A 144,179-nucleotide genomic window follows, 5' to 3' on the forward strand; every position below is an offset into this window, starting at 1 on the left:
CCTCTAATTCTGGTGCCATAGGAATTTATAAGTAGAATGTTCAATGGACTCTGAATGACATTCGATATCCTCTCTTACACTCTGGTGCATCCTTAGACATTATTTCTCCTAGTTTATTGGCACATAGGACGAAATTAGCATGATGGCATTTATAAAATCACTCTTAGTGAGTTGAATAGTTTGAATCTTTGGGACTGTTAAGCTTTACAACATCTCTGATATATGTTGCTTTTATTTCCACTCACGTAGCCACAATCATACTTCAAATCCTCATCACCTCTCACTTAGTCTATTGTAGTAGGCATATAACTGATTTCTTTGTCTCAAGTTTCTCTTTATTCAAACCCATTCTCAAGATAGCAGTCAAGTTGTTCTTTCCTTATAGATCTGACCATACCATGTTCCCTGTTAACCCAGTAGCAAATATGAATTGTTTTTCTTGGCCCTTAAAGCTCTTCATAACTCAGACCTTTATGAACTTTATATTCTTCTCATGGTGTTCTCACCTCTACAAATTCTACAATCCAGCAAATCTGGACAATATCTTCAATATCAGTATCTTCAATACTCCATTTCTGGAATATCCTGGTCCCTTACTCCTTTCTCTTAGTTTTTCTGACTCCGTTTACAACTCAGCTCAAGTCCTACCTTCTCTCAGAGACCTTTCTCTGTCCTTTAAGCCTTGCTCTTCACAGCTACTGTCACGGATTTCTTTCATCTACTCTGAATGTCTGGTATATATATATATATATATATATATATATATATATATATAGAGAGAGAGAGAGAGAGAGAGAGAGAGAGAGAGAGAGAGAGAGAGAGAGAGAGAGAGAGAGATAGCTATTTCCACACTGTGTTCTCTATTAGAATCTATGTTCCTTGCCAGTGGGGAGTGGTTTTGTTTTTCTTTGTATCCTTAATCTTAGCATACAGTATTGCCCATAGTAAGTGCTTAATAAATGCTCTTAAGTTGACTAATTAATGGACTCATGTAGTTTTCCAAATTGCTTCCAGATATTTAAAGACCACATTTTGTTATGGCTTGAGCAACTAATAGGTCCTTGTAATTCAAACACAGGATCCCTATGTTTGATATTAATTTGTAATATGCTGTTTTATATCATTAGTGAGAATTCAGACCAACATTCTATAGCTGCTGCTTTCTAAGAAATATACTCTCACATGCACATGGGAAAAGCTGTTTGTTGAAGATCTCTTTGAGAAATGACCACATTGTTATAAGTTATTTTCATGTGAGAAAAGCTAGGGTTTTCATCAACAAGACAAAAATGATATGTAAATTCACTTTTAGTAGTTATTTCATTTGTGGTAAAATTCACCATGTCATTTCAACAAACATTTATTAGGCACCTAATATGCACAAAGCACTGATAGACACTGAGGATACAAAGATCAAATTAAAAATATTTCTTTTTTAAAGACTTTTTCATTATAGATGGTCAAATAAGTAGAAAATTTGGTAGTTTTTGAAGGGAAGTAAGAGAGATAAGACTTATGGTTCTTGCTTAGCTACAAACTTCAGATTATAACATTTTTCATGATGTCAACACATCTAAATACTCTGTGTGTGTGTATGTGTGTGTAACTGTATTATACCTTCTTTTGATCTCTAAGAAGACCAGCTAAGGAAATCATGATCATGAAAGAATATTGTACACAGGTAAACAGTTCAGAAACACTAAATTTGAAAGTTGTAAAACAAAATGTACATACCCTGGCTCATACATAAACCAAAAGGTATTATTTAGTTGCCCACAATATAGTATGATCATGTATCTGACTCTGTCCATCTTTCCCATTCAACATTTTAATCATCAAATCAACATCCATGAAAATCATCTTTAAAAATGAATGACAAGTACCAGGTCCGCAGTCCTGGGTGAACCTCAAGTTAGTGGCTCTTTCTCTGAAAGAGTAATACAAACTTGGTGTGCAATCAAAAGATGTTTGAAAACAAATTAATCATGTTATTCATTAAGAAATTTAATTGATTGTAAGATTTTTTTAATGCTCAAAAACATGCTACTTGAGTCCTTTCATCTGCATCTATTGTCACATAATAATTCTACAGAAGTTTCTTGATTTGTACTATGACTTCAGGGAAAGGAAATAAATTAAGTGGAAATAGTAGATGGTTACAATAAGTGAGAAGGTCAGTTGAAGTTTATACTGGCTCTGCACTTTTATAAAGAAACAATCATCACAGAAAAAAGAAAAAAGTGAATTTTCAAAATGAATTAAGATGGAAAGACTAGCAAACTAAATTTTTATGAACAGCACCAAGTTGTTTTCCTGTTTTATTTTGTTTCAAATTTCCTTCTAAATAATTCTTTTATAAGTAATAATATCTTGAGATATATAAACATGTTCCCCTCTCCCACCTACCCTCCACATATTGGGATACAATGTTTTAGGAGAGATCAACTAAACTATTTTATAAAGCAGTATTCATCAAAACCATTTGTTACTGGCTAGGAAACTTGTTGGTCATTGGAATAGGTTAGGGTTACGAGACAAAATAGTCAGTAACTATAGTGTTTGATAAACTCAAAAACATTAATACATTTTTGGTGAAATTGTGAACTGATCTAACAATTCTAGAGAACAATATGGGCTTATGCCCAAAGGGTGATTAAACTGTTCATACCCTTTGATCCAACAATGTTTCTACTGGGTTTATGTCCCAGAGATCTTAAAGGAGGGAAAGAGACCTATATGTGCAAAAGTGTTTGTGGCAGCGCTTTTTGTAGTGGCCAAAAACTGGAAACTGAATGGACACCCATCAATTGGAGAATGGCTGAATAAGTTGTGGTATATGAATGTTATGGAATATTATCTCTTTATGAGAAACAATCAGCAGGATGATTTCAGAAAGGCCTGGAGAGACTTAGATGCTAAATGAAGTGAGCAGAATCAAGAGAGAATTGTGCATGGTGTCCACAATATTATGTGAAGATCAATCAGATAGATGTGCCTTTTTCCACCACTAAGATGATTCAGGTCAATTCCAATGGATTTGTGATGAAGAGAGCTATCTCCATCCAGAAATAAGAGCGGGAGCTGAATGTGGATCACAACATTTTGGTTTATTTGTTTTTTTTTTTTCCCATTGTTTGCTTGTTTTTTTTTTTTTCCCTTTCCCTTTTTGAGCTGATTTTTCCTGTCTAGTATGATAAATATGGAAATATATATGGAAGAATTACACATGTTTAATTTATTGCTTGTTTCTTAGGGAAGAGATGTAAGAGGGAAAAATAAAAACTTGGAGCACAGGACTTTGCAAGGAAGAATGTTGAAAACTATCTTTGTATATATTTTGAAAATTAAAATTTATTATTATAAATTTTAAAAAATTTTAAAAAGCAATCAACCTAAAAACAGGTAATAAATGGAAAACATAATCAGAACCAAAGTAAATCAGTTTTCAAAAAAGACATTTCAAAATTGGCACCTAATAAATCAGTCTAAAAGTTAATATTTTTATGATGTAAAGGCACATTAGACAAGAAGAGGGTTCCTGAAATAAGGGACAGGTGTTCCTTTTATTTCTAATGGTGGAGAAATAAACAGAATGTTTTCTCTAAATAACATTGCCTATAAATATATAACAACTCACATATCATAGCTTTTATGCCCTACCTTTTGTATTTTTTTTATTACTGAAATGTGTAAATCTACTCTTTATTTGGCTTTAACTGCAGCCCCCTATTTTTATCCCCACTTATATATGATTTGAAGTGCTTCCAGGGCTTAGAAGCCAAAGAAGAGTCACGGTTTCCTGTGAATGGCAATGTCATTTACATTTTTTTTTAACGTTGGCAGCAGTGGAAATGCACAAAAAGGGCAGCTTTTCAGAAATATCAATGAACCTAGTAACTTTAGACATTTAAGTTAATAAGACTGTAAGCTGGAACAGTCACCCAGGCTAGAAATGAAATGACAACGGTGATCTAGTTTTATGCTTCAGAACATACACTTATTAATAGCTGAATTTCAAAGGAAAGCCCCCTCTTTTTTCTCTGGCACTTTAATATGCAATATGGAACGTCAAAACTAGGCATATTCATTCCATGGCATTTATGTCTTTTTCTGAAATGTTTGGCAGTAGCAAGTGTCAGAGGCAGGACACTGAGGTACCATGTTCCTACAATCTAGACAAAGAATCAGGATTTCACGCTTCAAAAAGCTAGACAGCATAAGAAGGCATGGTCTGGTGAAGAAACCACTGAACCGGAAACAAGAATACCTGAATTCTACCCCCAGCTGGCTTCTCTGACAGGGCATATCTCTATCTATTCTTTACTTTCTCCATCTGGGAAACAGATAATAACAACCATCCCACCTCCGACTTCCCATCCTCTGGCAGAATTAAAATGTGCCCATAAATTGTATTATTATTGGGGATCTTTAGAGACAAAGAACATGTATGCTCAAAGTATAGAATTGTATTGGAATTTGGGAATGCTATTATCCATTATCTATTCTATGTCTCCTTTAGGAATCATTATAATTTCCTGCCTCATCTCCTGCTGAAAGTATTTTTCCCTCCTCATTTTTTTTATTTCTTTTTTTTTTTTTACTACTAAAGCCTTCTTTATGTATGAATATAATATTGCATGTTTCCCCTACCCAGTAAAATCAAAAGGTTACTAATTTAGAACTAAAAAGAGCCTCAGAGATGATCTAACCAAACCCACTCATTTTGTAGATAAGACCAAAAAAGGATGAGTAATTTGCCCAATATCACATAGATAGTAGGTAGCAGAGGTGGAATTCAAAATCACCTGTCTGAATTCAAATCCATATTGAAGATTTTTAAAGTCATGACAGATAGAAACTATGACATGTTTGATTTTTGTTTCTTCAGTGACCTGCATATAATAAATGCTTAATTAAACTTTATCTAAAAATTTTTGTTCCTTGGGACATGTATTAAAAGTCATACCCAGGACAAGTAGGAGGAAAAAAGAGATCAGGGAGGAATGGGGCTGAAATTCCTCAAAAGCAGCCATCATTAGAGAAGTCACCTTATGCTCTGTGTAGGGAAAGGTGAAGAGAGGTAATTGGAATAAGGAGGCACAATTGGTGGGAAAATCAGTGATCATCTCTATAGTTTTCCGAATGGTGGAGCACCACAACCAAAACAAGAGATTGATGAAAATTGCATCAGAGATAGGGAAGGCTATGGGTAGGCAGGTGGTACACCATTGGAGGAGGAACTGTGACCCTTTAAAAGTCATCACATCAGGAAAAACCCAACTTGTCCAATCTTATCCATGGCTCTGAAGTTTTACACATATTTCTATGTTAGACTAAATGGAGAAAACCTGCTAACTGTGCTTTCTGCTCTTCTAGCATACTTATCTACCTTCTCTTGCAGGTCTCACATTTTGATTCAGGCAGGTGAAATATTAGGTTATGAGACTGGATCCATGAGAGAAAGTCATATAGCCCAGCAGTCCAGTTTAGTAGAGCTGTCACATCACTATGCTAACCATTTCAAAATCTTGCCAAGTTTCTAACATCTGATTAGAAGTAACAACTTTTCTTCTCCATTCCACAGAACCAGTATAGGAAAGGCAAATTGATGTTCTTTTTTTGGGTTTGCCTAATTCAGGTTGTATTCACTAAAAAAGCTGCAATTTCTGAAGACAATCAGGTTCTTCTCTTAATGCAGTTGATGCTCAATAAATAATTAATCATTAATGGGGTAACTCCTTAGTTGCTAGGAGGATAGCCACCAGGCAAATACTGTAGTGGTGGATAAGGTTGAGAAAATAACTGCATGAAGTAAAATAATGGAATTAATTAAAGAAAGAAAGAAAAAATCTAGGAGCTTTCTATATAGAACCAGGTCTACCACAATTATTAAATCCTAAATAAATAAAAATGAAAAAAGGGGAAGAAATCAGCTCTCCTTTTTATTTAAGGAGATCAATTTTCAATAGATGATTTGGTAATGGCACATTCATAAATTCATGTGATAGCTGTGGATTTTTTTTCATTATTGAGTTATTATAATGTTTTGGGATACTGATGGTTTTCTATTGGAAGGCTGGCATTACCTGACAACAGGGGAAGAGCATTTTGTATATTTCTACCAACATTCAACAATTTTATGGAGAATATTCTCTCAATGTACAGTTTAATCTCTAATTTTATGTTAGGCACCTGGAACATAGCATCAAAGCCTTTTGAGACCTTGAGTGTTCTAATTTGTTGGTAGGATTCTGAGCCTAGGAACATTAAACACATCTAGATTGTAAACATTTGATTTAGTTTAAAAGAGTGAAAGCCCTAAGGAGGGGGCAGAGAATAGATTGAGAATTTTGTTTTCTGAAGAAATAGCCACATTGCAGTATTGGGCAATTATTGTAGACATTTCAAATATATTGAATGTACACAAATATAAGGCAAAAGGAAATTAGAATACAATAAGATTTCAACATCATAGTAGATAATATTAGAAGAAAAACAGACAAGAGAAATTCTCAAAAATATATTTTAAAAAGTTATGAGCCACCACCATTTTATCATTCAAACCCTTGAAGTCTCTTGAATTCTTGAGGATACTATCATAAATATCATATCGCTCTGCCCTGCTTCCTATCTCATACATTGACTGGTTCTAATTACCATTCAGTCTAGAAGAACAAAATCAAAATTCAGCTTTTAAAACTTTTTTTTCTACTTTGATAGTTTTCATTGATTTCCTACTTCCAATATCTCCTCTTCTTTCTTCTTTTATTTTTTTCATCTTTACTCAAATGAAGTGAGGTTTTTCTTTTATTATTATAAGCCCACAGAACAGAGACCTATCTTTATTTCTATTATTTGAACCTCTGAATGTAATTCTCCAAGCTTTAGGAATGTTTTATAACAATAGAAATATTTTTATGGTTATTGCCACCTTTTCACTAAACCAAAATTCATTTAGATATAAATGAAAATGAGATTTTTTTCCCTTTGCAGTATCTGTAAATTTAAATTAAAGACTGAAATGTCTTTCACTTAATAATGTGAAATGTTAAATTTCATTTACAAAAAGTGGAAGGTAAACTTCATTAGATCTTCCCTATACCACAAAAAAGAAAGAAAAATTAAAGAAAATAAAAGAAGGCTAGAAAGTTGCTCATAATAATTTAATCATATAATTAATCAGCGAGGATTAATATCTATTTTCTACCCATCTTTGTTTCTAGTATTCACAGATTATAGCCTGAAATTAATTTCAGAAAATACGAGAAAGTATTATTATTTTTCTCTGTCTTTAAATATCTTGAAAAGTGAGATTTCAATAACTTCAACCTTGTCTAAGGCAGGGAATGAAATCAAATGTTCTTGTGGGTTCATTCCTTATAAAGAAGAGTTATTTAAATGCTACTGTAATTTATTTAAGCATTTCTTCTTGTTTGAAAATTCAGAGTTCATAAGGTAGATATGATTTTGCATATACTGCTTCAAATCTATATTCTTCAAAGTGTTTTAATTTACTTGTTAACATAGCTCTGGATGTTACCTTATCCCAATATGATCCAACAAGCCTGTTGTATAAGTTTCTGGGCTAAGAATTAAAGATGTGACGATACGATGAAAAACAGTTCACTTCCCTCAAAGAAATTACATTGTCTGAGAAGATTTCATAATGTAATTGAGCAAGCACAGCTATGATAATTTAAGAATTGAGGGAAAACAAATAGGGTGCTGAAAGAAGGCTTCTCATGGATGTTGGAACATGAACTGACTCTAGAAGGAAGTCAGGTATTCTAAGATGTGGGAATAATATGGTTCCACAAAGAAACCCCCACCTAGTTCTCAACATTGCTTTACCTCTCTCTATAAAATTATGTAAGAAAATCTTGAGAAAACTTTAATCTTCCAATTAAGGACAGGGTGCCCTAGGAGGTGAGCTCGCAAAAGTTAATTTGTTCCCTATGTATTTGTGATATGAAAAACAAGATCTTGGTAACCAAATTGCCCACATTCACAAATAGCTCTAATGGGATATGGATTTTTCTTCAATTCCAGCTTTGGATAATGTGGTAATTAAGGACTCTATAGTCCCACTCTGTATGTTTCATATCTGATAGTGAAGAATTGAAAATTATTTAATTAAACTATATATACCATGGGACTATAGACAAGAAAGATTAGAAAACACATTGAAAAATCAAAGGGCACATTTTTGAAAATGAACATATATATATGTATATGTATATGTATATATATATATATATTTATACATACACACACACACATATATTCACACTGATGGAAATTAATATAAAGAACAGACTGTCAAAATTAGTTCTAGATTATTGTCACTTTACAAATAGAAAGAGAACAAGAGTACCAACCTTTGGAGAGGTGGAGAAAATATTGCCTTTTAGTACTCTCAAATGAAGCAATGAACATAATGAGAGAATATTGAATGAGCTTCTTTTCAATAATGGAATTTTCCCTGTTGAAAAAGAATTAGAAATATAAGCGAGAGTTACACACTCTGTATGTATTTGCTTTATGTAATGAATGAATCCTCCCTAGAAGAGATGACCTTTCTTTCTATTGTCTGATTGGAAAAAAAAAGTACGCTTCATAATGTACATTTAGATTATAATGAAGTGTGGAAAATTGCATAATTATGCTCTGCCATCCCAGGAAGCATCCCACTGTTTAGGGGTATACAAATAGAGAAGGGAAAAACATAAAGGAGGTAGGAGATAAATTCCAATAACCTTTTGTGCTTGGTTATTTGGGAACCTAGCTGCTACTATTATTGTGTGTTCACCAAGATATGACCTTGTAACATACCATTAGACTTTATGTTCTTTTTATTCAGAATGAGTACAATGCAACTGCAATAGGATGATTCATAATGTTTGATAATTTTGAGAAGATGGTGGTTATTTGCCCTAAGCAAAATGGTTAAGCAGACAAAGATGCTCTAAAGTAGAAATTCTTAACTATTGATCTGTCATAGACTACTTTGGCAGTCTGGTGAAGCCTATGGAAATTTTGGCAGGAAAATATTCTAAAAGGACATAAAATTTATCACACAAGATTACAAAGAAAACTGAATATTTTGAATTTTTTTAAATATTAAAAAACACAAGCCTAGAGGAGATCTGTAAGTTAAGTATTCACACCTTGTATCAATGAAGCAATCAATAAAGCCCACTTTTAATTGGGATGACATTAAATATGTAAATTAGTTTAGGCAAAATTCCACATGAAGGAAGACACTGTATCCATAGAAAGTATTGATAAATAAAGCATATATAGAATGATTTTACATAGATGTATATATTTATAAAGATATTACATTTATATGTTTAGAAATATATATTCATATATATACACAAAACATGAATGTATTGTATGTAATGTTCTGCAGGAAGGAAAAAAGGAAAAGAAAAAAATTATATGTTAATTTTAAATATTTAAAAGGAATAGCAAGTAGTACATAATAGTCTTGCAGTTTAATGTACAATCATCTTTTTCTCTAGTCTACTAGTTTATGAAAATGTTTGTTTTATTTCTTAAGTTAAGAATAAAATAAATTTAAAAAAATAAAATTTACCACTATTAAGTTCTACTGTGTATTAATCCTAAGGCCAAAACTGGATACAATGGGAAATACAAAGGAAATACAAAGACTAAGTTGAAACACTTCCTGACCTCAGGAAGTCAATATGTTAATGGTGACAATATGAATATATGTATATATGCAAAATGGATACTAAAGACATCACTAGTTTGATCAGGAAAAGTCTCATAATCAAAGCAGAATTTCAGTAGAGTCCTGAAGCAGACTTAGAGGAGAGGAGATGAGGAAAAAATATCTTCCAGGTATGAGGTTCAGCCAGATCAAAGGCACAAAGATGAGAAATAGAGTGCCTCTATTTGGCAAATAATAATGAGGTCAATTTGAGTGAATCAGTTTATAGCAATGATAGAAAAATAGTTGACACAGGATTGTAAAAGACTTTACATACCAAACCAAAAAGTTTATATTTGATCCTCAGGGTCATAGGGAGTCATTGGAATTTATTGAAAAGAAAAGTCAATGGTCAAGCTTGCAGTTTAGAAAATTCATTTTAAGGACTATATGGTGGATTTATGGGAGTGGGAATTAACTCCAGACAGTGAAGATGAGCTCTTACAACAGTCAAATTAAGTGGTGATGAGGTTTTACTCTAGGGAGGTAGTCATGTTGGTAAGAAGGTCGCAAAAGTTGTGAAAATAGACTCTACAATATTTGGTGACTGATTTTTTTTCTTTTTTTTTTTTTTTTTTTTTTTTTTTTGTGGAGAGTGCAAGTGGGAACTCAAGAAAAACCTTGAGGTTTCTAACCTGGGAAAACTCAGAAAAATGGTGGAGCCCTAAATGGAAATATAAAAGTTTGGAAATGTGGTGGGTTTCAGGGGAAAGATGATGAGTTGTATTTGGATATATTGCATTTGAGATGACTGCAGAATATTCAGTTTAGAATGACCAATAAGTAGCTGTTGATATGAGAGTACAGTTCTCACATACACTGGAGTACTAGTTTGCAAGGGGACTCTCATTTCCCTCATTTTAGACTTTATCACTTTCAGAACATGCTCTAAGATAGCAGTAAAATTTTTTATTATTGTTCATTCATTTTAAGTTTTCAGTAGACGAAAACTCTTAGATGATTTTCACAAGAACGATTTATTTGTTGTCCAGTGAAGCCTACCCCATGTAGTATTTATGAAATTGATTTTTTAAAAATATATGTACTAGTACTCATTTATTTGTAGAAGGGTGGCAGTGATTTCGGTTTAGTTCAAGAAATGCCAGACAAAAGTCATCAATACTGTGTCTGTTTTTTCAGGGTACTTAAAGGACGCTTCTCGGGAATTTATATGGCCTTGATTAGAAAGCAAGGTTATCATTGGTAACTTGTCTTACCTATTTCCAATACAGTTACTGTACCAAAAAATAAAATTAGATTAGTCTATTATGAAGTACCCTTAGTGAAACCAAACTGGGTCTTGTTCTGTTGTTATTTGTTTGTTTGTTTGTTTTTTTGTTATGCTTTTAGAAAAACTGCTTTTCCAATAAACTGGGGAAATAGTTTTACATTCAAGGGTTCTAATAAAGGTCTCATTTCTAAAATATATAGAAAATTCACTCAAATTTATAAGAATTCAAGCCATTCTCCAATTGATAAATAGTCAAAGGTTATGAATAGACAATTTTCAGATGAAGAAATTGAAACTATTTCTAGTCATATGAAAAGATGCTCCAAATCATTATTAATTAGAGAAATGCAAATTAAGACAACTCTGAGATACCACTACACACTTCTCAGATTGGCTAAAATGACAGGGAAAGATAATGCAGAATGTTGGAGGGGATGTGGGAAAACAGGGACACTGATACATTGTTGGTGGAATTGTAAGTGGATCCAGACATTCTGGAGAGGAATTTGGAACTATGCTCAAAAAGTTATCAAACTGTGCATACCCTTTGATCCAGCAATGTCTCTACTGGGCTTATACCCCAAAGAGATACTAAAGAAGGGAAAGGGACCTGTATGTGCAAGAATGTTTGTGGCAGCCCTCTTTATAGTGGCCAGAAACTGGAAACTGAGTGGATGCCCGTTAATTACAGAACGGCTGAGTAAATTGTGATATGTGAATATTATGGAATATTATTGTTCTGTAAGAAATGACCAGCAGGATGATTTTAGAGAGACCTGGAAAAATCTATGTGAACTGATACTAAGTGAAGTGATCAGAAACAGGAGATCACAGTACACAGCAACAATAGGATTTTACAATGATCAATTCTGATGAACATGGCTCTCTTCATCAATGAGATGATCTAGGTCAGTTCCAATGATCTTATGATGAAGAGCACCACCTGCACCCAGAGAGAGGTCTATGGGAATTGAGTGTGGATCATAACATAGTATTTTCACTTTTTTGTTGTTGTTTGCTTGCATTTTGTTTTCTTTCTAATTTTTTTTTCTTTTTTGATCTGATATTTCTTGTGCAGCATGATATTTGTGGAAATATGTATAGAAAAATTGCATGTTTAATACACATTGAAGTTCTTGCCATCTAGGGGAGAGGGTCAGGGGAAGGGAAGGAAAAAATTTGGAAAACAAGGCTATGCAAGGGTGAATGTTGAAAGTTATCCATGCATATGTTTTGAAAATAAAAAGCCATAATAAAACAGTAAAAAAAAAAAAAATCTTAGAATTTTTCATGTTATCAAAGTCTGGCTTACCAACTTACACTTTGAATGATCCTTTCTTTTCTCTTTTGCAAATATTAAAATATACTTTACCTCTAGTCCTATGTAATTGCCCCTATATCTTCAAGGATTTAGTAACACCTCTGTCACTTCCTTCAAAACACTATAATGTAGTTTGCATGAGTCTTGTGACAAGTTCATTGAGAATAACTTTAGATTCTTAGACCAATTCTTCTTTTATTTTGTTCTCCAATTTCCTATTATTATATTTATATTTATTATATTATATTATATTTATTCTATTCTTTCTTAACATTCATTCTTCTCAAAAGTCACAATGAATCTATGATCTTAATGTATTATCCCCAGCATAACAGATCCAGTCCAACCATGTTTACCCATCCTTTTCAAAACAAATCCATATTCTCTCACTAATCTGCCTAAGGGATTCCACAAGTTTTCTCAAGTACTTTGGACATTACAAGGATATTAATGGAACATATTAATATGCATTTATTAAGTACCTACTATGTATCAGAAACTGCTAAGAAATGTAAAAAAAAGAAAAAGTTAAATCAGTCTTATTGATTGGAGAGAGATACTGTGTCAATTGATAAACTGTCAAAGGATATGAACAGGCAATTTTCGATTTTTTTTTAAATTTAATTTTATTTAATAATAACTTTGTATTGACAGAATCCATGCCAGGATAATTTTTACACAGCATTATCCCTTGAAATCACTTATGTTTCGTTTTTTCCCCTCCCTCCCTCCTCCCCCCCCCCAAGATGGCAAGCAGTCCTATATATGTTAAATATGTTGCAGTATATCATAGATACAATACACATTTGCAGAACCGAACAGTTCTCCCGCTGCACAGGGAGAATTGGATTCAGAAGGTAAAAATAACTCAGGAAGAAAATCAAAAATCAAATAGTTCACATTCATTTCCCAGTATTCCTTCTTTGGGTGTAGCTGTTTCTGTCCATCATTTATCCAATGAAACTCAATTAAGTCTCTTTGTCAGAGAAATCCACTTCCATCAGAATACATCCTCATACAATATCGTTGTCGAAGTGTATAATGATCTCCTGGTTCTGCTCATCTCACTTAGCATCAGTCCATGTAGGTCTCTCCAAGCCTCTCTGTATTCATCCTGCTGGTCATTCCTTACAGAGCAATAATATTCCATAACATTCATATACCACAATTTACCCAGCCATTCTCCAATTGATGGGCATCCATTCATTTTCCAGTTTCTAGCCACTACAAACAGGGCTGCTACAAACATTTTGGCACATACAGGTCCCTTTCCCTTTTTTAGTATCTCTTTGGGGTATAAGCCCAATAGAAACACTGCTGGATCAAAGGGTATGCACAGTTTGGTAACTTTTTGGGCATAATTCCAGATTGCTCTCCAGAATGGTTGGATTCGTTCACAACTCCACCAACAATGCATCAGTGTCCCCGTTTTCCCGCATCCCCTCCAACATTCATCATTATTTTTTCCTGTCATCTTAGCCAATCTGACAGGTGTGTAGTGATATCTTAGAGTTGTCTTAATTTGCATTTCTCTGATCAATAGTGATTTGGAACACTCATGTGAGTGGTAATAGTTTCAATTTCTTCATCTGAAAATTGTCTGTTCATATCCTTTGACCATTTATCAATTGGAGAATGGCTTGATTTTTTATAAATTTGAGTCAGTTCTCTATATATTTTGGAAATGAGGCTTTTATCAGAACCTTTAATTGTAAAGATGTTTTCCCAGTTTGTTGCTTCCCTACTAATCTTGTTTGCATTCGTTCTGTTTGTACAAAGGCTTTTTAATTTGATATAATCAAAATTTTCTATTTTGTGATCAGTAATGGTCTCTAGTTCATCTTTGGTCACAAATTTCTTTCTCCTCCACAAGTCTGAGAGATAAACTATCCTATGTTCCTCTAATTTATTTATAATCTCATTCTTTATGCCTAGGTCATGGACCCATTTTGATCTTATCTTGGTATGTGGTGTTAAGTGTGGGTCCTTGCCTAATTTCTGCCATACTAATTTCCAGTTATCCCAGCAGTTTTTATCAAATAATGAAATCTTATCCCAAAATTTAGAATCTTTGGGTTTGTCAAACACTAGATTACAGGCAATTTTCTAAAGCAGAAATTAAAACAATTTATACACATATGAAAAATGCTCTAAATCATTATTGAGTAGAGAAATGCAAACTAAAACAAAAAATGCGAATTAAGTCATTTTACATCTACTAGATTGGCTAAAATTCTAGAATGGGAAAGTGACAAATGTTGGAGGAGATGTTAAAAATTAGAACATTAATTCATTGTTGTTGGAATTGTAAACTGATCCAATCATTTTGGAAAGCAATCTGGAATTATGCCCAAAAAGATATTAAACTATCCATACCCTTTCACCCAACAATAGTAATATTTTATCTATTTCTGAAAATAATTAGAGAAAAAGGAAAAGAACTTATATGTTCTAAACAATTTATAGCAGCTCTTTTTGTGGTAACAAAAAAACTGGAAATTGAAAGAATGCCTATTAATTAGGACTTAGTTGAATGAGTTGTGGTATATTGTAATGTCTAACTAGCTCTCTGAAGGATCTTGGTACCAGCTTAAATTCTTGATCATAGAAGAGTGAAGTCTTTCACTCCTCTTCAGTAGAATTGGATAAAGTAGTGGTGCTTTAGCACACTAGATCTTACAGCTATAGTGGGATGGGGACACTCCTAACAGTTTCATGATAGAAAAAAAGTACTTGTGGTCAGGGCCCTTGCCAGATTTCTAAAAAAAAGCTGCACAAAACCCTTGAAACTGGGAACAATGCACTCTCCATCCTGGAAAAAGAATCCTTCTTTAATAAAAGAGTTAAAAACTAGGTAATAGGCTAGGAAAATGAAAAGCGACAAAAAAAAAGTTTCTGACCATTGAAAGTTATTATGATGACAAGGAAGATCAAAACATACACTCGAAAGATGATAACAAAGTCAAAGTTTCTACACCCAAAGCCTGCAAGAAAAACAAGAATTGAGCTCAGAATGGAAGAGTTCGAAAGGGATTTTGGAAACAGGAGAGAGAGAGGAAAAAATAGGAAAAAAATTAGAAAAACACAAAAGGAAATACTGAAAGCTTATGAAGAGAAGAATAGCACAATTGGCCAATTGGAAAAAGAAGTACAAAAAACTCACTGAGAAAAATAATAGCTTAAAAAATAAAATTGAGCAAATTTAAACTAATGAGTATGAGAAATTAAGATACAATAAAACGAAAAAAATGGAAAAATGGAAACAATGTGTAATATCTCGTTGGAAAAACAACTGATCTGAAAAAATAGATCCAAGAGAAATAACTTAAAAGTTATTGGTTTACCTAAAAGTCATGATCAAAAAAAAAAAAAAAAAGAACCTGGATATCATCTTTCAAAAAATTATCAGGGAAAACTCTCCTGTTATTATAGAACCACAGGGTATAAAAATTTAAAGAATCCATTGATCATCTCCTGAAAGAGATCCCAAAATGAAAAGTCCCAGGAATATTATAGTCAAATTCTGGAATTCTCAGGTTAAAGAAAAAATATTGCAGAAAGAAACAATTCAAATATAGTAGAATCACAGTCATCATAACACAAGGTTTAGCAACTTCTGCATTAAAGGATTGGAGGGCTTGGAATATGATATTTTGGAGAGCAATGGAGCTAGGATTACAACCAAGAATCACCTACCCAGCAAAACTGAAAATAATCTTTCAGAAAAACATATATACATTCAATGAAATAGAGGATTTTCAAACATTTGTAATGAAAAGAACATAGTTGAATGGAAACTTTGATTTTCAAATACAGGACTCTGGAGAAGTATAAGGAGGTAATCAGGAAAGCTATACCATAAGGGACTTAATTAGGTTTATCTATTTAACATTCCTACATGGGAGGAGACACTTGTAACTTATTAGAACTTTATCATTATTATGGCTGTTTGAACGAATATATTAATCAGAGGACACAGGTGTGAATTGAATATAAAGGGATAATATCTAAAAATGTTGAAATTAATGGAGGAAGAAAGGGAAAGGGAGAATTGAATGGTTTTAATTATCTGGTATAAAAAAAGAAGAAAGAAAAAGCTTTTATAATGGAGGGGAAGATGGGAAGGAGATGATGAACGAGTGAACCTTACTCTCATCAGAATTGGCTCAAAGGGAAAATAATATGCACACTCAAAATGAGTACAGAAATTTATCTTACCTTACAGGATAATAGGAGGAGAATAGGAGACAGAAAATCTGGAGGGTGATTTAAAAAAAGAAGGCATGTTGGGGGATGAAATGGTCAATAGCAAAACATTTTTGAGAATGGGCAGGATGAAAGAAGAGAAAGAAGAGAATAAATGGGAGGAAATACAATTTTTGTAGAAAAGCATTTTGAAGCAAGTTTCTCTAATAAAGTCTTATTTCTCCAACACAGAGGGAACTCAGTCAAATTTGTAAAAAATGTCATGCTTCAATTGCTACATGATCAAAAGATATGATCTATGGCCAAATGCATGCATATCCTCTAACTTAACAATACTACTATTAGGCATGAATATCAAAAGAGATTTTTTTAAAAGGGAGAGGGGGGAGGGAAAGGATCTATATGTACAAAAAAGTTTGTAATAGCTCTCTACACAGGGCAAAGAATCAGAAATTTAGGGGATGTTCATCATTTGAAGAATGGCTAAATAAATTGTGCTGTATGATTTGCATGGCATATTGTTGTTTTATGGGAAGTGATGAGCAGAAAGCTCTTGGAGAAAAAAACAAACCTAGAAAATCATCCATGAATATATACTGTACACAAAGTAATAGCAATATTCTGGGATGGCTTCACCATTTTCAGCAGTACAATGGTCCTAACTACTCTGATGAACTTATGATGAAAAAATTCTATCTATACCCAGAGAAGTTTGAATACAAATTGAATCATACTCTCTATCTCTTTTTTGACTTTATTTTTCTTGATGTTTTTTTTTAATTAAGGTGGGAAATCTATGTTTTCTTTCATAACATGGCTTTTATGGAAATGTTTTTGCATAACTTCATGTGTGGTTTCTTAATAGGGACTGAGAGTGGGAATAAGAGAGAGAATTTAGAACTCAAATTTTTTTTTAAATGTAAAAAAAAGTTTTTGTCTGACTGTGGAAAATATTAAATAAATTAATTAAAAATTAAAAGAAAAAAGAAGCATGTAGAGATGAATTATACATGAAGATATTGGAAAGGTAGAAAGGCACCAGGTTGAGAAGAACTTTAATTGTCAAAAAAGTTATATTTTGATTCTAAAGTTGTTATAGAAATACTAAAGTTTGTTGAATAAGGCATAATAACATATTAAGGTCTACACTTTAAGAAAAAAATCACTTTGGCAGATGAATGGAAAGAATGGAAAAATAAGACACTTGAGTTAGAAGATCAACTAGAAGATTAGTCCAAGAGGTGACACATGCTTGAACTAACCCGGATTTCTGTGAGCAAAGAAAAAATGTATTCAAGAGAATACATTTAATATTAATACATTTCAGAGAATATATTTAATGCTTATTTCTCAAAAAAGGAAATTCTGAGATTTTTGAAGAAAATGATTATGTGCAGAAACTGAGAGAAATTAAATGAACATAACATTATGGTTTTGAAACTGAATACCTGGAAGGATCATGGTACCCTGGAGAGCAATTAGGAATTTTGGAAGAGGAAGGATTTGGGAAAAATAAGAACAACTTCTTTATTGAATATATTTGTGATGCTTAGGGGACAGAGGAACTATCCACTGGAGAAAACTGAGACCAAATAAGAATTGAGCATTTCAGTCTCCCTATGATTATCCAGTGTCATCATACAATGCATCCTGCGCAATGGTCCCATCTTTTTTCTGATTTTCATGTTGTTTCCAATATACCTTTTATAAATGCCCCTTGCTGTCATTAGCATTCACCAGCAATCTCAGCTCATTCTAGGCTTTAGCACTCTGATGCTATTCTTTGAAGAAATAAGTATTGTTGGAACATTTGAATGTCTCCATAGACATTTTTCAAATATGCTGAATTTTCACAAATTCAAGACAAAGAGATTTTGAAATGCAATAAGACTTCTCATAATATAACAGAAAAATGACATGAAAATGTGGGTAGAAAAAGGATAGAACTGTCAGAATTTTTACTTAATAAGGAGCAGCAATATTGAAGTAATATGTTTCTACCTACCCGTCTTCTTACTCTAAAACTCTTTATAATACTGACAAATGAGGACAACATCATAACCAAATTTTGCATGAAACCTCTTCTTTCATAGACTTAAAACACTATAGATTAGGCATTTTTCTAAATGTATTGATTTTTAGAGCAATATATTGGACTTGTGGCATTTGTACAACAATCTCACAAATCAGGAGAGTTTTTTTTTTTCTATTAGAGGAGGAAGAATTTGCTTTGAAACAGAAAAACAATCATATAGAAAAATGAATAAGCACTTATGTAGCACCTACTATGTGCCAGTGACATCTAAGTACTTTACAAATATCTCATTTGATGATCACAAGAACCTGTGATAAAAATCCCACTTTACAGCTGGGAAAAAAGAGGCAAAAAAAAAGATAAAGTGATTCACACAATTAACAAATATTCAAGGCTGGATTTGAACTCCAGTCATCTTGACTCTCAGTCCAGTGCTATATCTACAATACCATGTAGATGTGAATGTGGAAGGATTCTTATCTCCACAAAATCTCTTCCTAGCAATGGTCCTTCCTTTTAAAATAGTTTTCAAATATAACTTTAAAATTTGAAATATAAATACTGAAAAAGCCATAAAGAGTGTTCAATGATTACAGTTAGATATGCACTAACCCATGTGAACTTATATGACCAATGAAAGTGTGATGGTGTATATGTCTGTGTATGTGTATTATATATATATATATATATACATGCACACATATATGTGGATATATATATATATGTTTACACATACATATATGTATGTATATACAACCATATACATATATACACACATATTGAGAGATAGGTATACACACACACATATATAACATATTATGAAGATATATGTACATACATTATATAACCTGCATGTATATACACACATATACATATACATATAAAGAGATTGGTGGGTAGATATCTAGATCTATAGATCTATATCTATTCTATATATCCACCCATCTCTCTATATGTTTATGTATATGCATATATGTGTGTGTGTATGTTTATGTATATGTATATTATATATATATATATGTGTGTGTGTGTGTGTATATATATATGTCATACCACTTGAGAATGTAAAGTAGTTTATCACAATCTCTCCTGTTGCCATAATCCCAATGGGCCAGTTATTCTCTGTGAGCTGTTTCCCCATGACCAACCTCAGTCAGGGTCCTAGTCCTGTGACTGTTCACACACTGCCTTCTGGCTCCTACTCTTCCCCTTTTCCACCATGGTCCATTCCTCCAAGGTCAGATCCCTTGAAACAGTGACCACCAACCCCTTCTTCCCCGGAGCTGCTGAAATCAGCAGACAGGCAGGATGGGGATAGGAGAGGGAAGGAAGCCTTGGGCATCATGGCCATGGTGGTGAGCCCTGAGGAGCTGGGGGCAGGGAATCCAGCTGACTTATGCTTCTTCCATCCAGGCTGTGTGGTGGAAAGCCCTTTTGGGGATGAGCCATCATTTAAACTGATACTGCTCCTGACCTAAGGATGAGAACCCTGAAAGCAAAGCTCTCCTTCTGGAGACCAAGATGAGGATAGAGAAGAAGGTTGTGAGCTAGACTGATGAGCACTAACACCAAAAGCACAACCTTAAGATGGTGGTCCTAGAGAATTACCTGGGACCAGAAGACCCATTCTTTGGAATTATAATGTTTTGTTCATTCTTACTGCCATCTTCTTCATTTCCATATAGAATCTTTTTTTTTCCCAATTTAAAAAATGTTTTATATGTTCAATAAAGCAAGAATAGAATGCTAAATATAAAACAGACTAAAAGGATAGTCTAATCCAATTCCCTCATTTTATAGATGGCACTTCTCCAAAGCCAGGCCACTACTTGATGACAAAAAGCAAGAAAAGAAACAAGGTCTCCTTAATTCCAAATCCCCTCACAAACTCTTCTCTTTGCATATGGCTTTATCCACTTAACCAAGAACATTAGACCTGAATCACTTGAGCTTTCTTGTCTCTTTCCTTGCATTTCTTTAACTTCTTCATGGCTATATCCCTGTGTACTTTTAGTTTCAGAGTATACATAAGCCTTCACTTTGATGGGAATTTCCTTCTGCCAGTAACTTTGATCTTTCTTCCTCCTCTCTGCTTAAGGAATTTCATCCACTAGTCATTTCTACTTTGCCTTCTTCCTCAATCTGTTCTTCTTTACTAGTACCTTGTGCTGCTTATTAAAGTTAAGGTTTCCCAAATGGAAGCCTGCCTCAACCTCTTTTAACTTTCTCCTCCCCTTTATTTTTTTGACAAGTCAAGAGTTTGAGATTTAATTGCCAGATTTTTTTTTTTTGGAGAGGGTTGGTATTTATTAGTTATAGGACTATGGCGAAATCATTTAATCTCTCTAAGCTTCAGGTTCCTAGCCTACAAAATCAGGAGAAAGTGAATAAATATTTTTATGGAGCTACTATGTTGTAGTCATTGTAGTGCCCATTTTATGATAAAAAAAAAAAGGTCGAAGAGGGTTTGTGACTTATTCAGGGTCATAAAGTTTGTAAGTGTCTGAAGATGGATGAACTTAGGTCTTCCTCACTCCAGTTACATCTACTGTGCCATGTAGCTGCCTTTAAATTAGAATGAAAGTGCTTCTAGTGGGCCAGTTAGCTGGCAGAATAAAGTGTCAGGCTTGGAGTTAGGGAGATTCAAGTTCAAAGCCAGTCTCAGACAACCCTTTTTGCCTCAGTTTCTCTTCTGTAAAATGAGTTGGAGAAAGAAATGGCAAACCACTCTAGTATCTTTGCCCAGAAAACCAGAAATGGTGTCACACACAACTGAACAACAAATACTTAAACTACCCTCTTTGCTTGGTAAAGAATGTAAAAATATACTTTGTAGACCTTTGATTTTGGGGGGACCTCCACCTGCAATTTCTTTGTTATGAGAGAAGCTTTCCTCTATTACTGCAAGTACAACTATCTTGCAATTTCCAGCTTTTCAGGGTTACCCAGGATGCATTGAGGTAAGATGCCTTTGCTCTGGATTTCTCTATTTGTGTGACATAGAGTTGGAATTTAAACCCAATTCCTTTCTGAGACAGGCTCTTTATCTACTGCATCATGCTGCTTCTACAAACTCAATAAAATATAAAAATTAAACTTTCCGACTATGTTTGATGGTCACCAACTCCTTCTTGTTAACTGTGTCCCTAATGTGTATCAGAGTCCTTTCAGTGCCTTTCTCTCCCTCTCTGCATTCCTTTATGGGCTTCCTTGCTGCTTTTCCACTCCTCCTTTCTCTCCTTCCCTTGCCTCTCTACCCAGCACAAGCCAGGCTAATTCAGTAGTTGCTGCTGTGCCCCTAAATGGTAACTTTCAATATTTTATTAGAAAACGGAATTGAGAGCTGTTTAATGATCCCAGGAGAAGGCTCTCCCAGTTCAGTGTAACCTCTAAACAACATTTGGGGAGGCAATTTAATAGGGCCACAGTGGGAGGGGTCTCACAAAGCTGTTACTGCAGCCAGGGTTTGAAGAGATGCCCATTTTTTTGTTCTTCCACTTTGCTTTGAGCATAGCTATGGGGTCTGGTAGTCATTTGCTCCTGGTGCAGCTGGCTTCTCACTTTCATTTTTATTAAAAATCTAACAAGGAGCATTAAGCAGCTCCCTGTTTAATTTCCCATTGAAAAGCAATAGTTTTAAGCAGCCCACTGGTAGAAGGCTATTTCAATGTGCAATTGTGCCAAGTATATGTGCCAGAATAAAAACTGCTGTTTTTTTTTAATATGACAGGTTAATACCAAGGATTTTTCTTTCATTTACCGGTGAAACAGATAATCAAAGAAGACTGGACATGTGGAGTAAGAAGTTAAATGAGTAAGCTGGTAAGTGACAAAGATATTTCAACCTTCTTTTGGGTTAGTGTTATTTTGCTGTTATATTAAGGGACTACGAAATGACCCCTGTCCCTTGCTTTCCTCATCTGAGAAATAGGCTTTATCTTGCTCACGTTTACCCTTAATCTAAAAATGTTTGCTTCTCCATATGTCCTACAGTTCTGCATATCCAGATATTCTCAGGATGCCCCTACAATTATCAGTTGCTGTGAAAACCTATCAAGGTCAAAAAAGGAGATTTTTTAAAAAATAAATTTAATGGCTGGAAAGGAATTTAAAGATTATTTATCTCATCCTCCTTATTTTACAAAGAAGAAAACAATAATTGTAAACTAATTAGTTCAAGCTTATAGAAGACATAAAGAAGGATTCAAATTCTAGTCATCTAATTTCAAACTGAGTTCTTTCTTTACCAACCAACCTCTTCTACATCACAAATCACAGAGCTGTAAAACTGGAAGGGAATTTAAAGATCATCTAATAAAACCCACTCATCTGATGTATGAAGAAGCTAGAGAAGTTAGGTGATTGATCCATGGTCCCATAGTTGGTTAATAGAACTAGGATTCACTTATCGTTTATCTTCCCCTATAACATACTATTTCCCTAGATGGAATGAAAATAATTGCTTTGGAGAATCTTCTCCTTTCAGATTTACTCAAACCCTCATACTCTTAGGGTAGTTAAAGGTAGGTTAATTATTGATTATCACTTCAGTGTATATATTTACTATGGATTATTTGTAGCATCCCAACACTGTTCTTTCTGCTTCCCCCTCTGTCTTCTTTCCTCCCTCCAAGCCTTTCTCTTCATTTCTAGCCATTCTCTGTTCCTTCTATTTTACTTCCTTCCTCTAGTTATTTTGATCTATATCTTGCCACTGGACCCTCAAGGCTCTGGAGGAAAAAGTGATGTTGATGACTTTGAACAGGGCACCTCATTTAAATCAAATTTACTTGCAAGTCAAGACATCACTTTCCTGATATCATTGATCCTCTTTGAGAATAAAAGGCAAACAACAATGATTCACTTCCTTTAGGTATTATCTCTCTCCTCAAGAAAGGCTATTTGAAAAGGACAAGTTGTATACTTTTTTGATTTTGAATGAAGAGTTGTCTAGAGAAGCTGCTCTTTCATAAAGATTTCTTTAAATTTCACCATCAGCAAAAATTGTAAAGTTCATAGGATTTAGAACCATACTTGATACTTGATTTATATAGCTATATGATGTGAAATACTGACTAATTAGATCTGATTTCTCAAAGTTTTGATTCATTATGCATAAACCCCCCAAAATCTTAGAATTATAGAATTTTAGATCTCAAAAAAATTTCATAGAGAACATCTGTATCAATGAATATTTTGGAAATGAGGAAACTGAGTAATAAAAACATGAAATAACTCATCCAAGATTGTATGTCCAATCCAGGATTCCTAATCCTCCCTCTACCACATCTACCTCCATCTTGCTCAAAAACATGTTGGCATGTTTATACTTTGTCCTGAATTTATTATTTTAGAAGTATCAGACATATTTCTAAACCAAAGATTGCTAAATGAGAGCACGTAAATACTTTTATTCTGAATTATCCAAGAATTAAATACCAGGAGGTCCCAAAAAAGGACCTGTAGCTGAATAAAAATTATGTAAAAGAAATGAATACTCTCGTTCTGTGATTTTGATACAAGCTGAAATCTTTTGCCGAAGTATCTTAGGATACTTGGTGGGCCCCAAAAATGTTAGTCAGATTGTTATCACAAATAAGATGAAGGATAAAGTATGTGAGTATGTATGTAAGGAGAATTTCAGTAATTCATTTATTCATCACTATTTGATCAAATTCCTTATCTTTAAAACAAGTCATTTCTGCTATGAGTCACTAGAGAAACATCACAAAAATCTTTCTGAAGACTAATAGTTAATATTATTTGCAATAGAAGATATAAAATTCATATTAGAGAATGACTGCTTTTAACCTAGACCGTTAGAGTATTAAGTTGATACATGAGATTAGGAAAATTTCTTTCCAGGATTGAATTCAATAATACTATATCTGGGAATGGCATTGAAGAAGGAAGGCATGACTTTTTATGTTTCCCAGAAAAAAGGTGCCCAACTAGGTCAAATTAGCAAGAAAAAAGTCAATTTTATGTCCTCTGAGAAAAACTGCTTAAATATGGGGTCTAAGTATAATAAAAATCTCTAAATACTTGGTGGTATAGGTATTCAACCTTTCAGTCCTTATTGATCTTCCAAGCCCCCACCCTTCCCTGAACTCCTATAACATTTTAAAGTCAATACTATCTGGAATAGATATGCATATAAACTGCATTTCCTATATTCTTGGAGCCAAGTGAGTTTAATGCTTGGGTGGGTGGATGATGAAAGGGGGATAATTCAGTTCTTCATAGCCCATTTCATAGACGTCTCGATACACAGTTTGCTGCCACCTAGCTCTGATTCTGATTGCCTGAGGAATCTCTGCCCAACAGGAAATTTAAAACAAAACAAAACAAAACAAAACCAAAAACCACAGGATTCTTGTGTCTGAATTTGGTGTGGAAAAAGAAGAGGCCAAAATTTGGGCTTTAGAAATGACATTATGAATTTGTTCTGACTATTCTCTTTTCCTATTATATGAGGGATCAATAAACATTTCTTTAGTTCCTGCTAAGTGTCAGGCACCTTGGTAAGCTGTGAAGATACACAGATAAAAGAGACAGTTTCTTCCTTTAATGAGCTTATGTTCTAAAAAAGTAGATAACATGTGTGTGTGTGTGTGTGTGTGTGTGTGTACATATATATGTATTTAAGTATGGGAAATACAATATATACACAATAAATAGGAAATTGAGAAGGTTGTACACTAGAAGCTGGCAGGAGATAAGAAATCAGAAAAGGGGGCCCTTAAGCTGAGTCTTGAAGGAAAACAAGAATTTTGACATGGTATTTTAAGCATCAGGGATATATAATAAGTATAAAGGCAGAGAGACAGGCAATGGATATGGATTCATGAGTTTGAGAAGAGGTGTAATGGAGGGGAGGAAGAATGGAAAGAAAAAGGTTATAAAACAGTTATCAGTGTCAAACTGATGAGTTTCTTTTACTTGATCCTACTGGAAATTTGGAGGCATTAGAATTTTTTGACCAAGGGGTACCAATTTAATACTCTAAAAATTTTGAGTCCCCAATTTTTTCTCCCTTCATCCCCACAGACAAAAAAGTTTTACAAAAAGTATGCTTCAATTGTATTCAGACTTTATCAGTTCTTCCCCTGGAAGTGAATAGCATTTTTCATCATGAGTCCTTTGACAATGTCTTATACCATTGTATTACTGAAAATAGTTAAGCAATTCACAATTGATAGTTGTATAATATTGCTGTTGCTGTGTACAATGTGCTCCTGGTTTTGCTAACTTCATTTTGCATTAGTTTATATAAGTCTTTCCAGGTTCTTCTAAAACCATCTTGCTCATCATTTCTTATAGCACAAAAGTACTTTGTCACATCATATCACAACTGTTCAGCCCAATTGATTGACATAACTTCAATTTCTAATTTTTTGTCACCATAAAATAAACGGTTATAAACAGGTGTTTTTTGGATACACATCATTGTTTTCTGTTGTTTTTTTAAAGCTCTCTGCGATATGGATCTAGTAGTGATATAACTGAGTGAAAGGGTATGCACCATTTTATAACCTTTTTGGCATAGTTCCAAATTGCTCTCCAAAACAGTTGAATCATAATTCCACCAACAGTGTGTTAGTGTTCCAATTTTTCCACATCCTATTAACACTTATCATTTTCTTTCTTTATCATTATTGGCCAATTCTATAGGTGTGAGGTGATGCCTCAAAATTGTTTTAATTTACCTTCCTCTAAACAATAGAGATTTTTTATATGACAATATAACTTTAATTTTTTCTTCTGAAAATATCTGTTCATATTTTTGACCATTTATTAAATGGGGAGTGATTCTATTTTTTATATATTTGACTCAGTTCTATATATATATTTTTTAAATGAGACCTTTATTAGAGAAGCTTATTGTGAATTTTTTTACCCCTGTTTCTGCTTTTCTTCTACTCTTGGCTGCATTGGATTTGTTTGTGCAAAAACTTTAAATTTAATTTAATGAGAATTATGAATTATACTTCTTGTAATTCTCTTTTTCCCTCCCTTGTTTGGTACTCAATACATCCCTTTATTCATAGATTTGACAGATTATAAATTTCACATTCCCTTAATTTGCTTATAATATTACAATAAGGAGTTATTTCAATGGGTTGAAATAGGTTAAGGGGAAGGTGAATCTCTGCCCTCCACAAGTTTACCTTCTACTTAATGGGTTGAAACAAATATTTATTATATTTAAATACATTGTCCTTTACTTTGCTATTCTATTTTAATTAAATGCCTTTTTTCTATATCATCTGTTGCAGAGATATACTGAGGCCTGAACTCATAGCTAATGACTTGCAGAAAAGTTCTCTGAACCTCAACTCAGAGCTATACCACTTATATAACTTTGTCTTTGATTATATATTGCATTCTTTGCGATTTGTTTCCTTTGAGAGACCATTATTTCCCAAAAAGATTGCAAACACACAAGTTTAAGGATAGAATCTTTTATTTCTCTTTTCTTCCTCCTAAAACCGCACATAAGATATAAAAAACATGCCTACAATTTATATTATTACATTCAACAATTATACTGAAGTAAATGCTAAGAATTTTCCATCAAACTTAAAAGCAAATAGTGATAATTTATTCATGAGAAACTTATCTATAAGACTTTGTGTGTAAAATATTGGTGTTATCTATGAGATGTCTCTCTTCCTAACTCCCTAATCTACTCCTTTCCAAATTTTTGTTGATGCCCTATTTCTGTGAAGGAAGAATGTCTTTCCTTCTCACCTTTCTCTACAGCACTAAAGTTGCATGTTGATGAGATAGCATTTGGTTCAATTCCAGGCAGTCATTTTCAGGTAATTAATTTAAGTTCTGAACACTCAAACTGAATTTTGCAGATAATTTACACAACCTCATTCCTCTTTTTCCTCTGTCTGTAACTACAAGTAGGTTGATGTTGCCATCGGCTCACCTAAAGAGATTTTTTTGTTATTATTCAATATATGATAGATATACGAATAACAATTTCAAAACTAATTTTGAGTATCTGATTTGACATAGCTACTATATGCAAACTGAAAACTGTTTTATATTACTGATGCACATAGAATGAAAAATGACTATAGAAGCTTATGTCTCATCAGATAATTACTAAGTTCCTTTCTAGCTTTAAAATTCCATGAAACCATGAGAAGGTATTCATTCCTCCTTTTTGAACATGCTTTTTTAAAATGTATCTCATTAAGCCCTATAATATATTTACTCAGACTTATCTTTTTTTTTTTTTTTTTTACTGCAAGATTCTGACTGGAAGGAGAAAGAGACATTTCCAGCAAAATCCCTTTTTAAACCTTACTAAAATGGATTTTTAGTGGGACTATTGACAGAGACTTATTCATCCAGAGAAAGTCAATAGACAACTATAACCAAGCCAGCATGATTCTTGCATTTAGGGTTAATAGTAGTGAGCTCCAATTTGGCAAAGTCCAAACTCAGTAGAAAGATGTATTGTGGACTCCTAAACCTTTATTCTCTTTGTTTGTTTCCCCTGCAATTTTAATTTTTTTTTTTCTGTGAAAATGTCAGAGAGAAAAGTAAAGGTAAGTAAGAAAAGAGAAGTAAGTCCAAGATTCTAAATAAAAAGATCAGTAAGTGTTTAAAAGTATATTTGAGAAATATTAAATATATGATATATTTTACATACATAATATAATTTATAGTTATTTTTATTCCTGAGAAGCAGTATGGTACAGTGCCCAAAGAATTGTCTTTAGAGTCAACAAGACTGGGCTGAAGTCTTGCCTTTGACCTATACTCTCTGTGTAATCTTAGACAAGTCAGTCAACCTTTTGGTATCCTCTAAAACTTTAAGTTACAGATAAAGTGCTGATCCACCCTAATAAAGAAAAAAGACTTCTATGGGTAGAACTCCTCATTGGAAAACGAGGATTGAAATGAAATCAGAGGTCTAGTTAAACATATGTATATACTTATTTATCTATATATAAAATGTTATGGGGCAGCTAGCCGTGGATAGACTACCAGCCCTGAAGTCAGGGGGTCTTGGGTTCAAACTAGCCTCAGACCTATTTAGCTGTGACTTTGGGCAAATGACAACCCCAATTGCATCTTTAAAAAACCTATAAAAACAAATGGTTAAAATAAGAAAAAGAAATATGGAAACCTTATGAAAGCAAGACAACCCACAGAAAACCACTTGTTTTCATTAATATTTTGTTTATTTTTCTCAAACCAAAGATATAGACTAGAAAATGCTATATAAATATTGGCTAATAATAACAATGGTAGCATAAGTATTACTATCATTACATGAATCAATTGAAACTAAGAAATTACTTACCCCATATCACACAACTAACAAGTATCTGAGCACAGACTTGAATTCAAGTCTTAATACTCCAAAGTGAGTGCAGAAGTTCTATATTTACCATTTTAATATATATATATGTAAAATTAAAGGGTCTTTAGATTTTAAATAGTTAATTTTTAGCTATATTTCTTAGCTAGCTGAGGAAAATTCTCTCACTCTCAGATCATTGTTAAAGTTTTATTTCTTATAAGTTAGTCTTCTATTATTTTTATGTCCTAAAGAACATAATGATATATGAATTTGGACAGTGCCAGAAGAAGGAGTGGTATTTTTCACAAGAAAAAGCATGAGAGGACACTCTTGAGGATTATCAGCCAAAACTTATTCAGCCAATCTCTACCTTTCCTTAGAGCATAGTCTAAGGAAGCTATAGGGAAGAAGGATAAAATTTTATGCATTCCACCGGATTCAACTTGATGGACTTGACATCAGGAACTACCTAAAGAGGGATGATAGATCTCCAATACACCTGGGCTCCAGAAACACTCTAAGGAGCACCCAGAGACAATCAGGTGGAAAAGCCTGACTTTCAGGAGGACTTTCCTATCCCAATCATCACTCTATGACACTGAGTGTGGGAAAGAAGCATATGAGTAATTCCTGCTTATTTGCATTTCAGGATAAAGTAAAGTTTGTCCCATTAAAGTCAGAGCTCTTAAATATTCACTTGGTGACCAACAAGTTTGGAGTTCTGAAAATTCAAATTCAGGGCTTAAGTCACCTATAGGAAATTCTGAAGTTTGATCTAGTGCTAAATTTCCCAGGGTTTCCAGAAGAAAGGTGTGTGTGTGTGAGTGTGCACATGCACACGTGTGTATATGCACATGTGCATATGGATGTATGCTTTGTGTATATGTGTATACAGAGACATATATGGTATGTATATAATGTGCATAAACATTGTCAGTGTGTGTCTGTATATTCATATTTATATACAGGTGTGTACATATATATGTATATGTGAATTAGCTAATCTGTATATCTATGTCTATATGTATATCCTTCCATCCATGCATCCATCTATCTGTCTGTCTATCTGTCTATCTATCTATCTCAGGAATGCACATATATACCAAGAGACTTTTTCTAAATGACATACCTCATTTTTTAAAAATTTTAGCATTAATAGTTATTAAGTCCTCCTGGGTATTCAATAGGTGGACTCTTGGGCTGTGCACATGCTTGGGCTGTGGATCCATAAATGCCAGACTCTGCTTGTGGTACAGTTGAATACGTTAAGCCTGAAAACTCATTAGGAGGAAATCAATTCCATAGTCAAATGACTTTGAGGATTTTTCTTTTGAAGGATGGTACACAACCAAAATCTTGCAAAGGAGCTGGCAAAAGGAATGCTTTGGGACTGTCCATTTTATTTCATGTTATTTTCTTTAGAAAAGGAAGGATTTGGATGGTTAAAGACCCTGGAAAGGTTGGTTTCTTTAAAGCTCCCTTTCATATTTGCTGTTCTTTCTTGTCCCTTTCTCCTTTGTATTCATATGCAAAGGAGCAGGACAAAATCATTCAGACAAAGGGCACCTGTTGTAGAATTTCACAGCATCCAAGTACACAGCAGGGAAATTTAAAAAAAGAAAACTTTCTGTACATACTCTACCTTCTCAAACATGGAGTAAGGTATGTAATGAAGATTGTAGATTTTTTTTCTGACAAATGAAAAAAATACTTTAGGATTTATAACTCACAGTTGCAACTTTTGTCCTGAATCTTTTTAATGAACACTTATGTCTAAGGAGGGGAGAGTGTGCTATATCCACCCAAATGTGTGACATAAAGTTTCCACTTAGAGTCAAGAGGGTAAAAAAAAAAAGTGAAAGAGAGGAGAAGGAGAGAAAATGAGATAGACATGCGGAACACACTGATAACAAGGAAATGGTTTCCTTGGCAACAACAGCTTTGGATGATTTCAGACAAGAGTACAACTGGGTACAAAGTATCTGATTAAAATTTATTGCAGAAGAAGGAAATAGTGCAAACGCTAACAGATCCACAGTGTGTACTAAGGATCTAAATGTGACCATGAGAAAATTATTTGAAGGATTTCTGTCTAATTGAAAATATCTTTTCTGCTGTGAAAGAAAGTCTTGGCAAACTAGGTATGGAAAAAATCCAAATGACTCTAACTGCTTGATTTATGGATTATAGAAATCATAATCCATTCTCTAAGATGAAAAAAATGAATAAATAAAAAGACCAATCCAACTGGAAAAGCTCCAGTGAATTAGAGGCAAAATTAATGATTCTTTCCTATAGATTGCAGTTCTTTAGAGAAGAATGACATTCTTCCTTCATACCTGGAATTCTATAGGCTGTGATTTTTTCATAAGGAACTTTTAGCAAGATGACTGAGTCAGTCATTCTTTTGTAAGCCCATTGCCCTTTCAAAACCTCAAAACTGCTGGAAATGCACTAAATAAAGGAGAAGAACAAGAACCAAAAAGAAAAGGAATAAAACAAATCCTAACAAGAAAAACTTCAGAATAGAGAAATGAGCAAATCAATGAACAAAAGGTCTTAATACAATAAATAAATACTGTGTGATTATAGAAATTGAGAATTCTCTAGAACAAATGAATAACTGCAATAACTAAGCTTTCTGAAATGAAAAGAGGATAATTACAAAACCCCTGAGCGAGTTAGGGATTTAATAAAAGAATAAGAGAAATTATTTGGAGAGAAAAGAAAAACTGAAATGACAAGAAATTGACAGTTTAGAACAGAAGGGAGAAAATCTTAATAAAGCAGTGGGGAAAGAGATTGACAGAGACAAAAATACAAAAATGCAGATGCACAATAATAGGCTGCAGTTTTGTTTTGTTTCATTTTCTGATGGAAGGGTACTTGAGGTCTTTACAACTCAGTGTCATTGACCTTGAAGATAAAGTTCTGTGAGACCTTTTAAGAGTAATTGGTCCCCCAGAAACCACAGTGGACCAAGGAAACTGGGTTTTAATAGATTGTTTACTATAAATGGCTAAAAAAAGTAGCTTCAAACCTTAAGCTTTCAAGTTAAAATCCGGATTCATTTTTATTTCAAAGACCACAATTTGCTGTGTAATATAGGTTTTCAATAAGGAAAGGACGATTTCAGTGTTTTACATGCAGTCATAATCCACCCTTAGCATGCATCATAGTTGATTTCCATAATAAAGAATATCATAAATTGTACACAACACGTGAACATTTTAAGACTTTTATAGTCTATATAGAGCATCAAAGTGACTTGTGATATGATAGATAAAAGAGAAACATAGACAGACACAGAGACAGAGAAACAAATAGAGACAGAGACACAAAGGCAGAGATAGAAAAGAGAGACAGAGGCAGAGACACAGAGACAAAAAGAAAGAAAAAGAGAGAAAAATAGATATACATGACTGATTTCTCTGAATTATTTTAAGTCCTAATTAATTCATTTATTCTGGTGCTTTCCTCTTTAATTATTCCTTACTTATGCTGTATATAGTTTGCTTTCTACAGAACAAGAGGAAGGTAAGAAGTAGAAAATGATCTGTAGGAAATGGAGGTAGGAGAGGTGACACTGAAGAGAAAAAATCAGTATGTACCAGACAGAGAAAGGGTCAGAAATGAAGAGACAAATGAGAAAGGGTAATGAGCTTCAGGGCAATGCAGAAACAATAAACAAGCACTTATGAAAAGATCAGGTATTCATGTCAAGATCATAAAGGGAAATAAATCAACTACCAATGAAAAAGATCAGTTGCACTGATTTAGCATAACAATAAAATTCTGTAAATAGTGAGTGCTGATATTCAGTATTCTCAAAGATTGTTATATTGGTACCATATTGAGGTGCCTGGAAAATTGAAGGGAAACAAATATTTGTAAAGATACTGACAAGATACTAATGCTTTCTGTAATAGATTTCATGTCCATACTTCTTTTTGTTACTACTATAATCCTACCTCAGGCTAGTATATACTTTTGCCTAAAACACATGAAATATAAAAACACTAAAAATTTTTCTTAATGATGTCCATAGTAAGACATTTTTTCTTTGCATTGTGTTTTGCAGTTTAGTCATTTTTCAGTTGTGAGCAACACTTTGTGACCTCTTTGGGGGTTTTCTTGGCAAAGATACTGGAGTGGTTTGTCATTTCCTTCTTTAATTCATTTCACAGAGAAGAAAACCAAAGCAAATAGGGTTAAGTGACTTGCCCAGCATCACAGGGTTAGTGTCTGAGGTCATTAATATGGAACTTCCTGATTGCATGCTCAGCACTTTATACACTGTCCCACCTTGCTGCCTCTAGCTACAATTATGCTTGATAGGTGTTTAATTAATTTACTGAATTGAATGATCTATTTATATCATAGAGCTGTATAAAATCTGCATGAAGTCATAAGAACTTAAGTATAAAGAATTGCTCAGTGAATTTTATATAAAACAGCCCCTAAGGGTCAGAATGTAATTATGATTTGTACATCCTTGAGCTTCCATTAGTCCCATATTGGTGCCCTGAAGCAACTTCTCTATAGTTTAATTTCTTCATGTACCAGCTTATACTTTAAAAGCACAAGGAGATCTTTTATTGAATAGACCTAGGAAAGCACAAAAACAGTTTTGTTTGGTTCTTTTTGCCTCTAGTTCTCAGCTAAAAATAGATTTTTAAATGAATTAAAACTCTTTTTCTGAAGTTAGCAATAGCTGTGGAAATACCAAAAAGCTTCTCCATCTGATTCCTTACAATAGCTCAGGTTTTAGCTTTCTTCCTCAATTATAAGTGGATATTTGAAATACTGAGAAAAGAAACCATAACCCCCAACAATATATTGTCTGCTCCTCAATATATTGCCTTCTACTCCTAGTAATAATGATTTTTGGAAGATAAGCCATTTTTAAAAATTAGGTGGAAAATTAGCTTTTTAATTATTTATTATTCAATTTTGTAAAAACATGTTTATTTAGGTTGCCTTACAAGAGGACCTCTAACCTTGGAAAAAAGGGAAATTTAGCCAGTATAGAAAATTATAAACATTTTTCACTTTGTAAAATTAGTATAACCATAATGGAATCAATTATTTTTAATGCTAATTGCCTTGCAGTTAAAATCTAATGGTTTAATATATAGTTAATTACTAATGTATTTCTTTGAACATTCAGTGAATATTCAATTCAATTATTCAATTCAATAAGTATCCACTGTGTGCTCAGCACCATGTTGGTTTGACCCTGTGAGGAAGTCAAATAACTCTGTGGGCTCTGCTTCCAAAGAATTACAACTTCTTTGTAGAGACAAGAAATACCTGCATGAAACTACATAATAATACAAGAGGGTATATATGTGTCAAATGATTTGGTACAAGTAGTTTTTGCTTCCTGAATTCAAGGAAAAACAACATCACTATGAACTGGAATTCCCAGGGAAGATTTCATGGATAAAGTGACATTTGAGCCCTGAAGGTAAGATTCTGAAAAGGAAAAATTAAGATGGAAGAACATGAGATAAAAGTGGAGGTGGAAATAAATAGCTAATCATTAGTTCCTCATGTGTAAAACCACTGGTTTGGACTAGATAAATTATGAGTCCTTTGCAACTCTGCATCTATGACTATGATTATATTCAATTTTAGCTAGAAGGGACTTAGCAAACATAGTTCAACTGCCTTATTTTACCCATGATCTTAAGTGACTTGTCCAAGATCACACAGGGAAATGATTCCAGTGCCAATATTTAAATTTAGAGATTTTCTAATTCGGAAACCTGATACTCTTGCTTATGTTTTCTTGAAGCCTTCCCTAATTTCATTGTTAGTACCATTTGTTTCCCCCTTAAAAACCTCACCAAGCACCTCATTTCACATTCTTATATATTCTTTAAGGCCAAATTTGAAAGATAAAATCCTCAAAAAAACAGACTTCACCTCATATCTATAATTAAAATACTTTTGAAAGATGAACTTTTTAAAAAGATAGTATTCTTTTATCTAAAATAATAAACTTGAATCTGAGGTCAATTGCTACAAGCATGGTGATTATCCATTTTCTGTAAGTCCATTTTTTAAAAATCACTCCATCCAATGGAAGATAAAATAGATATGACATGCATCTGATACTATTTAATGTTTTGGATTTCAGCCAGCAGTCATCTGAATATTTTTCCTTCCGTAACTCTGTTTAGATACCTACAGGAATGCTTGTGGAAATTTAATGCAGATGACCCAGGGCTTTTCATAAGAAAAGCCAAATGCTCATTGCTTTGTTTTATATTATATTACTGATAAGTATACTGAGCTTAAGGAACAACTTATCTTTGCAGCCTCATCAATTTAAAAGCTACATTTGACTTAATTAATAGTGAGAGTTTATGGGAAAAGCTTTTATCGATGGGCATTGGTTTAAGATATCTTGCCCTTTTGAAGATGATGCACTCTGATAATTGGTCTAAGATCATGTTAGAAAGAGAGGTCTCTCCCAACTAATAGAGAGAAGTCAGGTAAGGTTGTGTCCTGACATTGCCACTTTTTTCTCCATTGTGCTGATAGCACATATCTCAGAAAAAACAGTCCCCAAAAAACTTCTTTTAGGATTTCTGAACCCCTAGAAACAAATAATAAGTATATCTATAATGTAAGTAAGCCTACTGTCAACCTGTCACTTCAGTCAATTTATCTCCAGTGTTCTTCATGTTTGGATATGATTCCCATTGTTGAATCAAAACTAATAGAGAGAATCATCACAAGAGGCCTTAAGATGAGTGAATATTCCCCTGACATGGGAAGAAAAGGGGAAAATTAAATGTGTCAGATTAACTGTATTTCAGATTTAAAGATGTTATCAATTCATTTTATATCAGACAAGATATTTTGTTTTATTTTGTTTTGAGTAGTGAGATTAAAGTGTTCTCAACCATCCACAATCTCTCCTTACTGTACTTTAAATGAATAAATGAGAGGGAAAGTAGTTAAGCATTCACTAGACACCAGGTATTAAACTAAGCATAAGAAACTTAATTCAAATTTCAAAGAGAGATTGTCCATGCTCTCAAGAAGTTTACATTTTGATAGGTGAAATAACAATACTTTGAGTGAGTAGTGGGCTAGGAAGCATGAATTCATAATAATAGTTGCCTGAAACATAGCGTAATTGAATGATAGACTCTTAAATTATTATTCCCCAAGAAAGAGGTGGAAGGAGGAAGGGACACACATGTGTTTACAGGGAGGAAACGAGTCAGTGCTTAGGTCTGGTTAGATATGGGATGCTCTCACCAATCAATAAAGTTCCAAGGAAGTAGTTTAAGATATCCTTGGCAAAAGTACTATAGCAGTATTGAAAAACATTATGATGTATTTTTTAACATATATTTCTTGCTCCCTCCCCTATTTTAAACAATTTTTAAAATATTATGTTCCAAATCCTACCTCTCCCTCCCCTCACTCATCTACACAGATATTAAGCAATCAGGTATGTTATACATGTACAATTATGCAAAACATTTCAATATTAGTCATTTTGTACAAGAAGACTCAAAAGAAAAAAGAATGAAAGAAAGTGAAAAATAGCATGCTTCAGTCTGTATTCAAACAATATCAATTCTTTCTCTGGAGGTGGAAAGCATGCTTCATCATTAGTCCTTTGGGATTGTCTTGAATCATTCATTGTATTGCTGAAAATAGCTAAATCATTCACAGTTCTTGATTGAACCCCATTACTATTACTGTGTGCAACATTCTGTTCTGTTCACTTTACTATGCATGAGATCATTTAAGTCTCTCCAGTTTTTTTCCTGAAATTATCCTGCTTGTCATTTCTTGTAGCAATTATATTCTACTGCAATCATATACCATATACTATCTTAATGCATTATTTTGCAAAATAATTACATGTATCTAACATATCTTCCTATAATTTTACTGTAATTTTCATGAGGGCAGGAACAAAAACTGTCTTTATCTAATTTGTATTTCCTTTAGTACCTATTATATTTTTTTCTATACACAGTAGAAGTTTATTAAATGACAAGTTGAATTATTAAATTAAGAGGTGGGAAAGGAAAGGAATGAGATATAGATAGAGAGAAAGGAGACTCTCCCTCTTCTTCTTACTATTATTATTATTACTATCAACTCTACACATTGTAACAATGTCTGCTGGGTATAGAATGCTTTATAATTTTTAGAATACTTGAATATTTTATTTGATTTGATAATCATAACATCCTTATTCCAAATGGAATCTAATCGTATTCATTCTCACTAATCCATTGACTGATTTTGGTGAAACTTTGTCTTGTCCCCTTTTCCTTCAATTAATATCTAGGACTAGCCTCATTAAATAATTGTTGAAAAATTCCTTGTATTACCACTTTCCCCTCTATTCCTATTTCCTTCTAGAGCTAAGACACAACCAACTTATTTCCTCTTATAACTGAGGACTATTTATCCATTTGTGAAATGAGGCAATCTTTCAATGGCATCTGAGGTCCATTCCAACTCTATATTTATGATCTTATGATTTTGGGGAGCAGTATAATGAAACAAAGCCCTGCTATTTACTACTTGTTTGGCATTAGACACCATCACTATGAGTCCCAATTTCCCCATTTTTAAAATGAAGAACTTGTACTGGAGGCTCTCCCTTCATAACTCAAATCAATGCAATTTCTCCTGTTAACTTTTATATTCTATTTTGCATAGTTTGTCAGAAAGATTCTTTATTCCATTTTCCTCTAGTGGAGTAATAACTGGAACATTAATAATAATAATAATAATAATAAAAAAACTAGTATTTATATAATGTTTGGCTTACAACATCTCCCAAATATGTCTCTTTTTCTCTTTTGACATTATTACCCATTGTGCTTTCATTCTAATGAGTTTATTTTATGGGAGACAAATAAAATTCTGAAGGTTACATAAAACTATATTGGCATTAAACATTGGTTGGATTTCTGTTTGTGATATTGCTTGAGACTATCTATGATTATTTCCCAAGTAGAATACATAAAGAATAAAAGTTACATATGAGGAACTCCTGCAATTATTTATGATTAATAAAAGGTAATTAATTTACTAATGTCTTACAGGATATGGCCTTTATACAGTGAAGAAAGTGATTAGGTGACAGAATTTCTGTGTGTAATTTTATTCCTTCCATTAAATAATTTTGTGATTTTGACAGATAACTTTTCCTCTTAGAGTCTCATTTTGTTCATCTGTATAAAGAGGATAAAGGCACTTAGATGGTGCAGTAGATAGAAAGTCAGACCTCGAGTCAGATGATTCACTTTCTTAATTCAAATCTGATTTTGGACATTAGCTGTGTGACCCTGGGCACATCATCTAACCCAATTATCCTCAATTTCCAAATCTGTAAAATAAGGTGGAAAAGGAAATGGTAAACTACTCCAGTATCTTTGTTAAAAAAAAAAAAAAAAGAAAGAAAGAAAAAAGAAAGAAAGAAAAAAGAAAGAAACAATCAACCCAAATGGGATTATGAAGGCATGACCAGGCAGTGATTGAACAACAAAATTATGTGAATATTTGTATTCAGTAATATGAAATGTAGAATTCCTCAGTTCTACAATTCTTTGAATTTATTGATGTTATGAATAGTATTCTTATTAAAATATATATTTTATTCCTCCCCACAATTATGTGTTAAGACAAATTTTCAACTTTTTTTATGTTTTGAGTTCCAAATTCTATCCCTCCTTCCCTAGCCCCGCTCTCTGAGATAGTAAGCAAAATATACTACTTGAATAATATACATATGTCTTCAATGTAGTGATACATTCGGGGAAATTACCAATGAAGGATATAAACCAGAGCTGGAAATAGTCAAGAACTAATGCTTAATTTAATATCTACTATATGTTGCAATAAGAAAAATGCACTACAGTTTTTATAACTTGCTTTGAAGCAGTAAATGCAATATACTTGTCATAAGTTAATTTATTGTATGGACAAAAGCAAAAAGCAAATAAGACAAATGAAATGACAAATTGAGTCAAATTTTAGCCAGGTAGAAATAACTCAGATCTTTCTTATGTCATTTAGTAATAACAGTCCAGCTCATAAGCCAATATCCTTTCTCAAATTGTTACACAGGAGACAAATTGTGGGGAGCAGAAGAGGAATATTAATTATGATGATAATTACTACTCTTTTAGTCTCATACAATTCCACTGGAAGTCAGGAATAAGTTTCTATTGCTCTCCTATGCCAGGATGACTAAACTAGAAAAAGTTTTCCTGAAGAAGGAGACATTGTCCCTTCAAACAAACAAACACAATTCAGATGACAGCTTTTCATGTGGTAGTGAATTATTATAAAAAAGAAGCAGATCAAGTTAAAATCTGGTAGTGTAGAAAATCTTTGAGAGACCAACCTTCTGGAGTGAAGATTATGTGTTTGTGGGGAAAAAAAGAATCTTGATAGATACATGGGGATATTTCAAATCTTTTGATAAATTACATTCATACTTCATAATTATGTTTATATATCCTTCCCCATATTTTCCTAATACTTTTTCGTTTCCTGTGCTCACTATTCAGATAACCACATCTAAAAATTCCTCAGAATTGAACTTTAAAGGAACTAATCCAGTTGAAATTCTACTAATATCTATCTACAAAGCCATGAATTAAATCAATGAATGATGTCTAAAATTTAAACCAGAGAATTGTTCTTAAAAGTTGCAGCTCAGGTTTGAGTTAGTAGAAGATTCAGAAATCAGAGAGATCAAAAACCAGATGAAAAATAGTTGGACACAGATATAGCTATCTTCTTCTGATAGGAATACTCAATAACCCATGAACATTTTAATGTCTTCTTTTTGTCACTTTTTGTCTTTGTCATTTTGTTATTTTCTTATAATTTGTGAATTCATTGATCCTAATTCTTGTATGTAGCCAACAAACTATGTTCTATGACTATTATGAAACATCAGAATGTCTGAAAAATTAAAGTTGAAGGATAATTGAGAAGATCAGAATGGACACAATTTGGTTACAACTCACTACCCAATTGCCCAAGAGAAGAAACATCATGCATATAATCATTGAGATGCATAATTAAATAAAAATACATTTAAAAGTTTGAGAATTAAGTAATATAATAAGAGCTAGGAATAAGTTTCATTGTTTTCCAATCAAAATCAAGGCAATTCAATGAAGACCTGCAGTATATGCTAAATGGACATTTATGAAACATAATTGGGAGCATATGATTGAGAGTCAACAAGGAATAGAAAGGCATGCATTGATTGCATTCTCTGACTTTGGAGGAAGTATCTACATGGATATGACCACAAATCCATTGAGGTAACTTCTAAAATAAACAAATAATTAAGTATACTACATGGCTAAATATTTTTATTGACTACATAACAATTGTAAATAGACACATGCATGCAATTTGTGTTTTTCAGATGAATATAGTTAGAAATGAGTGATTTTCTTAAAAATATTTCTAAGTTGATTGTTTTTACTTAAAATGCTGTTTTCTTCTTCTGGTAACCATAGTTGTAGGTAATTACTTCTTTTTAACTCCTTTAGATTTTTATGTCTCTATATTTAAATTATTTGTAAAATATTTTATCCATTCTACTAGATTTTACTATTTGAAGTCAAAGACCACATCTTATATTTGTTCATATCATCCAGAATACTTGGCATAGTTATTTTTTTCAAATTGATATTCAAAAATTCCTTTAAATATTAAAATAATTCAAAATAACTCAAAAAGTTAATAAATAAATGAATAACATGGATTTTTAAATATCTCATGAAATACTATTTAATATCCAATGTACTCCAAAATATTATTTTTTGCAGAAAAATGGACAAATTAATAAGTAATTTTTTTATCTTGAATACTCGATATTCAAGAAAAACAAAAACAAATTTAAGTGCACATACAAGAGGCTTTTCTAGATGTAATTAAGGAGAATTCAAGAACCTATAAATGACTTTCCAAGGACTGATGGATGGCATTCTTTACTAACTTTAATTTCATCTGAAAGTATTTTTTTTCTTTTATTGAAATGTTCAATAATACTCATCCTTACCTATTCTTCTCACTGATAGCTTCTTGTTCCATCTTTGCTTCTCCATCCCCAGTGCCCAATCCCCACTCAAAGGTGCCATGTTTGCCATAAAGGTGAGCAATGCAGTTCAATCCATTTCAATTCAATTAAAGAAGAATATGATGATTGCCTAGGAGATACTAAGTTGGCTAAGGGAGTGGTGAAGGTGGGTGGCAAATAGGAGTAGAAAATGTTGCAGGAATAAGAATTTGGACATAGGTGGATGAAAAGTAAAAATAAGAGTTAAGTAGAAACGACATCTGGAAATATAACTGTGTTTAAGATAAAACAAAGAGATTAAAGAGATACAACCATGAGGCAAGTTTGATTAATTAACAAAAAATGCTTATATATGAATGAAAATTCATAGGCACAATACAGACATTGGAAAATCTTAATATGTAGCATTTTTATCTAATTATAATGTTCAATGATGGAGATATTTTAAGTGCAATCATTTATTATTCAGCCAAATTAATAATTGGAGCATGATTACTGATGCTGATATTTTATTTTAAAAAAATGTGTCAATATTAGGACATTTATCATGTCATTAAATATAGAAGAACTTTATCTTGATCTGGGCTCATTCAGACCCTTAAAGAATGAATAAGGGCAAATTAAAATGAAATAAATAAGTCATTAAGCACAGTTTTTTTCATTTTTCAAGTCTCTAGAGGTCCTTACTATTTATAGAATAACAAGAAAAGTCAGGCAATACTGATAAAAATAAGACAACATGATATTTAAATTCCAAATTAAGGTTTTTTTAAATGTTTACATTCTGTAAGTAGCTAATAAACTGTGCCCTGTGACTGTGTGCCATGGAATATCTGAAAAATTTAATTCGACAATTCTCCTGACCTAAGTCTGCCTTTCATAAACAATTCAACCTATGTTTCAATTGTAGGGTTTTTCCTCAGATTTTAACCCATTCTCATATTTTGTTTGAAATGATAATATACAACATGAAGAAAAGGTAAAAAATATATGACTCTGAAAAGGCATGCTTGAATCAAGGACAGCAGGGTACTTAAAGTTAAGCACCTATTCAGTATGAGATAATGGTTCTTTAAACATATACTTCATATAATGGTGATGTTATGGGTAATTGCCATATTCTCAGTTGTTGTAGTGATGTAATCATACTGAGGTATATCAGAGAGAATCTCTCAGACACAGACAGAGAGAAGACGCAGGGAACCCAATGGTTCCTGCTGGTTTTGAAGTCCTGCATCAGTCTCATCAACAATTTTTTATGTTCATGAGTCAGTTGTCATATGCTAGGGTCAAGTGCCAGGCTCTTTCAGTGACACAAGTTGTCAGCGATAGAATCACCCAATGTGTCTTGGGTCTTCTCCTTCATTTCAAGGGTCTGCTCCGTTCCTCTCTGATGGACAAGGCGAATACTCATTGGTACCCATCTGATTTCTTCTCCACCTATAGAATACAAGCAAACCCTCTCCCCCAAGCAGTTAACCTATCTGTTCCCTTCTATTCACCACTTTCTGGGTCTCTCCATATCACTTGGTGATTATCTAAAGATAGTGGACACTGCCCTTCCAATGGGTTACAAAAGCTGTCTGCTGGAGCCAGTGCATCTTTGTCAAAAATCAAGAAATTAATAGTATAAAGAGTTAGATTTAGAAGTTCTCTAGGGTTACCTGTGGCTCCCTCTTTCTTTTGTTTTTGGAGGAGCATCTTAACATGTCTGTTTCTCCTCTCTACTATTTCCTGTCCTTGAGGATTAAAAGGTATACCAGTGGTATGTAAAATCTTATACTGTGCACAAAAGTGTGCAAAATGGATAGAAGTATATGCAAGTCCATTATCTGTTTTTATTGTTTGTGGCACACCCATAATTGTAAGTGATTGGATAAGGAATTCAGTGACCACTAGGGCTGTCTCTTTTGCTGCTGATATTGCAAAAGCGAATCCTGAAAAGTGTCTACCACAACATGGATAAAAGACAGGAGAACCAAAAGATTTATAATGGGTCACATCCATTTACCAAATTTCATTGGGTCTCAAACCATGAGAGTTCTTTCCTGGAGGAAGCATAGGAGCATGGAAAGGAAAGAAAGCTGTACAGGTTTTTATTATGCTCCTAGCTTCCTCTTTTGTTATCCCAAATTGTAAACGTAAAGCTCGAGCAGCCTGATGGTATTTAAAATGAGATTCTTGGGCTATCTGAAATAAAGGAGCATTGACCAACATGAATAGAAGACTATCTGCCTTTGAATTTCCATAAAAAATAAGATCTGGAAGTCCAGTATGAGAGTGGACATGCAAGATATAAATTTTATCTGGGTCCTTTCTCACTTGCTCTCGAAGTTCCTTAAAGAGCTGATATAGTTCTGTCAATAAAAAATTATTAAAAAAAAAAAAAAAACAGAATTACAAAGCTATCATCTATGACTCGTAAATAACTAATGAGTCCCCAGGGATTAGCCCCAGAAGGTGTACAATGATAAATTGGCAAAAGTTTCTATTCCTCCTCCCCCAAGGGGATTTAGGAGTTTCAGATGATTAAAATATGCCCATCAAGGTTTGATTTTTCCAAAGTTTTAGTAATATGGTTGCTTTTCAGCTAGAAGGAGTTAATTGTTGGATAGACAGCAATAATATACCTGCTTTTCTCATGCAAGTACTTCATCAAATGGAATTAAATCACATCAAATTTAAAACCAGATCTTTGTATTATCCATTTAAGTATCTGTTTTCAATTTGACTTCTTAATATTAAAATTTATACTTTTGCCCTTTTGGAAAAAAAAAAAAGAGCTGATATATATTAGAGGCTACAAATTTTATTTGGGCTGTGGCAATTCTTTGTACCATACCTACTAAATAGGCTGAATCAGATATTATATTTATATCTACTGAATAATAAGTAAGAGCTAGAATGATTGCATACAAGTCATTCTGCTGAGTGGACTGAAAAGGAGTTCTGACTACTCTCTTTATAGTTAAGTCACGAGAGTATACAGCACAAATCTTATGTTTGGATGCATCTGTAAAGATAGTTGGTCCTTTAAGAGGAACTTTAGAAACCTTTTGTTCAAGAATCCATTATCAATTATGTAATAGTCAGGTTATCTTTAATGGAGATCTATGTGTAAAATTTGGAGCTGTGGCCAATAAAATTTGCCACTCTGGGATGGTTTCACAGCATACATTAATTTGTGCATTTGTATAGAAGGTATATATCTTATCAGGTCTTGTCCCAGATAATTGTACTGCTCGCTTAATGGCTTTTAATAGAATTCTAGCCACAAGCACTGCATAAGGAGTAAGGCTTTTTTCTGGTTGTGCTGGGAGGTTCACCCACTCTACCATACTGTCCCTTTGATGAAGGACTGCTGTGGGTGCTGCTTTTATAGCAAAAACTGATGTTTTTCAAGAGTTTTTGAGTGACTCTTTCAACCACATTGGATAAAGTCAGCTCAACCTCTCTCAAAGCCTCTTGAGCTTCTTTTGTAAGCTGGCATGGTGAGTTAAAAGCACTGTCTCCCCTTAAAATGGTTGCAATTCATAGGTAGTTAAGCCTAACACTGGATGCGTCCATTAAGGTGTTCAACTTCTCTGGTCTTAAAGAAAGTTTTTGTATTGTAAGCACGTTAGAGTATGCTTTATATCCTAAATATTGAAAAGGAGCATGTCTTTGAATTTTTTCTGGAGCTATGTGCAACTTGTAGTTCCTTAGTGTTTCCATGGTCTTTTGTAGGCATGCTTCTAACATGTGTTTCCCAAGATATCATCCATTAATGTAATAACATTACTTTTGGAAATGCTTTTCTTATTGGAGTAAGAGCAGCAGCAACATACATTTGGCACATAATAGGGCTATTTTTCATTCCCTATGTCAAAACTGTCCATTCATATCTTTTATAAGGCTCAGCTAAATTAACTCTGGGCACCAAAAAGGCAAATCTTTTCATATCCTCCTAATCTAGAGGGATAGAATAGAAACAGTCCTTAATGTGTATAAACCAAAAAGGCCATTCTCCAGGCATTTGAGTAGAAGATGGAAGTTCAGGCTGAAGAGTTCCCATCATTTCCATCTGTTCATTTACTTTTCTTAAATCAATCAACATACTCCATTTTCCAGATTTCTTTCTTATAACAAATACAGGAGAATTCCAAGGATTTAGAGAAGGTTGTAAGTGTCCTTGGTCAAGTTGCTCCTGCACTGTATCTAATAAGGCCCGAATTTTATCATTAGCTAAGGGCCACTGTTCTACCCACACTGGTGTATAAGTTTTCCACTGAATAGGAACAGGCAAAAGTTCAGACAGGCCTTCAACAGCAGCCCTGCCTAAAAACCGGAGGTACTCATTTGTAATCCTAACTGTTGCAAAATGTCTCTTCCCCATAGATTGATGGGAATTTTTTCAACTATAAAAGGAGTAAAAACGACTGTTTCTCCTTCAAAAGTCCATCTCAAAGGGGTAGCACTAACTTCAGCTGCTATTGATCCTCCTACGCCAGACATGTGGGTGTCTGCCTTAATTTTTGGCCAGTGACTGGGCCAGTTGGCACCTCTAATGACTGTATGATCTGCACCTGTATCTACCAATCCTTCTAATGGTATGCCATATATATAGATAGTGAGCATAGGACAGTCAGCTGTAACTGCTGCAGTCCAGAATATTCCTGGATTTTGTGGCTTGGAGTCAGAATCTGGATGACTATCACCAGATTGCTTATTAGGAGTCTATATCAGTAAACCAGTTGCTACTACTTCTCCTGGTTGATAATTCACATGTTGTCTACCTGTATTAGTGACTGGGATATTTACATTCCCCAGTTTCCCACATCAGTGTATGGATGGACACTGTTTTATAAGGACTCTCCAGAGGTGAAATGGTCAAGCCTATTGAGCCTGGAGGCAAGAGATCCATAGGCTGGAGAGGAACAGATTTCACCTTTCCAGGGGGTATCTCAGTAGTCTTAGCTGCATATTACTCTATTCTCCCCAATTGTAATCCCTTTCTTGCATGAGGTAGCTTTCTGGCTGATTGATTGTATAATCCCTTTCTCCCATCAGGTTGTTTCCTGGCTGATTGGTCATGTCTGAGTACTAAACTTTTAGGCACTCTCTGGGTGTAGCATTGGCTGCCATCATGCCCTATATATTTTTTACCTTAGGCCCTGAGGCTGGGCCCCTCATCCTGTTTCCTTGAATCATTCTACATTTTGATGCCTAATGGAAGCCCTTGTTGCATTTTGGACATGGGTGTGGGGTCTTGTTCTCCCTCCCTGTTTTCTCACTCTGTCTCTATGCCAACATTGAGCTTTCACATGCCCTACTTTACCATACTAAAAGCATTAACAAGTCCCTCTGGAAGTCCCTTGCCAAAAGGGACCCTGTATTCCCATGATGGGAGCTTGGGAATTCTGCATCATAGCCTGGCTATAAAAGGTATTTGTGACCACTGAAGCACAGCATCTTATGATCTCCTCTAAAGGAGCATCCTTGTGTAGTCCTAGTACAATTCTTCTACAAACCTCATTAGCAATTTCTTTAGCAAGTTACCTTATCATAATTTCTGTTGCTGCATTTTCACCAATAGTACGTATGACAGCTGTCTGCAAACATCCCACAAAATCAGCAAAGGGTCCATTTGGCCCTTGTGTTATTTTTGTGAAGGCCTCTCTTTTGTCCTGTTTACCTGGGATAAAACCCCATTCTTTGATAGCAGCAGAAGCAAGTTGCTCATATTCTGCTATGGGATAATTAATCTGTGCTGAAATGTCTGCATAAGAACCTACATCTGTTAGTTGGTCATAGGTGATTGGAGGAGTAACTCAACTACGACTATTTTGGGGGGCTTGTATCCTACAGAGCTCACTATATTTAGAAAACCACAAGTTTTGTCCAGGTTCTAAGCATGTCCTTGCTATAGATTTCCAATCCCTAGTGGTTAAGACTTCATAAGCCAAATTCTCTAATAACATCTTAACATAAGATAATCTAGCCCCATAAAGAGTGCAAGCCTTTTTCAGGTCTTTGAGGATTTCTAGATCAAAAGGAGTGTATCTTCTACTTTCTTGACCTGAAGAATTAAACTATTGAATCACAGGATACATTTCTATTCTCAAATCAGTTGTATTTTGCCCTTCTTCTGTGGCTTAAGTAGTACCTCTTAAAATCTAGTCATAGGAGAGGATGATTGCTGGGGGGAAGGTGCTGGTGATACCACTGCCTCACCCACTCCTCCTCTTCCCTTCATCCCAGAAGGTGAAGTTGATGGGGACCTACAGCCTGCTTGTGTGTAGGTGAGGTTGAAGTTGGGCTGTGAGAGGGAGAATCACCATGCACTTCACCATGCCCTTCAAGTTGATCCATGAAAATGAGAAGTACCACCATCCCTTAAGTTCATCAATGCTGTACTTAACTACTTTCTTGTCCAATTCTCCATGCTTTTCAGCTGCTTTGTCAATACCATCCCCCTCCTGTTCTTTCTCCTCACATTTCCTTGTATGGCTGTCAACCTTAAAACTTTTCCTTTTTTTTTTTTTTTTTGAACTTGTGGGCTCCAGAGTCAATTGTATTATAGTGTACATAAGGAATGTTTCCTTAGGAATTTAATTAGGACCCATAGCTTTGTAATATTCAATTAGTTGTTCTCCCACTATTTCCCACCTCTATGGCTCTAATTTTTCTTCCTTAGAGAGCCAAGGAGATGTGCACTCTAATATATTTAAGAGTCCAGTGATCTGCCTCTGAATTACTAACAAACCTTGCTTCTTTACTAATCTAACAATGCATTCTACACACTTCCCTTGGGGTAGGGGAGGCTCTTTTCCTAGTATTTGCCCCATTTCAGCTGAAAAATGAAAGTGACTAATTTAGTCCTTTCCAAAGTTTCCTGCTTGTCTATTTCTGTACTCCCTCTTTTTCCAGGTAACAGTGACTTCTTCAGTGAACTCAACCAATTGCATCAGTCAAACTGATTTGTTCCCTGCTTTGCAAGGCCCTACATTTCTAGGGCCCCACTTTTGGACACCAAAATGTAATATCTGAGCTAGCTTTCTGGAGGGTCCCAGGATGGGCCTTGGTCTTTAGGTGGAGAAGTGAGGAAGACAGGAGGGCCAACACGAGGCTGATCAAAGATGGAGTCCAGAGTCTGGAATATGGAGCCTAGAATCTTCCCTGTGTCTGTGTCTGAGAGACTCTCTTAAACAGCTCAGTAATATTATATCACTACAACATCTGAGCATGTGCCAACTGCCCATTACATCACCATCACATTAAGTATATGTTTAGAGAACCATTATCTCACACTACTCAGTATGCTTAACTATAAGCACCCTGCTGTCCTTGATTCAAGTAGAGCTTTTCAGAGAGCCCTCTACAAGAGATCATCACTTTGAACATTCCTTTCAGAGAATAAGCAATGGGAAAGAATATAGTCAAATAAACCAAAACTGAGAAAAGGTTAAAGATGATCAAGATGGAATTGGATTGGGGCAAGAATTGGTCAATTTGGCCAAGAAAAGATCATTTGGGAATGAAATTTCTGACTTTTGATATTTTTGAAATCTGACTACAAGAAAATAAAGAAAGATTTTTACAAAAGAAAACAAAGGCAAATAAAGTATTTTACATTATTGATGAGTTTGGATATAAAGGGGAACACATACTAAACTTGGAATGAGGAATACTTGGGTTCAGATCTCATTGCTAATATTTAGCAACTTTGTGGGTATGGGTAAATAATTCAAACACTAATATGTAGTTTCTTAGAATACCTTAGTTTTGATGTTATATCTCCCAGGTATTTCAAATCTGATTACATAGATACATAGAGAGAGAGAGATTATATAAAGTTTTTTAAAATGTAAATATAATTATAATGCTTTCATAAAATTCTAGAAAGACAGTTAAATATAATGAAAGTTTTTCATTATTTTTTTGCCTTATATGGTAGACATTACAAAATGTTAATAAGCAGCAGGAGGGAAAGAGAGAGGGAAAAAACAAGATCAATAGGGAACAATGTAAAGGGCATAAATATGGATCCTTTCTCAATTAAAATAGCATTGCAAGAACAAATAGATATATTTTAATCAAGAAATAGATCAGAAAAGTCATGATAGGGAAATAAAGAAAAATAAGATAGAGTTGATGAGAGAGACATATCTTTTTCACTCAAGTATCAGATGAAGACATTGTCTCAAATGAAAATGGAGCAAGAGGTAGAAGGCCTTTAAGGAAGTAACTAGATATCAAAAACATAGTCTGATATTGTGTGTGAAGACACTGATTAAATATTTTTAAAAAATAAAAATTACATTTCCTAGGACAGATTAAGCTAATATGACAGGTTTCTATTGTGGGCTATGTGTGAAAACATATCCATTGTAACTAGGCAGATAAGTCATGATGGCTCACAGATATAAAATCAATTCCATAGGTAGTGGATTTTTCATTTTAAATATATTGAAATGAGTGTGTGTGTGTGTGTGTGTGTGTTTATATCTCTATGTATATAATCTAAACATTTTTTACCAGCAATGAAAAAAAGCAAGCTATGTCCATATCAACACAACAAAATACCTCAGATAGAAAGAGGTTACGACTAGTCTGCTTTTGAATAAGTATCTCACTATTTAAAATAGATAATGAAAATTAGATCATTTCTATATAATGATTATAAATCAAATCAAATCAAGAAGTATTTATTTAATACATTTTCTGTACCCAACAAAGCACTAAATGCTAAGAAGATCCAGCCATAATAAAAAAAAAAAAAATTACCTACTGTTACCAGAGACAGTATAATGCAAGTACTTGTGAATTTAATTTAAAACTCTCTTTTCCTAGTTATACCTGAACATATTAATAGTTAATGGCTTCCTCAATGAACTATATGTTAATGTATTTTTCTCCAAGCATTGATAGTGAGTTGATGAGGGATGGAGCTGTTATCATGGATACCTTCACCACTCTTGCCTGCACCTCCTAAGACCTGACCTAACACATATTTGAAAAGATATTTTACCATCCTTTCTACTAGATAAGGGCTTAAATTTAATTACAGTAAGCCCAAAATTATAGCTTTTGGGAAATAGTCACACACTAAATCTTGGTTTATAGATAACCATAAAATTGAAAAAGTTCGTACTTGGACACAACCTAGAACTGACTTTTAATTCCAAAAATGACTGGACAGACCTCCACAGATTAAGGTAAAAGGCAGAATATTTCTCTCATGGGTTCTTGTCGCTTTAATACTGGTGAACAATGTATTGCTGCTGTTTGTTATGTCCAGTGCTGCAGTAAGTCTGGAGAAAATGTTTTATATTTGTAAATGGCAAAGGTAATTTGGATAGTTAAGGACAATTCAAAATTAATTGGCATAAGTACCAGCCTATTTTAATATTCTTCAAATTGCAATATCCTAGAAATAAATATGTCCAGTTCACCTTTGTTCAGCTTTCTGTCATACACTCTTATACATGTTCCAAGACAATAAAGGCCAATTATGTTCTTTTTTCTTTTTCCCCCTTTTTATGATTTTAAAGAGCAATTTAGAATATAATTTGAATACTTTCTTCTTTCTATAGTGTGAACCACAAATGCCTTGAAAATTTCCAAAGATTTGAACATTCGGTGGGGAGGGGGGGTGGAATAAAGATGTATTATACTCAATAGAAACTGAAACAAAACAGTTCTTATAAAAAATAAAAATAAAATATATGTTCTGAATGAAATTAAAGAAGAAAAATGGCTCTGGCACATATGTCATTCTTTGCCTCCCACATTAATAGTTATCTCATTTTAATTCTAAATCATTCTCCTATATTTTTCTACTCTTAGTTGTGGAAATTCAGAGACAGAATTTTAAAGCTGTCAGAAAGGAAAATAAAGCAGGATTCTGGTACCCTGTAAGAGTTTTATTTAATTTGTCCACCTCTGCTCTCTTTATGCACTTCCCAGCCTAAATAGACAGCCATATAATTTATTGCAAAGTGGCTCCTCTCCATCAGTTTTCTAAAACTAATTTCAAAAACATTTAGGGAGCTCTCACAGCAACCTCATCCTTCAGGGTGATTTCATTGATCTAGGACAGCCAGGTTGTATAATGTATAGATTACTGATCTTAGAGTCGGCAAGAATTTAGTTCAAATCCATCCTCAGAAGTTACTGTGTGACCCTGGCCTACTCACTAGCACTCTTTCAACATCAATTTGCTCATCCATAAATAATAAATTATAGCTTGTACTTCCCAGAATTGTAGCAAGAATTAAAATGTTTATAAAGAGCCTTGAAAGCCTTAATGAACTATATAAAATACTGTGATGACCACGGTAGGGCCCAGTACACCCCAGAATCAGCCGGAGTCAGGATAAGCAAAAGTCCTTAATCTTTATTCTTGGTCTTTAGTTGCAGGATTGAACAGGATGGAAGCAGAATCTCTGCAACCGCCTTCTCCCTTGTCTATCACCTAAGTGTGACTCTGGCCAGTCTCACACCACCCCCTGGTCCCTCCTACAGTCCTCTGTATACACCAATCATTGAGTCAGCACAGATAGTGGAAAGGACCATTTTCCAAGCAGATGCCTATAGATTATCGTCCAATCAGTAATTAGCCTCAAGTGCTCAGCAGTCCTGACCTCAGTGCATTGACTCAATAGTTTCAGCCCTTTACAAAATACTACATAATTATTATTGTCATTATTATTAATGGAGCGAACATTGGTTTTAAAGTCAGGAATATCTTCATTCCAATCTTATCTCAATATTTACTAGCTGTGTGATTTGGACAAATCTTTTAACTTTTTTGGCTCATTTTTCTTCATTTGAAAAAGTGGATTAGAATTGCACTGGCAAATGAGATAATACATATAAGGTACATTGAAAAACTTAAATTTTTCCATAAATGATAGTTATTATTCTTTACACAGAGGCAGTTCTTCATTGTTTCTTCAACATTCTACTGGTTAGCTTACTCAGCAATGTGTAAACAAGTTTTAAACTTTGCTTCTCAGTGCCATTATATTAAATGATTTTTACTAATGCTTAAACAGTCAATGAAGATAGCCAATATTCTTGACCTGAGTTGCCCAGGTCTTTGAATGGATTTGCCATAGAATATAATCAGTCTCCTGCAGAGGATGGAGAAAGATCATGGTGTTCCCATGATCTTCCATCTAAAAGTAGAGACTCTGTGTTTTAGGAAGGTGCTGTAAAAAAATGTGAAAAAGGAAAAAGAAAAGAAGTGGTTCTTGAGCTCAATAAGTTCTCTCAGGGATATTGTTATAGAAATTCTAAATTAGGCTGTGAGCAGCCATGTTCCTACTAATTTAATTAGGTTAAATGTACCCTTTGTACTTTTCTGAGCAAAGATGTTATATTGGGAAGCCAACATTGCTAAGAACTATAAGATTTGGTAAAAGCTTGAGAAGAACAGAACGTGTTCTTGGCTTCAAAATACTTGTGATTTATGTTGAGCCATAAAGTAGTTCACCAAATGGACTCAATGAAATGAGAGAGATTTGGACACACATTTGACATGCTAATTCCCAATCTGCTGTGCAAACTTTAGGGAAGAATTTCACTCATGGTATGACCAATCCTTAAAATTTCTGCTAATGTGATGAAATCACACTGTACACAAATAGAGAGAAGTATAACATGTCAGCTAATTAAAAAAGATTTCAAGTTAATAAGAGAACCCTCTATCACCCTCTATCACAGGCACATATGGAAAAAATCTTCTTGAAAATGTACTTTTTATTCTCTTAAGGAGAGAATAGAATTCACTATAAGAAGACTTTTGATTATTTGTTCTGAATGCCCTGGGGAATGTCACCTATAATTTCTTTTATTATGGAAAAATATGCTTTCTGTCTGTGCCATATGAGTTTTATTATGCTTTGTATTTTGTTTTGTTTTGTTTTCTATGTGGAGCGACCTTTTAGCCACCCAATCCATGCCCAATTTGACTGTATTTTTATCAGTTTACTTTTGATTTAATCACATGTTCAATTTCTATCAACACCTATTGGTTTGTTAAAATATATATTGTGAAATACCAGAGAAAATTGTGAAATACTAGAGACCATGATGACTAGATAAATAGAATTGGACCTTTGGTATAATCAGTGTTACTGTTAAAACTAGAAGTCTTTCAAAGATTTGGAAGGCTATTCAAGTTCTATACTTCTTGTTCTCTCTCTCTCTCTCTCTCTCTCTCTCTCTCTCTCCCTTCCTCCCTCCCTTCCTCCTACCTTTGTCCTTCTACTCTCTCTCTCTCTCTCACTCTGTGTGTGTGAGTGTGTGTTTGTCACTCTGCATGTCTGTATATCTGTCTTTCTGTCTGTCTGTTTCTTTAATTGTTCAAAATGATTCAGTGAAAGATGGAAGTGATAATAACAATGCTACCTACATTCATCTATTTATTCAGTGCCATACCAATGACTCTCCCAAGAAACTTTTACAGATCTAGAAAAAAATAATTGCAAAGTTCATCTGGAAGAACAAAAGGTCAAGAATTTCAAGGGAATTAATGGAAAAATGCAAATGAAGATGGCCTAGCTGTGCCAGACGTAAAACTATATTATAAAGCAGCAGTCATCAAAAACATTTGGTACTAGCTAAAAAAGAGTAGTTAATCAGTGGAATATTTTAGGTTCACAGGACAAAATAGTCAATGACTATAATAATCTAGTGTTTGACAAACCCCCAAATCCCAGCTTTGGGGATAAGAATTCATTATTTGACAAAAAACTGCTGGGAAAATTGGAAACTAGACTGGCAGAAACCACGCATTGGCTCACAACTAACATCCCATACCAAGAAAACATTGAAGTTCATTATTTAGACAAAGAGTGGTATTATAAACAATTTAGAAGGACAAGGCATAGTTTACTTCTCAGATCTGTGGAGAAGGCAGGAATTTGTGCCCAAAGAAGAATTGAAGTACATTATTGAATACAAAAGGGATAATTTTGACTTTATTAAGTTAAAAAGTTTTTGTACAAACAAAACCAGTGCAGACAAATTTAAAAGGGAAGCAATAAAATGGATTTTTTTACATTCAAGGGTTCTAAGAAATGCCTCATTTCTAAAATATTTAAAGAACTAACTCAAATTTATAACACTTCAAGCCATTCTCCAATTAATAAATAGTCAAAGGATATGGACAGAAAATTTTCAGAAGAAATTAAAAGCATTTCTAGTCATATGAAAAGATGCTCTAAATCACTATTGATCAGAGATATGCCAATTAAGACTACTCTGAGGTATCCCTACATATTTTTCAGTTTGGCTAGCATGACAGGAAAAAATAATGATAAATGCTGGAGGAGATTCACCACTAATACATTGTGGTAAAGTTGTGAACTGATTCGACCATTCTGTAGAGCAATTTGAAATTATGCCCAAAGGGCTATCAAACTGTGCATACTCTTTAATCCAACAGTATTTCTATTAGGTCTTAATACCAAAGAGATCATAAAGGAAGGAAAGGGCTCAAAATGTGCAAAAATATTTGTGGCAGCCTTTTTGTAAAATAAAACTGAATTGGAGAATGGCTGAATTATTTATGGTACATGAATGTTATGGAATATTATTGGTCTGTAAGAAATGATCAAGAGAATGATTGCAGAAAAGCCTGGGGAATCTTACATGAAGTGATGCTAAGTGAAGTGAGCAGAACCAAGAGAATATTGTATATAGCAACAAAAAGATTATATAGTGATCAATTGTGATGAAAGTGACTCTCTTCAAAAATGAGATGTTTCAGGCCAGTTCCACTGGTCTTGTGATAAAGAGAGACATCTTCAACCAGAGAGAGGACTGTGGATCATGACATAGTATTTTCACTCTTTTTGTTGTTGTTTATTTTCATTTCGTTTTCCTTCTCATTTTTTTCTTTTCGATCTGATTTTTCTTGTACAACATGATATTTATGGAAATGTGTATAGAAGAATTGCACATCTTTAATATATATTGGATTACTTGCTGTCTAAGAGTGGGGATGGGAGTAAGGGAGTGAAAAATTTGGAACACAAGATTTTGCAAGTGTTAATGTTGAAAATTGCCTATGCATTTGTGAAAATAAAAAGCTTTAAGAAAAAAAAGGAAAAAAGAAAGATGGAAGTGATAATGTTGTAAAGAGCCAAAATGGTAATAAGTGGAAATTGTGTATCTCTAGAGGCTCACTTGAATAAAATAGAGAAAGAGAAAATCAATGAATTGGGCTTGCAACTTAAAAAGCTAGAAAAAAAGAGCAAATTAAAACCCCTCAATCAAATACTAAACTTAAAATTCTAAAATTAAAAGGAGAATTAATAAAATTCAAAGTTAAAAAACTATTGAATTAATAAATAAAACTAAGAGAGTTAGTTTTATGAAAAAAACAACAAAATAGATAAATCTTTGGTAAATTTGATTAGAAAAAGGAAAGAGGAAAATCAAATTGTTGTCTTAAAAATGAAAAGGGAGACATTTCCATCAGTGAAGAGGAAATCACAGCAATTACTAGGAGTTACTTTACCCAACTTTATGCCAATAAATTTGACAGCCTAAGTGAAATGGTTGACTATCTTCAAAAAATATATAGACTGCCCAGATTAACAGAGCATGAAATAAATTGCTTAAATAGTCCCATTTCAGAAAAAGAAATAGAACAAGGTGTTAATCAACTCCCTAATTAAAAATTCCCCAGGACCAGATGGATTTACATGTGAATTCTACCAAACATTTAAAGGACAATTAACTCCAATGTTATATAAACTATTTGAAAAAATATGGAATGAAGGACTCCTGCCAAATTCCTTTTATGACACATACATGGTACTGATATCTAAACCAGGTACATTGAAAACAGAGAAAGACAATTATAGACTAATCTCCCTAATGAATATTGATGCAAAAATCTTAAATAAAATATTAGCAAAAAAATTACAGAAAATCATCTTCAGGATAATACACACTGACCAAGTAGCATTTTATACCAGGAATGCAGGGCTGGTTCAATATGAAGAAAACCATTAGCATACTTGACTATATCAATAACCAAATTAACAAAATCCATATGATCATCTCAATAGATGCACAAAAAGCATTTGATAAAATCCAACATTCATTCCCCATTAAAAACACTAAAGAGTATAGGAATAAATGGGCTTTTCCTTAAAATAGTCAGGAACATATATTTAAAACCATCAGTGAGCATCATATGTAATGGGGATAAACTGAAACCATTTTCACTAAGATCAGGAACGAAACAAGGTTGCCCACTATCACCATTACTATTCAATATTGTATTAGAAATTCTAGCTTCGGCAATAAGAGTTGAGAAAGAGATTAAAGAAATTAGAGTAGGTAATGAGGAAACCAACTTATCACTCTTTGCAGATGATATGATGGTATACTTAGAGAACCCCAAAGATACTACTAAAAAGCTATTAGAAATAATCCATACCTTTAGCAAAGTTGCAGGATACAAAATAAACCCACATAAATCATCAGCATTCTTATATATCACTAACAAAATTCAACAGGTAGATATACAAAGAGAAATTCCATTTAAAGTAATTGCCAATAGTATAAAATATTTGGGAATCTATCTGCCAAGGGAAAGTCGGGAACTATATGAGCAAAACTAGAAAACACTTTCCACAAAAATAAAGTCAGATCTAACCAATTGGAAAAATATTAAGTGCTCTTGGATAGGTTGAGTGAATACAATAAAGATGACATTACTACTTTATTTAGTGCTATACCAATCAGACTCCCAAAAAACTATTTTAATGACCTAGAAAAATAACAACAAAATTCATCTGGAAGAACAAAAGTTCAAGACTTTCAAGGGAACTAATGAAAAAAAAAATCAAATGAAGGTGGCCTAGCTGTACCAGATCTAAAACTATTTTATAAAGCAGCAGTCACCAAAACCATTTGGTATTGGCTAAGAAATAGACTAGTTGATCAGTGACATAGGTTAGGTTCACAGGACAAAATAGTCAATAAGTATAGCAATTTAGTGTTTGATAAACCCAAAACCCCCAGCTTTTGGGATAAGAATTCACTGTTTGACAAAATCTGCTGAGAAAATTGGAAATTAGTATGGCAGAACCTTGACATTGACCCACACTTAATACCATATACCAAGAATAGGTCAAAATGGGGGTCATAATTTAGGCAAAAAGAATGAGATTATAAATAATTAGAAGAACATAGGATAGTTTACATCTCAGACTTGTGGAGGAGGAAGGATTTTGTGACCAAAGAAGAACTAAAGATCATTATTGATCACAAAATAGAAAATTTTGATTATACCAAATTAAAAAGCTTTTGTAGAAACAAAACTAATATAGACAAGATGAGAAGGGAAGCAAACTGGGAAACCATTTTTACAGTCAAAAATTATGATAAAGGCCTCATTTCCAAAATATATAGAGAATTGACTCTAATTGATAAGAAATCAAGCCATTCTCCAATTGATAAATGGTCAAAGGATATGAAAAGACAATTCTCAGATGAAGAAATTGAAACTATTTCTAGCCATATGAAAAGATGCTCCAAGTCATTATTAATCAGATAAATGCAAATTAAGACAACTCTGAGACACTTTTACATACCTGTCAGATTGGCTAGAATGACAGGGAAAGATATTGAGGAATGTTGGAGGTGATGTGGGAAAACAGGGACACTAATACATTGTTGGTGGAATTGTGAATACACCCAACCATTCTGGAGACTAATTTGGAACTATGCTCAAAAAGTTATCAAACTGTGTATATCCTTTGATCCAGTAGTGTTACGACTGGGCTTATATCTCAAAGAGATCATAAAGAAGGGAAAGGGACCTGTATGTACACAAATGTTTGTGGCAACCTTGTTTGTAGTGGCCAGAAACTGGAAACTGAATAGATACCCATCTATTGGAGAATCCCTGAATAAATTGTGGTGTATGAATGTTATGGAATATTATTGTTCTATAAGAAAAGATGATTTCAGAAAGGCCTGGAGAGACTTGCATTAACTGATGCTGAGTGAAATAAGCAGGACCAGGAGATCATTATAGACTTCAACAAATACTATATGATGATCAATTCTGATGGATGTGGCTCTCTTCAACAACAAGATGAATCGAATCAGTTCCATTCATTCAGTAACGCTACACTCAGCAAAAGAAGTCTGGGAAATGAGTATGAACCACAACATAGCATTTCCATTCCTCCTGTTTTTGTCCATTTGCATTTTTTAATTTCCTTCTCAGGTTATTTTTACCTTATTTCAAAATCTGATTTTTCTTGTGCATCAAGATAACTGTTTGGATATGTATGCATATATTGTATTTACCATATACTTTAACATATTTAGCATGTATTGGTCTACCTGCTATTTGGGGGAGGGGGTGGGAGGAAAGAGGAGAAAAGTTGGAACAGAAGGTTTTGCAATTATCAATGCTGAAAAATTACCCATGCATATATCTTGTAAATAAAAAGGTATTAAAAAAAAGATAATGTTGCAAAGTCAAAATTGGTAGCATAAAAATGGGCTGGGATTTGAGAGATTTGGATATTTCACACATCCCTACTAGTAAATTGGCATAGGACTTTGGTCAAACCATGGCTTTCGATATTTCATTATTTTAGGTCTAAGACTACATAGAGTAAAGCAATGAAAATGAAGTAGAGCATCAGAAGGGTTGTCTTTAAAACATTCTGGGAGAAGAAAATGCATTGAGAAAAGTATCCATTCAAGATTTATTATACCTGCGGTCACATAACTAAAATACGAATTTTATAAAAGTAAGGAGGATGGCCTTGGTCTCTATGGTCATCGTTCTGAGAATATCATGCTAAGATAACCCTAAGGTCTTTATAGTCATAGTTCTGAGAAGATCATAATAACACAAACTCAAAAATGTCAGTTTCTGTGATAATTATTCCCAGAATTTTCCTGTTGTTATTTTGTAATGTAATGTTCTTTATATTTGATTTTGTCTCTGGAGTAAAGGAAAAAAAAAAGCTGATCCTGAGAATATTATTTTAATTTTTTTATTGTGGACGTGTTTCTCATAAATATGTTTACCGCTTAACACTTTTTGGATTCCGATACTACAATGGATTTATGATATCATTGTGTGTGATATCACTCCAAAAGTACAGACAGAAACCCATCCATATCTTCCAATCCTTTCCACATCTACTCATCAATTAACCACAAGGAATCCATCTAGCATGCAATGAGATATCCTGTTGTTATCTTAGGGAGATCAATAAAGCATAGAGTTGTATAATGGTTAATTGTAATTGTTTCTATTTGACCAGCCCAAATAAGCTTTTGAGCTGTTCCTGATCCAAATTAGACCCCAGTTTCATTTGGGCATAATAATAGCACTTACCTAGCGGGCTATTTTAAGAATCAAGTGAAATAATATTAATAATATACCACATATTAGGTATTTAATAAATGTTTGTTCATTTCTCCTTCTCCTTTCTTCATTGTGTTACCCATTTTCCGTGTTCCATGATTTACCACTATACAATATCAATGTAAGAATATTGATCTAAAACATATGCTTTTATTTCAGAGATAAGTTTTATATTATTAAAATAGTTAATGATTTCCCCAAGTAAATTCAGCCTATTTTTAACCTGTTCTACTAGCTCTAAGAAGTGTTTATTTTCACCTCACTTGTGTGTTTCTCTCTCTATCCCCACCATGTAAATATAGATAGATAGATCTATTGATAGAGATATATAAATAGACATTCATACAGACATGCATATATGTATATGTACAAATATATATGCAGATATGTGTATATATTCATTTACATATCATGTTATAGTTTTCAAGATACTTGTGCTGAATTTATATGTGCATTGATTTGTTTGTTTTAGAAGTCATCATATACTTTTGGTGAAGGAAAAATATATTATTCAGCAGAATACTTCTCTTGGATTAAGGAGATATCACTCAGGACTGGAATGATGATATCATTGGGAACATCATAGAATTCTGAATTATAGAAATGAGAAATGCTTTATAAAATGCCAAAATAAAATATATGATTTTAAAAAGATGAATCAGCCTGTCATAATTGCCCCTGTATGCTTTGCATTATCTCTATGTGAAGCTAATACTTCAAGTGACTATCCCAATAACGTCCTTATCTACATGTTCCAGTTTTTTTTCCTCTTTTTACACTATTATAGAAATCATACTGATATTCCATCTTTAAATTATTTTTTTAAATGTTAGCATACTAATTTCCAGCAGATGCAGTTAAGCTCAAACTGCTCTACTGGCCATTTCAGTAAAAATAAATAAATAAAAGTATAATTTTATTTTATATAGTTTTTTTTTTTAATTCCAAAAGCACAAGCGGATTTATATCCACACACAAGAAAAGATAAGATATCTTTTTTGTAATTTATCACTTTCCTTTTGATGAAAAACTCTGCTCTACAAAAGAAACCTCAGAGAATTAAAGGAAAGCATTCAGTTTATTATTGCATCATTTTATATAAAGAAGTCTTTTACATTTTATAACTTCAATTTCTCTGTCTATATGCAGAGTAACTATCAAAAGTTCAACTTGCAGATACTAATTGAAATGCAAAGAAACAAATATATATTATAATTATCCATTTTGAAGTTTAAAAGATTTTTGAAGATATTTCTATGTGAAAAATATATTTAAACATTTCTTAACACATGTCATATTATAAAGAGAAATGAATACCAATTTTTCTAGTGTTTTCAGGGCCCCAAAAATATGGTTTTCCATGATGGCTTTGTAACAAGGAACCACATTTTTAATGTTGCCATTTTTCTTCTGATTACTGTATCCCATTATCAATCACCTTTGTTGAAAGATAGAGGATGGAGAAGGAAAGAAACTTCCCATTGAAAAAATATAAATCAAAGCACCTGAAATATACTGCATTCTGAATACAATAAAGAACCAATAATCTGTCTATGCCTATTTGAAATATCTTTGACTGTTTAGAGCAAAAATATTGAGGCCTTGGGAGATATCTATAAAGTCATTATAGAAGTACATCCAAAAATGATATGCTTCAAAACCAATAAAATCTTTCAGTATAAGCAAACAATAATTGACAGCAACATATATTGAATTATCTATAAAGTACCCTATTTTTTTTTTGCCTTATGGCATAGCAGAGGAGATGTAATAGACTATGAAGTTGTTAGGAAATACTCTCAGATTGCACAAATCAAGACTTCTAATTAGAATTGTCAATCACTGATTCATTATAACCAAAAGGCATAACGGTTACCAGAGCCACACAATTGCATTATCTTAAGGGTACAAAATGTAGCATTCAGCTCTCAACTGTCAGCAAAATTTTACTGAAGGAAGGTCTCTTTTATCACTAAAGTCTGCTCAAAGACGCTTCTGAGAAGAGAGATAGCATATTAAGCTCTAGAAGATTGTTTTTCCAAAGAAAAGGCATACTATAGGGAAATTGTCTTTGTTTTAATTGATGAGGGAAATCACGTGACTCTCAGCACCCCAACTTAGTAAACTTTGGGAAATTCTGGTTTATAATTTCTTAACAAATTACATTAAAGATCTACTTTTTTTGTTCTCTTTGAAATGGTTGTTGTCCTTCCCTCTTGCAGAAGATTTCTCTCTTTAGGTTAATATCCATATTTCTGTCTGCTTCAAAGTTGAAATTCTCTGTGTAGAATATTATAAAGCATTTTGAAAAATAATCATTTCATTCAATAAGTCCTAAACTGCATAACCTAGATTGTAAATGAATGTGAAATCTGTATGTTTATATACCTGTGTTCATATATAATGCGTAATATAAATACATATAATTTCTTTGAAACTCTTGCTTCCACCTCTTCCCAAAATTTATCTGAACTTTTCCTTTAAATGTAGAAATGTTTTAAAATTACAAATTTAGATTTATTCAATATATAGTGTTTTGGTTTGCCAAATTTAAATATGCCTTCATTCTTATAGTTAATCAAATAATACTTGAATATAAAATTTTATGTATTTGTATTTTTCACTGAAGAAAAAATTCAATCCTAATTCAAAGTTTTCTTTTTTTAAAGGTCAGTTGAATCTTTCCAACAGTTTTTTTTTAAGGCTGTCCTTAATTTTTTTTTAGTAAAGACTTTATTAAATAAAGGGTTAGGGTTAAATATTTATCATTCAGTATAGTAATGCCCAACATAGTTACAGGGTCTTTGTGTGATCTTTGTGTGATCAGTTGGTCTGATCTGTTGGCTAGAGCCCAGACCTGCAAGAAACCTACATTTATCCAGAAGGGAACTGGGGGCGATTCATTTACTTCTTTGTTTTCAGTTTTGTTTGTTTTTTTTAAACCATCTGTGAAAAGTGGATAATACATGTCAAGTATGTACCACATGGGAATAATGTGAGGATTAATGAGATGGAATGTGTGAAACAATCTTTGGGACCAGGATATAAACAGTATTAGAAATACTTTTCAGAAATCATTTGAACTGCAAACATTTGCATTGGACTCACCTATATTTGCTAGTGTCAATCTCTCTCCATCCTAGTAATCCTCTGGGGCCAGAAGAGGAATCGCCTTTAAAAAAAATGCAATTTTCTATTCAAGTGTATTATTCACATACCCATGAATTTAACATGTTTCCTAGAGGCCTATTGGGTTAAGTTCAAGATTTTCAACCTGACATATAATAGCTTGTGTTAATTTACTCTACTTGACCTTCTCATCTTTATCTTCTGTTATCTTGACAATATGATGAAAACCTTTTTTCCTGGTCCTATTGAGCTGTGAAAATGTCTAATGCAGTCTTCAACATGCACTGGATATCTGTCATCCAGTTTGGATCATTTCACTATGTGGGTTATGAGTTCATTATGGTTTAACTAAAGCAAATAAAGATTAACTCCTAAGTTGTACAGCGATTGTGTTCTGCATTGGAAGAGGGAGTGACTGCAATGATGTATATTAGGGACATTTAATAATGAAATATTTGATATGAATTATCAGTAACTTTGCCATTTTGCACACATGACATTCCTTCCTGCATCCATGCAATTGCCCTTGCTATGGTCATAATCTTCTCCCTTATTAAAAACTCTATTTTCCCTTTGAGGTTCCATTAAAGTTCTTCTCCTATCATGAATATTTCCACAGTGACATTAAATCACATTTTAGTTTGAAATAAATTTCATTGAAGATTTTTGCTTTTATATCACTGACACTTCCACATCTATATCTCTTCATGCATGTTCTTCTCCTTTCCCTGGAACATTAGTAAAAATGAATGTTTTCTTTTCTAGGTTTTTCTTTCATTGTCCTCAACATGTTCGTTCAATTATTTGATCACAGGTCAAAGGATTTGTCATTTTTCTTTTCAAATCCAGAACAGCTGAAACAATTCCTAGTTCCTAATCTATTTATTATACTTTTATATATATAGTGAGGACAATGTTTAATCCCTATGGGAGATTAATATGTTATAACCACTGTCAAAAGGGAAACTGAGTCCACAGAATGAAGCAAAATGAAAGTTTGGGAAGCAGAACAAAATTTTGTGTCAATTTTCATGTCTTTGCTTTTCTTCAAGGCCATTTTATAGGCAATTTCTTCTGGTCTAGATTGGACCAGCAGTTGGTCCAATCTTTCTCATTTGGATGTCATGTGAAGTTCTAGAAAGTTAATCAAGAGCTACAAACAGATGAATACACAGAGAAATGCTGAGAGAGGAAAACTCCAGCACCACTAGTGCCTGCTATTGTTCATGCTATGCCATCTGAAATAATCTCTTCTATGACTGCTGACAGTCAGACTTGACATCTTGGCAAAGATTGAAAATACAAGTTTGCCATTGATGATGATGGAAAGCACCACAGTCCATGTGAATGTGAAAAGACTGAGGATGTCCACAAAAATCTACTATCGTCCCAGAGAAGACCAAGACATAAACTTAGAAAAAAGACAACAATGGGAAAACATTTACAAACAACACCTTAAAGAAAAGTGTTAACTGGACACAAGAACAGAAAGAAGTCCTGAAAAAGTTAAAGAAAAAGATAAAAATAGTAGAGGAAAATTTGGAAAAATAAATGAGAACTATGCAAGAAAATAATGAAAAGGGAACTAAAAGCTCAATAAACAATGCACAAAAATACTGGAAAAAAGACATAAAGAGACTGAATTTTACCACTGGTCAAAAATTTACTGAAGAAAAGAACTCCCTTGCAAAAATGTTTGTGGCAGCCCTTTTTATACTGAGTGGATGCTCATCATTTGGAGGATGGCTGAATAAGTTATGGTATAAGAATGTTATGGAACACTATGATTTTATAAGAAACAATCAGGAGGATGATTTCAGAAAGGCCTGGAAAGACTTACATGAACTGATGCTGAGTGAAATGAGCAGAATCAGAAGATCATTATATAGGACAATAAGAAGATTATACAAAGATCAATTCTGATAGATGTGGCTCTTTTCAACAATGAGATGATTGAAGCCAGTTCTGATGATCTTGTGACCCAGAGACAGGACTGTGAGAATTGAGTGTGGATCACAATATAGCGTTTTCTCTCTTTTTGATGTTTGCTTGCATTTTGTTTTCTTTTCATTTTTTTTTCCTTTTTGAGCTGATTTTTCTCATGTAGCATGATAATTGTATTAATATGTATACATATATTAGATTTAACATATTTTAATATGTTTAACATTTATTGAATTACTTGCCATCTAGGAAAGGGGATAGGGGAAGAGAGGGAAAAATTGGGAACACAAATTATAGCAAGGATCAGTGTTGAAAAATTATCCATGCATATATTTTGAAAATAAAAAGAAAAAAAAATTGGCCAAATGGAAAAAAAGATGCAAAAGTTTACAGAAGAAAATAATTACTTAAAATTAAAATTGGACAAATGGAAGCTAATGATTTCATAAGACTGAAAGAAATTTTTTTAAAAATCAAAAGAATGGAAAAAATAGGGAAAATTTTCACTATCTCAAAGAAAAAACAACTAACCTGAAAAAATAATCACTAAATTCCAGAACTCCCAGTGTTGCAAGTAGCTATAGAGAAACAATTCAAATATCATGGAATCACAATTAGAGTCACACAGATCTAATAGCTTCTATGTTTAAGGAACTGAGGACTTGAGATATGATAGTGTAGAAGGCAAAGAAACTTAGATTACAAACAAGAAAAACCTATTCAGCAAAACTGAGTACAATCTTTTGGAGGAAGAGGGAAGAAAAAAAGGGCATTTAATGAAACCGAGTATTTCCAAGTCTTTCTGATGAAAAGATCCGATATAAATAGAAAATTTGATTTTTAAGTTCAAGAATCAAAAGAAACATATAAAGTAAAAATGAAAAAAATCATAAAAGTGTAATGACACAGAAACTGAGGCAAGATGAGGATTAGAGAGTTTTTAATATTTTATTTGGATTTCTGAGAGCGAGAGATTGTAATGGGGACATGTTGCCCCCAGGGCTGTTGTCCAAAACATCCATCTGGGAATATGACATATGTGTGTGTGTGTGTGTGTGTGTGTGTGTGTGTGTATATGTATAGCTTTAAGCTCAGATAGCTAAACAAAGGCGGGGGATGAGGGGTTGGAGTCCAAACTCTAATGAGCAGGAATCTCCAGACAGGGACCATCAATCCATTTCTGACAGGTTGGGGACTAGGACCATAAATTCTTGATGATTTAAGAGGTATTAGGAGCCAGGAAATCTGAACTCCCTTTTATCTTGAGTTTGCACATTTATGACTTATGACCTTAGAGTAACTAGCCCTAAGTTATATTAGTCCTAATGATCAGGATGGGAGTTTTAAACCAGGGGAATTAAGGTAGAACAATTCATGGAAACTGAGGCAGGACAATTAGGGAAAGTGAGGCAGAACAATTTAGGGAAACTGAAGCAAAACAATTCAGGGAAACTGAGGCAGGACCATTAGGGAAACTGAGGCAGGACCTTTAGGGAAACTGAGGCAGGACAATAAAAGGGAACTGTGACACAACAAAAATATTATATTAATTAACTTAAATTGTTTATATTCCTCTAAGGAAAGATAATCCCAAAGAACTTTGTGGGTTTTTTAAAGTTATTTTTGTCTTGTCTGATTCATTGGGAACCCATTTGGGGTTTTCATGGCAAAGATACTGGAGCAGTTTTTCATTTTCTTCTCCAGATCATTTTACAGATGAGGAAAATAAAGTAAACAAAGTTAAGTGTCTTGCCCATAGTCACACAGCTATGAAGTTCTAAGGATATTTGAACTCTGGAAGATGAGTCTTCCTAACTCAAGGCCCAGTGCATCTAGTTGCCCCCTATCATAATGAGGGCAGTTAGTAGGAGCATACATAGATTGAAGGAATGGGTGAGAGTTGCTTATATTGGAATGATCTACCAAAAAAGAATGTATTGGAGAGAAAGAGATTTGCATTAGTATAAGGGAGAAGGGAGAAGCAGATTAAAACAAATTTCCTCACATAATGTAGGCACACAAGAAAAAACTTTTCTAAGTGTAGCAGACAATATTTGAATCTCACTTTAATCATAATCAGTTCAAAGAAGGAAAAAAATAATTTTATATATACACACACACAGACATAGAAACATACCTAGAAACCCACATGTACACATGTATGTGTGTATATACATATATGTCTGTGTACATATAGGCTCACTTGTGTATGCATACAAATACTCATATATATACACTGTCAGTTAAATATCTAAATCCATTTATCTAATAGAGAACTCTGGGAAGGGATAAGAAATTTTGGAAGGGTGAAGATAATAAAGAAGTAGGAAGACTAAGGGAGGCAGGGGTTGAAAGTAAAATAGATTTTTGAGGAAGAACAAAATAAAAAGATAAAAGAATAAATAAAGGAAAATGGGATGGCAGAAAATTAATGATTAGTGATTATAACTGTGAATGGGAATGGGATGGGCTATCGCATAGAAAGGAAACAGAAAACATTGGAAAATGGACTTCCACAGTTTGCTGTGTGACAGAAATACACTTAGGATGGAAAGACACATACAAAGTTAAAATAAAGGGCTGGGTCAGAGTCTGTTATGCTTCAGCTGAAAGGAAGAGGGCAGGAGTGGCAATCATGATCTCAAAACAAAAACATAAATGAAAGAAATAATCAGGGAAACTACATTTTACTAAAAGTATCATAGATAATGGAGTAACATAAAAATATTTACAGCAAATTTATCTGATAAAGGTTTCACTTCTCAAATACATAGGGAATTGGAGTCAAATTTATAAAAATAACAACCATGTGTTGGTTTTGGAGATGAAAGTGAAGGGGATGCTTTTCTAAGAGGTAGATTTACAGATACCTTGTCTAAAAAAATATTGAGGTAAATTCCTCCTCTGGCAAGTCTAGAGATAATATTTCCTCATCTTAAAAAAATTGCTGGCTGCTTAAGGGAACTGAGGAACTGGAACTGGAATTCCTATAACACAAGAGAGAAAAGAACTTTTATGAAGGTTATTTATTTTGAATAGTTAAAGCAGCAGCCACTTGACAAAGTTGGGTAGAAGAGAGTTGGAAAACTGGAGTTCAAATACAGCTTTAGTTATTTACTGTGTGACTCTTAAATTACTTAAATTATTTGCCTCATTTTTTTCAACTGTAAAAACGATCAACACCTGACCTCCCACGATTTTTGTGAGATTTAAATAAGATGGCAAGTAATCCAATAAAGGTTAAACATGTACAAAAACAGTTCCACATTTATCATGCTAAGGAGAAAGGGTCATATCAAGGGAGAAAAGAATAAGAAAAAAACCCAAGCAAACAATATAACAAAAGAAAAAAAGCTTGTGATTCACAATTAGTCACTTGGTCTTTCCATCACAGATTTATTGAAATTGCCTTAAATCATCTCACTGTTTAAAGGAGCCAAATTCATCAGAGTTGATCATAACATAATCTTATTGCTGTATACAATATTCTGCTTGCTCTACTTAGTATCAGTTCATAGCCCCATAGTTGGAAGAAGTTATCTTAGCCAGCTCATTTCTAGACAAGAATTCCTCCTTCAACATTTCTAAGAAGTAAGCATCTAGGATCAGCTCTCTATTCAAGGCAGGTCATCTATCTCTTCCATCTATTCTATGCAATGATCCCTGGAGTCCTCTCCACACTGAAATTTAAGGAGAAAGTACAAGTCAGTGACTCCTTCCACCTGAGATTTGCAAAAAACAAAAACAAATAACCAAAAATCAAAAGTAAAATCTACATTTTTCCACTCCCTCCAAGAAACTCGTCTAGACTGTAGCTTGCAAAAGTAAAAGCATATTTTCTATTGCAAAATCCCTAGAATAAAAAACTTGGAAGTGTTAAAGGAGTTCTGAGGAAGTAGGTACGTAAGCCCAAGACTATAGTTTGTGAGCTTCCTGACAACTTTCCCAAGACATCAGAGAAGATCCTGAAGATTCAGCTTGAAACCTCAAAGATCAAAAAGGCCTAATCTCAGGATGTGGAAATCAATGTAATGAACTCAAAAGAATTGAGGGTAAAACCCTACCTGGTCAGTCTACTCACCCAGAAATTTCTTAAGGGACATAATCTGACCCTTGCACAAAACCTCAGGTCAGAAACCTAAACCTGGAGAAATCATTACGTTAAAGATGAAAACACAAAATAGATCAAATTGAGGGATCCTTTGAAAGAAAGAACAATCAACTGTATAACAACTGTAACTAGGGATTCAAATTAAAAAAGTAATTTGCAACAGGAATTACATGATTTTCTACAAGAAATGAAAAGAATAAAAAGTAAAAAAACCTAGAGAAAACAATGAGAAGCAGAATCAACAGTTTAGAAGAGAAAATTATAGACTTTACCCAAGCAGAATCCTTGAACATAAAAATAGATCAAATAGAAATAAATCACTTCATGAGACAGCAAGAAATATTAGAATAAAATGAAAAGATTGAAAAGCTCAAAGAAGAAAATATAAGATATCTACTAGCAAAAACAACTGATTTGGAAAATTGGTCAAGAAGAGGGAATATAAAAATTATTAGACTCCCTGACAACATTAACATAGTAAAGAGCTTGGGTACAATATTTCAAGAAATCATAAATGAAAACTTCCCATGTTTATTAACATAAGAAAGCAGAATAAATATAGAAAGAATCCGTAGATCACCTCCTCTAATAAATTCCCAAGAATGTTATAGTCAAAATCCAGAACCCCATGTCAAAGCAAAAATGTTTCAAGCATCTAAAATGAAGCAGTTCAAATACCAAGGAATTACAGTTAGAATCACACACAAACACACACACACACACACACACACACACCAAAAAAAAAAAAAAAAAAAAAAACAAAAACCTAGCGGCTTCAATGATAAATGAGAGAAAATTCTGCAATACAAAAATTCTGGAATACAATATTTAGAAAGACAAAAGAGATGGGTTTACAACCAAGAATAAACTACCCTGAAAAATTTGGCCTAATCCGATACGGGGAAAATGGTATTTAACACAATAGAAAATTTTGTGGAATTTTTGCTGGAAAGACCAAAGCTGAATAAGAACTTTAGAATAAAATCACAGGAGTTCAGAGAATTCTAAAAAGGAAATGATGAAAAGTGATTTCATAGAGTACTGTGTAGAATAAAGTGATGCAGAGTGAAATAAGCAGAACCAGAAAAATTTAAAGCAGGACAATAAAAAAAAGAAAGAAAAACAACTTTGAAAATAATGAATGCAGTCAAAGCACCATATCTCCAGAAGACCTGGAAACAATCTAGAGATGTGCCATTTATTCAGACACAAAATGAAAAAGAGAAAATACATTTCTAGATATAGACACTATATGGATTAATTCTGATTGTATTAACCCCCTTCATCTCCTGCCCCTTTGTGTTTTTAATTGGGAGGAGGAAAGGGAAATTATGGAAAGTGGAATTAATTTAAAATACATAATAATGATGATAATGATGATGATGATGTTTCAAAGGGCTATTGTAATATTTTAAATTTACATAAAGAAAATTTAATTATTCAGCTAGTAATATGGCAAGCAGAACTTCTTTGAAATGAATTATATATTGAAAACAAGTGGTATGAAGTAAAATTCAAAGTTTCACTTTAAGTCCTATTTTGAGGGGCATGTTTTGATTTATAAAAAGTTTTCTTCATGTTTAAACTTAATAATGAATAAATGGTTATAATTTTTTAAAACAAGAACCATTCTTTAATTGATAAAAGATTAAAGGATATGAACATGTTGGCTTTAGAAGAAATCAAAGCTATACAAAAAAGTGTTCTAAATTATTATTGAGTAGAGAAAAACAAATTAAAACAACTCTCAGGTACCACCATAGATCCATAAAAGTGACATATTTTTGAGTAGATGAAGGAAAATTAGAATATTGATGCACGGTTGGTGGAGATGTGAAGTAGTCCAGATATTTTGGAGAACAAATTGAAACTAGGTCCAAAGGGCTATAAAACTGTGCATATCTTTAGATTCAGCAATATCTCTGCTAGGTTTGTACCCTAAGAGATGGAAGAAAAAGGAAAAGGACTTATATGTACAAAAATATTTATAGCACCCACACAAATCATCAGTATTTCTATATATTATCAACAAAGTCCCATAGCAAGATATAGAAAGAGAAATTCCATTCAAAATAACTGTGGACAAAATAAAGAATTTGGGCATTTACCTTCCAAAACAAACCCAGGAACTATATGAATACAATTATAAAACTCTTTTCACACAAATGAAGTCAAATCAAAACAGTTGAAAAATATCAATTGTTCATGGATAGGCTGAGCTAATATGATAAAAATGACAATTCTATCTAAGTGGGTTATTTATCCAGTATCATACCAATAAAACTGTGAAAAATATTTTATAGGCTGGAAAAAATAGTAACATAATCCACCTGGAACAGAAAAGGTCAAACATATGAAGGGAATTAATGGGAAAAAATACAAAAGATGGTGGTCTAGCAGTACCAAAGTTAAAACTATTTTATAAAACAACTTTCATCAAAACCATTTGGTAATGGCTAAGAAATAGAATGGTGGATCAGTGAAACAGATTAGATACATACACTATAATCAAGGATTTCATATATATATATATATATATATATAGTAATGTAATATTTGATAGTATTTGATAAAGCCCCAAACTCTAGTTTCAGGAATAAGATCTCACCCCATTTCACAAAAATTGCTGGGAGAATTAGAAAAGTACTATGTCAGAAACTTGGCATAGATCTGCATCTCACATCCCATACCAAAATAAGGTCAAAATGCATACATGATTTTGGTGTAAAGGGTGATACCATAACCAAATTAGGAGAGTAAGGGCTAGATTACCTATCATATCTTTGTAGAAAGGAATTTCTGACTAAAGAAGAATTAGAGAACATTATAAAAGGGGAAAATGGACAACTTTCATTATATTGAATTTTTAAAATTTTTACACAAACAAAATCAACACAAGATTAAAAGGGAAGAACAAAACTGGGAAAATGTTTATAGCCAGTATTACTGATAAAGATCTCATTTCTAAAGTACATAAAGAACTGTGTCAAATGTGTAAGAATACAAATCATTCTCCAATAGATAAATGGTCAAAGGATATGAACAGATAATTTTAAGATGAATAAATTAATCTATAATTATAAAAAATGCTCTAAATCACTATTGATTATAGAAATAAAAATTAAAATAACTCTGAGGTACTACCTCACATCTCTCAAATTGGCTAAGATGAAAGGAAAAGATAATAATAAATGTTGGAGAGAATGCGGGAAAAGCAGAACATTGATACATTGTTGGTGGATGATCCAACCACTCTGGAGAGCAATCTGGAACTATGTCCAAAGGGCTTTCAAACTGTGCATATCCTTTGACTCAGCAGTGCCATTTCTGGGTCTGTCCCAAGGAAATCAAAAAAGAGGGAAAAGGACTCACATGCGCAAAAATGTCTGTAGCAGCTTTTTGATGCTCATCAATTGGAGAATGACTGAATAAGTTATAGAACAATATTCTTGTTTGTGGTGATCTTCTTCCCAAATGCAGCCAGGTGATAAAAGTTCAGATCTTTTATTATCTCCAATATAGCCCGGTTAGCTTAGAGGCCTATCTCTCTGCTTGGTTCCAAGAGCTCTTGCTGCTTTGTCCTTTGCTTCTGCCTCTGCTTTCTTCAGCCTCCAGCCAGCTCCACTCTTCATGTCATTCCAGTGAAATCTCTTCACTCTGAAGAACTTCTTTGACTGGCCCATTGAAGCTCTATTTATGCTAGTGCTCTCTGGCCCAAAGAGCTTCAAGAGAGGTGTGAACTCATTGAACTCCAATGAGTAAAGGTGTGAACACAAGCCTTGTATTAATTAGTTCTACTTAGTACCTTGTTTCAGGTTCTGCCCAAAACATCTTCTTGTAAGATTAGATCAACTCTAATTAGTTAGCAGTTAGTAAGGATTCCAACACTTGTTCTAATAAAATGATGAATAATCTGATTTTAGAAAGATTTAGAAAGATTTATACGAACTGATGCTGAGCGAAACAAGCAGAATCAAGAATACATTGTGGATAGTAACAGCAATAATCAACTATGAAAGACTGGCTCTTCTTAGTGCTTCAGTGATCCAAGGCGATCCCAGTAAACCTTGGATAGTAAGCACCATCTGCATCCAGAAGAAAAACTATGTAGATTGAATGTAAATCAAATACATGCTATGCTCATTTTTTTCTATTTTTTTTCTCTCATGACTTTTCCCTTTTGTTCTCATTTTTCTCTCCCAACATGATTCATAAAGAAATATGTATTTAAAAAGTTAATACATATGTATAACCAAAAAAAATTTTAAAATTAAAATATTTAAAAAGTTAATACATATGTATAACCAGAAAAAAAATTTAAAAATTAAAATATTTATAGCATTTCTTTTTGTGGTGGCATATTGGAAAATAAGTGGATATTCATTGGTTGTGCCATGTGATTGAGATGGAATAGAATTGTATTATCAGAAATGATGAAGGCAGGGGTGGTTTCAGAAAAAAATAAACCCAAAGCAAACACACACATGTGACAAGACCTATGTGACCTGATACAAAGTGAAATGAGAAGAAACAGGAGAGCATTATACCTGATAACAACAATGTTGTAACGATAATAAACTGTGAAAGATTTGGCTACTCTGATCAATACAATGATCCAAGGAAATTCCAAAGAATTCATGATGAAAAGTACTGTCTATCTCCAGAGAGAGAATTGCTGAACTTTGAATGCAAGTTAAAGTATAATATTCTTTATTTTTAGCACGTTTTTCCCTGATATGGCTAATGTTTTTCCCTGATTTCACATTTACAATCAATGTATTGAGGGAAAGGAAGAAAATAGGAAAAAAATCCAGAACTCAAAATTAAAAAGAAAAAAATGTTATACAATCATATAAAAATGTGACAATAAAAGATATTATATTGTTCAAGTGTGATACCAGAGAACAGATATGAGTATGCATCTCTCTATCTTCTTTGCAGACAGGGGAGGATATTAAATGTGAAATATTAAATATGTTGGAGTCAGTTCATAATCTGGTTGGCTTTTCTAAACTGTTTTTTCTCTTTAAAAATAACAAAAATTCATCTTAGGGGTTAGATTGTTGGAAGGGGGAAGAGGAAGAATGTATTAATACAAGTTAAACAAAATAATAATATATTCATTAAAAATTTTAAAACAATAATCATCTGAGTGAATGAATGAAGTTGGTCAAGCAAGAACAATTTCCCAAATGCAGGGTAGGAGATGGCAGAGACATTGAAATTACCATAATTTTAATATTTCAAAGTGATAATTCCATTTTCTTAGTCCATATCAATATTGAATTGGAGCCAGTGCCCAGAAGCCACAAGCTATGTAAGCTCTTAGTGATGGGAAGAGAAATCATCTTAGAGCCTTCCATAAGCAGTGGGGAAATTGAAGCCTATTAAAAATGAATACAAAGTCACTGACAAAGCTACTCAGCTAGTGGTCCAAGAGCAACATCCCCTAGTGGTCAAATTATATTATACTCCTCCTAAGGGATTAATTGACAAACTACCTTTCTGTAGGCTCAAGAGAATAAAAGAACAATTCAAATGTAGATCTTTATTGTGACTACTGCACTGCCCAGGAAATATATAGCCTATACCAGCTGTCACATGCATGTCTTCTATTTTCCTTTTTTGGGGATATGTTTTCTCCTACATGTAGAATGTAATCTGCTTGAAGAGGCAAATACTCTCTCTCTCTCTTTCTCTCTCTCTCTCTCTGTCTCTCTCTTTCTCTCTCTCTCCCTCTCTCTCTTTCTCTCCCTCTCTCTCTCTCAGATTCCCAGTACCTAATCCCACAGTACATAAATGGTAATAAATGCTTATTGAATGGATAAATGACCCAAACTTAAACTAAATGACTTATGACTACTCCAAACCTAAGAAAATATTTCAAGCCCATTTCATAATGCACTTCTATGAACAGCTCAACATAGATCAGAATGAGTCTGATATAAAACCATGATTTTTGGAATGTCTTCACGAAACCACTAATGGGATTTTAATTTTTTAAATATATTTTTCTTTTCCTTGATAGCAAATGGCTAAAAGAACAAAGTATATGCTAATAAAGGACACATTCCAAGTTTTTCTACAATGAGACTCTTTAAACAATAGAATAAAATTGAATAGTAGATCTTAATGCCTTATCCATTAAATCTCCAAACAACTGGTTGCTGTTATACTTGCTGATTTGACAATGAGAAGGGGAGATCATGAACCTTTTTCAGGGTGTGCAATGTCAAACGTATCTCCATTTTGGGGAGAAAGCTGAAGCTAAGTATTCATAAAATGATTAAGCATTATTGCTCTGAAAGCACAATGCAAAACAAAAGAAAATATAAAAGGGAAATATTAAATAGAATCAGAAGATATATCATCATCCTACTTTTTTGTGTTAGGTCCTATATTTAGTTTCCATGTACTTGGATAAAAATTAGTTTTCAGGACTGTATTATATACACACATCTATATCTATATTTATATATCTATATCTATATCTATACATGTGTTATCTAGGATGAATCTGAGGTATTTGCCAATATTCAATGTAAAAATTCAGTGTAAGATAGCCAAGCATTCATTGGCATAAATTTGTCTATGGCTTGGAAATTATAACATTTTTTTAATTGATTTGACATATTGATCTGGTGATATGTAAAAAGTAGGAAGATATTTTTTGCATTAGTGTTTATATCAATGACTGAACTATCATCCAGTCCACTATGCTTGAATTATAGCCTGAGTTCATGTTATTCTAAATTGTGTCTGATCTTTGACTTGTAGACTCAGAGAAGTAGTCCTGCAAGGGATCTTAGAGATCATCTAATTCAACCATTTTATTTTACAGATGAGAAAACTAAGGTCCAGATAAGCTAAGTGACCTATCCGTGGTCACCTAGCTAGCAAATGTCAGAGGAAGGATATGAGCTTGGCTAAGTCTTCAGACTCCAGAAAGAGTTCTCTTTCCATTGTACCAAAATGCAGAGATGGATTCACAAATAGCTGTATACTTTAGTAACTTGACTGTGTTTCCAACTTCATTGTAAATAACTATTAAGGATTCTAAGTCTGGCAGGTTCTCTACCTGCTCTATAAATGCAATATAGTCTCCTCTCTTAAAGTTAACAATCCAAATAGACTAATGAAACTTTCTTATACACAGACAGCAAAACAATGAGGAAGCAGCATATTTCAGGGAAATAGTGACCAATTTGAAGTTGAGGACCTGGATTTAAATTTTTCCTCCTACATTTGTTACTTATGACCTATGTAACACCACAGTTAAGATACTTAACCTCTCTAGATTTTGGTTCCTTCAGATTTAACATGAGAGGATTGTATCAGATGACAGAAAGCTCCTTTTATCCTCAAAGCTATTATCTTGTGAAATAAATTCCCAGTACTTAAATGTTTTGGAGTGTTCCATCTGATTCTCTTCTAGGAAAGTGTGCATATTTTTGTGACAAAAACTCCCACATAACCCCCACTCACCTGTTTTTCTCCTCCTAGCTGCATAGGAAAGCTACAGAAGCATCATTCTTTTTGGTATGTCTTAGGACAGGCTAATAAAACTCCAGAAAATAATATTCTCATCACCAATGTTCCTAGCACTTTCAGTGGCTCAACATCAAAAATACATATAATTTTATTAATAGGAATGATATTAAAGTTGATGCATTATCCTCTTTTCCTTTGTTATTTCACACTTAAGGCCATAGGGTTCTTCCATCTGACTTGCAAATGAATTCTCTTGTGTTGCCTCTCCCATTGGAGTGTGAGTCTCTTAAGAGAAGAGACTAACTTGCCTTTACATTTGTAGTCTCAATGCAACACAAATAGTAAATGCTTAATTAATGATTTTTTTCAATCATTCACTTTGTTATATATAGGTAGAGGATTAGAAATGTTCTTCAGAATAGTGCCTCTCAGTGGCAGGAGAGGTTACAGAAGTAACATAATGAGGAGGACCCAAGACAGAGAAGACATGGTAATGAAAGGACTTGTGATGACTTAAGAAAGAATTAATTTTTTTTTAGTATAGTTAGCATAGTAATTTGATGATGTTATTTTGGGATAGAGAAAAGTTACTTGTCTATTAAGATATTCATTTTACTTTGGTAAAATTTCCTGCAGAAGCTGAAATTTGAGGAACTCTCTGAAGACTGAAGATTAGTAAGGCATTTAATTTCCCAAGTTAATCACAAAAAATGTAAAATCAAAATTCCAAAGGTACCTTCATACACCAAAGGAATTACCTTTGGTACTTAGTCACATTGAACAATTGACAACCCCTGAGGCTTATGTCACAAATGATCTATTGTAAAATATCAGGTATAACACACATATCATAAACTTAAAAAATAGTATTATACAAGTACATAGAAATGCAACTAAATATAGGAAGTTTTTAAAAATCAGCAGAAATAAACTCAGTCAGTTGTAGAAAGGCAAGTATCAGAGATAAGATCCATCTTGCCATAAGCAATGTTACCCATATGCAGATTAGACTAACCTAGATGATAGCACATTTTCTAAATCTATACTAGCAATACAGATATTTCTCTGCCCTTTCCAAAGAGCTCCATATTTTTGGACTTTTTCAAGATAGTAAGCTTGCCCAGGTTCTGGACAATAGACTCTAAAGGAAAGTGTGGGAAAGGAGAGGTATTAGACTGACTGGTCTACAGAGCCATTGTGCTGATCTCATTACTGTGAAACCTGGGCTATAGACCTACCAGCACCCTGCCAGGAAACTGAATCGCTTCCATTTGAATTGTCTTAGGAAGATTCTGAAGATCACTTGCCTGGATAAGGTACCAGACACTGAGGTCCTTTCTCGAATTAAACTGCTAAGCATTCCAACTCAGAGAGCACAAGTCTATGGGGCTGGGCACATTACTCTAATGCCAAATGTACGCTTGTCAAAAAGATTATTTTATGGAGAACTCACATAGGGCAAATGCTCTCAAGGTGGTCAGAACAAGCAATACAAGGACAATTTCAAGGTCTCTCTTTAAGAACTTTAAAATTAATTGTATGACATGGGAAACACTGGCATGTTTCCAGTGCCTATCAGAGAAAGTGCTGTGCTCTATGAGCAAAGGAGAATTGAATTAGCCAAAAGAAATGCAAAATATGCAAAATTAGAGAAGCCAGACTATTTGTGTCTGACCTATGGTAAAGCATTTGAGCTCATATTGATGTGGTCAGCCACACATAGTAACTCAACTCTAACACAATAATGCCATTTTGGACCTCTTCCACAAGGAAAGACACAAACAACCAATATTTTTGGAAATACATCTCATTAATCCCTATATTCTTGGTGTGTCAATAGAGAAGTTATTACACACTAAAGTCACTCCTAAAATGAATCTAAAATATTGTAGTTAAAAGTTACAAAATACCATTACCACAATTAAAATGTCATTGTTTTTTTCAGCCACTACAGACTGGTAAACATACTTACTGTTCAGCAATTAATGCCTAAAAGCATACTTATAAAAAACCAAACTTCTTCCCATATGTTATGTTTCATTCTTGAAACATTTCAATATGAAGCCAGTAGGAAATTATGTCTTAATAAATTCAGACATTTACTCTCTTTCCTTAACCTTGTTATGAACTATTACTTGTGCTTTTCTTCCTATCCTTGCCAATTCCTTTCAACAGTGAGTCTATGCAAATCTTAGCCAGTTCAATTTGTGATATGACAAATATGAAATATATTTTATATTTGAAGTTTAGCTTAATTTCAAAGTATACTCAGAATTGTGTAATTAACTGTGTTACAAGCCCATTTGATGATTTTTCTTTTGGATAGTGGGGAGGTGGGATGAGGGGCTTCCTGGTATTTAAAATGAATTGCTTCAAATTTTTCAAAACTGCTTGTTATTTTTATTATACCACCAGCAAACGTGCTTTTAGGGGAAAAAACATACTGGTTAAGCCTTTTGGCCTTAAGCATGCCTCATGAATGGTCTCTAGAGGTAAGAGTGCTCAAGGTTTGGCTCTGAGCTAAGCAATAATCCTCCAATACTGATGCTGAAAACATCAGAATCTAATCCATGAAAAATGAAACATTTTTGTAACCCATATTTTGTTTTATTTAAAACACTAAACTGTTCAAAATATTTCAATTCAACAAACATTTATTAAATACTTAATGTATGCTAAGTACTATTGTAACAATAAATATAGATGGGACACCAACCATTCTTGAAAATACCAGAGGTGAAAAGATGCATAAAAGTAAAGATTACACATAAGAGAAAAAAAATAAGTGATAGAGGCAGACCCAGACACAGTGCTAAGGGATATTTTAAAATGGGAGAAAAATTTTCAAGTTACAGAATGAGTGGGAAGAAAATAAGCAGATGCTGCTTCATGGAAGAGATGTCAGTTGATTTGAGTCTTAGAGGAAAAGAAGGACAATGAGAGATTTCATTCTGAGGGAGACTTATTCCAGCAATGGTTTGGTGGAGGATAAGCACAATACAGAAATAGGAAGAGGAAGGATGAAAATAGGGAATGAATGGATTGCATCTTAGCTACCTGAAATATAAATAATATGAAGAGGAGTCAAAGATTTGCAATGAATGTTTTTAAATCCATGATATGTCTTACAACATTTTCCATGTCAGGATGGTTAGGAGTTAGGAAACTCAACTTTCAGATGCCATAAGGTATTTCTGGGCCCGAAGTTCTCATCTTTGAAACTGCATTAACATTGGAATTGCATTTTACCCAGTAATATCATTTGGTAATTAATTTTTGTTAATGGTGAATCTCATCTTGGTGGTATAAAAGAAGGAAAGACGAAAACTTCCATTTGCATCAGTAAAAGTCCAGGAACAATGTTGTAGGTGTATGTCATAAACTAGAAGCTGTTCAAGTTACATGACAGGAACTCTGAGGATGGTAGCCCAGTCAAAACAATCTTTTCTTCAGAAATAAAGTAAGATAATTGAAAATATAATATTGGATCTTTGTTCCATTTAATCTTTTCATATTTATGTATTTAAATTATTATCTAACTTCTCTAGACAATGTTAGGTAAGAAGACAGTTACTAGTTCTTTGTCTAGGTTCACCTGTAGAACCAGGGATAATGATTATTATAAATCAAGGGGAAAAAACAGCTATACTTCCTCAGTGGGATGGTTTTCTTAACCTAATGTAGGTTTATTCTTAGAATCTTTCATTCTTGTCTACTTGACTTACTTCCTTGCAGTCATTTCTGGATTTTTTTAAGAAAATTTATGCTTCCCTGCATCACAATTTCAAAAGAGGACTAACTAATGACAACTCTTTTTAATTTTTTTTAAAAACTCTTTCCCCCAATTTTCCAATTACATGTAAAATAGTTTCCAACATTCATCTCTGTGAGATTTTGAGTCTAATTTTTTTCTCCCTTTCTTGTCTTTCCCCTCTCCAACACTGCAAACCATCTGATATAGATTATACATGAATAATGTCTTGAATCTTGAGTAAATTAAATTTAAACAAAACAGAGTTGCACAAAGTCATCAGTCTCACCGAGTCATTAAAGTCCAGTGGCAGGACCAAAATAAAGGCAGCTGGTGATGGTAGGACCAGGGAGAGGGACAGGAAGAAGGAGAAGGAGAAAGGAAGGACAGGGACAGGGAGAGGAAGAAGAGAGGGACAAGGAGGGGGGGAAAACAGGGACAGGGAGAGGAAAGGGAAAGGCAGAAGAGAGGGAGAGGTAGAGAAAAGGAGAAGGAAAGGGAGAAGGAGAGGGAGAGGAAAAGAGAGAGGAGAAGAGAGGAGGAGAAAGAGAGGTGGGGGGAGAGACAGGAAGAGGGAGAGTGAGAGAGAGAGAGGAAGGGAAAGAGAGGGGAGGAGAGACAGGGAGAGGAAGAAGGTCAGGGAGAGGGACAGGGACAGGGACAGGGAGTATATCTGTAATCTGAGAATTTCTCACTCTGATTGAATATGATGTAAACTTCAAGATACTATTTATAAAATAAGTTGTTACAATTCTTGGCTGATAGGAACTTAAGCGTTGGAATGGCAGTTATAGGAATACTTAACATTTTTCTTTGAATATACACTATTTTTTTCCTGAAAAAAAAGTGTTGCATTCTTCTGACTAATTCTATAATCTGTCAATATTGTATAAATGGTGAGATTTTAATCTAGAAGTCTTACTAAACTTTTTACATTGTACAATTTAGAAAATGCAAAACTCATTGGTAGAACAGATGGTTTTTTTGATTGATGCTTTAGTGCATAATTTCAACACTGTTGTGTCATTTTAACAAGAAAACGTTTTTAAGGAATCTGCCAGTTGGTTTGTCAGATTAACATCAGGCACCACTTAAGGTGTAAACCATAAGCATAATTTATATAGTGACCCATGTGTGGGTGAGGTTCTGCCTTCATAGAAAATTCTCTGGTAGGAGGAAAAAAAAAGAAAAAGGAATATGATCTCAGAGAGTTGTTATAAAACAAAAATTCAGAATTAGTCAATTTGCATTAACTTTTAAATTTCCTGGTCAATTAAATGAAGCAATATGGTATAATTTGAGTAGATAGATTATACAGTGAATACAGGGCTAGGCTTAAAATAAGGAAGACTTGAGTTCAAATTCAGTCTCAGACACTCACTAGTTGTATGATCCGGGGCAAGTCTGTTTGCCTTAGTTTCCTTAAGTAGCAACTACTTCTTGGGATTATCATGAGGATGAAATGAAAAAATATTTGTAAAGTGTTAAGCACGGTTCCTGATACTATGTAGGCACTTTATAAAAGCTAAGTTTAACTATTGTCATCATTATGATCATCATCATCATCATCATCATCATTGTCATTGCCATTAATATAGATATTATTTGTTTCAACATTTATGTAGTCTGAAGAGTAGTAATAGCATTAGACTTTGGGGGTGGAGTCTCCAATTTGCTAGTTATATACTTGGAACCCTAAGTAAATAATTTATTCTCTTTGACCATTATATTTCTTATTTATAAAATTTGGATATATATATATATGTATATAAGTATGATATTAAAATATAGTATATAACCATATTTTGAAGAAAAAATATTTTTATTTCCTCAAAACAATTATATGAGGCATATAATAAAATATTATTTTCCTTTTTTAGATAATTAAATTATGGTCAGTTAAAATTAAGAGACTTGCCCAATATCATTACGCCAGTAGGTGATAAATGTAGGATATGAAATCAAGTCTGAAGGCTTCAAATTTCACTATCCTTCTTTGTCATGCTGCAGAGCTGACACATCCTATATCAAAAAATTGCTGTAAAAAATCTTTGTTAATGACAAAATGCTATACTCAATTCAAGAAATATTCATTAAGCACTTATTCTGCACAATACATGACACAGCTTTTTAAAATGTTACAATGCTTTGGGGAGTTTATATTCTAATAAGGGGTAAGAGAGGGACTAAGATACAAGGAAAAGGGTAATGCCAATATAATTTAGTTAATAATATATTATCCATAACATTATTATATATAATAATAGTTATGGATTGTAAGTAATTTCTTGCATTCTGTAAATAAACTCCACCTTGAAATGAATTTTATTTTTCTGAGCTGTAAAATAAAGCCTCTCCAAGAATTAAAAGACCCCAGAGTATTTTCTAGCAGTGCTTAATGATGCACAATACCAAAGAATTTGGAAATTTGATTCTAGAATTTTCTTAAGCATGATGCTGTCACTGAGCCAGATTTAAATCATTTGAAATGACTGAAGGAATAACATTTTCAGTTCACATATTCATAGTTCATTAGGTTTAATAGTGAGCAAACATCATATTTAGAACATCATTTGTATCTCCCACACAGTCCCTTCTTTCAGCTGCCAAAGTATTTTGTATGTCATGTGGTTCTAGCATAGGATTAAAATTAGAAATCTGGCTATTTATCCCCTTCCCCTCACTTGGAAAATTGTGAAAGCCACTGTCATTCATCCATTTGATTTCATTGTATCTACAATACAAAAGGCCTAGAATAAAAAAGGAAGCCTTTTAGACTGTAATTCACACAAAGGCTATTTCTATGATTTGGGGTACAATGTTATTTTTGCCTTTTAAAAAAAAGATCTAGGACAATAGAATTCACTAGTAAGGAAGTGAAAAGAACTTGAGATGGATTTCAAAAAGGGATAGGTCGTTTCATGGGCAATTAGTCCTTCTTTCTTTGACATTACTCACCTTATTGGTAGACCTGGTGGATACTGTGTGTAAGAAATACCTGTCTTTTTAGGTCTGACATTTATTAAATCCATGATATATCCATGATTTGAGTTTCAATATTATACTGCTTTCTTCTAATCACCTAGAACCCGTATGATTTTACTATAGATATAGATGTATACATATATACACATATATGTAATATGTACATAAATGTATATGTGTGATTGTGTAGATACAGTTAAATGTGTATGTAGTCATTCTTTTTCTTTGTCTTCTTGTGTGTGACTTATTTTTGTTCTTCAAGATTTTTACCTCACAATGATTGGCTGAATACAAAGTCAAATAAAGTTATATAATGATCTTTCAAAGCCTTCCTTAGGATATAAACTATGGTTTAATGGCAATGAATAGGATTTAGTCATTCGAACAATCAAGCTGTTTTATGTACGTGTGTATGTATATATGTATATATATATATGTGTGTGTGTATATATATGTATATATGTGTGTGTGTGTATATATATATGTATATATATATATATATCAACTCAGTCATGTCATTTTAACAAGAAAACATTTTTAAGGAATCTACCAGTTGGTTTGTCAAATTAACATCAGGCACCACTTAAGGTGTAAACGATAAGCATAATTCATGTAATGACCCAATGTGTGGGTGAGGTTCTGCCTTCATAGAAAATTCTCTGGTAGAAGGAAAAAAAAAAGAAAAAGGAATATGTTTTCAGAAAGTTGTTATAAAACAAAAAATTCAGAATTAGTCAATTTGTACTAAACTTTGATTGGTGTGTGAAACTGTTATCATTTTGCTATTTAGCTTCAGATAGATTACATATAGTGATATATAATGTATATTATATATGTCAATCTAATTATATCTATACACATATATATATTTAATCATTTAAACAATCAAGCTGTTTTGTGTGTGTGTGTATATATATATACACACACACACACACACACACCTTTTGAAACCCTTGCTAAAAACATCACCCTCTACAGAAAGACTTTCCAAATCTCCCAATTCTAGTGCCTTCCCTATATTGAGTATTTATATTTTATTTTGTCAATAGTTTCTTGGATGTAGTTGTTTGAATGTTGTCCCTTGGGGGCAGGAACTGTCTTTTGCTTTTCTTTATATTCAGAGAGTTTAGTACAATATCTGGCACACAGTTGGCATTTGATAAATGTTTATTGATTGACTACTCTAGGCCATAACACATCACTGATGATAAAGTACTTGATTATACCTCCAATAAATTCTTTGCATCTTTAATTTCATTATATCCTGTAATAAATGGTCTTTACTTGGGTAGATTAAACATTGCTCTAAGCTGGAGGAGGAAGTCCCTGGGCTAACCTTCTCTATGACACAGAGGTGAGTATTACTGAGATTACTGGTTTAACTTTTTTTTTCTGTGTCCTGTTTCCCATGCACATGTCTCCCCACACATGTTGACTCATGAAGGATCATAAAGGTTACTTGGGTGCAACAATAATGTAGAGAGAGGAAGAATACTAAATAAAAATGACCAATAGATAGGTACCAGTTTACCAAAAAAAAAAAAAAAAATGATTGAATTGATATTGATTGTGGTAAAAAAAAAAAAAGAGCCCACATGCTCTCCATTTTGGGTTTCAAGAGTAATTCTTCTGGGTTGCACTTCATCTAAACTATTGCGGGAGAGAAGAGGAATTATCTTTTTTGTTCTGAGTTTCAGAATCTTTTTTTTTTTTTTGTTATAAAGAAACTAGGACAATGACCTGATTTATGGACAGACTCTTATTTGTGCAACATCTCTGTTTCTCTAAATCTTACTTTTAGGAATGACTTTGACCTAGCTACATTGGCCTATTCTGACATTTAACCATAGGTTTGATAGCACTATCTAAAGTGATAGATTAGTAGTACTAATAGTGACTCATTCTTTTATTTTTGTTCTGATAGGAAAAAAAAATCCTACATCTGTTCATTATGGAAAGCTGCAGCTGTCTAGTCACTATAACCTGCTATGAATTTAAGAAGGAACGGAGATATAAAACATGTGTGATGTCTTTTTGTAAAGTTACAGATCTAGAAGTGATTTCCCAAGTTCTTCAAGGCAGATAGAATAAATAAATATGTAAATGATAAAAGAGTAAACACTCCACATTCCAACTCTTCTCATATGAAAGGAAAGTTAAAATGAAGCATTTTGTCAAAAGGTATTTAGAAAGGAATGTTGTACTCAGGTTATATTTGAAGGAGATCATCAATGATGATTGAAGATGAACTAAATAGGCTTGACTTTTAAAATATTAGAACATCTAAACATTTATGATGGAAGCAAAATAAACTAAAGTGAGCACAGATCCTTACATTTGGGGTTGGTATTTAACAGTGTTATTAACTTTGTGTCCTTTTTAATTGACTTCTCACTTTTCCAATTTTAAATAATCTAATTGACTTCTTTCCCCTCTCATGTTTTTATCAACATTCCATTTAATAGTTTGTGCTCTGTGCATGTATGTGTATGTGTGTTCAACTATATTAGCTGATCATTTTGGTATCATATGACTATATATATATATATATATATATATATATATATATATATACATACATATGTATAGATATATTATATATATATATATGAGACAGGGTAGTGTGGATACAAGTGTGGAAATAACAGATAATGAGATGGCTCGCTTGCTACTTAAAGCTGTTTGAATGGCTGTGGAGATTCCATCTGTGGAGTTTCAGAAGTAACATTCCTCATCACTTCAAAGATGTCTTTTTTTCTGATTCTCATATAAACTGGATTTAAGTTAGGTAGAGTTGTATGAAATTTTCAGTCTCAGTCTCGCTGCCAGAGTTCCCAGAGCCCAGTGACAAGACAAAAGTCAAGGTGAACAGGGATGGCTCTGGTTGTGGTAGATGACCTCGATGTCTTAAATATCTGACCATGATCTATGTATTCGACCTCTTCCATGGTACATTGAAATAAAATGTTCACATCAGCCTGTTCCACAGGGGAGTTTTCACATATTTGAGGTCGACCTCTCTCTAACTCATCAAAGGACTTAAGGTCATGTCAGTCACCCTATGTCTGGTTCAGCTCATCTACCTAGATGATTTGTTTACCAGGTGTGGCCCTGTGCTTGCTACATCTTCTTGGAGCACAGGTGAGAGCTAGAGGGCAGGGAACACCAAAAGTGAATAAGCAGACCCTCGCACAGAAGGCACCACTCTGCCCTTAAACATCCCATCAAACATGTAATTAAATAGAAAACATATATGTGACATTTACTATTTGTTCCTTTGAAGCTGAAAGAATGGAAAATTAACTTTATATAATGTCAAATAAACTATTATTAATTAATATTGTTCATTATCATTAATAACTTATTAACAATCACACCACAGTTATCATTTCCATAGTATGACTTCTTTCACCACAGTTTCAATATATCACAGGTCAGCATAAGAAATTAAATGGGAATTTGGGAAGAGTTTTGGAGAAACCTCAGACAACACAGAGCCTATGGAAAAATACTTAACCCAAAATTGTACAATAAGGTACAGTAAACAATGCATAAAATAAAAATAAAAATTTTAGACTTCTCTGGTATAAAACAAAGTATCTTTTAATAAGGTCTTATGATGGAAAAGGTTATTAAACAGCTTGTTACAGATGCTTGCTTTTTCCCTTCTTTTTAGAAAAAAATATTAATATTATTTGCTTTTATGTTACTTATATTTTCTATTGCATCTTTTCTCATTCCCTTCAGGGACATCAGTTATAACAACAACAAAAAACTAAAGCAGCTCAGCAAAACTACAAAAATATTTAAAAGTTGGCCATTATCTACAATATTCCAATGTTCCATAGGTAAAGACATTTACCTTTGCAGAGAAAGGATGCAAGTATCTCTTCATGTTTCTTCTTTTGGGACTAATCTTTATCATTATAATTTTGGAGTCTTTACATTCAAATGTGTAACGTTTTGCTAATGTTTCCTCTTATGTTGGCCCATACTAAAACAAACAAAGGGAAGATTCTTGTTTTTTTTTTATTAATTTATCTATGTATTTATCTATCTATCTATTTATTTTAAGTATGCATTGTTTTACAAAATCATTTTGGGAGAAAAAAATTGGAACAAATGGAAAAACCATGAGAGAGGGGAACAAACAGAAAAAAAAAAGAAGCAAACATAGCATATATTTGATTTACATTCCATTTTCATAGTTCTTTTTCTGGATGTAAATGGCATTTTCTGTCCAAAGTCTATTGGGATTGATTTGGATTCCTGAACCACTGAAAAGAATCAAATCTTTCATAGTTGATCACCACACATTCTTGCTGTTATTGTGCACAATGTGTTCTTGGTTCTGCTTGTTTCACTCAGCATCAGTTCATGTAAATCTTTCTGGGTCTTTCTAAAATCACCTTGTTCATCATTTTTATAGAACAATGATATTTCATTATCTTTATGTATCAACACTTGTTCAGCCATTCCCTCAGATGAATGGGCATCTACTCATTTTCTAATTCTTTGCTACCACACAAAGAGCAACTACAATTACTTTGGCACATGTGGGTCCTTTTCCTTTCTTTATGATTTCCTTGGGATACAAGACCAGTAATGGTACTTCTGGATCAAAGGTTATGCCCTGTTTGATAGTCCTTTGGGTATAGCTCCAGATTGCTCACCAGAATGGTTGCATCATTTCACAACTCCATAAATAATGCATGGGAAATCCCAGTTTCCCATATCCCCCCAAGATTTATCATTATCTTTTCTTGTCATCTTAGCCAATTTGAGAGGTGAGATGGTTCCCAGAGTTGTTTTAATTTGCATTTCCCTAATTAATACAGATTTAGAGCATTTTTTCATATGACCATAGATGACTTTAATTTCATCATCTGAAAATTATCTGTTCATATCCTTTGACTATCAATTGGGGAAGGACTTGTATTTTTATAAATTTGACACCATTCTTTATATATTTTAGAAATGAGATCTTTATCAGAAACACTGACTTAAAAGATTTTTCCCCAGCTTTGTACATCCCTTTTAATTTTGTTTCTGTTGGTTTTGTTTGTGCAAACAATTTTTATTTAATGCAATCAAAATTGTCATTTTGCCTTTCATAATATTTTCTAGTCTATTCTTTGCTCATAAATTCCTCTCTTCTTCAAAGTTCTGATAGGTTAATTATCCTTTGTCCTCCCAATTTGTGGATAATATCATTCATTATGCCCAAATCATGTACCCATTTTTACCTTATTTTGGTATGGAGTATGAGATGTCAGTGTCTGCCAAGTTTCTGCTGATATATTCTTTTCTAGTTTTCACAGCAGTTTTTGTCAAATAGTGAGTTCTTATTCTAGAAGCTGGAGTTTGGGGGTTTATCAAATACTAGATTACTATAGACTTTGAAAATGAGGTACCCCAGCTGACATTGTATGCAGTCTCAGCACACTGAAAGGCTTCCTAGATTTGGTTCATAATTATTCAGAAGAGAAGAGTTCAGAATAACTATCCAAATGGGTAAAAATCAAGTAGATGAGTCACAAATGTCCAGAAGAAGATATGCAATTGGATAAACAATTTAGGATTATTCATCAATATGCACACACACACACAGACACACACACACACATGTGTGTGTGTGAGATTATATATATATACACACATACACACACACATATATATACATACATATGTATATATATACGCATTTTAAATGTCTATATTCCTTCAGTGATGATATATGATTAAATGTCAGATTTACAGAGTGAAATTAAAAGACACAAAGAAAAAGAGAGTGATATACAGAAGGTATAAGTAGGCTACAACAATTTACAAATGAAAAATTCTAAAGAAACAAAAGGGATTAAAGAATAAAAAATATATTAATCAAATTGTGGAGAATAGGATAATCACTAGGCAATCTATGTACTACATTAGTATCCTGAATATGTCAAAATAAAGCAAGCAAGCATGTAGCTCTGTTTAATGGCAGCATTTTGCAGGAAAGCTTTGGGTCAATTTTATGAATGTGAGCTTCAGTCTCAGAAGATGGGCAGGAATGTATGGGTTGCTATTTGTATCACTGAAACAAATATCCAAAACTTCCTTTAAGCATTTTAGAACCATTATCATCAATAATCTGAATCCAACCTTTGACACATACTGGCTTGGTAACTGTGAACAAATTATTTAATCTGGCAATGTCCCAGTCAACTCTCTAAGATTATAAACTGCAAAGAATGAACTGATTAACATTGGTAGAGGGAATTTCATCACTGTTAGTTCCTTACATTAATGAAATCACAGGAATGATTTTTAAATAATTAATACCCATAATAAAAGATGAATAGATCATATTCAAATACTTAAAATGGATGATTATTCTTAATTACATTATCTTATGCATACTATGTTCACTATGCATAAAGAAAAGGCAAACTATATTTGCATCTTTATTAAATACTTAAAAACTTGAAGAATAAATATTTAAAATAATGAAAAGTGGTGGGAAACTAACAATCCAATTTGATATATTTTATCTAGATGTACATTGATAAGGAATTATAAAAAATGAGGATAAATGGGCATTATATGGTTATACAAATTTTTAGTTTATAACTAATTTTGGACTATTGCTTCTATATAATAACACTTTTATAGGGAATTAATGAACATGAAATGTAATCTCTTCTTGAGAGTCAATTTTTAATCAATATTTTCCATACTATTGCATTTATATAGAAATTGTTTTAAAATCTCTTCATTTCTTTCTATAATATTCCTTAGGAAAAAAGATGTGATGAGCAAAACTTATTCTTATCAAATGTATCTCTAAGTATCTCATCAAGTATTCTGCCTTGAATAACATTTAAATGAAAAATTAAAATAAGAGGAAAAATCCAAATCCTTATTTGAATACTACCCATTACCTTATAAACTGAGATCTATTCTGAAGCCATTTTCAAAGTAATGTCCTAAAATGATTCTGTCACCCTTCACAGACATGAATGAAGTCAGATTTATTAAATGTATAGGGGACTGTTTACCCTAGAAAAAATTACAAGGTGATAAATATGAATAATGTCAAAGTTTAACTACCACAACCAGTGTTAATTACCCATTCCCAAGTGATTATTAGGAGCAAAAAGGAAATAAAAAATGATAGTTTCATTATATGAAGCACTGATCATATAAATTGCACATTACAACAGCATAAGAGTGCCTCCAAGTGGCATATGTCAAAATTCCATAGGAAAAAAATCAAAATTCAAGATCTTTTACATAAGTGTTTAACAACAAAACTCTAAAACATTATCACTCTTTTTTCTGGTGCTTTTATATGCTATCTCATTATCTTTATTTATTGAGTTTTCCCATGTGACAATAAAAACCCATAAAAACATATTCTTAAATTCAACATTTTTTAAAAAACTAAACATACCATCTTTTCTACCTCAATACTTTAAAGACCCATTTAAATTGATTACAATAACAAAATTAAGCTTTCTTGACACGGTGTGTGAGAGCAGATTACTATTTACTTCATCTCTATTAAAATTTGATGGTACAGTCTGGCTTCAGTTAGATATTATTGTTTCCATGTTGTCAGCACATCAATTTGAAAATTAGCTCACATTTGACAGATTTGGATGAGGGGAGGAGGGAGGCAAAAAGAAAAATTCTAACTATATAACAATAAAAGTAAACTTTCTCTCTGTGTAAATCTCTCAAATATACACATATAATTTTTAGGTTTATAAAGTACTTTCTCTACAAAACATTGTAAGATAGTGTAACTACTAATATCACCATTTAACAGATGAGGAAACCAAGGCTTCATGAGACATATGAAAGAAATCAAGTGTTTGCCCACCACTGCATGGTCAACTTAAGTTTAAAATGGGATTAAGGAATACTGGGCCGTGGTACAGTGGTTAGAGCATTAACTTGGGAGTCAAGAAGATCTGAGTTCAAATTTCAACCTCAGATACTTATTAGCTGTGTGATCTCAGGTAAGTCATTTAGCATTTATTTGCCTCAATTCCTCTTCTGTATAATAGGGGTATGCTGGAGAAGACAATGTCAAACCACTCCAGTATCTTTGCTAAGAAAATCCTCTAGAAAAAAGTTCATGAAGTTACATTGAAACAAACCAACTGAAAAACAAATGGGAGTGACCTTGGCAATCATTATGATCATTTCCTAATTTTATAGACAGAATGAGATATGAAGAGTTACAGTCCCTCACACAGGATAGTAAAATAAGATAGGTATCAGATAGAGATCAGAAAAACAAACTATTTTCCCCACATGTTGTCTCCCAAACTTCAAATCTCCTCACTTTCTTCCAAACAAATGACACCCTTTTCAGTATTTGAAAAGTTCTTCTAACTCAATAAGACTTAGTTGCATCAATTGAGTTTCATAATACTCAGAAAACAAAATTTTTCTGAATATTGAAAAATTAAATAATCCAGGATGTGCAAGTCCAAGCAAGGAAATGAACTACACAGGTTCTGATAGCAAGGTATCAGAGATGAACAATTTAAATGATACATTAATATTTGATGAATGTAAAAAAGCCTAGAATAAAACCAACAACATGCTAAATCTTTTTCTGAGGATCTCTAAGAGAACATGGACAAGAGTAGCATAAAATAAAGTAAGGAGGGGTTTTGCAATATGCACTGATGGGAAGAATACCTATCCATAAAATCAAGAATGTAAATCTCTTTAGACTTTTAAAAAATATTATCTTATAAGCTAAACAATATTAAGTGGGAGGAAAAAGACTCTATTTGGGACTTAAGTAAAGGAGAGACTAAGTCTGTTGACTTCACATTTACATATATAATCATAAAAAATATGATTACATACCAGGTGCTGAGCAAATTGAACTAGTCAGCAATTATGAAGCATTTATTATGTGCCCAGAAATGTAGTAAATGCTGTGGATACAAAGAAGGTCAAAAACACTATCTCTTTCCTCAAAGAGCTCACATTTTAATGAGAGAGATGAGATGTAAATAACCATGAAAATATAGGATATATGCAAAGTAGATGAATCTGATAAGTGCAAGCATTAGTATCTGGGATGGAGGGAAAGTGCAGAATAGGGAAAGAGTTCTAAGACTAGGTTTCACGATAGTTGAATCTTTTTTCTCATATATTTAATATTTTATTTTCCCATTTACATGTAAAATAATTTTTATATTTGTTTCTAATGATTCTGAGTTGCAGATTCTCTCCCTTCTTCCCTACCTCCTCATCCCCATTAAGTAAGTACATGTGAAGTTATACAAAACATTTACATAGAATTCATATTATAAAAGAAAACAGATTTCCACCTATCCCCCAAGATAAAACCTCAAGAACAATAAAGTAAAAATGGAAAAAAAGTATGTTTCAATCTGTATAGTTCTTTGTTTGTGTATAGATAGCATTTTTCATCATAAATCCTACAAAGTAATCTGAATCATTGTATTACTGAGAATGGCAAAATCATTCATAGCTGATCACCCCAGAATATTGTTATTGCTATTGAGCATTACATTTCACTTTGCTTAAATTCATGGAGGACTTTCCAGTTTTATTTTATTTTGTTTTGCATTCTGAGAGCATCCTGCTTCTAATTCCTTGTACAACAATAGTATTCCATCAAAATCACATACCACAACTTATTTAGCCATTGCACAATTGATGGGCATCCTCTCAATTTCCAATACTTTGCCTTGACAGAAGATCAGCTATAAATATTTTGTACATATAGATCCCTTTCCTTTTTAAAAATCTCTTTGAGATTTATTCTTGGTAGTGTTTTTATTAGGTTAAAGTATATGTATGATTTCATAGCCTTTCAAGCATAGTTCAAATCTTGTGATCATTTATCAATTGTGTAATGGCTCTTAATTTCTTAGAAATTTGACTCAATTATCTATAAATTTGAAAAATGAAGCTTTCATCAGAGAAGCATATTTCAAAATTCTTTTCATAATTAATTGCTAACTGTATTACCCTCCATTTGTTCTATTCTCTCTTCTCACCCTGTTCCTCCTCAAATGTTTTGTTTCTGACTATTCCCTCACCCAATATGCCTTCTATCTCCACTATAAAATCTTTTTCTTACCTCTTTTGGAGCAGATAATTCTTTTTCTTACCTCTTTTGTAGCAGATAATTTATACAATTCCGCTTCTCCCTTTCTCTTTCTCTTAGTACATTCTTTTCTCATCTCTTAATTTTATATTTTTAGAGATTAGCCCCCTTCATATTCAACTCACACCTGTGCTCTCTGACTATGTACACTTTTTCTAAATGCCATAATTATGAGAAAGTTCTCATGAATTACAATTATCATCCTCCCATGTAGAAATGTAAATAGATAAATCTTATGTCCCTTAAGATGTTTCTCTCCTAATTACCTCTTTGTGCTTCTCCTGAGTATTGTATTTGAAAATCAAATTTCTATTCAGCTCTGATCTTTTCATTATGAATGCTTGAAAGTCCTCTAATTAGTTGAATATTTTCCTTTTCCCATGAAAAATTATATACAGTTTGGCTGACTAGGTGATTCTTGGTTGTATTCTTAGCTCCAATGCACTCTCTAATATTATATTTTATGCCTTTTGATCATTTAATGTAGAAATTGTTATCCCAACAAGTGTGACTCCTCTATACTTGAAATATTTGTTTCTAGATGTTGCAATATTTTCACTTGGGTGTTCTGGAATTTGGATATAATATTTCTGAGGGTTTTCATCTTGAGATGTTTTTAAGGAGGTGATTGGTGGATTCTTTGAATTTCTATTTTACCCTCTGTAGAATATAAGGAAAGTTTTCCTTGATAATTTCTTTGTAAGATGATGTTTAAGCCCTCTTTTTTGAACATGGCTTTTAGGTAGACCAATAATTTTTAAATTATCTATCTTGGATCTATTCTCCAGGTCAGTTGCTTTTCCAATGACGTATTTCATATTGTTTTATATTTTTTATTATTTTGGTTTTGTTTTATTGCTTCTTGATTTCTCATAAAGTCACTAGCGTCTGTGTAATGGGCTGAAGCTAAGCAGATGCAAGGAGGCCAGAGCACTTAAGGCTAATTACCAATTGGACAATACTCTATTAGTATATGCTTGGAGAACGAATGGCCCCACCCCACTCTCTGTGCAAGTTTGATCTGTTGTATGGGAGATTGGATAGAGGATTTTGGGGGTGAAGTGAGAGAACCAGAGGCACTGCTGGCTGGATTCATGTTGTGATTGCTCTCACTTAGTATTGCCATTCCATTTCACCTCCACAAAGAAGGTGACTTATCGTGACTCTGGCTGATTTTAACTTATCGTGACTCTGGCTGATTTTAACTAACTAACTAACTGGGAACTAACACAGTCATCACACTTCCATTTGCTCAATTCTAATTTTTATGGAATTTTTTTCCTCAGTGAGTTTTTGTATCTCTATTTCCATTTGGCCAATTTCTTTTTCTTCATTAGCTTTTTGTGTTTCCTTTTGCATCACTCTCATTTCTTTTCCCAGTTTTTCCTTTACTTCTCTCACTTGATTTTCACGATCCTTTGTTAGTTCTTTCATTTTTCTTGGAGGCTTTGGATATAGAAGCTTTGACTTTGTTATCTTCTTCTGAATGTGTGCTTTGATCTTCCTTGTCCCATAGTAACTTTCTATGGTCAGAATCATTTTTGCTGTTGTTTGCTCATTTCCCCCAGTCTATTTCTGTTTCCATAGTGGAGGTTGTAATGTCCCAAGCTTTTGGGGGTTTGTGTGTCTTGTTTCAGAGTTCCTTCTAGGAACATGTAAGTTCCAAGGTATTGTGTTCCAAGGAGAATTGTGTTTAAATGACTACAAGCACTCTTCTGCCTTAGAATTGTGAGGAGGATCCTCACCCCAACTGTGGCTATGAATTCTAGTGTGCTAAAGCAACAGACTTCCTCCTTAAGGCTAGTAGAGAAATCTCCTTTTTTTCCATTCCAACCTCTTACCATCTATGGACTGAGACTTCTGGAAGCATTCCTGATCCCTAATGAGATAAACTTTTCTTGCTGATTTTCCAAGTTGTCTTTGCTATCTCTGAACTGAGAACTCTGGAAACCACCAATACTGCAACTGATTTCAGAGATCCCAAGGTCCACTCCTGGTTTGTTGGTCCAGGGACCAGAACTACAATTCTGCTGATGTGGTCTATGTGGAGACTGTACTTGGATTTACACCCTAGTGCAAGAAACCTTTCTGAATTGTCATCAGCTGGAAAATTGTTCCACTCTGAATTTCTGTGGATTCTGACACTCTAAAATTTATTTAGAGTCATTTATAGGAATTTGGAAAGGTTGGGGGGAAAGTTCAGGCCATTTCCCTACCTTTACTCCACCATCTTGGCTCTACCCCTTAGTTTAGTTAAATCTTGAGGAAAGTGCAAGAAACTAAGAAGCAGAGCTAAAGGGTAAAATATTCTAGACATGGGGAACAATTAGTACAAAGGCATGGATATGTAAGTTTTAGGAAATGCATGTAGATCAATGTTTCTAGAATGTACAGTTTAGAAAGAAGATTTAGTGTAAGAAGATTGGAAAGATAAAAATAAGAGAGAGAAAAACTTTAGTTTTAAATAAAAAAAATTCAATGTTATCTTTAAAAATAATAGGGAGCCTCTTCAGTTTATTGAGAGGGAGTATATGGTATGGTCAAATCCTCACCATAGAACAATTACTTTGGCAGATGCATGGAAGATGAATTGAAGTAGAAAGCAATTAGAGGAAGAGAATGGTTAGAAGCTTTTTTTCAAAATACAGGTGATTGAGGAGGACAATTTGAAGTAAATTTGTGGATATAATACTGGAATAAATGGAGACAGCTTTAGAAGTTGTGATGGTAAAGAAAAAAAATAAGAAATCCTAGGTGACACTGAAAATAGAACTCTGGCTAACTAAAAGGATGGTAAGTTCATTTGACAGTAAAAGAGATGCTGGCAAGAGGGGAAAGTTTGAAAAGAAAGTTAATGAATTTTGTTTTGAACTGCTGAGTTTGAGAATCATATGAGACATACCCAAGATATATGTCAAAATGTAGTTGGTAATATTAGTTGAAGATCAGGCTATATATTAGGTCTGAAAATAGAAATCTAAGTATCATCTGCATGTAGACATAATTGTACTTGGTAAAGATGATATCACCAAATGAGATAGAATAGAGGAAAAGAAAAGCAGACCATAGAATTACCCCCCCCCCCTGGTTAGTGGAATGGCATAGATAGAGATTCAGAAAGAGTGATCAAAGGACAGGAGAATAACCAAGAGTGATCCAATTAAAAAAGAAGTATCCTAAATGTGATTAACATTTATATGCTTCAGGAAGAATCAAGATTGATAAAAGACAATATCTATAGAGAAATGATATACTGTTCTTTGAGTTTCAGGTCTGATACATTTGAAATTAAGGGATCTATACATTTCACCATACCAACAAAGAAGCTCTTAACACAAAAAGTAAAAGTTATTAGGTTTTTATTTTTTTCTCTCCCCTATGGTTTTTTATTGTCCAGACATTTCTGCAATCATCACAATTAAAAGTTTAAAATTGAAAGCCACTTTTGCAGTCAAAACTGTCCAGACTCTTCACCTTAATATAAGGAAACTATAGTCTAGACAGGTATTTTTTTAAAATAACATCAGTGACAAGTTTTGAACCTCATTCCTTTGTGTCTAAATCCAGCCCTTTCTCTGAGTCAGGCTGCCTCTCATTATTTGTTTTATTATCTCTTTGTGTAAGAATTCTTTCATATCAAAATGCAAACTCATTCATGTGGCATTCAATGCCCTTTATAACCTAGCCTTTTCTTACCTTATACTTTAGTCTTTGCCGTCTACTCTTTATTCCAGTAACACATGAACAAGACATTTCATCTCTCTATCTCAAGCATTTTCTCTGTCCTATAGCTGTTGTGCTATATCTTCTCAACTCCACCTATTTGTTTTCCTGACTTCCTGAAAGTCTCCACTAAAATCCTAGCATTTACATGAAGATTTTCCCAACCTCTCTTCCTATTAATCCTGTATATAGCTCATTTTTATATATTTGCTTCTTATCTCCCCAATTAGACTATGGGCTTGTTGAAGACAGGGATTATCTTTTGCCTATATTTTTGTATTCTTAACCCTATACTTAGTGCCAAATAGTGTTGGCACTTAATAACTGTTTATTCACTGACAATTAATATCAGCCAAATTGAATGTGAAAAGTACCTGATTTCATTCTTTTCTAAATCATGGTTTAATTTTTTCATATCCAGATTCAGAGCTTATTCTGGTATAAGCTAATATTCAAAGACAAATTTCTGGGAAACTGTTTTTCAGTTTTCCCAGAACTTCTTATCAATGGGGAGTTCTTTCTCAAATAGTATATGTTCAAAATTTATTTCCATTTTTCTCTTCTTCATCCTTTTATTATGCCCACCATGCTCCCCTGTCTCTTACATAAAATGATTACTCTAGCAAGGTTTTCTTTCCCAACTCTCCCAGAGGTATAATGGCAGTGCTCTTCCTTCCTAATTCTTATTCCTTCTCTAACCTCTAATTGCTTTTCATTGCTCTTTTCCCTCTCTCCTGCCACTTCATCTACATCTTTCTCAAAATGAGCTAGCCAATATCGATAACAGGATGCAAACATCACTCTCTCTGAGGGGTTAGAATGCACTCATATCCATATTTTAAAATATATTACAGATTTGTGATATATTTACATAGATATGTGGATGTCTTGATAAGCTCATTTTACATTTTTGAACAAAATGTCAAGCCATATACAGACCTGTTTGCTGTTATATTTTAATACAAATTTCTAAATTGAAATTTACTATTCGCTTTCCTAAACTATGTTTTATGGATTGAGCTCAACATTTGAATGCCGGTAGTTCTCATTTTTTATGTCTTATTTTCTTCTAAATTAAATGTCTTTTAACTTTCTTGCCAAGATTTCTACCCTTATGAGGTCATTTCATATAATGCATTTTTTTCTTACTGGTGTTTTTAGTACCTGCCAATTTGATCTCATCTCAGAATTTCATTAGTACACAATTTACTCCCATTCCCAGATCATTAATGAGAGTTTAAGTAAGACCAGACCTAACATTTATCCTTATGATGCCCAAGTGGACATAACATTGTTGATCATTACTCTTCCTTGCTTGTACATTAGCCAGATTTGAAACCTTATGATGGTGGTAGGAGCCAAACCTTTTTAAATTAACTCGTGAATAAAATGATGACTGAAATTCAATCAGGAATCTGATTTTACCAAATATATTAAATTACATGGACCTTTATTAATCTATGAATTTGCTAATTTTTTCAAATTCTTTCCTAGCATGATTTTCTCTTCATAAATTAATTCCCCCTTAGAAATTCATTTAAATATGTTTTTCTTATTTGTTTTGTTATTTAAATTATAACATTAAATTTTCCTATGTGACTTAAATTATCTTTTAATTTCCACAAAGTACTTCAGTTGTACTCCACCCAAATAAAACTAGGTGGTATGCCCATATAAAAACCCAGATGTGTGGCAGCAAATAGAGTACTGACCCAGGAGTCAGGAGGAGATGAGTTCAAAAATGACCACAGATACATATCACTTACTAGTTGTGTGACCTGGAGCAAATCACTTAACCTTAAATGCCTGGCCAAAATAAGAAATAAAAAAAAAATAATTGCCAGCCCAATTGCCTACCATTTTGAAGATCCAATTACTATTTTGTCACATTTTTGATGACTTATTCCCAAAAATAGAAAAAGAGGCAGATTAGAAAATGAAAATAAATTATATGTATACATATGTGTAAGTTTTCTGGACTTTTATAATAATTAAATGTGTGGTGTTAGAGAAAATAATTAAGCTAAAAGAAATAATTGAACCAAAAGAAGACATTGTCTCAGAAGATATTATATTAAAGTAAGTTATCAAGTTATTATAATTCCTTGTAGCAGTAAGATAGCAACTTCTTGCCTGGCTGATCATACACTTTTTTATTAGTCTGTATGATGGAAACAACCATCTTTATTTTTTTTTTCTTGATCTGAGCATCTTTGTTGTTTGGGAAAACAATGTTGGTAATGAAAGTCAGGAAAAAATAACTGAAAATGTCTGTAGCTTTCATAGTTGGGAAATTATGTAATGTTTTCAATGATCACAAGCTGCTCTAAGATATAACAACTCATCTCTCTAATACCATTATTCTCCAAGTGATTCTAGATGACTATATACAATGGAATGGTATAATATGCAAAGAGTAAAAATTGCAAATTATCTGAAGGGTAATGAAGAGGTGTGTCTCCAATATAGGTAGATAACTACGTATTGCTCAAGCTATTTACATGTGAGAAATAGTGGAAAAGATTGCACAATAGTCATGCATTATTGGAAGAGGATGTTGGTCAATTATGTAGCAAAAGTAAGGACTAACAAATAGACTACCCAGGCATTATATTATTTTCCCTAACATATTAATAAATATATAGAATATATATATACATATACATATGTATGTATATATATATGTGTGTGTGTGTGTTTGTGTGTGTATGTGTTATGCAACTCTTTGGATAATTTAAGGAGATATATGAACAAGAATCAGACACTACGAAAGTCATAGATAGGTTCAAATGTATATCTATGGAGGAAGTTTATGGCATTGGGTCACAGATTCATTAAAGTTCTTGAAGCACCATGATAATGAAAATCCATTACTTCCGGTGCGTTGCTCTGCAAATGCATTCTATAATTGGTGTATATATTGTATATATGCATCTATGCTTTTGAGGGTACATATGTAAGTATGTTTTCATTTCTCTTCTAGAATATAAACTATTTAAGCAGCAATAGTCTTTTTGCTTGTTTTAATCTACCACCATAACAGCACCTCATATGGTGCTGCTTTTTACCTAGTAAAATATTTTCAGTCAACCAGTGGAGCATAAAGATTTATATCCTCTAATTGCTGACTTGTTCAAATAAAGATATATAATCATAAATAATAATAATAAAAGCTAATGTGTATATAGTGCTTACTAGGTGCTAGGGAATATGTTAGGCATTATAATTATTAACTCATTTGATCCTCACAACAATCTCAGGAAGGAGATGCTATTATTATTATTTTATAGCTGAGGAAACTGAAGCAAAAAAAAAAATCAAGTAACTTGTTCAAGATTGTGTAGCTGGGAATTGTCTGAGGTCATATTTGAAATCAGGTCTGTTCTTACTCAGGGCCCACTGCTCTATCCATTTCACCCTCTAGGTACTTCACATAAATCACATCATAGAATTTTAGAATGAAACCATCAAGATTTACAAAGAGTGCTCCCAGTCTCTATAATCTACATAGCAAGAACTTTGATTCAGTCATATACAAGGAAAAACCCAACACTCCTACTCCCCACCAAAAAAATACAACGCTATCTCTGACAAAAATTCAGACGAATTCACCAGAGTTATATGACTTGAATTTATATGCTAATTAAATTTGATTGATTACAGATCAGCTTTCTAGTTGATTCCATGTTGTAATCATATTCCAGCTCTAAGAAATTACACAATGTTTCAAGATTTAAAAGAAAATGATGTGTTTGAAAGGTCTTATCTGAAATTAAAGTAAAAATGAAACTGGTTGCAATTAATTTTATAAATAATCTGATAAGTTATCAACTCAGTTTCAGGTTGTAGGTACCTTGACAAAGTCATTTTATGTTAATTCATTGAAAACCGCACATACTATCAATAGTAGATACCCTTATTCTCAATTTTATCTCAGGTTGAATTCTTTGCATGGTTATTTTAACTCTCAGCTGCACTTTCTGGAGTAAAGTCAACTTTTACCTGACCATGATTTCTTCGTATGAACATACTGGTGAACTGGAATTATAAAAAGAAAAGGTGAATGTATGAATGTGGTTAATTCTTGAGAGGATGGCCTTTTAAAAATTCCTCACAAATCATAGCAATAACAATGATGGAACTATTAAAGTTCCTAATTACTAAAAGGATTGAGAATACAGAATCTTTGAGCTGAATCACTTACTCACTCTACTTACTCCTATTCTACACAGATATAGGGTTTCACAACCCCTTCTTGATGCTTAAGATATTTCCTCTCTAAACACTTTATTCTGGCAAGACATGTCCTCTTGTACCAGAGTGGAGTCAGGTGCAATATGACAACCCTTTATATATCTTCCCACTGGAATGCCAGCTTCTGGGCATTCTAGTCTAAAAGGCAAAAGGACAAATGTGCATTTTCTATATAACTTCCCAGACCAAAAAAATTCAGCTATTATCTAAATAATTTCTTGACCTCGCTCCAACATATAACAGTCATCTCTCCCTTTGGATTTTGGCCAGATATTATTATAAAAAGTCATGTAAAGAGGCTAAGGGAAAGTTTACTTTGAGTCAAAAATTGTTGATAATTCTCTTCACTTCATAATCATTATTTGACCTGTGCAAAAAATAGGATTCCACAAAGAAAAAAGTATGTACAGACACAATTATCTGAAATGAGATTTTAATTAATCAAATCAGAAATTAATTTAAGAAAGAGTCCTTTATAAAATGTCCAGAGTAATAGAAGTACAAGTCTAAATGAAACAAAAAAAAGTAACAGATGTGATTGAAGAACCATTCTTTGTGATCTTTGAAAGATTATAGATAAAGCGAAAAGTGCCCTGAGATTAGAGTTAGAACAATATTTCACTTTTCAAGAAAAGGAAGAATTAAGTGAGTAAACCATGTGCTTGTGACCTTGCCTCAAATTCCTAGTGGGGTTGGAATTAGAAGACTTAAGTTCAAATCTCCACCTCTGACTGTAGGAAAGTTTATTTAACTAGCCATTTTCTCTTGAGAAATTTTTATGTGATCCCAGATATGTTAGTATATAAAATATGTATGCAAATCAAACATTTATTGATAATAAATCATAATTTTGCAACCTCTATATTCAGTTATGACACACCATATGGAGTCAGTCACAAGTCACTGTTTAAGAAGCTAGGTCTGAAACACTCTCTCCATTCCCCAACTTCCCTTATCTGAAGGCCACTTTTCCTTTGCATCTATCCCCCAACTTCTCAGGCTAATTGTGGTGATAGTGGGGAACAAGTTTCCCAAAGTGACCGTTGATCTAGCAACTGCATCCTCAAAGATGTACAATGGTTGGCAAGTAAAATCAAAATCAATAAAACTTGTTAAATTTGTATCAGGCTAAGTACTGGAGATATGAAAAAAAAATCTATAATAAGTATAATAAGGGAGACACTTCACAAACTACTTGTTCAAATGAGATATAAAAAGGGACAATTGGAGATAATCAAGAAGGGGAAAATTCTAAAACTATAGGGAATAAAGGAAAGAATCTTATGAAATATGGGATATTATCTGGGATTTGAAGGAAGCTAGAAGACAGATACGAGAAGGAAGAGAATTCCAGGCATGGGAAACAGTCACTGAAAATGCAGAATCAAGAAAAGAGTGTAGATCCAGGATCTGGTGTTACTGGAAAATAGTAGGGGTTGAAAGCAGTCAAAAGAGTAGTAAGGAACTGAGTAGAAAGGGTTTCAAATGCAAATATAGGGTTTTGTATTGGATTCAGAAAATAAGAGTGAGTAGAGTTTTGAATAGGAGTTTTGTCATGTCAGAACAAAGTTTTGAGAAAATTCAATTTGACAGTTAAGGGTAAAAAGGACTGGAGTGGCAAGATATGTTTGATAGGCAGACCAACCAGCAGATAATTATAACAGGCTAAACATGAAGTTACAAGGGCCTTCACCAAGATGTTAGTAGGATCATAGGAAAGAAAAGGGACCAGTATATAAGATGTGGCCAAAGCAGAATTGGGAGCACTTAGAAACAGATTAGATAAAGGAGTGGAGGCAAGATAGATTAAAGATACCTAAGATGTGAGGCTAGGTGACTGAGAAATTTTGTGGTGTTATCAAAATAATAAATATAAAAGTTATGAAGAGAAGAGGAATTCTTTTGGGGGGGAGAAAATAATTACTGAATTTATTTTGGTCATGTTGAATTTAAGATGGCTGAGACTCAATTTGAAATGTTTAATAGGCAACAAAAGATTATGATTCCAGAGAGTAAGGGAGAGTTTTAAAAAAAATGACTAATTTTATAGGACAAAACAAGGCCATCTTCTCTGCCCTGATGCCGAGTCATAGTTTTTATCCATAGGAATGGATAAGAGGCTGTACTCATGTCTCATTCTGTCTGAATTAGGCTCCTTACCTTCTCCATATTAGACTGAAAAATTCTTTGACAGAGTTGAACAGTTTCTCTCAGGAGGAATCAGTTCCTTCCCCAGTTCTTTCTATGATACTCATCATCCTGTCACCAGCTTTGATAGCATCTTTACCATCAGGCTCTACTTCAATCCTATCATCCTATTCTTCTTACTCAGAAATGTCCAAATGTTGTCAAGAAGTCTCTCTAAATTCCCACTTTGTAGCTTATGTGCCACTCTAGAGCAAAAGCCCAATTACACGCCCACCATCTAACTTTGCAGTTCCTTTCCATGCTGATAATCTAGAAAATTCCCACAGAAATAAAATCAGCAACTGAACCATGTATCATGCAATCAACTCTGATTTCTAGAGCATTTAGTCTGTAGCAATCACTTTTTTCAGAAAGGGGAATGAGGAATACAGCCTTTACCGTAAAGGAACTCAGAATCTAGTTTAGGATATAACATTAATAATTTTGAAACAACTTAAGAACAATATAAAATTGTGAATAATTAAAAGCTAAATCATATGGGAAAGTATTTTTATTAGAAATTCAGAGAAGAGAGAAATCAAAGGCAACTGAAGTTATAGGGGAGAAACCTTTATGGAATCATATTGAAGAACAATGGGATTTCAAATCTTTGAACTCTGCAGTCTGAATTATGGGAGAATTGCATAATTTTAGAATTATAAGGTACATTAGACATTACCACAATTCCATCATTTTTTTTGAAGTGGAGAATCTGAGGCCCAGAGAGTGAGGCAATAAAATACAACAACAATAACAATTAAGTACCAACTGTGTACAAAGAAGAAATGATATTTAAGTTCATAAAAAGTTATGGGTAAAACCCAAGTCTTCACACCTCAAATTCATTTATCTTGAAATTATCAACTGCCTCCTATAAATAGATCTATAAGAAATATTCTATGTTTTTGGTGCTAACATCAGTTAGGAATGTTAATGTATTCTGAAACCATCCAAGACAAACTATAATAAACAAAGAAAACAAACAAACAAGCTTAACTGGCAAAAACTAAAATATATTTAAAGAAATACTACATCTAAATATCATGATGAACATGAAAAGAGTAAGAACTAAATTTAGGACATAAAAGTGTGATGTTTAAAAAATTCAAGAAATATAGTTTCAGGAATAATTAATCATTTCATTAATCATGCTAGCAATAATTAATCAAAGAGGAGAGTAACACTCTCAAATGCCAGAGAACCCTGATAGAACTCACTCAGTACATATATGACCTTGGAAGAGTGGGTGTTCCAAGTGATGACAATTGAATATGATTGATTAAGAACTAATGAAAAGAATGAATATTATAATGAGAAATAAACTTACTTCTAATGAGGGGCTGGGGGATATAATTTTAATCACCCCCAGCCTTGGGCAATTTAGACAAAGGATCTATCTCCTATCCAAACCTGTCTAAGTGGAACACAATGGTTGGAATTCACCTCAGATTAAATACATTCTAAATTTTTCTGGCTAGATAAGGCAATAACTCTATCAACATAAGATAGGATAGATGGGGGAAATTTGGGGAAAATAGTTTTTGATACACAATTGGTTATTTAATATTTATTTATCTCAAAATCAAAAATAAATAATAAACTAGTCACATAGGACATTAGCAAAATTTCTTCTATAAAAGTTATAATCACAGTGACTATAGCTATAAGAGCCCAGTGGAATATTGTTCTATTTTTACATATAAAGAAGAGCTATAAATTACAGTAGATCTAAGATGAGAAAGGTAACAGAAATGTAAATAGAAGAATATTAAGGAAAACAAAAAGAAAAAGCAACTTTAGAGGAGAAAAAAGTGTGTCTGAACTGAAGCAGAGAAAAGGAATGGCTTTTTCATTATTAATAATAAAATTATATGGTCTACTAATGCTGTAACTACTTAATGCAGATAAATAAGACTATTTATGTTGTCAGAAACACTTTATTATTTTTCTGGTTTAGGAAAAATGCCTTGTGTATTTTTTAATAAAATGAATAAAAATATAACTTATTTGAAGATAATATGTCCATGACATGGTTAAACAACCTCATTTATAAAAAATAGCCCATGTTAAAACATCATTAATTTTGGTCAAATATGTATTCTTTCTAGGCTTCATTTTCTTCTTTAACTCTTTTTTGCAAACGACATGATTTCCTTATGCTCTACTCCCTGTTAAAAAATATTAAATAAATGCTAATGAATTTTCTACTTAAAAAACACTGATGTTTCTTTATCTTTCTCTCAAAAAATAGTACAAAAATTTCCCTATTCATTTTTATTGAAAGACTCACCAAGAATTCCATGTGAAGATAATAGAATCTAATATAATAAAATTATCAATTTTTTGAATGGAATAAAAATCCAAACTAAATATTCCTAGACTTATTTAACATTTGAATTAAAGTTATATATTTAGTTATCTTTAGTTAGTATTGATCTTGTCCTTCTGCTATGATTTTATAGTCCTCCACTTTCAATAAATATTACTAAGCTTGCAACTAGCAAAGTTATTTGGGATATTGCAAAGTTCTTCTGATGAACTTAAACTTCTCCCTGTAACATAGGTCCATCTTTTTAATATCAAGGTCCTGCTAGTGTTGTTGAATGGTTATAAAATATGAAGCGCTATAATTGCCCAACAACTAAAATTGAATAGCACCCAGAGAGGGAAGGGAAAGGTTCATGCTGGGGATGAATAGAGATGAATTTATTATAAAGAAGGGATTCCAAAGGAAATTTGAAATAAACAGAATCATTTTTTTAAAGTCCATCTAAAAAGAAAAGATAGATTACAAATATGTAGAGAGTGAGGGAAGACTGATAAATAGCCCCTGTGCTCTGCTGGTATACATGAAATGTCAAGAGAAAGGTCTATTGGACTGACTAGGATTATCATGGTGAATTTATAGGAGGATACTGACAAGTCTTTGAGGATAAGTGGGTTTTTATTGGCATTCCTAGAGTTAAAATCCACACTGATGAAACTATAGGTCACCTTGAGTCCTGGGTCAGTTTAATATGAGGTAATTGTGAAGGTACTATATCTTCAACATTGTTATTGCTGTTAGTCAGATCTGACATTTGCTACCTCATCTGGGATTTTCTTGGCAGAGATAGTGGAGTGAATTGCCATTCCCTTTTCCAGCTGATGAGGAAATTGAGCCAAATAGGATTAAGTGACTTGCTCAGGGTCACACAACTAGTCAGTGTCTGAGTCCAAATTTGAACTCAGAAAAATGATTCTTCCTGACTCCAAGCCCATTAGTCTTTCCAATGTACCACCTAGTTTCCCCATATTCAACAAGCCATCTATTAAATACAAGTAGAGTTCATCATATACTCTAATATGTGAATCTATAGATTAGAGTAAGATCAATTCATATTCAGAGGTACAGCAAACATTCTTTTGTAGTAGACATTGGCTAATTATTTTATTTGTAACAAAGGAAGCATGTAGGTTCATTGTTACAAGAAAGAAGAGCTGTCCCTAAAGCAAAATTATAAAATAGACATTTTCTTTATCATCAACCCATCTCCCTTTCTGTACCCATTTATCTCTAACGTTCACACTGCTTTTATGTTCACCTCTGACTTTCTAAAGTCCAGGATTCTTTACTTCTCAGCAAACTCCAAAATGGCCTGTCAGTTATTCAACAAACAATTATTAAGCACTTGCTATGTGCCAGATACTGTGCTAAAATCCAATATACTTTCTGCCCTATCTTAATCAAACACATAGTATTTTCTCTTGTTGGATAGTTTTAGAAAGAAATCTCATGGGAATCACTAGCTTATTGCTATGTTGAATAGGGAATGGATACTATTTGTACTTCAAAAGAAACATTTATTAAACCAAGGTTATCTCTATTTGATGAAATGTATAGATATGATACTACTGAACTAGGGGTCATTTCGAAGACTCCTTAGCTTCTGTGCTATATACTTCCATTCAGAAAAACAAAGATCAATTGACTTGAGACCCTATGCATGAAAGAATTTTGACCCTTCTTTTATAGGAGTCATTGATTTCTCTCTAATGTACCACAGATAGATTTATACTCCTTTCCTTGCTCCTTCAGATAATTGTATTATAAATTAGTTACGCCAGCTTAAGTAGCCTGATAAAGGAAATAAAATTTATAAAGTGTTTTCATTTTAGCCAAGGCTTCATATGTCCTTTTGATTAGAATATGAAGAAGAGTGCAAATAAAGAGTCAATTTCATTTATTTATCTTTCAGAACACAACCTATTGTTTTTCTTCCCAATCCAATCTCATTTTCTATTTCTTTCAGCAAATAGCTTTCAGACACACAGAGGGTAGCTTGATTGGATATATAAACCTCTTTGTCCTTGTCTAGAAAAACTCGTGGTGATCCTCTTCACAAATGTTTAACTAGAGTTTAATTCTTTTGATTGTAATATTAATCTAATCTTATATTCATGTCCAGAATTGTGACAAAACATTTAGAACATCATTGAAAAAGCATTCGTATCGGAACATTTAGGGTAAACTTAAGGTTGTACCACTGAATATTAGCATTCTAACCACATCACATATTACTTTTCTCTAAGTTTTCTTTTGGTTCAGCCAACTGGCATACTCTCTGTATCCCATGTTTCATCTTCAATGTGGAGCTATAATCATGGCTTTTCACAAAATTGTAAAAACAGTTGAAGGGGCACATGAACAATAAACAGTTCACTTAGGGCATGTGTATAACCTTTTATACTTGTAAATGTAGAGGAAAAAATAAATGTATCATGGTAACTAGACATTGAGGATGATTGTTTGGAAAGACTTTATGACAATGAAATAGGAGAGGTCTCTGAGATGAGAGAAAGAGAAAGTGGTCAGGCAGGAAGGAAGCATTCTCATCACATTAACAAATGCTTTTTCCACTTATTCAGCTGTGCCTCTGGTATCCCATATCTGTATGTTCCCTGTGTATTGAATGGTACCTCCTCTCCTCATCTATCTTGTTAAATTCCCATCCATCTTCTGGAATCTGAAATTAAATGCTCTTTTCTCCCACATCATTTTATTTATTTATTTATTTTGCAAGTCACTTGGGGTTAGGTGACTTCCCAGGGTCACACAGTAGAAGTATTCAATGTTTGAAGTCAGATTTGAACACAGGTGCTCCTGACTTCAGGGGCAGGGCTCAATTCACTGTGCCATTTAGCTGCCCCTAAATGCCTTCTTATAAATGAAGATTCCATGAGCTATAATCCCAGTAACAATTACTCAAAACTACCCCCCAAAAAAAATCCTTTACCAAGTACTTTGCTTTGCATTTGCTATATACATGTGAGCCATTATCTTTTTTTTTTTTTTTTTTATCCAAATTGACTATCTTTCTAGCTGAGTATGAGGGGAGTGACTATTTTATCTAAATTTTGATAAGAATCCTGTTCTCTAGATAATATTATTCCCATTTTACAAACAAAATGCCTTGAAGATGATCACACTGTTAGCAAATGTCAGACATCAAAATTAGGATATCCTGACTCAAAAGTCTAGCACTGTTTCAACTCCACAATACTTCCTGTCCAGTGTTTAACCATTCTGACCAGCATTGATCAGTTTTATTCAACAATCTGGACTCACTCTTGAAAAGTTTTTTTTTTTTTTTTTTAAACAATGGGGTTGACTAATGTTTGAAAGATGGTTGAAATGCATCACCTTGTGACTCAAATATTGCCAATCATCGCAAGACTCCACATTTCAAAGGGATAATCTCTACAAATAAATTCTATACCTCAGACTCAAAAAGCAATAGAATAAAAGGCATAAATCTTTGAATTCTGACATCTTTAAAGCATCCTATATAGACCTTACAGAGGACTAGTATCATTAGTAGAGGGGGAAAATGTACACCGCAATAATAAGATCCCAGGAGCCTCAGCTGGCAATACTAAAGAGAGGTCATAGGAAAGGACTTGGACGTAGTAAAAGATAGGATAAGTAGTAGTAAGGACTATTTTGTAAGGAACCAGTGAGAGGTAAAGAACTACCTACAAAAACCTCACCATCCAATGAAAATGCAAAAGCTAAAATTGTTCCAACATAAAATAAATAAGATATTCACATTACCTTGGGTTCACTCTGATAATAAATCAAATATTAAGAGAAACTAATTCTTTCAGAAAAGTAGGGACTACATTATAAAATAACAACATTATGAAAAAAAAATTAAGGCATGAAAACCAAGCTTATATATGTATACCTGAGTTCGCATGTGTTTCCATGTGTACTGGTAGCTCTAGATGAGAAATAGTAAGCCCTGAACTTGTCTATAAAAATCCAAGTGATGTATCACTTAAAAATAGAGAGATATTATTCAGAACAATTTTCTGTTTCATGATTCCTGTGTCCAGGGAACTGGCACTAATTGAAGAATCATAGAATTGAAATTGGTATTAGAAGTCAATAAGTCCAACTCCTTCATTTTGTAGATGAAGAAATTAAGGTCCAAAATGTATTATATTGTTAGAATTGTGTCTAAATTAGGCTCCAAACCATCTTTCAAGTCTATTGCTTGATCAACAATTCCACATTGCTCCCAATCCCTGTTTTTTTTTTTCCTTTTTGAATCTTATTTCTGTGTAAGTCAACGAATAAACAGTGAAACATCATAGAGCATAGAATCAGAGAGAATGTTGAGACTGATAGAAATGGTTATTTATAATCAGTGATTTGGGGAGATTCACATTTCCCCCTTTTTCTGTTACCCCCAATTCAAGAACTATCCTTCTCCTCTATCTAGACCTCTCCTAGATGACACAATTATTGTGTTCAACTCAGGTTTGTCTGAAGACAAATTCTTTGAATAGATTTCCTAAGGTTGATGTAACTTAAGAACTAAAGGATATAATAAAAGTTCAGGTCCAACCTCTCCTGGCATTATTAATTTTTCTCATTGATTGCCATCCTGAGGAATATACAAAAGGGCATACAAGCCATGAGAATTCTGCCATGATAATCTTTGGCCTGAAAGACAGAAATGACCAAATGATCATCATTTCATTAAAATTAGGACATTATTAAGAATCAAGGTATGCAAAAAAGATGTGAGAGGTGATTAATAATAGTGCTATTGACCAAAATATGGCAACAGGAAGAATATCTGCTATCAGGCAATCAACACTAAAGAATATTTGGTATAAGAATGTAGTTGTTACTAACTATAGCAGTGATAGAAGCAACCAGACACAAAACAGATCAGAACAATTGAGTCAACAGCTATATATCAATTACCAGTTAATCAACAAGAATTTATTAAGTACTTATTTTATTCCAGAAAGCGTACTTACTAAGTGTAAAAGATAAAAAAAAAACCAAAGGCAAAAAGACAGAACCTTGCTCTCAATAAGCTCACAGTCTGTTGGAGAATCAATATGGAAACCATGTACAAACAAGATATGTGCAAGATAAATTGGAGATAATCATCAAAGGAAACACACTAGTATTAATGGAGATTTGGATTGGTTTGCTGTGGAAAATAGAGATTTAGCTGAGATTTGAAAGAAGACAGGGAAAGGAGATAGAGAAAAAGAGTGAGTGTTTACTCTAATGAAGTTTTTTATGTGAAGAACAGGAAAAAATTCAGTGCCACCAGATCATAGAATATCTGAAGTGGAATATGATGTAAGAAGACTATAAAAGGAAGAAGAGAGCCAGGCTTTGAAAAAATATATATATATAAAACATGGGATTTTATATTTGATCCTGTAAGTGATAAAGAGCCCTGGAGTTTATCGAATAGAAAGATGATATCATCAGACCTGCCACAAATCAATACCTTAGCTGTGATGATAGCTTAAATCATGGACAAAACAAATCATGGATTGAGACATCACAATACTCTGGTTCTGATTCTGCCCCTGCTACTAACTACCTTGAGCAAGCAATTTTACCTCTCTTCTTAAGTTTATTCATCTACATACAAAATATTCAGAAGAAATTATCTCTTTAATCTCACTCATCTCTAACATTCTAGTTTTTTGCACTGTCTGTGCCTAATTGTATATATTGATAAAGCAGCTAGCCAGCATTTGGAGGAATGTAGTCTATGGCTATAGAACAAAGTGAATCTAAATGCCCCTTTGAGCCCATACCTTGGACGTCTTTAACATAATGCTCAAAGTATGCTAATTGAGGAAAAACTAAATTTAATGACTGCAATAGTACAATTCAACAAATGGTACACTTGTGGTCTAAAAGAGTTAATCTACTATCCTTAATAGGTTACATGTTACTGGGGAATGAAGCAGACAATCGGGGGAATCAAGATCAATGACTCTCCTACAACGACATCAATTGTAAGGTAATTAACTAAATCCTAAACCTAGGAAGTGAAAAAATTGAAATGTTCTTCAATGCATTCTTCCATCACTAATCATTGCTGTACATTAATGTACAGGATGTAGTTGTGATTGAGTATCACAGCTTTGACAATTTAATGAAGAAAAGATGAAACACAGTATATCCAATAAAGAACAAAGCTACAAAGTTGGGCTTCTATTTATCAACAAATGCATTAGCAATCCTCTATCATTATATTATGCATCAATAACATTATAAGATTTTTTAGTATCAGAAACAAGTGCCAAATCTATGTGCCTATGTCTATAATACTTGGTGATGAACATCTAAGCCCAGGATTGTTGTCTACAAAATTTAAACTGATCTATGACCTAATTGCATAGAGATATTTAAAGGTTCAGAGCTAGGGTCCTTAATCAGATAAAAAACTTATTGAAATCAATAAAGGATTCACCTGAATATACCATAGGTTCCAAATGACTCCACAAATAGTATACAGCTTTTTTTGGCTTATATGCATCATTTAAAGTAACTGCACTACTGACACCATTCAATAACATTCTAAGGATCTTGAAAAATAGAAGGAAAAAAACAATAACTCTGGAACTAAATTGTAAGTGTTTTTTTTTCCCCTGAGAGAAGAAAAATAGATTGACTTTTGTCAAAAGGAATGATTTAGGTAATATTGCTATAACAACAGAATAATAACTGAAGGCATGGGCTCTCTCCCTTTTCAAGTTTGCTCCTAATTCCAAAGTCTAGAGTCCTCTATTTCCCAAGCCAGCTGGTGAGTTCTCTATGTATTTTCCCATTTTTTTTAAAATGACATATGTCTATTGAAAGAAGGAAAAAAACTTTCCTCTTTTCCTTCTTCATTCTCCCTATAATTTGTGAGATATTAAGTGGAAAGTATTTGGAAAGTGACAGTTTTAATTAAACTATATGATACATTTCATAATATAAATAAAACTTTTAAAAGAAAAAAATGGTGAGTTGGTCTAATGGGCCTTCTAGTCCTAGTTCTATGGGTAAACTTTATCTTCCTATTGATTACCTATAACCATAAGCATCAAAATGTTATATAGGAATTTTTGGAATATATGACTGTTGATTAATATGATAAAACATGTATTGTAGAACTAAAAAAAAAAAAACCTTTCTTTGAAACTCTAATTTCATCTTGGTAAGAAAAATAATTTGGTTTCTTATAAATTATGTCATGATTCCTGCTTCTAATATATCCAATGAAGCATAAAAGTCTTTGAGAATATCCCATTGGTGATGGATTATATGCTGCCTATGTGAAGAATAACTAGACTTTCTCATAACAGCAAATATTTATATAGAACTTTAAATTATAAAAAATGTTCTACATACATTATCTTATTTAGGCCTCACAACAACACTGGGAGGGAAATGCCATTATTATCTTTGTTTTACAGATGAGGAAACTGAAGCAAAAAAGGGTTAAATGATTGCCTGAGTAACACAGTTACCAAGTGACTGATGCTGGATTTTAATTCATGTCTTTCTGACTCCAGCTCCAGTGGTATATACACTGCCTGTATTTTAGCCACTTTCTATGGCTACATCATCTACTAAGCCTTGCTGGATGTTGTGCTCTGTATTGCTAGAAAAAATACCCATACTGTTAAAATCACTGATCTTTTGAAGTTTGAAAGTATCAATACAAATGATTTGTATTAAAGGTTTATTTATATGTACACTCATTAATCGTTTAGAACTTTGAAAAAAATATATTACTTTCATGTACAAAACTGACTTTTAAATTGATTCCTGAGTTTAATTTAAATCGTTTAATACTAATGAGCAAACATTTCCCATGGTGTCTTCTCTAGTTGTTCAGACTAGACAACCAAATATCATTGTAAACTTTAGTCACAATTTTCTTGATTCCCTTTTTCCTTAGTCTTTCTTTCCCACCATTACTCCTTGACCCAAGAATAAAAAGAAATGGAAAAGAAGAGATCAAATTATCAGAGTCAATACCCAAAGAAAAGACTTTATATACTTTTTTCCCTCCTGACAAGCAGTAAAAAAAATAGTTACCAGACACAATATAGAAGCTTTGTACATAATAATAATTACCTTTCTATAGCACTTTAAGACTTGCAAAGCACTTTAAAAATATCTCATTTTATTCTTACAACAACCCTGGGAGTTAGGTACTATTAGTATTCCTGTATTATAGACAAAAAACTGAAGCAGACAGAGATTGAGTGAATTGACCAAAATCATACACCTAAGACGAGCACTCTCTCTTCTGCACTGCCTAGCTGCCAATTAACACTTAAGGGAGATATATTCAAACAGTAATAGAGATATTCTATATGCATCCTTAAATGGGCCTTCTTTCTGGCTCTTATATTTAAAAGCCTCCATTAAGGAGGAACCTACCATCACCCAAGGAATCCTATTACACTTTTGGATAATTGTCAGTAGGGTTTCCTTGTCTCAAGCTTAAATATGTCTCTTTGCAACTTCCATGTATTTCTTTGATCTCTGATTCCATGCAAAAGAAGCTTAATAACTTTTTCTCAGACAATCCATTAAAGAGAATACTTCTCTCCTCTGTCCCTTCCTCCACAAGTATCCACTCCATATCAAATCTCCCTCAGATTTTTCAAACTATTCTCATAAGGAATGATCGTAAGGCTCTTTCCCATATTGGCTATCCTCACTTATAATTGTCCTTCCCAAAATCCAACAGTTACAATTGAATACAATATTTCAAGCATGATTAGAGGTAGGTAGCATGCACAGAAAATAAAATCAGTTATCCAATCTGTAAACATTTATTAAGTGCCTATTTTATGCCAGGACTCCAACTCTAAAAATACAAAATACATTTTTTTCTTTTGCTTTCAATAAAGAGTCTTTTAAAGGGAAGCTACATGGTGCATTCAAGAGATCACCTTCCCTGAAGCCAGGAGGACCTAAATTCAAATCCAGTGTCAGGTAGTTAATACTTACAGGCTGTGTGGCCTTGAGCAAGTCACTTAATCCCAATTGCCTCTCAAAAAATTCACTCCAAAAAATAAACAAAGAATCTTTCCTTAAGGATCAAGCAGGGAAAGTAAGTGTCTTTATGTTGTTCTGTAAGGTCCTCATCCTTCTCCCTCAATAAATATATATATATATATATACCTTATAGCTCTTCTGCAGATAATTCTTCCAATAGAAATTCAATTCCTGCCCTCATGGAGTTTACAATTTAATAAAAGAAGACAAAATAAGAAATGAAGCCAAAAATGTTGAAGGAGAGGCCAGAATTCAATATAGAGATAATGTTCATGGACTATTTCTCTATAGGTAGCCTCATGGACCACTTGGAAAAAAAGCTGAAGTGAAAATACAGGTATATTTCTAAATGAAACAATTTTATTTTTCAAAATCTCTTAAGTATTTACATTGGAACATTTTTAAGCATCTGTGAATTTTCATTTGACATTAAAGTGAAGCTTTCTGGATAAGAATGCTTTTTATCATTACCATCTTTATTTTTAAAATATCGCAAAAAGGTTAATTTCAATGTTAGATTTTTTTTTAATTCTAGAAACAATAAAATCACAAAAGCTTATCTGGTCTTGTCACGACTAATTTTAACTTTATGGTATAAAGCAATTTGGAAGTCCCCCAAATTCACAGGAGGTACAAAAGAACTAAGGAAAATTAACTTTTTAAAGCTTTTATAAGACCTTAAGTGTGGTTAGTAAAATAAATCAAAAAATGCAAAATCACACATGTTCCTAGAACAGTTTGATATAAAACCATAATATCAAAGTTTACTCATTATATTATAATTCTACTCTTGTAGAATATTTTAGCATTGATCAGCTATCATTTTTAGGTCCATGAACATTTTATTACCATTCCAGATAGCTTGAGTTACCTGCACTGACACCTCTTTGCCTTCAGAAAAATGAAAAACTAGTGAGTCCAATTCCTACATGGATATGATTAACTTTGTAACATTGGACATAAGAAAGTAATTTGTGCTTAATGGCAAATCCCACCAGCTTTCAGTCACCCCAGGTTAAGGAGAAAAACCCAGTACTTGTGTTTCTGTGGAATTATATTAGTTTCTCCAAGTCATAATGGATTGCATTGGTGCTAATGAAATGAGTTCCTGTGTTACATAGATCAGAGCCATGACTCAGGTCAAAGGATCAGCTTCATCATAGATTATCCTTTCAATGCAATTTGATTCTATTTTATTCAACAAAGACCTATCCTTTTCAAAGAACAGGGGATAAAAAGACAGACATACAGAAACAAACCCAATATGTAGTCCCTGCCTTTGAGAAGCTTAAAATCTATTTTGTGCAGCTATTAAAGGTTCCCCAGGTTACTAACTCAACTGTCTTTCTAGTGCAGACAAAGGGGGAGTCCTGAGAAAAAGACACTCCTGGTAACAATGGATTATAAAGGGAATCTCCTGTGTGAAAGATCAAGAAAATATATGAAAGATCAAAGGAAATAATAAAAGCACTTCATGACCAGAGAAGTACAAATCCTGTCCTGATTTTGTACTTTCTTGATCTTATGGTGTTTCTCCCATTTCCCTGGATTTTTGTTGGTCTAGTTCTTCCTTTATAGATATTTATAGACCATATCTTCAGTGATCTATTCTACAATTTCCCAGGAATCTAAGTCAAGCTCACAGGTCAGAGAACTTGACTTTGATTGCTGGGAAATTTCAAGTAAAGATCACTAAATAGATATTTGATGAACATCTACAAATGAAGAAAATAAAATGTTTTTCAAAAAAAAAAAAGCTTGATGCGGGAAAACTGGGACACTTATGCATTGTTGGTAGAGTTGTGAACGAATCCAACTATTCTGGAGAGCAATCTGGAATTATGCCCAAAAAGTTATCAAATTGTGCATACCCTTTGATCCAGCAGTGTTTCTATTGGGCTTATATCCCAAAGAAATACTAAAGAAGGGAAAGGGACCGGTATGTGCCAAAATGTTTGTGGCACTACCTGTTTGTAGTGGCTAGAAACTGGAAATTGAATGGATGCCCATCAATTGGAGAATGGCTGGGTAAATTGTGGTATATGAATATTATGGAATATTATTGTTCTGTAAGAAATGACCAGCAGGATGAATACAGAGAGGCTTGGAGAGACTTACATGAACTGATGCTAAGTGAAATGAGCAGAACCAGGAGATCATTATACACTTCAACAACAATACTGTATGAGGATGTATTCTGATGGAAGTGGATTTCTTTGACAAAGAGACCTAATTGAGTTTCAATGGATAAATGATGGACAGAAACAGCTACACCCAAAGAAAGGACATTGGGAAACAAATGTGAACTATTTGCATTTTTGTTTTTCTTCCCGGGTTATTTTTACCTTCTGAATCCAATTCTCCCTGTGCAACAAGAAAACTGTTCGGTTCTGCAAACATATATTGTATCTAGGATATACTACAACATATCTAACATATATAGGACTGCTTGCCATCTAGGGGAGGGGGTGGAGGAACGGAGGGGAAAAATCGGAACAGAAGCCAGTGCAAGGGGTAATGTTGTAAAAAATTACCCTGGCATGGGTTCTGTCAATATAAAGTTATTATAAAATAAAATAAAATATTAAAAAAAAGCTTTATAAAGAACAAGTCATTCCAAACTAACTTTGTTTTCTTTTTTGTTATCAAGATAACTAAATATACAAATGTGCCGCCTGCCATGGATATATTATACTAAGATTTTAACCAAGCTTTTGATAAAATACATCAAGTATTCTTGTGGAGAAGATGGAAAGATAAGAAGGGCATCAGAATATAATAAGATTGATTCAGTTTGATGGCTAGAATCAAAGAATATATGATGTGTTCACCAGTGGAGTACCCTGGGAATTGTGTTACCCAACATTTTTTATCAGTGACTTGGATAAAGGCATAGCTGGCATGAACATCACATTTGCAATTGATACAACGGTGGGAGGAATTGCTAATATACTGAGATATTGTTGTTGGTGACATAATTGGGATCCAAAAATTCTCAAGGGTAGAGGACTGTGCTGAATCTAATGAAATTCAATCGTGACAAGTGTAACTAACAATCTGTTTCATGAGCAAAAATGAAGAAAGTATAGAAAACTGGGTGGTAGAGTGGATCACATACAGGACATAGATTAAAGAATACCTAAGTTATGGGGGCAGGTAGGTGGTACAGTGGTTAGAGTACCAGCCCTGAAGTCTGAAGGACCTGGTCTCAGACACTTAACACTTACTAGCTGTGTGACCCTGGGCAAGTCACTCAACCCCAGTTGCCTCGGGGGAAAAAAGAATATCTAAGTTCAAATCCTCTCACAAACATTAGCTATGTGATATTGGTCAAATCAACCTCAATTTCCTCATCTCTAAAATGAGGTTATAGTAACATACATTACAGAGCTGCTATAGATATCAAATGAAATAACATACTAAGTTCTTTGTTAAGCTCAATAGCTATTATTTATTAATATTATTATAACTGATTATCATATTGTATTATTATATAATTAGTTATTATAATATTATTGGTTATTATTATTAAATAGAGCAGAATCATGTTGGAGATGGGAGTCAGAAGGGAAAATAATATAATAATATAATTAATAATATATTATTAATAAAACAAAAGTAGTATTAAGCAGCAACTCTCACAACTAACAGGATGTTGATCTTCAAGCATAGGTTCCAGGAACAGAGAGGCAAAAGAATTCCTTCACTTTGCCCCATCAGATTTCATTTGTAAAACTGAATTCAATTCTGTTCATTACAGTATAAGACTACTAATATATACTGAATACCATTCCATGGAATGGTATTGTAGTTAAATGAATGCTGGATCAGAAGTCAGAAAAATCTGTATTCAAATACCTTCTCAAGATGTTTCTTGGATGCTTGATTGAGCAAGTCACTTAGCTTTCTCCCTCAGTTTCATAATTCTAAAATGAGTATAATAACAATAATATCTAATACACAGAACTGTTGTGACAATTAAGTGAGATAATATACGTTCCTACTTTTAAATCTTAATCTTTAGCTATTAAAGGGTCTTGAACACAGGTCACATGAAAAACAGCTGAAGCAATTTAAGTTGTTTCCCCTGAAGAAGACTTGGTCAGTTGCTTTCAAATATTATAAGGCTGTCATTTGAAAAAAGAGTTGTCTTCTGGACATGTGATTTCAACTTATCAAGTGTACTATACTGAAGGGTTTTTTTTTTTTTTCTGAGTTATACTAGATTGTTACTAAAGTTCCTTCCTACTCTCAAATCCGGTGATTCTATGAGATTTTCTTGTATATTAAGGAGGTGTAGGCTTAGAGTTGAGAAAAGGAATCTGAAAATGGAAATTTAGAGTGTTCTAAAAGTCTTAATGCCATATTAGTCTATTAAATACTAAAATAAAACTAATATTTTGGAGACAGAAATATATATTTAATGTCTTGAAATACTGCTGAGTAGTAATGCTTTGGGAATAAGCTATATATTTTAAATACCTTGAAGTCTTGCTTCCTGGTTAATGGATCAAGTTTACCCATAAAGGCAAAATCAATTAATTGGTGTTTATCAATCACTTATTTTCAGTGGTTCTATGGTCCAACTAGCACCAGAGGCTTTATCCATGGAGTTTAAATCAAGTTTTCAAGGCTCTCCTAAAGCAGAATTTCTTTCTCCTTTGCCTTTTTATCCCTTTGTTCATCACAATTCTTGTATTCTCATTGTGTGATTTTATCTAATTACTATTTTGGATTGATTCCCTCCAACTCATTAAAGAAAATTTTCCATGGCAACTAAATTTCCAGTAAAATCACTGCTCTTTTACATGTATTTCTTTAATACTGACCAAAAGAGAATATATTGAATAAATATATTCAACAAACCAGGACAAGCTTAGAAAATGTGACTCTTCAAAGACCAGACAGCCCATCTGCCACTTTTTCTGTCTGAGGACATCAAAAATAAACAAACAAAAAACCCACAAAAGATTCAATCCCTTCCTCTGAGTTTTTCCCATAGAGAATCAGCAAGCATCTATCAAGGTGGTTGCCTACTAATTAATGATCACTTTCAAGGCTCTGGAGGGAACTCAGGAATTGGGGGCACATAATGTTTTCTTTGTTCTCTCCTCAAAGGTAGCATATCTTGTTTCTCCAATTGATAAATAGTCAAAGGATGTGAACAAACAATTTTCAGATGAAGAAATTAAAGCCATTTCTAGTCATATGGAAAAAATGCTCTAAATCATTATTGATCAGAGAAATGCAAATTAAGACAATTCTGAAATATCACTACTCACCTCTCAGATTGAATAAGATGACAGGAAAAGATGATAAATGCTGGAGGGGGTGTGGGAAAACTGAGACTAATTCATTAGTGTATTATTAGTGGAGGTGTGAATTGATCCAACCATTCTGGAAAGTAATATCGAACTATGCCAAAGGGCTATCAAACTGTACATACCCTTTGATTCAGCAATGTCTCTATTAGAAGCTGAGTGGATACCCATCAGTTGAGGAATGGCTGAATAAATTATGATATATTAATATAATGGAATATTATTGTTCTATAAGAAATGATCATTAGGATGATTTCAAAAAGATCTGGAGAGACTTGCATAAACCAGTGCTAAATGAGTGGAACCAAGAAAACATTGTTCACAGCAACAAGATTATGTCATGATCAATTGTGATGAACTTGGCTCTTTTTCAACATTGAAATGATTTAGGCCAATTTCAATAGATTTATGATGAAGAGAGCCATTTGCATCCAGAAAGAGGAGTATGGGGATTAAATGTGGATCACAACATAGTATTTTTACTGTTTTGTTGTTGATTGATTGCTTTTTTTCTTTCTTATTTTTCCCTTTTTGATCTTATTTTTCTTATGCAGCATGATAATTGTGGAAATCTGTTTAGAAGAATTGCACATGTTTAACCTATATCAGATTCCTTGCTGTCTAGAGGAGGGAAAAATCTGGAACACAAGGTTTTTCAAGGGTGATGTTGAAAATTATCTTTGCATGTATTTTGAAAATAAAAAGCTATTTTTAAAAAATGGATAGTATGGCTTAAACAAGCAAAGAAGCATCAGGTAAACTGGAACAAAACTGAAGTTTTGTTTTTTGAATGTGATGTTTTTGAACTGTGGTTCAAATAACCGTGACTTCATTTCACCTCCTAAAAAGTTGTTATATTTAGTTGTATTTCTACCCTTCTGGGTTGTGTCTCTGCAGGATATAAGTAATCCAAGCTTTAGTATTTTATCTACATTTCAAGCCAAGTACTTGCCATACTCCTCTACTTCATTAAAATTCTTATTCCTCCTCAGTGTTTCTCATATGCGCTTTTAAATTACATACTCTTTAACTCTTTCTTTCTTCACTTTGACTTCAAAACTTTTAAAGATGGGGATCTCTCTGACATATTTAGGGGAATCATCTTGTTGAGGTGAAAGTTGAAGGAATAGGAAGGAATGTATAAGAGATTAAGAAGAGTGTTAAATGGAGTGGAAAAAAGGTCAAGGAATAGATTTCTGAGAATATCCATTTTATGGGTTCAGGGGAAAAAATAGTAATAGAGTCCTTAATTGCAGGTCCTTATTATCATCTACTCTTTAATTATGATTTAATGATTTCCTTTACTTCTGCATATTTGCATTCACTATTATTTATTCTCACTTTTGTGTATTTGCCATTAAGAATTATAGTTTGTTTTTTTTTTAAGCCTGTTAATTCCTTCTACTTTTTAAACCATAAATTTTGTTTTCCTGATTCTTATTGCTCTCTTGAATCATTTGCAAAAATTCCATAATTTTCTAGGTCTCAAAAAGATACTTTCTCTTAGCAAGAGTTAATTAATTTTTTTGCAATATTTATTTAAAGAAGTTTGGACCTTTCCCTTGTGTTAGTAACAACTTCTCTGGTTATTTATTTACTTGTACTCAAGGTTTTTAAATTGAGTTTTGTTCTGGAGAGCTTCATGATTTGAACCTTTTTTTCCTTTACATTCCCCTATTGTTCACTTTCTGACTCATTCCCTTTTGATGGTCAATCTGGGAAAGGCTAGATCTTAAAGCAATCTCAGCCTCCTCTCATGATGAGAAATTCATTTTTCATCATTCTCAGTGATTTTCTCTGGAACAAAAAATGGCCAATGCTGCATACAAAGGCTGTAGTGGATTCTCACAAATACTGATACCCTGCCATAGTCCTTCTGTTCATTAATTCTCCAGCTGATTACTGTTACATAAAAACAACAATTCTATGGCACTAGATAAAGTAAATTTTCCTGCTTTCCTCTACTTTCATATCCTTTTTGAGGTATAAGGGTAAGGATAGGAAAAGGAAGAGTTAAGTTCTGTTGCTTATTAAAAAAGCATTTTACTGTAAGAGGAAGAGTAGCCAACAGACTACTCAACAGCATCAAAGAAATTATTGTATTGCACCTAGTCTATGGGTTCTATTGTCCAGTCCTGGCAAATCATAGTGATTGGAGGGAGAGACAGTGTTGGGTAAGTGATTTAGAGATTAGGAATTAACCTATACTCCTGACTCATCATCTTGTTAAGGTTCTGGCTAGCTTAGAATATGGAGACAGCTGTAATTATTTTACCTTTTGTGCACACGTTTGTGTGGAATAGAGAGATAAGGTGAAAAACTTATAGGAATATGTGAATTCTTTTTCTGTATTTTATTTTCATTATTTCTGTTTTTCCTATGACCTGTATAATCTGTGCTGGCCCATATGTACTTGAGCCTTGGTCAGCTATATCTGCAGCCTGAAGACCTGATTTTCTGTTTCCTAGAAATCAGGTGATTTTGGGGAAACAGAAAACTTCCATTCCTATCTCTCTGGATAGCAACAACCAATTAAATGCCTCCCCTTCCCCTTCTCAATGCTCTCTTAGTTGTGATGTAATCTCTTGTATAAAAGCTGTGTATTTTTATTACTTCTTCAGCCCTCCTACAACGAGCTTTCTCTTTCTTATCTCGTGCTAGAACTGCTCATCCTCCGGAGGTATAATAAATGACCTTTCTGCTTTCTATTTTGAGTGATCTCTGAGTAGTCATTTTGGGTAAGGGTTTTTGACATCCCACACACTTTTTATTTTGAAGAAATTTGAAAAATTGTGCAAACCAAGCATCTTATTTGTAATAATATATAATCAGTAATAATAATTGGTAATAATTTGTAACTCATCATTTATGCTATTGTAGGACTTACTTATGTAGATAACCAAAAAAAAAAAAAATTCTCCTCTGCTCAAAACCTTTCAGTGGAAGACAAAATGAAGAAAAGAAAAACAAAGTTTAGATTTAGAGTCAAAGGATCTGAATTATATCCTGTTTATACCTTACTATCTATGTAATTCTGGTTAAGGGTAGCTAGGTGTCACACTGGATAGAATACCTGTCCAGGAGTTAGGACAAATTATCTTCCTAAATTCAAATATGGCCTCAGATACTTACAAGCTGTGTGATTTTAGCCAAGTCACTTAGCCCTATTTGCATCAGTTTCTTCATCTGTAAAATAATCTGGAGAAGGAAATAGCACATTACTCTAGTACCTCTTCAAAGAAATCCCAAATGAGGTCATGAAGAATCATACACAACTGAAAACATGACTAAACAATAACACGCCTATGGTTATGTCAGGTACCATTCTAGGATTCATTCCTAATCCATAATTCAATTAGGTAATTTCTCATGTCCATTGGAAATCTAAATTTTGTAAATTTACATTATTTCAATGTATTTGAACTTTCCATATAACATGGTATAGTGAGTCACATTTGGGGACAGCAAACTATCACTAAAAATCTATATTGGAAGAATTATTTTTAAATGTTTGTGATAGTTCTCATTTACAAATTATAGTAAGGATTTTACAATGCCTAATTTCCATATTATTTAATTCGATTTGACAACAGGCCCTAAAGTAATTAGAAAAAGTGTTTAATGCCCAGTCAGTTGAAAGAATTGAGTGTGTTCACTTACTAAATAAAAAATCAAAATAAACTATTAACAATAAGAAAGGATGTTTTTTCCTACCTAGTGTTTCATGTATTTGAATCATTAATCTCAGTCATGCAACCTGACTTTGATCAAGGTATATCTGCTTGTAAAGAAAAAAAAAAGTGCCTCAATCTGTTTTGCAAAACAACTTTTAACTCGAGGGAATTAATAAAAGAAACTAATAGAAGAAACAGGTAAGACTTGTGTCTTTTCTGATTTTAAATTAGATAGGCTTGCTTTACTACAGTGTCTCAGGGCTGCAGATCTTAGCCACCTCTGTGTAATTTATAAAAATGTTCAAAAGGTTTTTCCCCCCATTTGTGCTATTGCCTGCTCCACTCTTAAGTCTAAAATATTTGTACTCTCGATCATGTTAAAGGCATAAAGTTGTCTTTCAAATAGAAGATTGCTAAGATGGACTGTTTCTTTGAGAATAATTAATATCTGGAGACCCAATTTAGTTCTTTTTGTTCTAATGCTCAACAAAGATCCTCATTTATCAATGTATGTTTCCCATGCGTCACATTGCCACAAGGAAAGTAGGTCACTAAGAGAAATTCATCGATGTTTAAAGGTCTCACACTTAAAAGTTGCTGTTCCAATGAAATTGTGAATGTTCCCAAAGCAATGTCATCAGAGAGGTCATTGCAGGGACAATGCAATCACCTAATGAACAAAAAAAGGACTTGTCAAAGAAAAGGAACATAGATTTAAAACGGGAAGGTCCCTCTAAGGTCATCTACCCCAACTCCCCCTGTTTTTATTAAACTGAATGCAGGAAGGGGAAGTGTGACTTGTCCAAGGTCACATAGGTAGCAAGCAAACAACTGAGGCAGACTTCAAATTAGAAATCTCTAAATATCAATCCAGGCTTCTTTCCAATAAACAATGCTAAGATGTAGTAAAGCTGAGACTTATTTTTTAATTTTATATGTATATTATATTTAAATATAATTGTAATTTAATTTTAATTATTTTGATTAAGTGACTTAACTGAATTGACATTAATAATTTTGCAACTCCAAAGAACACATTTATTTGTACTTTTATTTTAAATTCAGAAGACAGTATTAAAGCACTAAGTCCCCTTAAAAACTATGTAATCAATCTTTACTGTGAAATCCAACCAAACAGAATGACTTGTCCAGAAGGATGATTCTGGACTAAAACCCAGGTTTTCTATCTATTATAGGATCTATCAAAATTTAACTGTTTTTTTGTCCTGATATTGTCAGAGCACATTGGTCAGTAGCATGTGGCAAACACTAAACCATGTACTCAGGCTCATTGTTGTTATTCAAATCAAGCCTTTATTTATCCCCGTTACCTACTGTGCTAGCCATTGAAATATACATGTATAAGCCATAAATCAGCCTTTGACCTCGAGGAACTCCCATTCCTCTGTAATGTCTGCTAAGATATTAATGGAGAATGTAAATCTCTCAACATCACAGTCAGGAGCAGTTAAGCAGTACTTAGAGATTAACAAATGAGGGTTCTGCCAGATCTGGAGTGTTAAAGAATTGGATTTGTTTTAACTACAGCAAGTTTAGACAGTAGGGAAGGTAGATCAATCTGAAATGCTTTGATTCATATATCCTTTGTCAATATCCTAATTAAAGTAATAGAGATGCCCTGGAGGACTTTGCTTTGGGCACAAAGCTTAGAATTTATGGCATTCCCATGAGGTCTTTCTCCTACTAAAAAGGTTTCCTTAGGCGCCTGGGTTTGCTTATCAATGTGTTTCCCACCATCCTTGAGTCTTAAGTCTTTACACCTGGTTCTGATGTTCTGCCTTACCTCCGAGACATAGTACTTCATGCTTTAAGTAGAGCACAAATTGAGGTTTGATTTTTGGGGGGTTTGTTTTTTCCCTTCAGAATGCATTAAATGTGCTGATTATCCCCACACTCTGCTCCGCTCTTGTGACCAGCAGCACACATTTACAATATGACTGTTGAGACTTGGGGATGTAATTTATGACCATGGAGCAGAATAAACAAGAGTTTGAAACAGAATATGGCCTCAGGACATGAGATGGGGGACTTCTTCAGTCCAAGCTCTCAATAATTGAGCTGCATACCTTGTTTCCTCTTTATCTTCATGTCCATTGCTAGGTCTCCAGGTCCAAACATGCCATTGCTAAGGAGGGAGATTGGGGAGGGCTTGTAACATGGAACCATATGAGGAGAATCTGAAAACATCTTGCACTCATGTGCAAAATTCAAGTGACAAGTACATCTGAATCATTTTTCAAGTAATGAACATAGTCATTAATTTGGCATTCAAATGTAGGATTGTTTCTCTTTTCTGAGCTCATGCCTCCCCAAAATAAACAGATTTCAAGCAAAAATGAGACTGTGAGACTGATTTACATGGAGCTGTTATTCTCCTAGCCCCACCTGGATTGCTGGCAGTAACACAAGCAGCACATCTGTTACATGTTTCCAGAAATCAAAACTAAATCAAATGCAATTTAAATAAATTACACAGCATTTTGTAATCATTTAATGACTAATCTGGGAAAAAATTTCAAATGGAATGCATTATTACACTTCAATTATTTTTAATTAATGACTTTAGAACTAATTAATGCACTTCCTTTTCTTCTTATCTTACACTTTGTATCCTTTGGTCAAGAAGCACAAATCAGATATGGGCACATCCTAGCTTACTGAGAAAGTTGTTTTATGAAATATTTTTCCTCTACTCTAAAAGAAGTCAACTTATTTTTGAGGGATTCAATAATATGTGCTGATATGTCTACTGAGACATTCAGAGTTTAATTCCTTACATTAATAATTGATAATTGATAAAGAAGAGAATTGATAGTACTTTATCATTAAGTGTGTTTCTAGATTTGGATAAAACTTACATTTAGGGCCATAAAATCATAAAAGATACCTCAGTTCTCTGATGAATTTTATTTTTTATTGCTGTCAGAACTTGATATCCACCTTTTGCTTTCCTATATTTACACAGGTTATCCATAACGCAGTCTCTCTTCAGCTCTGACTTTAAACCACATCATTTCTGAAGAACTTCCCTAGTTGTCAGTGATTCCTCAGAAAAAGCACATATAGTCTTATATTTTTACATGTTTTATACTTCATTGGATTCTGGGCTTTAGAATCAGGGCCTAGAATCAGGAACTTCTGAGTTAAAATTTCATTTGAGACACTTCCTAGCTGTGTAATTCTAGTCAAATCACTTAACATTTGTCTGCCTCAGTTTCCTCAACTAAAATGGGAATAGTAACAACAACTATCTCCTAGAGTTGTGAGGATTGAGATAATATTTGTAAAGATTTTAGCTCAGTCCTGGCAAATAGTTGGAATTATAGATATACATTAGATATATAAAATATTTGTGACAAATATACATATGCACAAAAACACAAACACACACATTTATTTATTTATATATACAGACGCACAAGTATATGTGTACTATCTTTGGAACCTCAGAGAACCACATGGGAAGGCAGTAGTCTATTGCAAGGGAAGGGTACTGCTATCCTTGAATATCATTATGAGTAATTGGAGTGTTAATTTAGATCAGAAAGAATAGCCTGATTGGACAGAATTTAGTACTATGTCCAAGCAAATTAACTCATCTCCAAATTTCTTCCTTTTCCCATAGGCCTTATTGCTGCAATACTTTATAGTGGATTTTTGTTTTGAGATAAATATAAGTTGACTTTTCATTGCATACTGAGCAAGTTTTTGCTATAAATGAATGGGCCACACACTATGGTGAAAGGATAAATGGGAACTACTGGACAAATAATCCCATTATTAATCTCAAACCAATATTAAATACCCTCTCTCTAGAGATAATAGAGGAACTTCATTTTTGTCTTGAGGGTGTAGCAGTGACTTGTTCATATTAGGGACTGAATAAGTGATTGTTAGATTGAATCAACTAGCCTAAACTTGCATGTGATCCAGGTAGTACAGGCAGAAGTAACTTATTTTATTTTAATTATTCAATTCTATTAAACAATTATTTTTCTTTTCTTTTTCCTAGTGACTATGTAGATCTATAGTAGACAGTTTTATGCTTGTTTTGCCCCTTCATCTTGCTATCCTAGCTGGTATGGAAGAACATACTCCTGAAGTAAAAATTGGTCAGATGTGAAGGTTTCAGGGATCATGCAGATAAGCCTGTTCTTTGAAGATAGTAACATTTTGTTATGAGCCATGTAGATGTCCTAGAGGTACACTAATGGAGGACCCAAAGATAAAGCATGGTACCCATTGCAGTGAGGGATGGATTTAAATACTTTTGATCAGTATGATAATTTACTTTTGCTGAACTGTATATCCTTAGATCAGGGGCAGCTAGGTGGCAGAATGAGAGCATCAGTCTTGGAGTTGAAAGTTCTGAGTTTAAATCCAGTCTCAAACACGAGCTATGTGATCCTAGACATGTCATTTAACTCCTATCTTCTCAGTTTCTCCTTAGTGAAATAAGGGCACACAAGAAAGAAATGGAAAACTGCTCTAATTTCTTTGCTAAGAAAACCCCATTGATAAAAGAACATGAGATTGCATAGAATTGGGCATGATTGAGTGACAGAACAATAAATATCCTTAGATTATGGTGGGGGAAAGGAGAGAGAAGAAACAAGGAGAGAAAATAAATGCTTGCAAAAATTCACAAAAAAACTTTATTTTAAAAAAGAATCCATATATTACTTTTAAGCACATTTACAAATAATAAATAGTTTTCTGCCAAACTATATCTCCTTTTAGGAGTATCAGTTTCTCTTAGGCAATCATTGGAGGGAGTCCAGTCATTATGTTACCTTCTGAGAAACAGTTACTTGTACATAGGATACTTCACATATAATAACAGAAACATCTGAGTTTGTTTTTCAAAAGTTTAAGTTAAAAAGAAGAAAAGTTAATTAACTTCAAAGTTTTCAGGACATCAAATAGAATAATCAGACACTTTATAAAATATGCATTATGATATGTCAGCCAATATGTGTTACCAATTACAGAAAAAAGGTTTTTTTTAATGCTCAAACAATAATGATTTTCATGAATACAAACATTAATGCTCACTTCAGGCTGATTGTAATTCTGCTGAAATATTTAGACACCCTTTACCATATTGCTGCCCATTTTCAAACTCTTGACAAATAGTACTTTGCAAAAGAAAAAAAAAAGTGAGACATTTAGAAGCAGATGATTCATTATCAATTCATAGGGTATGAATATGCATTGAAATTAACTAGACTGAAATATATTAATAACTTGCAAATTTGCAAATATTTATTATATTCTTCTGTCACTAGCAGGTAATACTGCCTGAAACATTTCACTTCCCACTTACATTCTCTATGTATTACAGGATATATCAAAAGATGGTAGGTAATCTGGGAAATGTCTATAACATGTACCATATTTGACTACATATTGCTCTCCCACATATATTCCTATACTGATGCTCAACTTAGAAGAAGAAATATGGATGTTTTCACTCATCTACTTTTTTTTTCCTTTTGCATTTCTTTGGAGGGTAAAAACAGGAGCATCTTGAAAGGCTTGGTTAGAGCAGATAAAGAAAAATAATTTAGACTATCCACACAAAGCAATTTATCCTGTTCATATAAAGCAAAAGTAAGAGTGTGAAAAACAGTTTTAACAATGGACACTTCTCTGACCACTCCTTCCAAGACTTAGCAGAGGAATTATACTCCTGGGGATAGCAACTATAATATTTGATCTCACTTCCAACAGAATCCAAAAGCCATATTTACTCCCCTTCTTCTTCTGTCACTTTAATGCAAATTTATTAACTTCATGGAGATCAGACAGAAGGAAGGAATTGAGTAAATAAATGTACCATGAGAGCATTTTCCAGTACTGTAGAACAACATAGCATTGTTAGAAAATTGCTGGGAGATTAATAGTATATGATGGCTTACCCAAAGCTAGCTCCTAATATAGAATAATTACTTAGTTCATTTTGTTTAAAACCAGCTTTCAAATGAGAAAATTGTAAATAGAAATATCATTCAGTGGGGATATAAAGATAAACAATGAAGGCTTTTTGTTTGTTTATTTTCCCCATAAGGAGCTTACGTTCTATGAAGGGTGACATACCTTCATAGACAGACAGAAAGACAAAACATGACTGATCTCATCCACTCTTTTTACTCACATGGCTACATCAAATCAGGATTTCATCTCTTTCTACTTTAACTATTGCAATAGCCACTTAATTGGTCTTTCTGCCTAAATCCTTTCCTCTGTCCAGTTCATTCTACATCAACTTGTTAAAATAATCATCCTAATACCTAAACCATATTACTTCCATGATCAATAAACCATGACTTTCTATCATCTCTAGGATCAAATACAAATTCTTCTAAATTTAAAATCTTTCCCATATTGACTGCAATATACCTATTCAGTTCAATTCCTTCCCTCCGTATACATTATGATACAATAGCCAAAGTAATCTTGCTGTTTTTCAGCACAACATCCCTCTCACACTTTGGTGTGTATGCAGTTCACTCAGAATGCATTTTTCCCTTACTTATGACTTTTAACAATATCTAGTTCCTTTTAAAGCTACATTAAGAATTTCCCTTGAAAAGCACATGAAACCAAGCCTTGGAACAGAATCTGATGGAACAAAACTACTCTTCATCTCAAGATGGACTGAAAAAACTTCAAAAAGGGTCAGTCTCATTGAGCTGAAAACAGTGCTCAGACTAGAGGAAAGCCTGTGAGAGAGTCTTAATCACAGCAAATAAGCAACTAAGATCCCCAGCCTTGACTCAGTAAAGAAGAAGAAAAAAAAAAAAAAAAGCCTACATAGCATTCTATAAGAGATCATTAAGAAAAACTACCCCCAATATTCTAGCCACAGAGGGAGAAATACTCATTGAAAAAATCCATCAATCACTTCTATAAAGGGATCCCAAAAGGAAATCCCCAAGGAACATTATTGCGAAACTCCAAAACAATGATCTCAAGGAAAAAAATACTGCAAACTGTCAGACAAAAACAATTCAAATATCAACAGACAGGATTACCCAGAATCTGGCAGCCTCTACAATAAAGGATTAGAGGGCCTGGAATACTATTTTCCAGAAGACAATGGACCTGGAACAGTATATACAGGCCAGAAAATAGAATGGAGAAGGTGGTAATCATTACAGTTAATGTGGATGGGGTGAACTCTCCCATAAAATGAAAGCAAATAAAAGAATGGATTAAAAAACAGAAGCCTACAATATGTTGTTTACAAGAAACTCATTTAATACAGAGAGACACAAAGAATAAAGATAAAAGGCTAGGACATAATTTATTATGCTTCAACTGAAATTTTTAAAAAGTAGGGGTGGGGCAGCTAGGTGTTGCACTGGATAGAGCATCAGCCCTGAAGTCAGGAGGAACTGAATTCAAATATGGCCTTAGACACTTAACACATTCTAGCTGTGTGACCCTGGGCAAGTCACTTAACCCTAATTGCCTTAGCGAAAAAAAAAAAAAAAAGTAGGGGAGCAATTTTGATCTCAGATAAAGCAAAATTAAAAATTGATCTTATTAAAAGAGACAAGCAGGGAAAGTACATATTAATTAATAAAGTACATATTAATAAATACATAGGAAGTAGTAAAGAAAATAAATGTGTAAGCACAACTGGTATTGCAGGCTAATTCCTAGAGAAGATTTTAAGCCAGTTACAAGAAGAAATAGACAGCAAAGTTATTTTATTGGGGGACCTCAATCTTCCTTTCTCAGAATCAAACAAATCTAACCACAAAATTAACAAGAAAGGAATTAGGAAGGGTAATAGGATCCTAGAAAACCAAGAGAAAATTGAATACTGACAGAAAAAAATATACCTTTTTTCTCAGCAGTACCTGGCACCTACACAAAAATTAACCATGTATCAGGACATAAAAAGCTCACAATCAAATGTAAAAAGGCAGAAATAGTAAATGCTTCCTTTTCAGACGACATTGCAATAAAAATTATATTCAATAAAGAATCAGGGAAAGATAGATTAAAAATCAATTGGAAATTCAATAATATAATTCTGAGGAATAAGTGGGTCAAACAACAAATCACAGAAACAATCCATAATTTCATGCAAGAAAATGACAATAATGAGACATTTTAGCAACTATGGCATACATCCAAAGCAGTCCTTAAGGGAAATTTTATATCTCTAAATAGCTACATAAATAAAATAGAGAAAGGGCAAATCAGTCACTTAGGCATATAACTAAAAAAAAGATAGAACAAAAACAAACTAAAAACCCCAATTAAATACCAAATAAGAAATTTGGAAACGCAAAGGAGAAATTAATAAAATTGAAACTAAGAACTACTGAACTAATTAATAATATTGGTATGAAAAAAACTAACAAAATAGATAAATCTTTGGTTAATTTGATCAGAAAAAGAAAGAAAAAAATCATCACCACTAAAAATGAAAGGGGTGAACTCATCACTAATAAAAAAAAGAAATTAAAGCAAAAATTAGGAGCTATTTTGCACAACTCTATGGCAGCAAGTCTGGCAATCTGACCAATATGGATAAATATTAGCAAAAACATAAATTTCCCAGGTTAGCAGAAGAGGAAATTAACTATTTAAATAATCCCATTTCAGAACAAGAAATTGAATAAGTCATTAATGAACTCCCTAAGAAAAAATGTCCTGGGTTAGAGAGGTTCACAAGAATATTCTACCAAACATTTAAAGAATAATTAATTCCATTACTATGTAAACTATTTGAAAAAATAGGTAAAAAAGATGTCCTGCCAAATTCCTTCTATGACACAAATATGGCACTGATAACTAAACCAGGCAAAGCCAAAACAGAGAAAGAAAATTACAGACCAATCTCTGTAAGGAATATTGATGCCAAAAATTTAAATAAAATATTAGCAGAGATTGTAGCAATTTATCAACAGGATAATATACTTTGACCAAGTAGGATTTATACCAGGAATGCAGGACTGGTGCAATATCAGGAAAACTATTGCTATCATTGACCATATCAATAATAAAGCCAACAGAAATCATAAAATAATCTCACTAGATGCAGAAAAAGCTTTTGACAAATGCAGCACCTATTTTTATTAAAAACACTATAGAGTATAGGATAAAGAAGTTTTGCTTAAAATAATAAGCAATATCTACCTAAAACCTACAATAAACATTATTTGTAATGGAAAGAAGCTAGACATATTCCCAATAAAATCAGGGATGAAACAAGAATGCCCATTATCACCACCATTATTCAATATTGTACTAGGAATGTTGATTTTAGTAGTAAGAAAAGAAAAAGAAATTAAAGGAATTAGAATATGTACTGAGGAAATAATACTATCACTCTTTGCAAATGATAAGATGATAGACTAAGGGGATCTTAGAAAGTCATTCAAAAACATACTCAAACCAATTAACAGCTTTAGCAAAGTTGTAGGATATAAAAAACCCACATAAATCATTAGCATTTCTATATATTACTGACAAAGCCCATCAACAAGAGACAAAAAGAGAAATTCCATTTAGAATAACTGTAAACAAAATAAAATGCTTGGATGTCTACCTGCCAAGACAAACCCAGGAACTATATGAACACAATTACAAAACACTTTTCACACAAATAAAGTCATATCTAAACAATTGGAAAACTATTAATTGCTCATGGGCAGATGGAGGTAATATAATAAAAATGACAAATCTGCCTAAATCGATCTATTTGTTCAGTGCCATGCCAACCAAACTGCCAAAATCTCATTTTATAGAATTAGAAAAAATAATAACAAAATCCATCTGGAAGAACAAAAGGTCAAGAATATCAAGGGAATTAATGAGGAAAAAAATACAAAGAAAGGTAGATTATCAGTACCAAACCTAAAAGTATACTATAAAGCAGCAGTCATCAAAACCATTTGGTACTGGCTTAGAAATAGAGTGGTGGTGGATCAGTGGAATAGATTAGATATATACAACACAATAATCATGGACTACAGCCATCTATTATTTAATAAATCCCCAAAGTCCAGCTTCTGGAATAAAACCTCACTATTTGACAAAAATTGCTAGGAAAATGGGAAAATAATTTGTCAGAAACTTGGCACAGACCTACATCTTTCAACCTATACCAAAAAAATGTCAAAATGAGTACATGATTTGGCCATAAAGGATAATATCATAAGGAAATTGGGAGAGCAAAGAATAATTTACCTATCAATTCTTTAGAGAAGAGAGGAATTTATGACCAAAGAAGAACTAAAGAACATTATGAAAGGGGAAATGGATAACTGAGTACATTAAATTTAAAAGGTTTTGTACAAACAAAATAAGATTAAATAGAAATAATATTAAAAAGGAAGAACAAAGTTGAAAAAAATCTATATATCCAGTGTTTCTGATAAAGGTCTCATTTCTAAAATATATAAAGAACTGTGTCAAATTTATAAGAATACAAGTCATTTCCCAGTTAATAAAAGGTCAAGGATATGAACAGAATTTTCAGAAGATGAAATTAAAGCTATCTATAGTTATATGAAAACATACTCAAAATCACTCTTGATTAGAAAAATGCAAATAAAAACAGCTCTGAAGTACTACATCACATCTCTCAGATTGACTAAAATGACATAAAAAGACAATGACGATTGTTAGAGGGGGCATGGGAAAACTAAGACACTAATATACATTGTTGGTAGAGTTAGGAAATGATCCAACCATTCTGCAGGACAATCTGGATTTAAGTGAGGCAAAGTTGTACAAGAGTCATTAGTCTTACTTTCTTCCTTTGACATTGAAGTCCAGAGGTAAAATGACAGTCAAAATGAGTGATGAGGGCCCAAGGGTACAGTGGGCAAATATGACATTTTTGATGCCTGACCAAGTTCTAACCACATCACAGTGCCTGGTTGAGGTCCCTTCATAGCTATTGGAATAAATTATTCTCATCCACCCATTCCTCCAGGGAATCTTTTCATATCCTTGGGGTAGACATCCCCCTAAGTCATCAATAGTTTTATTGGCCTGTTAATCACCCTTACCTTGGTGTAGTCCATGTGCTGAGATGGTTTTACTTGCATGGGTCCACTGCACATGCAACAGATCTGTGGAGTCACAGGTGATAGATGGATGAAAAGGTGGACACCAAAAGTAAATGAATAACCCTGAAAAGCACTTGGCAAGCTCTTATCAGAGGTACTAATATTTCCTGAATACCCCATATACTCTAGGAATATAAATACCAATAGAAAAAAGGGTAGTGCCTTCCCTCAATGAGGTCATCTTCTAGCAGAAGAAGACAATACAAAAAAGAAAACTGAAATAGTAGAAGCTTCCTCAAACAGGAGAGGAGTAAACTTGTTGCTGCATATTCTGGAGAATAGCCCCTTTTTTCTATTCAAATAGACCCAAGTTAACCATGATATCTGTCCTTTGCCCTACTAACCAAAGCATAAAGCTAGGAGCAGTGTTAACAGCTAATATTTTCTTTTCCCAACAATTACTACCCTAAGAACTGTTTAGCTACCCAAAGTGAAATTGTTCCTACACTCAAGGAGATTGCATTGAACAAATATTTATTGATTCCTTTGAAAGTTGTAGTTAGCAATAAAACCTGGAACACCAGCTTTTTCCACATGCCTCAGAGAAGCACCAGAAGAAAAAGCAGATGCCAGTCCTGCCATGCCCTTCACAGGCCTTATCATAAGACCAGGCATAAAGGCAGACACTAGCTCTCCTAGCTCCCCCACCCCCAAATCCGTCAGGGCAAAGCTGCATGAGAGGGCAGTGCCAGCACCATCCCCACCTCCATGCCTCAACTCAGCACCAGGTCACAGGTGCCTCTGGGACCAAGCAATCACCCCACCTACACCACCTTAGTGTAGCAGCAGGCAAGCTGCCAGATGCCCACAGTGCAGCAGGAGGGTGCACTACCAACATAGCACCAGGTAAACATCTAAGGTCTACAGCCCCTGGAACAAGAATCTGAGGATAGTACCCCTTCCACCAGAATCAGAACTCAATTTTAAAAGTAATAAAATAATTTGGAAGCGATGAGCCAAAAAAAGGGAGTAGGAACCAAACATTTAATGTTATTCTGAGGGGGCAGAGCCAAGATGAAGGGGGCAGACAGGTTTTTGTCTGGGCTCCTCTTGGTTTCTTTCAGATCCACACCAGATCAAGCCAGATCTTTGCTGAACTGGTTTTGGAATGACAGAACCCACACAGCACAAATTTCCAGCAGAAGATATTTTTGACAAATTTCAGGAAAGATCTATTTCAATCAGTCATGGGGGAAAGGAGGAGACAGGCACAGTGCAGGGACCCAGGATACTGTGCTGTCAGCACAGGAGAAGAATCTACTGAGAGGCTCTCAGCCAAAATTAGCAGCATTGGCTACTCTGTCTTGGTTACAAGCCAGTGAATCAGCAGCTTAGCTGTAAGACATTCAATGAAATGCAAAAGGCAAATAGAGAGTCACTGAACCCCAGAATAATGCAGGACTGGGCCAAACCCACCCAGAAAAGGAAAGAAGTCAGCAGCACAAGCCCCAGGGCAGCATGAAGCCTCCGTCACTTTGAGGAAGCTTGGGAAACTCTCCCCTTTGCCTTAAGAGCAAAATGAGCAAAAAGAACTCTGATCATAAATAGTTTTTTATGGAGATAGAGAGGAACAGACCTCAAACCCTGAAGACAGTAAAGGTAATTGTCTCCAGATGAAACCCCAAAAGTTGACATGAGTTGGTCTCCATCTCACAAGGCTTTCTTGGAAGAATTCAAAAAGGATCTTAAAAGAGAGAAGAAAAATGGGGAAAGGGAATGAGACCTTTTCAAAAGAGTTTGGAAAAAGAAATAAAAGTTATCTGAAGAAAACTCCTTTAAAAATAGGCTTGATGAAATGGAAAAAAAAAAAAAAAAAAAACTAACTCCTTACAAAATAGATATGATGAAATGGAGATAGAAACCAACTTGTTGAAAAATAGATTTGTGAAATGAGGAAAAAAAAAACCGAATGAACAAAATAACTCATTTAAAAGTATAATTGGCCAAATGCAAAAAGAGCTTCAAAAGCTAGCTGAAGAAAATAATTCAATAAAAATAAGAATTGAACAAGTGGAAGTGAATGATTCAATGAGACATCAGGAATTAATCAAATAAAACCACAAAATGAAAAAAGAAAAGAAAATGTAAAATACCTCACTAGAAAAACAACTGACCTGGAAAATAGAATTAAGAAAGACAATCTAAGAATTATTGGACTTGTGAAACCATCATGAAAAAAAGAGACTAGAATCATCTTTCAGGAAATCATCAAGGAAAACTGCCCTGTTATCCAAGAACCAGATAGTAAAAGAGCCATTAAAAATTTACCAATCACCTCCTGAAAATGAAATGAAAACTCCAAGGAATATCATAGCCAAATTTCAGAATTATCAGATCTAGGAGAAAATATTGCAAGTAGCCTGGAAGGAACAATTGAAATATATAGAGCCACATCAGAATTATTCATGACTTAGCAGCTTCCACTTTAAAGAATGGAATGGACTGAAAACTGAAAAGATAAAGAACTTGGATTACAGCCAACAATCAACTATCCTGCAAAATTAAGCATTATTTTTCAGAGAAAAAGATGGGCATTCAATGAAACAGGTAACATGCATTTATTTCTGATGAAAAGACCAGAGCTGAAAAGAAAAGTTGATTATCGAATACAGAATTCAAGAGATGCATAAAAAGGTAAAAATGAAAGAAAAAATAGCTGTTTCTTTAAAAGGTTAAAAAGTTTACATCCTTATGTGGTAAGATGATTGTTTTTATTCCTGAGAACTGTATCTCTGATATGGGTATAATTAGAGAGTATAGGTATAATTTGACATTATTATGATGATATAAACAAAAAAGAGAAAATAGAGGTGAAAGAATTGTACTGGAAGATGAGGAAAGGGGGAAGTAAAATGGGATAAATTATATCTCATTAAGAGGCAAAAAAGATCTATTAAAATTGAGGGAAAGAAAGGAGAAGAGTGAGCATTGTGTGAATCTTATGCTCATCATATTTGTCTCAAAAAAGAATATCAGATAAATTTAGCTCACAGAGAAACTTGTCTCAATCTATAGGGAAGTAGGATCATAGAATATGATATTCAAGAAAGCAAAGGATCTAGGACTACAACCAAGAATCATTTTCCCAGTGAAACTTAACATAATCTTCTGGGGAGAAATGGTTATTCAATGAAAAGATCAGAGCTCAACAAAAAAATTGATTTTCAAGTAAAAGACTCAAGAGAAGCATAAAAATGAAATAGAAAACACAAAGAATTCAATTAGGCTAAATTGTTTACATCTCCAATTATGACACTCATAATTCTTAACTATAATATTATTCAAGAAACTGGAAACTGAGTGAATGCTCATTACTTGGAGAATGGCTGAATAAGTTATAGTGTATGAATGTTATCAAATGTTATTGTTCTATAAAAAATGATAAGCAAGATGATTTCAGAGAGACCTAGGGAGACTTACATGAACTGATAATATGAGAAATGAGCAGAAAGAATGAGGACATCATTGTGCATAACAACAAGAAGATTATATGTTTTTTTTTGTTTGTTTGTTTGTTTTTTTTTTTTAATTTTTTATTTAATAATTACATTATATTGACACTCATTTCTGTTCCGATTTTTTCCCCCTCCCTCCCTCCACCCCCTCCCCTAGATGGCAAGCAGTCCTTTATATGTTGGATATGTTGCAGTATATCCTAGATACAATATATGTTTGCAGAACCGAACAGTTCTCTTGTTGCGTAGGGAGAATTGGATTCAGAAGGTATAAATAATCCGGGAAGAAAAACAAAAATGCAGATAGTTTACATTCGTTTCCCAGTGTTCTTTCTTTGGGTGTAGCTGCTTTTGTCCGTCATTTATCAATTGAAACTCAGGTCTCTTTGTCAAAGAAATCCACTTCCATCAAAATATGTCCTCATACAATATCGTTGTCGAAGTGTATAATGATCTCCTGGTTCTGCTCATTTCACTTAGCATCAGTTCATGTAAGTCTCGCCAGTCCTCTCTGTATTCATCCTGCTGGTCATTTCTTACAGAACAATAATATTCCATAACATTCATATACCACAATTTACCCAGCCATTCTCCAATTGATGGGCATCCATTCATTTTCCAGTTTCTAGCCACTACAAACAGGGCTGCTACAAACATTTTGGCACATACAGGTCCCTTTCCCTTCTTTAGTATTTCTTTGGGATATAAGCCCAATAGAAACACTGCTGGATCAAAGGGTATGCACAATTTGATAATTTTTTGGGCATAATTCCAGATTACTCTCCAGAATGGTTGGATTCGTTCACAACTCCACCAACAATGCATTAGTGTCCCAGTTTTCCCGCATCCCCTCCAACATTCATCATTATTTTTTCCTGTCATCTTAGCCAATCTGACAGGTGTGTAGTGGTATCTCAGAGTTGTCTTAATTTGCATTTCTCTGATCAATAATGATTTGGAACACTCTTTCATATGAGTGGTAATAGTTTCAATCTCATCCTCTGAAAATTGTCTGTTCATATCCTTTGACCATTTATCAATTGGAGAATGGCTTGATTTCTTATAAATTTGAGTCAGTTCTCTATATATTTTGGAAATGAGGCCTTTATCAGAACCTTTAACTGTGAAAATGTTTTCCCAGTTTGTTGCTTCCCTTCTAATCTTGTTTGCATTAGTTTTATTTGTACAAAAGCTTTTTAATTTGATGTAATCGAAATTTTCTATTCTGTGATCAGTAATGGTCTCTAGTTCATCTTTGGTCACAAATTTCTTTCTCCTCCACAAGTCTGAGAGATAAACTATTCTATGTTCCTCTAATTTATTTATAGTCTCGTTCTTTATGCCTAGGTCATAGACCCATTTTGATCTTATCTTGGTATATGGTGTTAAGTGTGGGTCCATGCCTAATTTCTGCCATACTAATTTCCAATTATCCCAGCAGTTTTTATCAAATAATGAATTCTTTTCCCAGAAGTTAGGGGCTTTGGGTTTGTCAAACACTAGATTGCTATAATTGACTATTCTGTCTTGTGAGCCTAGCCTTTTCCACTGATCCACTAATCTATTTCTTAGCCAATACCAAATGGTTTTGGTGACTGCTGCTTTATAATATAATTTTAGATCAGGTACAGCTAGGCCACCTTCATTTGATTTTTTTTTCATTAATTCCCTTGAGATTCTCGACTTTTTATTGTTCCATATGAATTTTGTTGTTATTTTTTCTAGATCAATAAAATATTTTCTTGGAAGTCTGATTGGTATAGCACTAAATAAATAGATTAGTTTAGGGAGTATTGTCATCTTTATTATGTTCGCTCGGCCGATCCAGGAGCACTTAATATTTTTCCAATTATTTAAGTCTGACTTTATTTGTGTGGAGACTTTTTTATAATTTTGCTCATATAATTCCTGACTTTCCTTTGGTAGATAGATTCCCAAATATTTTATGGTATCAACAGTTATTCTGAATGGAATTTCTCTTTGTATCTCTTGCTGTTGGGTTTTGTTGGTGATGTATAAAAATGCTGAGGATTTATGGGGATTTATTTTGTAGCCAGCTACTTTGCTAAAATTATGAATTATTTCCAATAGCTTTTTGGTAGAATCTCTGGGGTTCTCTAGGTATACCATCATATCATCTGCAAAGAGTGATAGTTTGGTTTCCTCATTGCCTACTCTAATTCCTTTTATATCTTTCTCGACTCTTATTGCCGAGGCTACTGTTTCTAATACGATATTAAATAATAATGGTGATAGTGGGCAGCCTTGCTTCACTCCAGATCTTACTGGGAAAGGTTCCAGTTTTTCCCCATTGCATATGATGCTTACTGATGGTTTTAAATATATGCTCCTGACTATTTTAAGGAAAAGTCCATTTATTCCTATGCTCTCAAGTGTTTTTATTAGGAATGGATGTTGGATTTTATCAAATGCTTTTTCTGCATCTATTGAGATGATCATGTGGTTTTTGTTTGTTTGGTTATTGATATAGTCAATTATGCTAATAGTTTTCCTAATATTGAACCAGCCCTGCATTCCTGGTATAAATCCTACTTGGGCATAGTGTATTATCCTGGTGACGATTTTCTGTAATCTTTTTGCTAATATTTTATTTAAGATTTTAGCATCAATATTCATTAGGGAGATTGGTCTATAATTTTCTTTCTCTGTTTTCAGCCTACCTGGTTTAGGTATCAGTACCATATCTGTGTCATAAAAGGAGTTTGGTAGGACTCCTTCAATCCCTATTTTTTCAAATAGTTTATATAACATTGGAGTTAATTGTTCTTTAAATGTTTGGTAGAATTCACATGTAAATCCATCTGGTCCTGGGGATTTTTTCTTAGGGAGTTGATTGATAGTTTGTTCTATTTCTTTTTCTGAGATGGGACTGTTTAGGATATTTACTTCTTCCTCTGTTAGTTTGGGCAAGCTGTATTTTTGGAGGTATTTTTCTATTTCATTTAAGTTGTCGAATTTATTGGCATAAAGTTGGGCAAAGTAACTCCTAATTATTGCTCTAATTTCCTCTTCGTTAGTGGTGAGTTCTCCCTTTTCATTTTTAAGACTAACAATTTGATTTTCCTCTTTCCTTTTTTTAATCAGATTTACTAAGGGTTTGTCTATTTTGTTGGTTTTTTCATAGAACCAACTCTTAGTTTTATTAATCAATTCAATAGTTTTTTTACTTTCAATTTTATTGATCTCACCTTTTACTTTTAGAATTTCAAGTTTAGTGTTTGACTGGGGGTTTTTAATTTGTTCCTTTTCTAGCATTTTTAATTGCAAACCCAATTCATTGACCTTCTCTTTCTCTATTTTATACAAATAGGCCTCTAGAGATATGAAATTTCCCCTTATTACCGCTTTGGCTGCATCCCATACATTTTGGTATGATGTCTCATTATTATCGTTTTCTTGGGTGAAGTTATTAATTATGTCTATGATTTGCTGTTTCACCCAATCATTCTTTAGTATGAGATTATTTAGTTTCCAATTATTTTTTGGTCTACTTCCCCCTGCTTTTTTGTTGAATGTAATTTTCATTGCATCGTGGTCTGAAAAGGATGCATTTACTATTTCTGCCTTACTACATTTGAGTTTGAGGTTTTTATGTCCTAATATATGGTCAATTTTTGTATAGGTTCCATGAACTGCTGAAAAGAAAGTGTATTCCTTTCTGTCTCCATTACATTTTCTCCAGAGATCTATCATATCTAACTTTTCTAGTATTCTATTTACCTCTTTGACTTCTTTCTTATTTATTTTGTGGTTTGATTTATCTAATTCTGAGAGTGCAAGGTTAAGATCTCCCACTATTATAGTTTTACTGTCTATTTCTTCTTGCAGCTCTCTTAGTTTCTCTTTTAAGAATTTAGATGCTACCCCACTTGGTGCATATATGTTTAATATAGATAGTGCTTCATTATCCATGCTACCCTTTAGCAAGATATAGTGTCCTTCCTTATCTCTTTTAATTAGGTCAATTTTTGCTTTAGTTTGATCTGAGATCAGGATGGCTACCCCTGCTTTTTTGACTTCACCTGAAGCATAGTAGATTTTGCTCCAACCTTTTACCTTTAACCTGCATGTATCTCCCCGCTTCAGGTGTGTTTCCTGTAAACAACATATTGTAGGATTCTGGCTTTTAATCCATTCTGCTAACCGCTTCCTCTTTATGGGGGAGTTTACCCCATTCACATTTATGGTTAGAATGACCAATTCTGTATTACTTGCCATCTTGTTAACCCCGGTTTATGCTTTCCTCCCTTCTTTCCCCTTTCCCCCCCTTCCAAGTATTAAGCTTGTGAGCACCCCTTGCTTCTCACAGCCCTCCCTTTTTAGTGTCCCTCCCCCCACCTTAGAGTTCCTCCCCCTATCTTACCCCTTTCCCTCCCAGTTCCCGTATTCCCTTCCGCTTAGCTTATTCCTTCCCTTTCCACTTTTCCCTTCTCACTTTTCAATGAGATGGGAGAAGTTTCACCATAGATTGAATATGTCTTAAGATTTTTCACTTAAAGCCAATTCTGAAGGCAGTAAGATACCCACTATATTCATCCCCCTCCATTCTTTCTCTCAGATATAATAGGTTTCCTATGCCTCTTCATGAGATGTACTACCCCCACTTTACCCTTTTTCTGGTACAATGTCCTTTCCACATCAATTTCTAGAACAAGGTATACATGTATTCTTTATACATCTATATAGTCAAAATATAGTTCCCAAGATTAATCTTTACCTTTTTAGATTTCTCTTGCGTTCTATATTTGTAGATCAAACTTTTTGTTAAGTTCTGGTTTTTTCATCAGAAATAGATGAAATTCGCTTACTTCGTTGAATGTCCATCTTCTTCCCTGGAAAAAGATGCTCATTCTCGCTGGGTAAGTTATTTTTGGTTGCATACCAAGTTCCTTAGCCTTTCGGAATATCATATTCCAGGCCCTTCGATCTTTTAATGTGGATGCTGCCAGATCCTGGGTGATCCTTATTGTGGCTCCTTGATACTTGAATTGGGTTTTTCTAGCCGCTTGCAATATTTTTTCTTTCATCTGAGGGTTCTGGCATTTGGCCACTATATTCCTTGGTGTTTTGATTTTAGGATCCCTTTCAGTGGGTGATCGATGAATCCTTTCAATGTTTATTTTTTCCTCTGTTCCTATGACTTCTGGGCAGTTCTCTTTGATAATTTCCTGGAAGACAGTGTCCAGGCTCTTTTTTTCATCATGTTTTTCTGGGAGTCCAATGATTCTCAGATTGTCTCTCCTGGATCTGTTTTCCAGGTCTGTTGTCTTCCCCAGAAGGTATTTCACATTTTTCTCCATTGTTTGATTTTTTTGGATTTGCTTGACTGATTCTTCTTGTCTCCTCGAGTCATTCAATTCCACTTGTTCAATTCTGATTTTCAGTGAAGTATTCTCTTCACTCACTTTTTAAAAATCTTTCTCTAATTGTCCCATTGAGTTCTTTTGTTCTGTGGAATTTTTTTCCATTTCGCCAATTTTGTTTTTTAGAGAGCTGTTTTCTGTTTCCAGTTCACTAATCCTATTTTTCAAGGATTTTACTTCTTTATCCACTCTCTCTTTAACTGACTTCTCCAGGCTCTTTTGCCAAGCCTCCCTCTCCTTTTCCCAAGCCTCACTCTGCTTTCCCCATTTTTCTTCTAGCTCCCTTGTGAGAGCCTTTTTAATCACTTCTATGAGGTTCATCTGTGCTGAGGAACAGACAATCTCCTCCTTTGGGGAATCACCTGGGGACTGCCTGTTTTTAGTCTCCTCAGGATTTAGAGTCTGCTCTCTATCTGTGTAGAAGCTGTCAAGGGTTAAAGTCCTCTTCAGCTTCTTGCTCATTCTGTCTATTAATCAGAGACAAACTACCAAAGAAAAACAGAAAAAACTGGAGTCTTTCTTTGGGGGGGGGCTGGGTGTGTTATCGAGCTTCCTCTACAGACTGCAGGGGGCAGCAGTGAGGCACTAGCAGGACTGTGCTGCGCCTGCGCTCTGAGATCCCAGAGCGTGCTGAGTCACTGAGGGGGGGGAAGGGGGGGGCGGCCAGGTCCTGAGAGACTCCAGCTGTTTGGGGTTGTATTCTTCAGCCCCGGTGTTTTTAGCTTCTCTGCTGGGCTGTTGACTTGCTGCCGGAGGAAAGTATCCAAACC

This window comes from Antechinus flavipes, chromosome 3, assembly GCF_016432865.1.
Source record: "Antechinus flavipes isolate AdamAnt ecotype Samford, QLD, Australia chromosome 3, AdamAnt_v2, whole genome shotgun sequence".
Lineage (NCBI taxonomy): Eukaryota > Metazoa > Chordata > Mammalia > Dasyuromorphia > Dasyuridae > Antechinus > Antechinus flavipes.